Consider the following 128,201-nt stretch of genomic DNA (forward strand, 5'->3'; position numbering starts at 1 on the left):
TTATTTACAACTTTAAAATAGTAGGTTTGTGTTAAAAGATTTATGCATTCCTCTTCCAAAATGATGCTATTAATATATTAATATTGAAATATTGAAATGAAGAATTGCTTAATATCCTTATAGAGAAAAAGATTTACTACATTAATATTGTAATGCAAATAATTATATTATTAATATTAAATATTAATAATTATAATTAAAAGACAATAACAGCATCATTTTGGAGGAGGAATGCATAAATATTTTAAGACAAACCTAACTATATGGTAAAAAATTATTTTCCAAAGTTGTTAATAAAACAAAGATTATTTTACAAGAATAGAAGTATATTTTACAAGAAAATACTATTTCAGTCTGTCTGCTTTAAAATTTAATGTTTAATTCAATGTGTTGCCATTTCTTTGTAATTAATTGTTAAATTTACTAGCAATTTCTAATTTACTTCCAGATATGAGCTTTGAAGTTGTAAAGCAATGATATAGAAAATATTATTACATTATTTATTTATTAATGTTTAAAAATCTTGTTAAATATTTTCAATACCTTACACTAAATAAGGGTTCCAAAAGGGTGCAGTGATGTCATAGAAGAACCATTTTTGGTTCCCCAAAGAACCTTTCAGTGAACAGTTCCTAAAAGAACCATTTTGAAGAATGTTTTAAAAATCTAAAGAACCTTTTTTAGACTATAAAGAACCTTTTCTGCATTCAAAAGGTTCCATGGATGTTCAAGGTTCTTTACAGAACCATTGATGCCAATAAAGAATCTTTATTTTTGAGAGTGTAGTCTTTGGTTTCAACCTGATTCACCTAATCTTTTCATCAAAGAATTGCATATCCTTATGGAGAAAATAACAGGAAAATACTTTTTTCACTATATTAAACATGATTATGTCTATAACTGATGTGAGCTGCTGTTTCCAAGTACCAGATATAGTAAAGTTGTCCGGATCGGTGCTATGGTACACAACAGTACCGGTCCCGAGCCCCTGCTGTGCAGCTGTGAGCGACAGGAAATCATGTTCTGGTGGGTTCTCGTCCTTAACAGTCGAATCACTGGACGCCACACCAGATTTATTCCGATTGGCCAAGAAACAGGAACTTGGGGAGGCGGTGAATGTAGCCTTGCTAGCATCTGTCAAAATGAAAGGATCAGAGATAATTAGGTAAAAAGGCATTTGAATATACACTACCGTTTAAACATTTGGGGTCAGTCAGAGATTTTTCCATGTTTAAGAAATAAATACTTTTATTCAGCTAGGATGCATTAAATTGACCAAAAGTGATAGTTAAAACATCCATAATATTACAAAATATTTTTTTTTTTTTTTTTTTTTTTTATGCATGTCTGGATAAAATGGAAATGGTGATCAAAAAAATGTGATAATTTCCACAAAAATAAGCAGCGCAATTGTTTTCAACACTGATAATAATAATAATAGTTCTTGAACTCCAAATCAGCATATTAGAATTATTTCTGAGGGATCATGTGACACTGAAGACTGGAGTAATGATGCTGAAAATGTTTTGATCACAGGAATAAATTACATTTTATAACATATTACAATAGAAAATAGTTATTTTAAACTGTAATATTTCTTTATGCTTTTAAAGTATTTCTGATCAAATAAATGCAGCCTTGGTGTTTCAAAAACATTAACAAATAATACTTTTTAATGGTAGTGTGGAGTAAAATAACAAACTAATAAAAGGCCTGCTAATACGCCTATAAATAAAACTAAATTGTTAGGGTACCTGCACTCCTCATGTATTTCTCCAGTAGATTCTGAAGGTCTTGCTCCTTGTCATTGTTGAATTGTGTTTCAATAGCTAGCAGGATGTACTCATCCAAAAGCATCCGAATGAGGTGGAATGAGCCTGTAAGTAACATTAAAAGTGATTAAAAGTAGCTTTACTTAGATGCACACAAACTCTGGCTTTATTCAGAACAGCACACTAATTGTCCTATTTTTGCATTTTATGTTATAGTATTCCTGAATGACCGATTATACAAAAAAAAAAACACACTATGCAGGGTACTCAATCCCACAATGCAATGCGCACAACCTGACTTTCCCACGGGTTTCAGCAAGTTATTGCTGAGGTCAAATGTGTGGCCTTCCAGGTGATACTGTTTGGCTTGTGAACACCTGTAGGGTCATCAAATGTTAGGAACACTGAGAAAGGTCGCTCCCTAATCAGGGTGCACACACGCATCACAAGATAAAGCTTTGTTTGCACAGGCTTTTATGGCTCATTCTCCGCAGTGGATCCCCAGCTAAAGAGCCTGAACGAACAGTACAGATTTATGCTCCAATTATACCTAGAGAATTCAAAAGCAACTGAATTAGTGACTACATTTTGTATGAATGCATGCTAAAGGTTTACCAAAACTAGTCGCATTGTTTAGGGTGAGATTGTGCATCACTCGTGCTCCAAAAAAACTCCACTTCAGAAGGAAATCTTGAGCTCGCTTCTTCACCGACCGTCCATTTTGTTTACTGGGCTAGAAGACAGATGATATGCAATTTAACATTATCAGTCATGGCTAGCTGGGATACTCTGAGCGTGAAATGCGACAAACCTTAATAACTTTCTGCTCGACCACTGAGTCCAGCCATTCAATGAACGACTCTACTGTGGCGTTTTTCCTCAGGAGGTCTTTCAACTCTTGAAACACTGAAATGGAGTCATCTAGCAAACAAGATCAAGAAACCGTGAATATATTTTGAGGCTCAGCATGTGAGATGTGAGAAAAAAAACATTTAAATATTTGACTGCCAAGCCATTAGTAACTCACATTCAGAGTAGAAGTCTGAATCCTGGTCATTTGTGATTGAAAGGAGTGCTTGAGAACCAATACTGTTCAGATCCACCTTATCAATATCATTCACCATAGAAGTCACTACGTTCTGGTCAAAAAGTGCAGGTCTTGCAATCTGAAAATGTATAAATCTATTATAGTTGCACTTTTATTTATAAAGCGACCAAATGCTTTAAAAGATTTATTGATGCATTGCACATGTCTACCTGTGCAAGATGTAAAAATGAGGTCTGTCTCTTTAAGGAGGATACAAATCGTCGCGCTATGGGCAGTTTCTTTTCTGAGAGGATTTCTGGAAGATTCTCTAAGGAAGATACCATCCAGTGTTCCCAGTGCTTGGCAAAATTTCGAATATCTGCCAAAAGACTGGAGATATTTTCCTAAATTCACTCAAAAACACTTGATGATATCAAATTCAACATCTCCTGAATTCATTGCATATAAACCAAATGTGAACTACATAATGTAGTGATTTAATAGACAAACCTCTCTGGCATGTCCTGCATTGTAGCAGGGATGAGAACATCGGTCAGAACCTGTGAAAAACAATTCAGCCAGTTTGTCGGTCAAACATGATGTGACAAATGTGACCCTGGACCACAAAACCAGTCGTAAGAAGCGCAAGTATATTTGTAGCAGTAGTCAACAAAACACTGTATGGGTCAAAATGATCAATTTTTCTTTTATGCCAAAAAGGATATTAAGTGAATATCATGTTCCATGACCATAAATATATCAAAACATTTTGATTAGTAATATGCATTGCAAAAAACTTCATTTGGACAACTTTAAAGGCGATCACAGGGAAATACTGTCCTATCCTAACAAACCATACATCAATGGAAAGCTTATATGAGCTACTGTTAAAAAAATTAATTAATTAAAATAATAATTTATATTAATATATTCTAGTATGCTGAATTTTTGATGTCTAGCTGTCAAATGATTAATCATGATTAATCGCATCCAAAATAAATGTTTTTGTTATATAATATATATGTGTGTGCTGTGTATATTTATTGTATATATATATATATATATATATATATATATAAATACACACACATGCTTGAATATATTTAAAAAAAACTTTTTTTATGTTTATATATTAAATATATTTATATTTAATATTAATTATATGAATAAAAATATATATTGTAATATATATGTAAACACATGTAAATATTTCCAAATATATATATATATATACTGTATGTGTGTGTATTTATATATACATAATAAATATACACAGTACACACAAATATATTTTGTAAACAAACACTTTTATTTTGGATGCGATTAATCGTGATTAATCGTTTGACAGTGCTAAAATGAGATCATAATTATTAGTTTAATAGTCTAAACATATATATTTTTTTGTCATGAATACTGAAATTGTTTATTTCAATTTTACACGTTTTTTGTATATTTTAATTGTTTGATTATTTCATTATAGCTTTAAAAATGCAATATATTTCTTTGATTGATTTTCTTATTTTGAGATTTCTAAGATTCAAAGTCTAGCTTTGGGACAAGGGTACAACAACAAAAAATAACACATACACCCCTGGCAAAGTGTGGTTTTGGACGATATCAGCATAAATCCTGATCATTTTTTTGGTGCAAATACATTAAAGTAACTTGACATTATCATTGAAGACCAGCAATAATAATTTTCATTTTGATTACATAATAATGGCAGTATATACATGTCAAAGTCAGACATGCCCCTTTGCCAGCTGTGATGCCTGGTTACTGGTTTAAACTTGGCCCAGGTTTTTAAAAGATTTTTGGGTCAGCACACCTTAATAGCTTCAACAATTGATTGCCAATTAAGTTTAGAATACAGTGAATTTAGGCCCAAATTATGCAGAGCTGTAATAGCTACTAATGGTGGATATATTAATGAAACGAAAGTTTACATTTTTTTCTATGTATAAACTGTTTATGTAATAAAATATGTTTTTGCACAAATTAAAAAGGATTCATGCCAATATTTTCCAAAACCCCACTTTTCTAAGAAATTATTCATAGTAGAAAGTGTTCAAGACACTTTTACTGTGACTACATAACAAAGTTATAAAAACTATAATGTTTTAGTTTCAATAAAAATCAATTCCTGGGACATACATTACCATTTCAAAAGATTTTCTTTAAATTAATTTTTTTTTCAGCACGAATGTATTAAATTAATCAAAAGTTACAGCAAGGACATATTTTCTAATGTTGCGAAAGGTGATATCTTAAATAAATGCTGTTATTTGAACTTTACATTTCTTAAAAAATCTATTAGTTTCTAAACACCTAACTGTTTTAAACCAACCCAAAACCTTTAAACGAAAGTATAAAAGTGGCTATAGTTAAAAAAACATCCAGATATGAGTGAAATACACTCACTTTGTAGAGTATAGAGTCGCACACACAGAAGATGTCCACGATGACTGGATTCTCCAGCAGTGGAAGGAGATGTTCAGGCATTCCTTGCCAGAAGTGAAGCAAAAAGTTCTGGATCTGGAAAAATGGGATTAATTGCTGTGTATTTTTCTAAAATCTACTTATGAAAACAGATTATTTTAGAGCTTAAAATAGCACCTCCTCAAAGTTGACATTAATGGCATTATCCAGGATGCACTGACAGTGAGTTTTGTACATCATAATCAATGTGTCGACCTAGCAAATGAAAAGAATGGTAGGATCTGAAATGAGTAAATTAGAAGTAGCACATATAAACAGCATTTTGAAATGGGTCTCCATAGAAATCAACAGACCTTATCTTTTGAAACAGACTCCTGGAGCACTAAATGCTGTGCACTTGGGAATTCAGGTAAAAGAGTTCCTGTTTTAGAACTAAGAGAGTATTTCCTGGTGAATCCTCCCTGTGAATAATAAAGAGCAGCCATATAAGTATTATTATTCTACTCTTATAGATAGCAAAACATGACCGTTTTCTTTAAATATATACATGTGCAATGTATATGAAGGTCTCATATTTTAAAAGAACGCATGAGTAAGCACAAACTAGTTAAGGGTAAGCAAGGATGCATTAAATTAATACCAATCACTGATAATAATAATAGCACCAAATCAGCATATTAGTATAATTTTTGAAGCATCATGTGGCACTGAAGAATGGAGTAATGATGCTGAAAATTCAGCTTTAAAATCACAGGAATAAATTACATTTAAAAAAATATATAAATAGAAAACAGTTCTTTTAAATTGCAATAATATTTTGCAATATTACAGTTTTACTGTATTTTAATCAAATAAATGCAGCCTTGGTGAGCATTAGAGACTATACAAAAACATTTTAAAAAGTGTAACAACCCCAAACACTTCTGAACAGTATATATCAATTTCCTAAAAATGTTGAGATATATATTTTTTTTTTAATGTGAAAAAACATAATAGCAAAACTTCTAACCTCATTTTTTAGCTTGCTTCCAGAGAATCTATGCAAAACACATAAGAGACATTACTGATATAATAAAACATGTAAATGAATCATGAAAATAAACTTTATTAAATATAATGTGCTTCAGCATGGGCATTGAAAAAATCACTTTTGCATTACAGATTATTCAAAACATTCAAGGATTTACGACTGGATGCTGAATTAAAGGGATGAAGGTCAAAACTCACCGTGTCAAACCTTTTCCTGAATAAACAGAGTGATAATACGCACTGCTCTCCTTGATTCCAATACCATAATAATGATACCTGAAAGACATTCAGAAGCCAAACACAGATGTAGCCATTTATATAGCAGATTAAATAGTAATAACATTTTTTAGTCAGTAACCAGGCCATTTGGCTCTTTCGTACTTCGAATGGCCTCTGGTTCCAAGCCTTCGCGTTGTAAGAAGAGGAAATTTCTGCCTTATGGTCTGCAATGACAAAAAATAGAGCTCTAATGAACCGTATGATATAAAATCAATAGCTACGTCTGAAAACATACATATATGGCAAGCACTTCTACTAGGTGTTTATCAAGACATATTTCTAAAATACGCCTAAAATGCTACTGAGAATGTTTCTAATAACTATCTGAAGATATAAAAACTTCTCTTACCTTTCCAAAAGTGGCAGCACAAGCAGGATCTAATTTCTCCTTCCGACAAAAGTCTAGATAATGAGCGTAGAGGATGCACCGTGGCAGGCAAACGCCTTCGCAAACTATGTAGTTTTCCTCAAGCCTAATAAAACAATAAAACCCAAGCGTAGTGTCATTCTTTGCTTCCACTTTCTGTGCATTATTTATAATGGCAAGTTTCATTAAAAAAAGAAATGATGAGAGAGTACCATTGTAAAGTAAGTTGAGTCTGTTTCTTCTTGTCCTTGATGATCTGACTGATGCTTTTCTTTGGCACAGTTTGTTTGACAGAGAACGTCTTAGAATAATCCAGGTGGCCCAGGTCCTCTTCAGAGGAAATGCTTCCATTACTTTCATCAGCTTCTGCCAAATGAATAACATACATAGCTTTCAAACGGTGACGTGTGCCAAAACTATTCATACCGTATAATTGCTAAACAAACTGGCGACAGATTGAGAATTTTCGAGCTGAAAGCATAGCAGTAGTTTAATCAAAGCCAGTTTGAAAACAATTTACAACAAAGATGATTTTCCTTACCTGATTTAATGCCAGAATCCTCCTCCTCATCAAGCCTGGCTTTGAAAAACATGTTTTTCCCGAGATTGTCTTGGTCAACAAGAATTGTCGCGTGGAGGTCATCTGCGTTTTTGCAAGCTCTCTTTGTCTGCGACGCTTGTAGTTGATGAAACGTGTCATTCTTCAATGGACTCCCTATATTTCTTTTCATTGGCATGTTCAAGGAGAAATTAAAAAGAAAAACTGGAATGCAAAATTAAAACCACCAAGTGAAATAATACAAAAAAAGTGCCCCTCGAAGTCTAAATTGTTAAAACATTCCAAAATCAACACAGCCCATTCTAACATTTGGCAATGTGATGCATATATCCATTCCTGAGATGATACGCATCTCTGAAGCGTCCCAATGAATCTCCAAAAAACATCTAAACAATTTGTCAACTATGTGCGTTGCTTTTTCTCTTTCCTCAGAAATAAATGCTCACAAAATAAACCTGTAGCATGATGGAAACTCTAAAAATAACCAATCAAACGTAACATTAATCCTGGAAAAGTTCATTAATCCAAGAATGGGGAAGATAACACCTTCCAGTCTTAATTAAAACTCCGCTCTCTCTGAAATGGTGCGTCACAGAGGTGAGTGCCTTAAGGCCATTTATCTTATTTACAGAAGACTGGCAGTGCATTCTGGGATTTAATGATTAACCAAGAGGGATATCATCTCTTTGAAATCTGGTGCTGGTCTTGCAGCTCGGCTATAGACCCAATCAGTTAGCCTCCTCAATGCTGCTTTGCCTTTCATTTCCATGCATTCATAATCTATATTTAGAACATTTTATTATTGCTGCCTGGCTTTATCTGCAATAGTGAGGAGTACACTACCGGTCAAAAGTTTTTGAACAGTAAGATTTTTAATGTTTTTAAAGAAGTTTTTTTTTTTTTGCTCACCAAGCTTGCATTTATTTGATCCAAAGTACAGCAAAAACAGGAAAAGTCTGACAACAGACCTTATCTTTTGAAACAGACTCCTGGAGCACTAAATGCTGTGCACTTGGGAATTCAGGTAAAAGAGTTCCTGTTTTAGAGCTAAGAGAGTATTTTCTGGTGAATCCTCCCTGTGAATAATAAAGAGCAGCCATATAAGTATTATTATTCTACTCTTATAGATAGCAAAACATGACCATTTTCTTTAAACATATATGCAAAGTATATGAAGGTCTCATATTTTAAAAGAACGCATGAGTAAGCACAAACTAGTTAAGGGTAAGCAAGGATGCATTAAATTAATACCAATCACTGATAATAATAATAGCACCAAATCAGCATATTAGTATGATTTTTGAAGCATCATGTGACACTGAAGACTGGAGTAATGATGCTGAAAATATAGCTTTAAAATCACAGGAATAAATTACATTTTAAAATATATTACAATAGAAAACAGTTCTTTTAAACTGCAATAATATTTTGCAATATTACAGTTTTACTGTATTTTAATCAAATAAATGCAGCCTTGGTGAACATAAGAGACTATTAAAAAAAAACATTTTAAAAAGTGTAACAACCCCAAACACTTCTGAACAGTATATATCAATTTCCTAAAAATGTTGAGATATTATTATTTTTTTTTTAATCTGGAAAAAACATAATAGCAAAACTTCTAACCTCATTTGTTAGCTTGCTTCCAGAGAATCTGGAAAAAGTCTGACATATTTTTAATTGTTTTCTGTTTGAATTTGTTTTAAAATATAATTTATTCCTGTGATCAAAGCTAAATTTTCAGCATCATTACTACAGACTTCAGTGTCACATGATCTTTCAGAAATCATTGTAATATGCTTATTTGCTGTTCAAGAAACATTTATTATTATTATTATCAATATTTAAAAAAGTTGAGTGCATTTTTTCAGGATTCTTTGTGAAAATAGAAAGACACAAAGATCTGCATTTATCTGAAATATATATACATATATATATATATATATATATATATATTTGGGAGGAGAAATAAATTATAGAAATTAATACTTTCATTTAGCAAGGATGCTTTAAATTGATCAAAAGTGATGATAATTTATAATGTTACAAAAGATTTCTATTTCAGATAAATGCTGTTCTCCAGAACTGTCTATTCATTAAAGAAACCTGAAAAAAATTCTACTCAGCTGTTTTTAACATAATAATTATGATAGATGTTTTTTGAGCAGCAAATCAGAATATTAGAATGATTTCTGAAGGATCATGTGACCGGAGTAATGATGCTAAAAATTCAGCTTTGAAATCACATGAAATAAATTACATTTTAAAATATATTCAACAAGAAAACAGTTATTTTAAATAGTAAAAATATTTCAGTTTTTTACTGTTTTCGCTGTACTTTGGACCAAATAAATGCAGGCTTGGTGAGCAGAAGAGACTTTTAAAAAACATTTTTTGTACTGTTCAAAAAGTTTTGCCTGGTAGTGAATTGTGTGTTTGAAGATGCTGGCCTTGTAATTACGGACAGAGTTATTAAAAGCCATGTCAGATGAGTAGAAAATTGTGAAATGGGCAAATAAACCAAGATTAGATAATTAAAGAATATTACGGTTTTAGGTGTTGAGTTAAATATATTCATAAACAATACTTTGTGACAACGTGCCCCATTATTGCAACAGTAAAACAGTATATCACATACGATTTTAAATGAAAGTAAATCATCTGAAAACAGTGATGAGAAATGAATAAGAAACAATTTAATATTTTTCAATTTACAATTTTCAGAATACAACTTTGCATTTTTTCCATTTTAATTTAAGTAATTTTATTGTGTGATCCCATTATTTTTATTATTTTTATTTTATTTTTATTATTTTTTTTTACTTATTCACATATTTTTTTATACATATTTTTTACATACCCTTTTAAAAAATATATATTTCTAATATTTTTTAGGCCTATTTCAGTTTAACTTTTAGTAATTGTAGGCCTACATCAAGTTAAAGTAAATGAAAAAATGTTGTCTTGGCATTAAACTAGCTACAATATATATATATATATATATATATATATATATATATATATATATATATATATATATATATATATATATATTTATATATATATTTTTTTTTAGTAGGATTGTTAAAAATGGTTTTAGGTTTAATTTAACTATAACCCTGATGCTTTTTTTTTTTTTTTTTTTTTTTTTTTTAAAAAAGCCTTGCTATTGAAAACAAACATTTGTATAATTGGACATATGATTAAAAACCTTCTATAAAAGTTCCTGATATACAAACAACCTACCTGTGTGACAACTAGCCTCGGTCTCACCTACATTTCATTTGTTAAAATATGTAGATGATTTGTTATTGGCCAACAAACGCAGCGTCCATCTTCCAACACGTGCCAAGGCAGCGTAATCTCCCGAAAACATGATGCTGCAGCAGAGAATCTTGTCAGACGCGAAGGTAAAAATAACAACTCAATTTATAAATGCTACAGACAAAATGTTTGTATATAATATATTCGGTATTCATAGCTTCCTTATTCATTAAAACGCCGTAGAAACACATACACACACCTGAATTCGAAAATTTGTCAAGACGACAGATTCAACTCAGAATCAGAAAATAATGATTAAACGATCCATACGATAAAATACGAATAACTATGTTGTTAGAGTTTTTGCATTAAAGAATTGCAGTGGTCAAATGTTAAGTTACTTTTATTTATGTGACGTGATCGTGTTTTGTCCAAGAAATGGATAAAATAATCAGTCTGCAATAACATGTGGTACTATTGCAGGTGCTTCGGTTCATATATTAACTTATATGTGTTGTATATTAACGCTATTTTATTAGTGTGTTGACCTCCATCATCCCAAGCTGTGGCAGATGTGCTCAGTGCCTTAACATTTACCAGGACTGCATGGTTAGATTGGATTCATATGCCTTGGAGTCAAATGGAGAGGTAAGGATTTTACTTCTGTCATGTTATTAAACTGAGGTTTCATAAATATTCTGTAAACATAGCTGTATTTATGTAAGTTGTGCTGCAGTTGTGTTGCTGTGCCGTCTTAAAGGAGAACTCCACTTTCAGAACAACAGTTTACAAATAATTTACTCACCCCCTTGTCATCCAAGATGTTCATGTCTTTCTGTCTTCAGTTGTTAAGAAATTGTTTTTTGAGGAAAGCATTTTAGGATTTTTCTCCATATAATGGACTTCATTGGTGCCCTGATTTTGAACTTCCAAAATGTAGTTTAAATGCAGCTTCAAAGGGCTCTAAACGATCCCAGCCGAGGAAGAAGGGTCTTATCTAGCGAAACGATTGGTCCTTGTTTTCAGAAAATAAAAATTTGTATACTTTTTAAGCACAAAATCTTGTGTAGCACAGGCTCTGGGATACACGTTCACATACTATTGAATCACGTCAAAAGGTCACGCCGAACTACAGACCCAGTGTTTACAAAGCGAACGGACAAAGACTAAGAAAGTGCAAGTAAGTCAAACACTATTTACAAACAAAAAGGTACAACGATGTTGGACGATTCTGAAGTTGTAGGAGAAAATAACATGGAGTTTTTCAACATACTCTACCTTTTTTAGCCGGAGCACACAGATGATGCACTTAGATGTGATTCATAGTAGTGATGGGAAGTTCGGATCATTTTACTGACTCAGACCTTTGAGTCTCGTTCAGCAAAATGAACAAATCTTTTTTTGAGTCATTTCGTTCATTTCATTCATTTTAGCAAAATATAATTAAAATGTTACGTGTTACTTCCCTAACACATCTACTGCTTACACAAATGTTGATCACACTACAAACAAGACAAAACTATAATGCTATAAGAAACAGAAAAGATTAATTCATTGTTTACCTGGGTCTTTAGTCTATGATTAGCTCACCTCACCTCTTATCTGACAAGTTTTCAGGTTTGAGTCGTTCGTTCATCATGTGACAGCCCCATAAGATGAACGAACGACTCGAAAAAGCCAAAGACTCGAAACAGGTGAACTAATTCCAGTACAGAACCTAATAGGATGTTGCGCATGCGCGACTGAACAAATCATTTCCCGAGATGACTTGTTCTTCCCGAGTCACATTAAAGATTCGTTCAAAATGAACGAATAGTTCAAGAACGACCCATCACTAATTCACAGCATTGTGAACGTACATCCTAGAGCCTGTGCTACATGAGCTTTTGTTCTTAAAAAGTATAAAAAAAAATTTTTTTTGAAAAAACTAGATCTAGACTAGATGAAAAAACGGACCCTAGCTTTGAATAAGACTTCCTCGTCTGGGATCGTTTAGAGCCTTTTGAAGCCGCATTTAAACTACATTTTGGAAGTTCAAAATTGGGGCACCAATCAAGTCCATTATATGACGAAAAATCCTGAAATGCTTTCCTCAAAATCCATAATTTCCTTTCGACTGACAGAAAGACTTGAACATCTTGGATGACAAGGGGGTGAGTAAATTATTTGTTATTTGTTGTTCTAGAGGTGGAGTTCTCCTTTAATACTGTGTTGTTACCTGTATGATCCAGCTGTGTTTTTTTTTTTTTTTTGGTTAAGTAATAGTTGTTCATGAGTCCCTTGTTTGTCCTGAACAGTTAAACTGCATGCTGTTCTTCCGAAAAATCCTTCAGGTCCCACAAATTATTATTTTTTAGCATTTTTAAAAAGTAATAAATAATAAAAATATTAAAACATTATTTTTAAAGAAATAATTACACAATATTTCTTCCATGTTTTAATTTTAATAGTAAATCCCCTTTATATGACAAAAAATAAAATGTTTAATTTTCTTTAATTAAAAGATAAATAAAATCAATGTTTTATGCCTTCATTTGATAACCAGAAAAATTTAAATACACAACAGAAAATTTCTGAAGGGGAAAAAACATTTCATAAGGCTATTGTAAGAGTAAATAAAAGTTGTTTTTATGTATTCAAATAATTAGACATGTTAAAACAATGACAATAAAACACAAGGTGAGAAAAAATAAAGGCTGCAAAACACATAATATTTGTTAAACTTTTAGAAAATTATTGCTGAACTGTATAAGCTTTTTAAGTAATACAACTCAATTTAACCATTTAAAAGGAGTCCAGAAAAATTAAAACAGAATAAACGGAATCTAGGAAAATTAAAATGGAAAAAATGGAATTTGGGAAAAAATAAAATGCATTTCAAAGGGCCCTAGATATGTTTTGGATTATGATTTCAAGACAACATCAAAAAAATTCTTAAATATTTTCATTTAATTAATTTTTGTCTTGTGCATTTGCTATGAACATTATTTCTCTCATGTGTCTTTTTTATCTTTTAAAATATACTGTAAATGGGCTTTGTATGATATTCACTTCCCCTATTTTGCATTGTGACAATAATGCTTAAAATTTATTTGTATTTATCTTTTCTCAAATTGACATTAATCGCCCTTACCACATGCCTAAATGCCCATACCGGGATGGCATTTTAATAACACCATTGCAATTTTGTAAAAACCTGAGCCAGCTGTCATTTACAGGTACCTGGTTACAGATTTAAAGTGCATGTTTTATATGTTTCAGGAACACTGACAAGGAACATAACAAGATTCTTTGCATTTTAGGGCAAAAGAGGAGTCAAAGCTCCCTGCTCCTTGTGTTTTGTGGCCTGTGGAGCTGAAGTTGACCCACATTGACTGCAGTCCTGAGGACACACTGGTGCACTTTCAGGGCCAATATATGACCATCTGTGAACTGGACTACAACATTCTTCAAGTTGAAATTCAAAATGCTGTGAAATCGAAAGTTTCTGTTAAAGTCGGAGAGCTTTGTCTGGTTGAAGATGCCGTGTCTGGTCGCTGGTTCAGAGGAAGGGTCCAAAACATCAAGGGCGATTTGTTCCACGTCTTTTTGCTCGACCATGGAGATGTGTTGATTGTTGGGCCTGGCCATTTATCCTCTATATCTGACACTCTGCTTATGCTCCCTCCAAAGATTGTCTGTGGTTTCTTTGCCAATATACTTCCAGTCCAGAACCGATGGGACAGTTTGACACAGAGTTATTTCTCTTCCCTGATAGGCAGTCAGATTAAAGGATATATCCATGCCCGTCTGCCATACCACGTCCTCATACTTGAGGTTCCAGACATTAATTGTGACTTGTTAAAACTGAGGCTTGGGAGGCATGTGGACACAAGTACATTTCTGCTACTAGTTGAGATGCTTATTGAGGAACCGATTCCACAAAGCAATGAATCCGTCCCAGATCTCTTGATTGAAAAGCAAATAGGGCAAGAATGTTGCCTCAAATCCTCAAGCCTGCTGGGCTTCGACGAGATTCTCACACTTAATGGCCCAAAGCTGAAAGTTGGTCAAAAAGCAAGAGTCGTCGTAGCCGCAGCCGTGAACCCTCGATTATTCTACTGTCGACTCTCATCCATGAGTAAGGACCTACAAGAAATGTCAAACAAATTGGCACTTGCATGTGAATCAGGGAGTGGTTCCATAAGCAGTAAACCTCTTGAAAATCTCGGCTTGCTTTGTGCAGTCAAAGGGAAAGATGAAAAATGGCACAGAGGATTTGTGCAATGTCTCCCTCTCAACTCTCAAGTCCGAGTTGTGTTTGTCGACAGCGGCTATTGTGAATCAGTGAAAGTTGAAAACATCCTTCAGCTGCCATTTGAATTCATCTCAGCACCAATCATGGCATTCCCATGTTCGCTTTCATGCTTGGAAGAACAGGATGAGACCATTAAAAACCAACAACTAGAGCTTCTCAAGACTGGATTGCTGGGAAAGTCTTTGGAGATTGAAATAGATTACTTTTGCAAAGATCAGAACATCTACTTGGTCACATTGAGCACTGCTGAGAAGCACTCAGAAGAGCAAGCTGATGTTAAAATGCCTGAAAGTGAAATTTTCGACAGCAAGTCCAACTTTCCCCAGAGTGTGCTTGCAAAGATGTATGCAACAGAGATGAAAGAAGTCCAGACTTCTGATACGGTTCCTAGTGAAGCAGTACCTGAAGGTTCATTTTTTGAGGGTTATGTGGTGCACGTCCAAAGTCCAAAACATTTCTGGATAAGGACAAAAGATCAAAATCTTGATTTTGAAAACATGACTGCAGAAATCACTGATTACTTTAGCAAACTACAGCTGAAGGATGAAGTTTTTGAAGACCCAGTGCCTGGTGCACTTTGCTGTGCAATGTACGAAAAAGACATGCATTACTACAGGGCCCTTATAGTAGACACTCTGGAGAAAGGAGCTGAGGTGTTTTTCATCGACTTCGGGAACACTGAAAAGGTGCCAAGCATGTTAATTAAGAAGCTCCCCAGAAAGTTTGCCAGTCAGCCAGAATTTGCTCTGAAATGTGCTTTAGCACATGTCGCACCATTTGAGGACATTTGGACAACTACAGCATCCAACTTCTTTCGGCAAGTCACATCAGACAAAACTTTGACAGTTCATGTCATCCACAGGAAAAATGGCAAATATGTTGTTGATCTTTTTGAGAGAGGAGCTGAAAATAACACTAGCATTGCAACCATCATGACAACAGCAAAAATGGCCTTGGATTGGAGATACAACCCGGCATTAGCATCTGTTAAAGTGGAGACGCAATGTAACGATAATGGAAATGCCCTGGGCAAGAAAAAAAATAGAAAGCCTGATCATGTGGTGACCTTTCACAACGTCGCATCTTCCAGGCCCAATCATGTGTTCTTTGAACAACAGATTGACGCTGAGACACCTAAACCAAAGGTCAACACTCCTGACACTTTCAAATCGACGCATTTCAAACCAGGATCTAAATTGCATGTCATTTGCTCACATGTAAACTCTCCGTCTGATTTCTGGTGCCAAAACGAAAGCACAAAAGTTGATCTGGACAAGTTGATGAAAGAGATGCAGGCGTTTTACCAAACGCACACAGTTGCATTCAAGCCACATTCAGTATGTTGTGCTGTCAAGTTTCTGCAGGACAACCGATGGCATAGAGCACGCATTTTAGAAGAAAAAATTGACAAACTGTCTGTGATGTTGGTCGACTTTGGCATAAGTATCCAGGAAGAGAGGCAAAACATCCAAGCTCTTGCACCACAGTTCTTTGAACTTCATGAACAAGCATTCAGATGTGCTTTGAGCTTGATTGAACCTGTCGGAGGAAGTTCTTGGAGTGCAGAAGCATGCAGTTTGTTCAGGGATTTTTGTGAGGGTTCGTCCACTGTATGCAGAATTCATTCCCAACTCTATGAGGAAGAAAAAGGTCTCCTCAATGTGGTCACCATTCATACACCTCTTCAACAGGCCACCACATACCTTGTGGAGAAAGGCGTTGGAATGGAAATGCAAACTCCGAAGCAGCTACTCCCATCAGCCCATCCTCGCTCTTTCGTTTACTCTTCTTTCAACATAACTCCTGGAAGTGAAGAACTGGTGCATGTTACTCAAGTTCGCAGTCCTTGGGAAATCTATGTTCAGCTTGACAGGAATACAGAGATTGTTGAAATGCTGATGGAGAGAATTGAAGAAGAAAGTCAGCTCTTGACTATGACATCTGAGGACTACAGTGGTAATGTTTGCCTGGCTAAATATATCTGTGACAACCAGTGGTACAGGGCTCTGACGCACCCTGTTCAATCCCATCAGCATGTGAGTGTGTTCTTTGTCGATTATGGTGATATGCAAATTTCGGAGAAAACAAATGTCATGCCGATTCCCACAACGGCAGTTGACTTATTGATGACACCAATGCAGGCTCTGAGATGCAGTCTTTTGAATGTTCCAGAGGGGGAACATTTGCCAGAAGTCAATGCGTGGCTTGAGACCGACATCCTCAACAAATCCTTCCATGCCAAGTTTGTGTCAAGGGACAACAACGGACATTTTGTTTGTGATCTTTATGATGGAAATGTGCTTGTCAATGAAAAAGTCAAAGAGCTCATGTCAACTCAGGGTGTGGAAGAACATGATCCGGCTGCCAGCAAACCTGCCTTAGATTCCCACCAAGAAGTAGCGGATGTTGCCGTTTCAAAGAGTAAAGTGATCTCCAAAGTGAGCGGACGTGGTAAAACCAAACAGGTTGATAAGCAAATTCTGAAACTGACAAAATCTCCCAAAGCAGAATGCAAAGGACCAATAAATGCCGAAGGACAAAACACGCCCTGTTCTTTTAAAGTGGTGCTGCCTCATCAAACCTTGCCAAAACTTGGTGATCTTCCTGCTGTCAATTTTAAACCAGGTTTTAAAGGTGTGGGCTTCATCTCTCATTGCAATTCTGTTCGAAGCTTCTTCGTTCAGATGGAAGACGATGAACCAAACATCCTTCAGATGGGCGAGGAACTAAACAGCACTGTCTTCAAAGATAACATGAAAAATTTGGAAACCGAAGTAAGAGTAGGGGACCTTGTTGTGGCTGAGTTTGAAGAAGACTTGGCTTTGTACAGAGCTGTTGTCACCAACGCGTCAAACTGTGGCCACTTAGCAGTCGAGTTTATCGATTACGGCAATACCGCAACTGTCGACAGGAAGAATGTTCACATGCTAACCAGTATGTTTTTGTCTCAGCCCAGACTGAGCACTCAGTGCACGCTTGCGAAACCTTACTCTTGTAAAAATGAAGACTCTTTTATCAAGGAAGCAGCTGGTAGGCCTTTAATGGTTGAATTCATTCGAAAGCTCTCAAATTCATGGGAAGTGAGGATTGAGGTTGTTGAGGATGCCCAGGTGCATGGCGAATCAAAGTATGATGGTTATCAGAGCAAAGAAGTAGATCTGATGAGTCAGAAAGCATCCCAGAGCAAAAACAAAACAGAAACCGTCCAGCAGAAGACAATCCCATACAGGCAACAATGCAAATGTGAACTCAAAAACACTCAGAAAGAAGTTAGAAGCTTCCAGCATAAGACGAAGTCAAACACACAACAACGCAACAGCGAACTTGGAAGCGGTCAGACAGTTGCAACAAAACAAGTGAAGAAGTCAGTCACCTTCTTACCAACGTGCATCAAAACCAAAGAGTTTTTTAGAAAGAGAACAAGAAAGAGAAAGGTTAACTACCAACCACAATGTGCGACAAGCATTTCAGTAACTAAAAATTCAAGTATGTTCAAGGAAAAGGTTTCTCCTTATCCTAAAGACCTTGAAACCTCTAAGTCACCTGTTGGCGTCTCTCTGCACGATGTGAAAGATGACAAGTCAGTGAAAAGTCCTGATAAGTCGCTTGTTGTTGATGACCATCCTCACTTCCCGAAGAGCCGCAGTTCCCGTTTGGATCGACCACAGACTCTATTCCAAGCCCCTGTCCAAATGAACTTTGAATATAAAGGATTCACAGCGGCAGTCACAACCCCGTCCGAATTTTACGTCATTCTCGAAGACCTGCTTTTGATTGTAGATACAGTCTCTGCCATTCTTGAGAACCTACCCGAAGCCTTGGCACCATTACCAGAGGTTCATTTCGTTCCTGGTGCGAGCTGTTTGGTGAAATCGGCGGAGAAGAGGAAATGGTGCAGGGCGGAGATCGTGCAGTGCGATTCCACGTCGGTGCTCATGAACTTGGTTGACTATGGGCAGTATGTCGTTCTGTCTCGTCGGGATGCTCGCCAGCTGAAAAAACTTCCAGAGGAGCTCGGTAGATTACCTAAAGTCACCTACCATTGTCTACTGAGGGGAGTTAAACCCAAAGGCCAGGACTGGTCTGACGAGGCCATTGTTTTCTTCCAGAACTCCATGTGTCACAGCAACCTTCAGATACGTTTCAGACAGCATGTTTCTGAGACACAATGGGAGGTCGACATTGTCACTGGAAAGCGAAATCTCGCAAAAGAGTTAGTAGATGCTGATCATGCCATGTATATTGATAATATGCTTGGAATCAGGTTTCAGCAAGAGCAAGGAGCCAATAGAGAATCTAAACAAGACATCACCAGCAGTGTGAATGTTTTTTCCACGATGACTGAGCACACAAGCAAAGCCGAATGTTCTCAGCCACTCTTTTCAGAGGAGTCCATGTTTGATCAAAAGTCATTTCAAGATTCTGTTGGGGAGCGATACACACATCCTATGAATAGGGGTGAAAATCTTGGACCTGCAGAGAGGGCAACGCTTAGTACATCAGGTACCAAACAATGTGAGTGAGAATGTATTAATTTAACTTTCTTTCCTGTCTTTATGGTTTGCAGTACATAGCCTACCAGTCAAATGTTTGGTCACCTACTCAGTTCTTAATTAGAGGTTGAATACTGAAGGAAGGAAACTTTTAGATGGTTTCAGTGTTTTTTAACACTTTTCTTCTGGTTGAAATAATGTAACACATGTTGTTTGCAGATGTACATTTCTTTATTATTCAAATTCTGATTTTGTATTACAAATTTGAATAATGTAAATGTTCATTTTTAATGCATATTATTGTTATTTTTTAATATATATAAGGCAGATATACACTATGAGTCAAAAAGATTTTGAACTGTAAGATCTGTAATGTTTTTAAAGAAATCTCTTCTGCTCACCAAGCCTGCATTTATTTGATCCAAAGTACAGCAAAAGCTGTAAAAAATGTGAAATATTTTTACTATTTAAAATAACTTTTTTCTAAATGAATATATTTTCAAATGTAATTTATTTCTGTGATTTTAAAGCTGAATTTTTTAGCATGAATACCCCAGTCATGTGATCCTTATATATTCTGACTTGCTGCTCAAAAAACATTTATTATTGTTATGTTGAAAACAGCTGAGTAGAACTTTTTTCAGTTTTCTTTGATAAATAGAAAGCTTAGAAAAGTGGCATTTATCTGAAATAGAACATTATTTTGTAACATTATAAATGTTTTTATCATCACTGATCAGTTTAAAAGCATCCTTGCTGAAAGTATGAATTTATGTAATTTCTCCACCCCCTTAAAAAAAAAAAAAAATAAATAAATAAACATTATACTGACTCCAAGCTTTGGTATAGTGTAGAAAGTTACAAAAGCTTTTTATTTTAGATAAATGCTGATGAATCCTGAAAAAAAAAAAAAAAAAGAAGGCTTTTTGAAGGCTCGTGTGACACTGAAGACTGGAGTAACAAAATTAACTGAAAATTTATCTTTGATCACAGGAATAAATTACTTTTTAAAATATATTACAATAGAAAACAGTTATTTTAAATAGTAAAAATATTTCAAAATTGCTGTACTTTGGCTCAAATAAATGCAGGCTTGGTGAGCAGAAGAAAGTTCTTTAAAAAAAACATTAGTAGTGTAAGTTAGATATATTACAAAATTACATTTAATTTACTCTTCAAGATACCGGTGCCGAAAAATAAAATAAAATGAAAATAAAATGCACATAAACAGCATATCGTTCGACCTCTGCTTATAGCTTATGAACTCTTCTTCAGTGTAGAAACAGTTATTTTTCTTCTGTTTTCTCTTATAATCTCACATACTGTAAATTGATTTGTAGTGAGACTAACATTTTTTAATGGAATAGTTAGCTTACATGATTTTGAAACCATTACAGTGTAATGATTCTGACTATGCAGTTGACAGTCGACTGCGTTGACTATACTAAAAAAAAAACAATTGTAAGTTGTATTTTTGCAGTGCTTTGTCACATTAACACGTCTTAGTAGGTGTCATTGCTACAGTACTTTTATCTGAGCAGTATTTTAAGTTTGGTGACAGTGCCACCTACTGGTCATAGAGCATATTAGAACAAAAAATCTTAGGTCATATGGAGTAAAGGTTAAAAAAATAATTTATTCTCTAAATATAAATATAAAATCAAGTGTGTCCACTTGGCATTTGACTGGTAGTGTTTAATAAAGACTAGAAATGGTCAAATATATGCATGGATGATTTCTGAATTTCACTGTTAAGCACTGAATAATTCAGATATTTGATGTAACTAGGAACTGTAGACTACTTTTGAACTAATTTAAGTGCTTTACCCATTTCTGTTAATGCAATGTCTTTCTTTTTTTAATTTAAGAAAATAAATTAACTTGTAGCTTAAGTTTTTTTTTTTCCATTTATTAGGTGAGCTGATGTGAGACGGCCTGTTCTTCGTAAGTATTAAAATTTAGATTCATTTTTTGTTTATGGAGTATGTAGATAAACTTAATTTTCCAATTGATTTATTTCAGAACAGAGACGCTGGCGAATTACGCTCGACATTGCACTTAAGCTTTGGAATGGCTGTGTTTAATTTAATTTTTTTGTTTCAGTAATGATGTTCTATAAGTGTGTTTTGTACAAATGGAGCATTTTGTTTTATGGAATAGATGGTATAGTTTGTGTTGTTCAAACATTATATTCACAGATCTTAAAATTGTAAGATTTTAAACATGAAACTCTATATCACTTTATTTTTGATGAAAAAAATCTAGTTTTAGAACTAAAGGCTTGATTTCCAGGTTTTTGCCAGGTCTTATGTATCTATAAATGGACGTGTGACTGATGAAATATACAATTTAAGTTCTGAACAGCAAACCTTTGTTTAGTATTTAAAAGAACTGACATTTGACCTCTGTTTGATTGTGCTGTTTAACACAGTGTGTGTGAAAATGTTAATTTTTCCAGTTCTGTTGGAACACACAATAAAAAGATCTTCATGTTCAGATGTTGTGAAGCAGCTGTGGAAAAAAGGTTGTTGTCAGAAGTGGGATTCGAACCCACGCCTCCAGGGGAGACTGCGACCTGAACGCAGCGCCTTAGACCGCTCGGCCATCCTGACTGTAATTACATGGTTATTACACAGCACTATAGCTCTTACAGCTATTACAATCATACATTTATTGGTCATTTTAACTACATCTACACATCACTTGATTCATGAACGTTATATTGTCCAATGTGGAATAGAGCAAGCTTAGCTAAACAAGACATACTCAAGCATTTTTTGTAACGATGACTCATTGGCAGTTATTGGATGGCACATAAAATGAGGTTTTAAATGCTTCATTTGTTTCAAAAACATCGTCCACGAGGGGGCGCATGGCGGCTCAAATAAACACTAAGCAATACTCTATTCTGAAGCGTTGCATAAATTTAGCTTCTTACTAAACAGCAATTAGCCAAGGTACTCAATCTTATTTTTCGAATTCAGTTTAGCATAATTTGTTTTTATGTAACTGAATTTAAAAAAAAAAAAGTTATGACCAGTCTTCAAGAAAGAAAGACATGTTTTATTATTAAACAGAGACATTTATATAATCGTTTAAGGATTGCTGTCGCATAAGTCCTGACGTAATAAATATAGTTAAAATTTGAACGTAGAAATTGAAAACTACTGTGATTGGTCCATCCTAGTCATCAATGAGATGATGGATGAGAAAAGTAACAAGAGCCACGTGACAGCGCAATGGCGCATCAAAATAATTATAATATAAAAATAATGTCAAATATTTTATTCTAATTGGTCATTTGTCACATACACATGGAGGGAGACACGTCAAATAGTCGTTAAATAGGTTAGATATTTCATATATTTTTTTCTGAAGATTAATAATAATAATGTTTACAATAATATAACTTTTTGTTTTGTTCTAGGCAGTTGTGTTTTTAAAGTGCAACAGATTTTTTTTCTTACCGCAATCTTTAAGATACTCTGAGGGTGAGATAAAAACATTTTATTAACTCAAAACAATATATTTGTTTATTTTTTAGCTAACACTATTACTAAAAACGGCACGTTTTTGTGAAAATGACTGGCTGAGTATGTGGTGAGAGCGGTTTGTTTTTCGATTGTAAATAATATCTTACGTAACGAGAGTGAAAACGATTAAATAGCCACTGAATTAAAAAAAAGTTATGACCAGTCTTTAAGAAAGAAAGACATGTTTTATTATTAAACAGAGACATTTATATAATCGTTTAAGTTTATACATTTTAAGGATTGTTGACGCATAGGTCCTAACGTAATAAATATATTTAAAATTTGAACGTAGAAATTAAAAACTACTGTGATTGGTCCATCCCAGTCATCAGTGAGAAGATGGATAAGAAAAGTAACAGGAGCCACGTGACAGCGCAATGGCGCTGCATCAAAATAATAATATAAAAATAAATAATGTCAAATATTTTATTCTAATTGGTCATTTGTCACATACACATGGAGGGAGACACGTCAAATAGTCGTTAAAAAGGTTAGATATTTCATTTTTTTTCTGAAGATTAATAATAATAATGTTTACAATAATATAACTTTTTGTTTTGTTCTAGGCAGTTGTGTTTTAAAGTGCAACAGATTTTTTTTTCTTACCGCAATCTTTAAGATACTCTGAGGGTGAGATAAAAACATTTTATCAACTCAAAACAATATATTTGTTTATTTTTTAGCTAACACTATTACTAAAAACGGCACGTTTTTGTGAAAATGACTGGCTGAGTATGTGGTGAGAGCGGTTTGTTTTTCGACTGTAAATAATATCTTACGTATCTTACGTGAAAATGATAAAAAAAGAATAAATAAAATATGCGAAGCCACGCCTATTTAGAACGGTCCTTTGCATTTTGGAGCCGTTCTACTTATTCTAGCGGAGCGCACCACGTGACCTGTACCACATGTTACGGCGTCATGTGACTCTGAGTGGTTCCTGCTACACGGGTAATGAACAGTAATCAGAAAGGACTGCTGTATCATGTCGGACTGTGCGCACTAATTTATTTCCTAGTTTAAAATATGGGTCAAGTGCGGTTTTGCGAAATAGCTGTTACTGTTATTTCTATTTTCATACTGCTTCAGTGTGTTCCATCAGCAGTGGGGTCGGATGACAGCCCATGGTACCAGGATCTTTGCAGGTGAGATCTTGAATAAACAAACAAACATAATGCTAATCATTGCTGGCGGCAAACCCTTGTGAATAACATAAAAACAACTGTTAAAAAATAATTGTGCGTTCTTAAATATGACCTAGTTTGCTTTATATATGTCAGTGATAGTTGTGGCCCTTTAGCCTGGGTGCATGTAGGTACCTGGACTTAATCAAAACCATAACAGATACTTTGTCTCACCTGAGACAAAGAAATGCGTTCGTTTAGGCACTGAGCTGGTTTTACAATTGGATGATGTCATGTAACTGAAATATTTTCTGATCATGCAAATGAAATTGTGTGTTTCTCTTTTTGTGTGTGTGTGTGAAGGTTCAAATGGGAGGCCATTGACCAAGACAGCAATGTGAAATACACTTTGAAGCTCTGTGATTCTTCTCCGGATACAGAATGTGGAAAAGAAATCGCGGTGTGTGCCCACAACCTTAAAAGTAACCAGCACCAGTCAGTGGGTAAGTGCAATGCACAGATGTGGCAATGTTACACGATGCAAACCCGAACTGCAACAACAATATTGGTGAAATCTCTACATTAGCATGCATTTTACATTTAATAATGTGTTTTACTGTTGAAAATATTATGTTTTCTGTCATTGGATAATGATTACTAGTTAGTTATACTGTATGTTGATTAGAAAGTTGATTGATTTGTTTGCTTATGTAGTGATTAGGGTAGACAGTGACACTGTGAGAGTAGCACTGGTTTCACCAACAAGGCCTGTATAAGAATTCTGATTCTTTAAATTCCCAATAATTTGTTGGGTGTTATGGTATTATTGTTATATTTTTTTCATTGCCAAATTTAATTAAGAAAAGCATCTTTATATTAGTTTTTATAAGTAATCACTTTGCATTGTGAAATAATGAGACGGTCCTAAAGTAGATTTTATTTTCATTATGCAATGTATACTTTTTTATACACTGCCATTTCAAAAGATTGGGTAAGGTCATCTGTAAGATTTTAAATATTTTTGAATATATGCTCTCTAAGGCTGACAAAAATGTGGTAAAAACTGTAAAAATGTTAAAATGTGCAATTTAAATAGCCTGTTTTATTTTATTTTGTAACATAATTTATTTCTGTGATGCAAAAGCTGACTTTACAGGATCATTACTCCAGTCATCAGTGTCACATGATCCTTCAGAAATCATTCTGATATGCTGATTTGCTGCTACTTATTATAAATGTTAAAAACACTTGTTCTGCTTAATAGTTTTATGGAAACCATGATGTATTTTTAGGATTCGTTGATGAGTAGAACATTCAAAAGCCTTAATTTGAAATAGAAATCTTTCTAAATTATAAAATTATAAATGTCTTTGCTGTCATTTTTGATCAATGTAATGCAAGCTTGCTGAATAAAAGTATTAAGTCCTTTTAATAAAAAATATTGAATGAAAAATGTCAAATCAAAATCAAATCACCTTTATTTATATACTGCCTTTAACAATACAGAAGTGTGACAAGGCGGCTGTACAGTATTAAATAGGAAATAGTACATCAACAATGCAAAGGGCAACAGTAAACACTCAATTCTCAGGTGGAGGTAATTAATCAAATACAATAAAATAAAATACAATATTGTGTGAAGATAAGGTGATGATAAAGTGTCCCCAACTAAGCAAGCTAGAGGCGACAGCGGCAAGGAACCAAAACTCCATCTGTGACAAATGGAGAAAAAAACCTTGGGAGAAACCAGGCTCAGTCGAACTGGCCAGACACAGAGGACATGAAATATGTAAAATATGATCTGAACATGTTTTCATGCAAGATTCACTTCTGAATTTATTAAGGTCATGTGATTGATATTTCCTATTGATTCAGCTCTGTTGGACAAAGAAAGAAATGATTGCCTTTTTTTTTTTTTTTTTTTTTTTTTGCTTAGTCTGGATATTCAGGTTAAACATTGAAAACTTTTTAAAGGAAGTATGCTAAATACTTCTCATGTTTTGTCTCTGGAGTAGATAACAACCCTATAACGCTATAAGGGCTATTACAGTACATGGTCATTGCTCTCATAAGCAAAAGCTGGATAACAGAGCACCGACAGCTTGTTTATGTAGCCTTATCCAACTAGTCAGCTGACCTCCATATGACACAAACCTATCATCTGAACAACCTGACCAATAGCAGCTCTGAGTTAACTGATTTAAATAAAGGGATCTATTCACTTGTTGTCAGAACAAACACTGGAGATATTGCATCACAAATCATATGACCATATGCCAAAATAAGACATCTTTCAAATGCTGATCATGCTGATTGAATGTGTGTCCTTATTTTCATAATGTGTGGCTTTCAGCACTGTTACACAGAGTACAGGAGTTATTTTGAGAAGGAAAACATCCAAACACCATTGTGTAATGTCTGTTCATGTAGTGTTTCATGCTGTGTCGACTGTGTGGATTATAGTCGTACTGGCTGTCAGTGTTGCACATTTTAGTGGTTAGTGTGTATCCGCTATGGGGGTTTCCGGCCCATTAATGTGTGTTTCACACAACAGTGTCGATGCATCTGAAAGTGTTTGCGTTCATTTTAGTTTGAATCCACTCGCTAACATATCCTGGTATTCTTTATCTTGCGTTCCTGCAGTCATATCTTTGTGTTTCACAGTAAGTAGGTCAAAGTTATCTAGCAGCAGGTGCAGTAGCACAATGTGACAGTTATAAAATGCATGGTTTGTAAGTGACAGTAATTAAATATCAGTAATTAAAATTTTCAGGCTTCACCACATACAATAGATTATAAGTGTTAGACCTTTCACATTAGCTATACAGTATTTGCCATCTTAATAAAAGTCTGATGCATAGGCTACACTTACTTGGGGTTACATCAGGTTGATTAAGTCAGGCTTTATTCTCAAAACCATTTAACACATCCTGAACAGAGCTGTTGTGAGAAAAACAGAATGGCATTTAACAGTACTTCTTTTTATCTACAATACTTACTTTAGGAGTATGTAGTGTGTGCACTTTTGTAATGTGCATTTTTAAATGCTTGTGAAACAAATGCTAAAATTCATCTTGTACAAGCAGATGCACAGTCCTACAATGCAATTGCTTGATCTGACCTTTCATATACAATATCACAAATGAACTAGAAATATCAGCTGCAATTTTGATTCTTCTTGATTCATTGCAATAAGACAAATTTCCACTCATTTGGGTTAAATATGTTCTTTATAATTATATAATGAAATGACTGAGTGGCATTAACCATTAAACAACAAATTAAGGTCAAGTCATGTAGTGCACTGTTTTTAAAAAACATTTTTAAGCATTCTTTTTTAAATTGTATGCAGTGTAATGCTGTGCAGTAGGCAATACAGTTGTATTCACTTTCTCCACACATGGCATTTTAAATGTTTTCCAGTGGCCTAAAATGTCAGCTGTAGTTTCTCGGGCTCTAGTTGGCATGTTTATGGAAACGTTTATCACTTTTTTTTGAGTTTTATTAGGTCATCTTCTCATGCTGTTTGTTCCCATGGGTTGTGCACTGCTAGACATTTGGCCTATGAACGTCTAACCTCTCCAGATCACGTACTGTAATATTTTTACTTTGTTGAGTGGCACAGAGACATTTACTGATTTGTATGTGCAGGTGAACTTTAGTTAACTTGGGTTTTGATAAATAGAGCCCTATTAAATCCGTTTTATTTTTTCTGTTTTAATTTTTCTAGACTCGGTTTTAATGGTTCAATTAAAAAATATTATTTAAAAAGCATGTCTAGTTATTTTAAATCATAAAATTTTGACAGCAATTTCTAAAAAATGGAAATACTTTTTTCCCCCCTCAAATTCTGTTTTATTTTTACCAAATTCTGTTTTCCATCAGTTTTCTGGATTCCATTTTAATGGTTTCATAAAATTGTAATAATCAAAAGCATCTCTAATCAATCGATTTTTATTAAGAATTAATTTATTAATTACTTTTTTTCAGAAATATAAAAATTTTTCTGGTCAATAAATTCTGGTAAATCATTTTTCTGGTATATATTGCTTAAAAATAATGTTTTAATAATAATTTTAGTAGTAGTAGTAGTAGTCATAATTACATTAAGTAATATATATTACTGTCACAATTTCTTCAAGTTAAACCAAAGTTTTATTTTGACTGGTTGCAGTAAAGACCTTTAAGTGTCTGTTTGTATATAATACTGTGAAAGGTTTTCTCAAAAGAAATGGTAAAATGCTCAAGTAACTCTCAGAGCAGTTCTAGAAATTACATACATGTCATGTATTTGGAAGCGCCAGAGACTGAAAACACTGCAAGCGTCACATGTGCTTCAATACGTGTGTAGTAAACGAAACCATGCATCTGCTCCATTCATTCACACAGTATTCATATTTAATTATCATTTTGTGGCTTAATATTCACAGACGCTAGTTTATATCATGTTTTGATTTAATTGTACTAACCTACTTTTGATTTATTAATCTCAAATTGGGCAAATTCCATGACATTCCATGTTCTACAGTAAATTCCATTTTTAGGACTGGATTCTGCGATTTTGCCTGTTTTCCACATCATGGCCCTAGATAAGCAGTTTTGTTAAAAACGCTATGGCTGTTTTTCTTGTGCTTGACTCAACAGTGCATTGACAAATTACATTTGGCTTTCTGTTACGAAAGTCCAGCTGCATATGGAGTGTGTTCATTTATTTAAAGATCTTCCTACAGCTATTTTAATAACTGTGTTGTGTCCCCAGCTTGCTGAAAAACAATTTCAGTTTCACAAAAGCTTATGTCTTTGAACTGATGTGTTCAAACCAGGTCTTTTTTTTCCCATAGGTGAGCTCTCCTTGCAGAAGGTCTCGCCTGCTGTGCTTGATTTCAACAGCTCGAGGAAATGCGATGGCAAGAGCAGCAACGTTCAGAGCAGCATCACCTTTCAATGCGGCAAAACAATGGTGAGCTTTCCTCCCCAGCATGCACTGTTAGTCAGTGACGCCTGTGAACAGAGTGTGACATTTGCAAGGCTGTTTGTTTCCTTCTTGCTGAGTAAGAAGAGATGGAAAATTGATAGAATATTGAGGCAAAGTGAAAGTAGGTGTGGCTGATCAATGTGCTGTACTAAATTTTCCCCTAAACATAATTTTTTTTCCTTAATGCATAATTCATTTTAATGCACTTCCAATGTCAAGGGCAAAAAATGAAAGCTGTTTTAATGCAAAATTAGTGTTCACTTTATATTTGAATAATATAATTTTTAAAAATTATATATTTATATGCATACATTTCTTGCTCATTTACATTTTCATAATTTTCAGTCATTTTCACATCATGGATGATCTGATATATATATATATTTTTTTCTTCAAAGGGGACACCTGAGTTTGTCACGGTCTCTGAGTGTGTGCATTACTTTGAATGGAGGACATATGCCGCCTGCAAGCGTGATAAATTTAAACCACATAAGGAGGTGAGTAAAGGTGACGAGACGTGATGACATTTCTGTGTGAGCGTTAATGTGGAGGAAGGTGTGAATGCTTAAGTGTGTGTGTCTTTGGATAAATCATTTTGATAGTGTGAACTTCTAAATAGACCTGAATAATCCATTATCTATATAAAGAATGATCTGAAACAACATTTTTAACTGCTGTAAAAAACACAGTGACTTATTTTGACATGAAATATTAGTTTGTTTATAAACTTGTTGAAACAACTGTTTCTTTCAAGAACATTCTTTCATTATACTAATCTAAGTGCCAGTCACATTTTCATAGTGTAAAAATACTTTTTAGATATTGTGCCTAATGTGTTTCTTATGCAATATCAGTCAAAAGTTTTTTTTTTTTGTTTTTTTTGTTTTTTTTAAGAAGTCACTTCTGCTCACCAAGCCTGCATTTATTTGATGCAAATTTTGTATTTTCTATTTGAATATATTTTAAAATGTAATTTATTTCTGTAATTTCAAAGCTGAATTTTTAACATCATTACTCTAGTCACATGATCCTTTAGAAATATTTCTAATATTCAATATTTAGCATTTATCTAAAATAGTGATCTTTTGTAACATTGTAAATGTCTTTATCATCATCTTTGATCAATTTAAAGCATCTTTGCTGAATAAAGGTATTAAATAATTTAAAAATAATAATTATACTGAACTTTTGAATGGTATGTTGTATAATTGCAAAAGCTTTTTTATTTTAGATAAATGCTGATTTTTGGATCTTTCTATTCATCAAAGAATCTTGAAAAAAATGTACTCAACTGTTTTAAATATTGATAATAATAATAAATGTTTCTTGAACGGCAAATCAGCATGATAGAATGGTTCGACACTAGATCATGTGACACTGAAGACTGAAGTAATGATGCTGAAAATTTAGCTTTGATCACAAAAATAAATTACATTTTAAAATATATTCAAATAGAAAGCAGGTAAAAATATTTCACATTATTACAGCTTTTGCTGTTTTTTAGATCAAATAAATGCAGGCTTAGTGAGCATACTTCTTTAAAAAAAAAAAAAAGGAAAGCATTAAAACATTTGTGTGTACTCTGCATTATTTGCTTCTCTCTTTTTAAAGGTCCCCTGCTATGTGTTTGACTCGGATGGAAAGAAGCATGACCTCAACCCGCTAATTAAACTCTCAGACGGCTACCTGGTTGACGACCCAGATGACGATATTGATTTCTACATTAATATATGCCGAAGTCTAAGTGAGTTTCTGTGTTTTTTTTATCCTTAACAGTGTTAAGACACAGTTTTCAATTTACTTTTTAAGAGTTTGCCACCCTGTCAACAAACATTTTGATTATATACTGTAGCTGTTTTATTACAAAACAATCTGCAAAGTGCCTGAGCAGGTTCTTATTTAAACAACTAAAGCATTTGAAAGTGCATTGCAAATAACTTGGGTGATGTCTGTCAATCCAGACCGTCCTGGAAGCCCCTGTCCTGAGGGATCTGCCGCCTGCTTCACCTCTGGCGAAGGTTCCTTCAACATGGGTCAGCCTGTTAATCAGCTCAAGCTGCTCTCCAATGACAAGTATGTGCTAATTTAATAGCTAATTTGCTTTTAAGTGAATGCTTTTGGGATGTAAAAACAGTTTATTTTTAAATGTAATTTAATTCCGTAATTGCAAAGCTGAATTTTCAACAGCAATTTCTTTAGGGTCACATGATCCTTTAGAAGTCATTGTAATATGCAGATTTTATGCACATTTCTTATTATTATCAGTGTAGAAAACTGGCGCAGCATAACTGATTTCATCTTTTTCAGACTAAGGCTGCGGTACGAGGGAGTCACAGAAAGCCCGGCCTTCTGTAATGGGCACAGTCCAGCAGTGACGATTACATTTATTTGTCCCTCCACAAGGCAGACGGTAAGAAGATGCCTAGTGTTTCATCTCTTTCCAGTCTGCTATACTCATCTCACGGTTTTCTTAATGGTTTTTCAGGGAAGTAACCCTAAGATGATCAGCAATTTGAATTGTCGGTATGAGATCGAGTGGGTGACTGAGTACGCCTGCCACAGAGATTACCTGGAGAGTCACAGCTGCAAACTGACCAGCGAACAGCATGATATCTCCATAGACCTTACTTACCTGATACACGAACGTGAGTTGCTGTATTCGTTTATAAATGGGAATGATGTAAATGCTGTTTCTCTGGAAACAATGAATGAGTGATGGATTTAATATAAACCACAGATATCGTCGATAGTTCTTTAGTGCCACACAAAAAAAAAAAAATTCTAAGATTATGAGATTAAATTTGAAATTACAAAAATTACGTGAAAACGTCGAAAAAATAATGAGAGTAAAGTTGAAATGTTTCGAGAATAAAGTCGAAGTGTTAAGAGTGAAGTCGGAATGCCACGAGAATAAAGTCGAAGTGTGGAGAGTAAAGTCGTAATGCTTCGAGATTGTATTCGGAATGCTTCGAGAATAAAGTCAGAATGCCACGAGAATAAAGTCGAAGTGTTGAGAATAAAGTCGTAATGCTTCGAGAGTGAAGTCGTAATACTTTGAGAATAAAGTCGGAATGCTTCGAGAATAAAGTCGGAATGCTTCGAGAATAAAGTCGGAATGCCACGAGAATAAAGTCGGAATGCCACGAGAATAAAGTCGGAATGCCACGAGAATAAAGTCGGAATGCCACGAGAATAAAGTCGGAATGCCTCGAGAGTGAAGTCGGAATACTTTGAGAATAAAGTTGGAATGCCTCGAGAATAAAGTCGGAATGCTTCGAGAATAAAGTCGGAATGCCACGAGAATAAAGTCGGAATGCCTCGAGAGTGAAGTCGGAATACTTTGAGAATAAAGTTGGAATGCCACGAGAGTGAAGTCGGAATGCCTCGAGAGTGAAGTCGGAATGCCTCGAGAGTGAAGTCGGAATACTTCGAGAATAAAGTCGTAATACTTCGAGAATAAAGTCGTAATACTTCGAGAATAAAGTCGGAATGCTTCGAGAATAAAGTCGGAATGCCTCGAGAGTGAAGTCGGAATACTTTGAGAATAAAGTTGGAATGCCTCGAGAATAAAGTTGAAATGCCTCGAGAGTGAAGTCAGAATGCCTCGAGAGTGAAGTTGGAATGCCACGAGAATAAAGTCGGAATGCCACGAGATTAAAGTCGGAATGCCACGAGATTAAAGTCGGAATGCCACGAGAATAAAGTCGGAATGCCACGAGAATAAAGTCGGAATGCCACGAGAATAAAGTCGAAGTGTTGAGAATAAAGTCGGAATGCTAAATTGCTAAACTGATTATATAACAATGAAGCAAATTTAAAATGTTAATTAGTACTGATAGTATATAAATGATACAAAAATAACACTGATACCATGGCATTTTAGTTTACTGTGATATTTACATGTAACTCCATTGTACTTCAGAGATGATTATGGTAAAATGTCTAAACATGATATTGGTACAGTACCATGTCCAAAAAAAGCCCCATGGTATTTCTCAATTAAAAAAAAAAAAAAAAGACATTGACATTGGTACTTTGTTCAAATAACATGATATTTCCCACATACTCTTTTGGTATGGTATATTTTGTTACTTTTTTTTGTTACTAAGACAAATCAGAGGGAACTTTGTTGGATAGTTTGTTTTTCGCACTAAAAAAACAAGAACATTGAGAACAAGTATAGTGAAACTCACTGTAAGCATAATAAAACATGCATTAAAGGGGACATTGGATGCCCATTTTCCACAAGTTGGTATAATTCTTTGGGGTCTTTATGAAATGTCTGCAGAATACTTTGGTTAACCCTTAAAGACCTAGAACATTTTTGGGGCACCTGACATGCCTGCACTTTTCTTTGTTTTTTAAGACCTATTCTAGCAGTCAGCATCAAGTGCCATATATCATTATTAGCAGGGGAACTTGAAGTATCAGTCCTGCTAATTTGAGCTACTGCTCACTCCTCCCCCTTTTATCAATTTTTTGTGTATTTGGTGGCGCGTAACCATCAAAAACAGCTAATCCACTGTCCTCGGTGGCTATGATGTTGGGAGAAAATGACTGTTATGTTCACTTTTACATCCAAATACAAAACATCTGCATTGTTTACGAGGCGGTGTTGTCCCTACAGTGGTTGTGGGCGGAGCCTGAGCAGTATGATGTCATACTGTAATAATTTACTCACCCCCTTGTCATCCAAGATGTTCATGTCTTTCTGTCTTCAGTTGTAAAGAAATTATGATTTTTGAGGAAAACATTTCAGGATTTTTCTTTATATAATGGACTTCAATTGTGCCACCAATTTTGAACTTCAAAAATGTAGTTTAAATGCAGCTTCAAAAGGCTCTAAATGATCCCAGCCGAGGAAGAAGGGTCTTATCTAGCAAAACGATCTGTCATTTTTTTTGAAAAATAAAAATTTATTCTTTTTAAGCACAAAAGCTTGTGTAGCACAGGCTCTGGGATGCGCGTTCATGACACTATGTACTATTGAATCACGTCAAAAGGTCACGCGGAACTACAGACCCAGTGTTTACAAAGCAAATGCGCAAAGACTAACAAAGTGCAAGTAAGTCAAACGCTGTTTACAAACAAAAAGCTACAACGATTCTCGGACGATTCTGAAGTTGTAGGGGAAAATAAGATGGAGTTTTTTGCCATTCTCTACCTTTTCGAGCCGGAGTACACAGACGATAAACTTAGATGTGATTCGTAGTAGTGATGGGAAGTTCGGATCATTTTACTGACTCGGACCTTTGAGTCTCGTTCAGCAAATTGAACGAATCTTTTTTTGAGTAATTTCATTCATTTTAGCAAAATATAATTAAAGTGTTACATGTTACTTCCCTAACACATCTACTGCTTACACAAACGTTGATCACACTACAAACAAGACAAAACTATAATGCTATAAGACACAGAAAAGATTAATTCATTGTTTACCTGGGTCTTTAGTCTATGATTAGCTCACCTCACCTCTTATCTGACAAGTTTTCGGGTTTGAGTCGTTCGTTCATCACGTGACAGGCCCATAAGATGAACGAATGACTCGGAAAAACCTGAAGACTCGAAACAGGTGAACTAATTCCAGTACAAAACCTAACAGGATGTTGCACATGTTGCACATCACTCCCTGAGATGACTCGTTCTTCCCGAGTCACATTAAAGATCCGTTCAAAATGAACAAATAATTCAAGAACGCGTATCCCAGAGCCTGTGCTACATGAGCTTTTGTGCTTCAAAAGTATACAAATTTTTATTTTTCGAAAAAAAGGACAGATCGTTTCGCTCTTCTTCCTCGGCTGGGATTGTTTGGAGCCTTTTGAAGCTGCATTTAAACTACATTTTGGAAGTTCAAAATTGGAAGCCACAATTGAAGGCCATTATATGAAGAAAAATCCCGAAATGTTTTCCTCAAAAACCATAATTTCTTTACGACTGAAGACAGAAAGACATGAACATCTTGGATGACAAGGGGGTGAGTAAATTATTTGTGAATTGTTCTGTAAGCGGAGTTCTCCTTTAAGGTTTTAGCAGGACTTCATACAGCAACAATACAAAATTCTCTTTCAATAAAAAGTACATGCAGTTTTGGTTCATTGATGTGATCAGGTACTTATTTATCAAATATAGTGCATTACCATTCTTCATGTTTCTTCATCTTTAGCTTCAGCCAAACCCTATATGGCTGAGGCTAAAAGTGGCAGGGACACCTATATCTTCTATCTGAACGTGTGCGGGGAGACCAGCGCTGGACAGTGTCGTGATGACAAAGGCTATGTATCTGCCTGCCAAGTCAAAGACACCGGGGATGTGAAGAAGATTGCTGGGAGATATCAGAACCAGACTCTGAGGTTCGCCTTAGCTTGTGTTTCTGATTTACTTATAAATGCAGTCAAACATTTAAATTGACAAACAATCCTAATCCTTTTCTTTTTTTATCTTAGATACTCAGATGGTGATCTCACACTAATCTACCCAGACGGCAGCAGATGCAGCAGTGGATTCCAGCGCATGACCATCATTAATTTTGAGTGCAATGCAACTGCTGGTAAGTTACACAATAGCTCAGTCACGTGCTGATGAAATTACAGCGCTGCTGTTTTAACCCGGGCTGTTTGAGGAAGTTTAAATGAATGAGAGGCGATAAGAAGGAAGTACAACAATGTGACCTAGATGACTTTGTTTCATGTCGGAAATTTGCTTACAGCTGATTTGTGGTTTGCAGGGTATGGCCAGCCGGTTTTTACGGGAGAAACTGACTGCACATATTACTTTGACTGGCAAACTGAGTATGCGTGTGTGAAGGAGAAGGAAGATCTGCTGTGTCGAGTCACAGACCACAAGAAGCGTTATGATCTGTCGCCTCTGACACGCTACCCAGGTAGAGATGAGCAAAATGACTTGGCGGATATGAAAACTAAAATAAAGGAAGAAGTTATTTTCCTGATTTAGGTTTAGTTATTTATATACAAGTAAATAAATACACTACAAAATTATTATTTAAAATGATCACGCTAATCCCCAAAAAAATTTGGATTTTACTTAGTTCTGCTTCAGTGCTTTTGTGGAAGCCTTTTTTTCAGAATTCTTTAAATAGAGAGTTCAAAAGAACAAAATCTATTTGAAATAAATTTTGTGAGATTTTGAGATTTTGTGTAACGATTATAAATATCTTTACTTTCGTCTTTTATCACTTTAAATCATCCTTGCTAAATAAACATGGTCATTTCTTTAAAAAAAAAAAAATGTAGAAATATAGTATGTTAATATATTGAATTTTTGTGTTTTTAATTTTCATGAAAATGTTTTGTTATTTTAAAGATTTTATGTAATATATATATATATATATATATATATATATATACATATATATGCCAAAACATAGATTAATTTCTAAAAAAACAGTCCACCCAAAAATTAAATAATTTTTTCAGTGAGTATACAGAATATAAACACACTATAAAACACTCCATATAGACTGAACATAGAACAAACTGAAATTAGTAACATGAAAAATGCCAAAGTTAAAAAATAGTAAGTGGAAAAGCTTATTTAAAGGCTGGTACTTTGAAAACAGTTTTTGTAAATGTGAGCATTCATGTAAACTTCTCAAGTAATTTATCAGCACCTCATGTTGCTTATTGTAAATAATTTTTCTCTCAGAATCAGAGGGATCTCAGAACTGGGAGGCTGTGGAGGCAGCAACGTCTGACAAGAAGCGATTTTACATCAACGTTTGTCATAAAATCATTCAAGAAGGGGAGGCCAAATCTTGCCCTGAGGACGCAGCAATATGTGCAGTAGGTCAGTGCACCATTAGAGATATATAAAATCTTTTTCAGTTTTATCTTACTCAGGACATTTCATTCTAAAACAAATTTTCTTCTCTTAGGAAATAAGAAAACTATGAACCTGGGCAAATTCCTGACTTCTCCACAAAAGGCGGCAGAAGGTGATGATATCAGACTCATTTATACTGATGGAGACATATGTGGCGACAACAAGAGAGTGAATACTATTATCACTCTGAAGTGTAAGCCTGGAGATGTTGAGAGCGCTCCAGTCCTGAGGAGTGTGTCCAGTGATGGCTGCATCTATGAGTTTGAGTGGTTCACTGCTTCAGCTTGCGCTCTTTCTAAAACAGAAGGCGATGACTGCAAGGTGGAAGACCCACAAGCAGGTACAGGACAGTGCTGTTTTAGCTTTATCTATATTTTATTTCGGTATTTGTTGATATATAGTTTTCATACTATGATAATATATTGAATTTTTATATTCCATTTTCATTTAAATTTTATGTAATTGTATTAAATTTATGTGCTTTACACACAAATACCCACATATAAAATAAAGATAGATAGATAGATAGATAGATAGACACAAATTACACAGTAAAATACAGATTATACAGAATTACAACATACAACAGATATAGATTTAAAACTCATTGTACCAGTAACTTTGTTGTACCAGTGTAGTTTATTAAAATTAAAACTATCAAAAACTATTTTCAGTAACTGAAATATAGCTGAAATTAAAAGAAATTAAAACAAACGTTGTAAAAATGAAAATTAGAAACTTTAAATAAGTTCTAAAATTACTAAAATTAAAATAAAACCAATTAAAGCTTTATGTATATGTATGTATATACACACACACACACACACATAAATTCACTAAAATAACTAACATTTTAATGAAAACGAATAATATAAAAATGTAATATATTAACATACTATGAAAATAAAAATTAGTTTGGAATAAATTTGTTTATTCATCATGGATATATATATATATATTCAGTTATTGGAAATATATATGTTTTAAACTTTTATTTTTAATAAACTACATTGGTACAACATTGGTGTCATTCTGTATAATCTGTATCTTCTCTTATACCAGATTATTCCTCCATGTTAACATTTTTCTATGAAAAAATGCTTTATTTTGGCTAATTTATTTTGATTTGTTTTCAACTACACTAAACTTAAATGAAATACATTTTATTTTAATGTAATAATATTTTAATTGGCAAAAATGGTTTCTGATCTGCTTTTATCGTTTTAGTGTAAAATAATATTTAATTATTTGTACAACTACCTGCTTCATCACTGTGAGGATGTGTAGCCTAGTGGTTAAAGATTTAGCTTGGTTAAGGTGTTTAATTGCCTATTTAAATCTGTTTTTAAATGTGCTTCTGTTTCCTTGCAGAAATTTTGTTTGATTTGTCCCCGCTTCACAAACCTAGTGGAGGTTATTATAACATGTCGGCTGAAAAGTATGACTACTTCATCAATGTGTGTGGCAATGTGAAGACAGCACAGTGTCCAGAAACAGCAGGGGCCTGTCAGGTTGACCAGAGGTAAGTTTACTTTTGGCATTTTCATTTAAAATTGACCTATTATGCCCCTTTATACAAGATTTAATATAAGTCTCAGGTGTTCCCAGAATGTGTCTGTGAAGTTTCAGCTCAAAATACCCCACATATGATTTATTATGACTAGGGCTATCAGTTTAACGCATTAATTAATTAGTTACAAAAAATAACTATTAAAATATTTTAACGCAGTTAATGTGCTGACCCCACCCCAGACTTGTACATCATCTTATTTGTCAACAGTCAACTGTATAAAATATATGATGCAGGGCTATGTGGCTATGTGCCTATGTGGCAATGCAAAAAAAAAAAAAAAAACTCTGCACCACAACATTTTTTTTTTTTTTTCTTCATTTTTTTACTTTCACTTTCACTTCGCATGTTTTGGGATGGAGTGTTTCAATTAACAGCGAAGTATATAGGGAAGTGAGTCGTAACCAAAAGAGAGATTGTGTCATCAGTAAGGTTTGCAGTAGTGAGCGCGATTACCGTGCGAAGTGGAAAGACGGCCTGTCGAACGGTTGCTTCCTGTGAGCGATGTCTGGTGCGTCGCGGAGTCACTTGACTTAAGCGTTGCACTTCGAGATTGTCTGGTTTTAGTGAAGCTGTTCTCAAGACAAGTGACGGCTGTGTATCCCACCTGTCCTGCTGTCTGACGACAATTGGAACACTCTCCAGCTTCCTTCATGTCTGCAAACTTGAGTTTTCCCCCTTTTTTATGATTTAATATTGTAACGTAATGATTCAGAAAATTCAACTTTAATTACAGATATAAATTACATTTTAATGTATATTAATATAGAAAAACATTATTTTACATCGTAATATTATATATTACAATATACATTTCTTTTCCTTTATTTTTAATCAAAGGAACACAGTCTTGTTGAGCATAAGAAACATCTTTAAAAATCATTAAAAATCGTACTGATCCCAAACTTTTGAGCAGTAGTGTGTATATATACATGTGTATATGTGTGCGTGTGTTATATTATGTGTTATATTTTAAACACAATATTATCTTTTTTCTAAATTTCAAAGAACATATTACCTTTGAAGCCACAGCAGAATTGTTGCTCGTCTCAGAGCAACACAGCGGTGTTTAGTTTCTGAAAGGATCCGAGTTTTGAACGAATTGTGTCATAAAGAAAGCCATTTAATTTATTCCTGAATGAATCAGCCGAATGAATGAATCATAAAAACAAACAAACAAAGCCGGAGCAGGGATGTAAGTTAGACAAGAATATCTCTGATTGAGGTGTTGTGTTGCTGGATGTAATAATGAACATAGTGGCCGTCATTTACTCCTGACATCTGAGCTGCTGGAGATGCAGTGGTTTACATTTGTTTGTGAATGGAATGCACCTCCCGATCTACATATACCCGTTTATGTTCACGCAAATAATTCATGATCAAGCTTCACTTACAGCAGAAGTGAGTATAAGGGTTTTTTTTTATGAATCTTTGTGATCGCATTTCCTTATAACGTGCTAGTTTGCTAAATGCAGCTAAAGTAAACAGGCTCGTCACTCCACAGACACTACCATTGAGAAATGTTAACCAAAGCATGTTATAGACTTTTCATTAAGACCCTGAAGAATCATATCAAGTTGTGGGAAATAGGCATCCGGTGACCCCTTTGAGGTAAACACCTGGGAAAGAAATGTTTATATTAGATCTGTGTGGCAGCAGTGTAATATACAGTGAATCAATAAATCCACTGTTCTCCTGTCTCCTCTGAGACTGGGACTCTGAATAGCATCCTGTGCTCGTCTGTGCAGTCAACGACAGAACAGAGCATGCTTTGCTTTGCTTTTGCCATGGCGTCACTGGTACATCGTTGTCGCTTGTGAAAAAAGAATGGCGATGCCATGGGTGGAAACTTGCAGATTAAGGGACAGTAATATTAGAATGAGATCCCCTTCCTATGTCACCAGTGAAGCAAAATCTGAGCTGTTCATTTTTTCACATGCTTGCAGAAAAAGGCTTATCAAAACAAAGTTGCTGGGTTATCCTTTTTCACTTTTTCTGAGCTGGTAGATGCACCGGAGATCCATTTATAGCACTGTAACACGGGAAAAAGTCAGATTTCCATTATATGTCCCCTATAACTTTGCTGGAAGTGATATGAAGCAACAGAATCTCAGCTAATCAGAACATACGTGATGTTTAATATGTAGCTACAGAGTGCATGATTTTTGAACCAATAAGATTTCACTATGGGCGGAGCTAACTTTTTCCATTCCGTCTTTGCAGCGGCTCAAGCTCTTGGAATCTCGGCGAGTTTAACTCCAGGCTTTCTTACTATGACGGCATGATCCAGTTGACCTACAAAAACGGCTCTCGGTACAACAATAAGCAGCACACGCCACGTTCCACACACATTTCCTTCCTCTGTGACAGAGAGGCTGGTCCAGGAAAACCCGAGTTTCAGGTATGGCATCTGCTCCTTTGTTCTGCTTGTGCTGACTGTGAACACACAAAAATATTTTTAGCCTCCTCAGGTGAATATTTTTAGCCTGTATTCAAGTAATGCAACTCTAGCGTAAAGGGCTTGTGTGTTAAGCATTTTTTGCCTTGTGCACACCTTCAGACATTATTACTTTAAGGTTTTTGTCTTGTCTGCAAACCAAACTATGTCCTTCATTTATGATCATCTTTCTGCAGGTAGAAGATGATTACACTTATAACTTCAAATGGTACACTTCCTACGTCTGTCCAGAGAGACCACACGAGTGTGTTGTGACGAACCCCAAAACTCTGCAACAGTACGACCTGTCCAGGTTAGCTCGTATGTCCTAGAGAAATTATAAATATTTTAGTTTCATTTTTAAAAACAAGTTTGGCGCCGTTAGAGCTGCATAAATGACTCACTTCTCCTTTATTTACTAAGTATTTCCCCATCTGCCATTGTTTGAACAAACAGCTAGTCTCATTACAAACTAATGTCATTGGTTGAGGCCATTGTTGCTGGTCGGGATAATTAAAGAAACAGTGCAATGTTTTGATAGTGCCACACTTTGTGTTTGAATCAAGCTTTGAATGGACTTTATTAAACTGAAATTGGAGCCAATATTTTAAGATATTTTTAAGATATTTAAGGACAAAATAATGAAAAAAATTACATTTTGAACTCCTGTAAACTCATGTAAATTGCAATCAAAGTGTATTAAAAATCTTAAAAATGATCTAAATTATATTATTATTATATTATTTATCTAATTATCATTTATAATTATTATTTGTAATAGTTATATATGTATGTATGTATGTATGTATGTATATATATATGTATATGTGTGTGTGTGTGTGTGTATATATATATATATATATGTATGTATATATTATTTTAAAATATATATATTTTGTGTCATTGCTCAATTTCTTTATTTTAATATTTGGAAAAAATAATGTTTTAATTATAGCATTAGGCTACAGTTAGCATGTTTTTTTGTAAATGTAATATATATTTGTACTATGAATTTAAAATTCATTATTAATGTTCTATTTTGAACATAATTTTATGGAAATTTTTAGAAAAAAAACTTGCTATGGTTTACTTTGAAGAAATAATTTAGGTTACACTTTACAATAAGGTGTCAGTTGTTAAACAATTAATGTATTAACTAACATGAACAAACAATGAACAATACATTTATTACACTATTTATTAATCTTTGTTAATGTTCGTTAATAAAAATACAGTTGTTCATTGTTTGTTCATGTTTACAATGCAGAAACTGCAATTAACACGACGTGATTTAAATAATGTATTAGTAAATGATAAAATTAACATTAACTAAGATTAATAAATGCTGTAGAAATATTGTTCTTGTTAACAAACGTAGTTAGCTAATGTTAAATAATGAACCTGTGAATTGTTTTATTTTCGATTTAATTTTAACCCAGTTTCTCTTTTTTTGGATGTAGCCTTCTGTGTCATAGTGGAGATATTTGATACTAGATATGGACATGTGGATACTAGATATGATTACTAATTATAAATGCATTGTTAATCCTGATAATTTCTCAGCTAGTGTTATTGCTTTTTTATACATGTTGGACAACATCCGAACCAGTGCTACTATGGAAAGCTAGAGAGTGTCTCTACAGTAAATCTCTTGTTTCCTTCCCCTCTGCAGTTTGTCAGTAGCTAATGGTGGTAGGAACTGGGAGGCCATGCATGCGCCTGACCACGGTAACCCGAGGAAGTACTACATCAATATATGCCGGCCACTTAAAGCCGTGCCTGGCTGTGACAGGAGAGCTTCTGTCTGTGAGGTGAAATTCGAGGCTGGCAAGGTTAGTTCACTGACTTCGAACACAGGAATGACATGGTGAAATACAAAAATCTGCACCACTGACTGCAGATGTGTGTGTACATGTTACTTGAGCAGGAAGGCCTGTCTGAGAAGGTAGAGGTCAGTAACTTGGGCGTTGCTAAGAAGGGGCCAGTGATTGTGACGGAGCACCACCTAATATTGGAGTACACTAATGGCTCGGTGTGTGAAGCAGATGGAGTGATGACCACTTACACAACTCGTATCCACTTCTTCTGCCCGTCTGGGACAGCAGTGAGTCATTACTGACCTTTTGCTCATTTGTACTGTTATAAATCTGTGGCATGAACAATAAGAGAACAGTATTATTTATTTATTTTTATTTTTTTTTGTAGATATCTGGTCCTCGCTTTTTTTATGAATCAAAATTGCACCTTGGAGTTTGTTTGGCACACAGAAGCAGCCTGCGCCATCTCAACCGTTGAGGACACCAATCAGGTCAACCTTAATTTTAGCACAAAACCACTGACTTTGACAGAATTGAGAAGATTTATTTTCTTATTTCTCTTGTTATTTATTTACAGACATGCTCGGTGAAAGATCCCAACACTGGCTTTGAGTTTAACTTGAAACCACTGGCTTCTGAAAGTGGATATCACGTCATTGCCAATGGGAACGACTTTGTCGTAAGAAGCACTTTAAAATCTTTCAAATGCTCTTGAGTAGGACATAAATCGATACAGAAGTCGATTTTAGTGCGATACCAGCTTCTGGTACATCGGGATCAGTACTGAACAGAGATCTACTGTAAAAATAAATGGACTTGGATGACTAATGAAATGAAACTGGGACTCTTAGTAGATTCAGTAACTGTCAGTAATTCCTTCTTTATTTATTTATTCACAATTAATTCCACAAATTAAAGGATTAGTTCACTTCAAAAAAATTAGCAGATAATGTACTCACCCCCTTGTCATCTTAGATGTTCATGTTTTTCTTTCTTCAGTTGTAAAGAAAATGTTTTTTTAGGAAAACATTTTAGGATTTTTCTCCATAAAATTGACTTCTATGGTGCCCTGAGTTTGAACGTCCAAAATGTAGTTTAAATTCAGCTTTAAAGGGCTCTGAACGATCCCAGCCGAGGAAAAAGGGTCTTATCGAGTAAAATGATCAAAATGATTTTCTTTAAAAAAAAAAAAAAACAATTTATATAAAATTTAACCTCAAATACTCGTCTTGTCTAGCTCTGCATGAACTCCGGTTCATGACCGTTAGGGTATCTCAAAAAACTCCCATCTCATTTTCTCCCAAATTTTAAAATCACCCTACACTGGATAGCTTCATAGCATTGTTTGAAGCAACTGCATGCCACATTTTTATGTATAGTTTTTTTTTTAAATATATAAAGTAAAAATGCAAAAATTAAAACAATAAAAAAAAAAAAAAACCTCAAGATAACCTGTAGGAAAAATACACACACACTGTGTCTCTCACACACACCCACACATCTTAAGAAAGCAGAATAATGTAATTGTGCCTTTGAACCATTACTTAATTGTGGCATCTGTAATTGTAATCAAGATTAATAATTCGATTAATTGTGCAGCCCTAATGAGATTTCGGCAGTTATTCAACATACCCTAAGTGTCATGAACTGGAATACAAAAAGTTCACACAAAGCTCGACAAGACGAGTGTTTGCAGTTAAAATGTATAGAAATTGTATAGAAGAAAATAATTGTTTTGCTAGATAAGACCTTTCTTCCTCGGCTGGGATCATTTAGAGCCCTTTGAAGCTGCATTTTTTTTTTTTTTTTTTTTTTTTTTTTTTTTTTACATATCCCTCCTGTCTACTGTAGGTGAACATTTGTAGTCCTGTGAAGGAGTGTGGAACTGTCAGAGATAAACCTGTGTATGGTTGTGTGCTGGAAGATAAGAAGCCTGCGAGTCAAGTTGGTGTGGAACAGCTTCTCCAATTCTCCACTGACGGCGCTCTCACACTAACATACAAAGGAGTCCTGGACAAGCCGACAGGTGCAACTTTTACTTTTATGCCATCCCCTGAATTTCAAATTTAGTTAGAGATATTATGCTTCCCAGAAGCGTACCAGATCAAATAACTTAAGACATGAGAGCAAAATTAAAGATGATTGCAAGGTGATAGGATATCAGTTTAAGATCATTATGCACAAACCTTTAAATTCCAAGACTGACCGGTCAAAATCAAGTATTCTACGGAGTCTTGTATCCACCTTTTTCTTTAACGGGGAAGTAATCCTATGGGTGAGACTTCCGGTTTATAAGCTGCTATATGGAAATAATGAGAAAAATAACAGGGTTTCCGTGGGTCTTAAAGTGTTAAATCACTTTCCCATGAATTAAGGTCTTAAATCAGAGCAGCAAGTCTTAAATTCATATTATCATGGCATTAATTTTTTGTGAGGGATTGTTTCCTCATTTTTCATTTTAAAGTGAAGCGAAATCATAATTTCTGTGCTACATGGCTTAGGTCGCTCAATATTCATTAAACAATACACAATAGACGACAGTATGTGCTGCTTCATCTGTCAGTCACCTGAAGAAGAGTTTGTTGTTTAGATTTTTTTTATAATAATAAAAATCATTTAGTTCAGTTAGAGAACAGACAGTACAATTAAAACTGACTGTGGGTGCTCAATGCAGTGTGCCGAATGACAAATTTCATTTATCACGTGAAGAGAGTCGAGCTGACTGACAAAACGAGACGAGTTTCAAAATAATGCAAAAGTGCCTTTTTTAAAAATATTTTTGATTTTAAAAAGCCTCTTGACTTCTGCCATTTATCTAAGGTGATAGTGAAAGTGTCCACAATAGTTTCCAAATAGAGAAAGTTTCATATTTATTTGGTTCCACAGTTTTTGCTGATTTTTATTTTCTTTATTTTTATTTGTGTAATTTATTTTTTTATTTTATATTCCATCAAAGTGTATGCTGTGCTTCTAACTGCACAGCACTTTTACCAAAGGAAAGCGAGGAGAAGAGAAAAACTCAACGAGCTAAAAACAAACAATTGCTAGATGCTGAACTGCTGCTAGTTTGAAAGTGAAAGTAAAACTCGACCTATACTTAGAGAACATATTGCTGTATTGTTTTCCCTTTGATTTATTTATTTATTTATTTATTTTTTCCCCCTAAATTTCCTTTAGCTGGTCTTAAATATGTCTTTAAACAGTGACTGACATGGTTTTCACAGGTCTTAAAAAGTCTTAGATCACTTTTCCATCAATTAAGGCCTTAAAAAAAGGTCTAAAATGAGAGCAGCAAGTTTTCAATTCATATGATCATGGCATGTGATCATTGGCACAGCGCTTTTAAAAATTACTTAAAACCAAAAGAAAGTGAAGAAAAGAGGGAAATCTCAACAAACTAAAAATAAACAATTGCTTGACGCAGAATTGCCACTAATTTAAAAGTAAAAGTAAAATGTGCACTGCAATTTTACTAAAAGAAAGCAAGAAAAAGAGGGAAAACTCAAACTAACTAAAAACAAACAATTGCTAGATGCTGAATTGCTAATTTGAAAGTGAAAGTAAAACACGAAATATACTTAGAGAACATATTGCTGTATTGTTTTCCCTTCGATTTATTTTTTTTTCCTTAAATTTTCTTTAGTTGGTCTTAAAAAAGGTCTTTAAAAAGTCTTAAATTTACTCTCATAAAACCTGCAGAAACCCTGAATAACAACGTGCGGTAAACGGTTTTGCACTACAAACCAATGTGCTTATAATTAAGATAATACATTAATATGGCAAGACACCAATTTGCAATGTCAAGCAGCAAAACAAACTTTTGTACAGCTAAAAATGGCTGGATACGGATGAGACCGGAAGCCAGACTCATAAAATTTGCTCTTATGGGGAAAATAATGTGGATAAAGCTTACATTGTTTCTCCCCACACTGAATCCATTTTTACCTTTTTTCCCATCTGCACTATAGGTACCGAAGACACCTTCATCATCAATTTCGTGTGTGACCAAAAGGCCGACCCACCCTCTCTGAAGCTTATACAGGAAGAGCTGGGGACAACTACACAACTACACAATGTGCTCTTCGAGCTTTCCACTCCACTAGCCTGTAAACCTGCTCCTGTGGATTGCCAAGTCACTGGTAATCTTTCCTGTGCACAAAAACGTTTGTCATTCCTATCACCATTTTGTTGCCAAACTCAAGCTGATGCCTCGGTCTTGCATTTCCAGATTCACAAGGTAGAGAGTATGACTTGAGTGACCTCAGTCTGGATGACAAATATTACGTTCCTCTGGACACCTCAGAACAGGCACGCTTTCAAAAGTTTTACATCAACGTGTGTAAACCGCTGCCTCGCGTCCAGGGCTGCCCTGGTGAGCATCTCTTTTGACAGGCTGTGCTTTGAGATTGATTTTCTGTTTGTAACACCAACTGAAGGTTGGAGCAGTAGTGCTGGTCTGAATGAGTGTACAGTAAACTAATAGACTTCTGTTGTTGGCAGGTGGAGCGATTGGTGCATGTGGGCAGCTGAAAGGCAAAAGTGTAAATCTAGGATATGTGCAGTCCAGCCTGCAGGCAGCGGTGGATGGCTCCATCAGTATTGTTTATCTCAATGGGGACAAGTGCGGTTCAAGACGATACTCCACACGAATCATCTTCCAGTGTGATGACAGTCCTGTAAGCAAGTGCACAGTTTCTCTCCTAAATGTAAATACATTTGTGACCCTGGACCTCAAAACCAGTCTTAAGTAATACATTACATTGTATGGGTCAAAATGATCAATTTTTCTTTTATGCCAAAAATCATTAGATATTAAGTAAAGATCATGTTAATAATATCAAAAGATATTTTGTAAATTTCCTGAAGTAAATATATCAAAACTTATTTTTTAATTAGTAATATACATTGCTAAGAACTTCATCTGGACAACTTTAAAGGCGATTTTCTCAGTATTTTAATTTTTTTTGGCACCCTCAGATTCCAGATTTTCAAATAGTTGTATATTTCCTAACAAACCAGACATCAATGAAAAGTATTTATTCAGCTTTCGGATGATGTATAAATCTTAATTTCAGCAAAAATGACCCTTATGACTGGTTTTGTGGTCCAGGGTCACATTTTTATTCATGGCGGTTTCCATAAATACGGACCGATTGGTGTCTCATTACATGTTTGGAAGTCAATTTCTGTTATTTTTAATGAAAATGACTGAATATGCACATGCAATGTTTATAAATATTTATTATAAAAACAAAAAGGAAACATTATTTAGCTGCACAGTATTTATGTATTTATTTATGTAATTTATGTATTTATGCTGCAGGCAAAAATTTAATCTTTTTTTTTTAAAGTAACCTTTAATCAATATTTGGGGAAAAAAGAAATGGCTGCTGAAAATTCAGCTTTGCTTCTCAGAAATAAATTGCTTTTTTAGATATATTAAAATAGAAAACAGATATTTTAAATTGTAATAATATTTCACAATATTACTGTTTTACTGTATTTTTAATCAAATATATACTGTCTTGGTAAGCACTCTTACCACCCCTAAGGTCCTATTTTATGTTGTATTTAAGATGCTTAAGATTTTTTGGATTTTTTTTTTTTTATGGTGAAGCTGTTTGAAACCTATTTTTCTTTTTCTGTTTTAAGGGTGCACCCATGTATGATCGCAAAGATGACTGTGAATATGTCTTCATCTGGAGAACCTCAGAAGCTTGCCCTATCAGAAGAGTGCAGGGTAGGATAAACAGCCAGTTTGTTCGTTGAACGTGAAGAAATACTGTGGCTTAGATTCAGTTTATTTACTGTCCCTCACAGGTGAAAACTGTAAAGTCAAGGACCCCAAGAGTGGTTACGAATACAATCTCACACCACTGGCCGGAAAAGACTATCAAGTGAAGGATATGAATTATGAGTATAATTTTGCAGTATGCGGCCCAGTTACATCCACAGTCTGCCCTCACGGTCCCAGCAATTCTGTGTCCTCCTGTCAGGTCGAGGGCAGTACACACAGGATAGCAGGTGAGTTTATTTGTTTTGTTCAATATGAAAGCTTCTTCATGTTTAAAGGAATAGTTCACTCAAAAATTTAAATGTGCTGAAAATGTACTCTCCCTCAGGCCATTCAATCTGTAGATGAGTTTGTTTCTTTATCAGAACAGATTTGGGGAAATTTAGCATTACATCACTTACTGACCACTGGATCCTCTGCAGTGAATGGGTGCCATCAGAATGAGAGTCCAAACAGCTGATAAAAACATCACAGTAATCCACAAGTAATCCACATGACTCTAGTCCATCAATCCAGTCCATGTTTGTTAAGAACAAATCCATTATAATTAACTATTAACTATTAACTATTATAATTATTTTTCACTTCAAGCCATTGCCTATGGCTAAAATACAAATGCTCTATCCATAATATTGCTTCCTCCAGTGACAAAGTCATCCTGTCTGAATTAGGAGAGAAAAAAATACACACATCAAGCACTGTTTACCAGCTAAAACAGTCTGAGGACAGGAAGGCATGGACTTTTTCACTGGAGGAAGCATTATTATGAATTGTGGACTCATACTTTAACCAATAGCAACGTGAAAACGCCTTAACAAGATGTTAATTGATGGACCGGAGTGATGTGGATAGCTTGTGGATTATTGTGATGTTTTTATCAGCTGTTTGGACTTTCATTCTGACGGCACCCATTCAGTGCAGAGGTTCAGTGATGTAATACTAAATTTCTCCAAATCTATTCTGATGAATAAACAAACTCATCTACATTTTAAATGATTTTAGGGTGAGTAAATGTTTAGCAAATTTACATTTTTGGGTGAACTGTTCCTTTAACCTTTCCCATGCTCCTTTGCAGGTTTAGCCAATCAAAACCTCACATTTGATGATGGGATTATTGTGATCAACTACACGAGTGGGGAAAAGTGCCACAAGATCTACGAGCGATCCACGGCAATTCTCTTCTCCTGCGACCACGGCAAGAATCCCGTAAGTTTCTTTTAACCAGTGAACGAGTTTAGTAAGAAATTAAATTAATTTCCTAAATGTTCCCATTCTTTCCTTTGTTTCTCAGGGCAAGCCAGAGTTCGTCAAGGAGACTGCAGACTGCACATACCTGTTTGAATGGCACACAGCTTTGGCCTGTCCGTCCTTCAAAACCACAACTTGCTCCTACAAGTAAGAGCAACCTATTTTGCTTGTGTATTTGCTCCCGACTCATGAACACATGAACTGTTTAAATGACCCATAACCTCCTCTCTGTCTGGCAGTGATGGCAGTGGCCACTCATACGATTTGTCCTCACTGGCCCTGCACAAATCTAATTGGGTGATCGTGCCAGATGCGACCAATCAGAAGCAGCGTTACTATATCAATGTGTGCAAGTCTCTTGTGCCCCAGACCGGTAAGTTGTAGCAATGCAGCTGGAGTGTATTGCTCAGTCAGCACAGGTGTTTCAATTGGTGTTTGTCTCAGGTTTGTGGAGCTGCCCATCTAGTGCTGCGGCTTGTCTGAAGGACGGAGATGAGTATGTGAATCTGGGGGAGGCAGAGGCGGGTCCACAGTGGGATAAAAACAACCTGATTCTGAAGTACACCAACGGACAAGCTTGTCCTGATAAGAAGAGAAACCGGACCACCATTATTACTTTCAAATGCGACCCTGACAAAGTGGTCTGTGATTCTTTATGCTTTTCTCTATACACCCACACATGCATGTCCTAAAGTAAATATAATTACTAGGGATGTAATGATATCAAAATTTCACAATACGATAATGATATGAAGTCCACAAAGCAATATAATTGCAATATTTAAATAATTAAGGCTTGGAAAAAAATTAAAATGACGTTGTACAATTACATGTACATTTTTAAAGTTAAATTATATCTAATGCACTTATGAGAGTTTAAAATGAAGAGCTCCAACCCGTGTTCTTCACTAGGAAAACTTAAGTCAGAAAAAAGTCAGGAAATCGACTTGAATTTTAAAGGGGACTCAACCCTCTTTTTATTTGTGGTATACTGTCTCAGTCTAAATTACGTTCACATTGGTGTTTTAGGAAGCCAAACAAATTAGAATAAAATAGAAATAACAGCTATTTTATATTATTGTTATTCCTATGACAGTAATAGACATATATTGTAAAACAATTGCACTGTAAAATAAATGAAAATGAATAAATGAATAATACTATTTCATGAATAAATACTGTGCTAAAGCATAATGACCCAAAACACAACTTTAAAGACATCTTATGTTAGAATAAGAAGTTTAAATATATTTTAAAAACTACACTTTTGCCCTGAATACTTATAATTTGATATCGTCATGTGACCACGATAATATTGAGACCGTTTTGCTATCACAATACCATGATATTGATAATACATTACATCCCTAATAATTGTTTATTTCTTTATATATTTTTGTTTTAAAAAGTACTTTTATTCTGCAAGGATGCATTAAATTGATCAACAGTGACAGTGAAGACATTTATAATGTTATGAAAGATTTCTATTTCAAATAAATGCTGTTTATCAAATGTTTATCAAATGATCCTTAAAAGAAAAAAATGTATCATGGTTTCCACAAACATATTGAGTACTATTAATAATATTAAATCATATTTGTTTTTCTTGACCATCAAATCAGCATTTTAGAATGATTTCTGAATGATCATGTGACACTGCAGACTGAAGTAATGATGCGGAAAATTCAGCTTTACATTACCGTCATAAATTACATTTTACAATATATTTAAATAAAAAAAACAGTTATTTCAAATTTTAATAATATTTTACCATATTACTGATTTTACTGTATTTGTCAAATAAATGCAGCCTCCTAACTATATATATATATATATATATATATATATATATATATATATATATCACATCACATACTGTACAGTGACACTTTCTTTCTGTCTTTCTGCCTTTCTGCAGGACTCTGAACCCACTCGGATCACAGCTCTGGAGGACTGTGTCTATACCTTTGTGTGGTCCACTGCTGCAGCCTGTCCTCTCAACAGCACTGCACATGGCGATTGTAAAGTCACAAATCCAGCCACAGGTGAGTCACCCGCATGAGTGTTAGTCAAACAGAATACACAGTTATTCACAACAAGAACAACTGAATCATCTTATCCAGACACTTCCTGTCTGCTCAGAACAGTGTCATGTAGGTGTCTGTTGCATATAAATGTGACAAAAAAATAGTCATAAGTAGCACGGGTATATTTCTAACAATAGCCAACAATACATCGTATGGGTCAAAAATGCGTTGTTTTTTCTTTTATGCCAAAGATCACGTTCTATGAAGATATTTTGTAAATTTCCTACCATAAACGTATCAAAAATTAATTTTTGATTAGTAATATGCATTGCTAAGAACTTAATTTGGACAACTTTAAAGGTGATTTACTCAATATTTTTGTAGTCCAGGTTCATAAGTATCCTGAATAACAGTGACACGCACTAATCAGTTGAAAGTTCTAGCATTTACTGTATGTTTGTCCATAAATCAACCTGAGATGTACTGTGTTTGTGCTTGGTCTCCACAGGTCATCTCTTTGACCTTAATGCCCTCAGTCGGACAGGTGGCTATACAGTCTATGATCCCTTGGCCCATAGGACGATGTTCAGACTGAACGTGTGTGGAGAAGTAGCCAATGCTGGTTGTGCCGCTGGAACAGGTATTTTTCCCTTTGTACTTTGTTGGATGACTATAGTCAATTGATATGAAATTAAAAAAATAACAATTTCCTAGAGACCTCAGTAATTTAGATATCAGTGATACTCAACTTAAGTCATGAAAACAGACATTAAAAATATACTGTCTATATGTTGTTTCTATGTTAATTTGATGATTGTGTAACTATGAAAAATGTGTAATTATTGCAATATAAAAGTATATTTTAAAAAATGTGTGATTTAATTATTATTTTTTTTAATTGACTGACAGCACTAATTTTTAATAAAATGTAATACATTATAGGGTTTCTCTCTATCTATATCTATCTGACAGTATATAGCTATATATTTTTTTCACTCGAGTTTATTCAGTTAATTTTCAATTTTAGACACTATTTTTTATACATATGCATTTGTATTTTTGTGTGTGTGTATTTTTCCTAAGAATATAGAGGTAGTTTTGTTTGTGCTTTGTTTTGCTCAGCATTTCTGTTTCAGTGAGGATGGAAAAACTATTCGTCTTGTTTTAAGCCTTTTAGGCCCTGGGCAAAAAAAGACTTTGTATGGTAATGTTGTTTTTTTTTTGTTTTGCTGCAGCTGTGTGCATCAGAGACGCTCAGAAGGCCATAAGTGGTGGGAAAGCCTCAAGGAGGCTAGTGTATAGGAATCAGGTGGTAGAGCTCACCTATGAGGATGGAGACGCGTGTCCCGCCAACCCTGCCCTCAAACACACAAGCATCTTCAGCTTCGTCTGCAAGTCTGAGGGAGGAGGTACGGATGAACCCGTGCTGGTGTACTCGGATGACACCACTTGCACTCACTTCTTCTCCTGGCACACTCCTCTGGTCTGCGAACAACAGGTAACGGGAAGTCTTAAAGGCTTTTGAATCTCTGAACCGGCTTCAGGTGAACCTTCAACAAATTTGGTGTCTGTTCTCTGCAGGTGAAGTGCTCCGTTTGGAACGGTACCAACCAGATCGACCTCAGTCCTCTGATCCATCTCACCGGTTACTACACAGCTGTCAATGAGGATGTAAGTAAAGACAAGTCTCCTGATTTCTACATCAACATCTGCCAGCCTCTCAACCCCATTCCAAGGGTCAACTGTCCTCCAGGGGCCGCTGTGTGCATGGATCCTGTTAATGGAGATCCAATTGTAAGTAAAAGCATCAGTACTCTAACTCCACTTTCCTTGATCTACAGACCTACTCTATGCTAAAATCCTTTGTTGAAGCATGTTTTATTAGATTGTGCTGGTTTTAACCCTGTTAAATTGTAAAAGCCTGATAAAATTTAGCCATAATTTTTTCTTGCCATGAAAATGGCCACAGTAGCTAGAAAACAAACAATAGTATGAATGGTTTAACATTTGAAAATTTGAAAATGAAGAAATTAAAACAGCCATTAATTAGTATTTACTGTATTGTACTGTAAAATGCTACTAGTACTAATGTTTTAAAGTAAAATATTAGTAATTTTTTTTTATTTGTTTAATATATTTTTTTAGTAGAACTACTACTAGCTCTAATACTACTAGCATTTATTTAGTGCTAACACTAGCAATAAAAATAATAATAATAATCTTTATTCTTATAATTCGTATTATTTATTCTTTATTCTTATTCTTAATATCATTATTATTACTATTATATTTTTCTTAAATACATTTTTTTATTTTATAGTGAAGTATAATTTCTTATTTTATTGTTTATTTAGGAATAATAAAATAATTATTAGTAGAAGTATTTTGTTTTTCTTATACGATTTTTTTTGACAAATGTTGTCTTATTTTGTTTAGTAGAAGTAGTAATAATAATCATATTTTTATTTTTGTTACTGCTGTTATTTTATAATCATATTGATGTATAATCTCTCTTTCTCTTTTTTTTTTTTTTTTTTTTTTTTTTTTTTTGCCAAATTGTGCAGTTGTGTATTATCTTTTATTTATTTATTTATTTATTTATTTATTTATTTATTTATTAGATCACATTTTAAATCAGAATTTTCAACAGAAAAATCACAAGTACAGTTTTTTCCCCAAATTGTGTAGCCCAATGGTACAGCATTGATTATGGAATTTAATGTCATTGTTATTATAATAATAACCAATATTGGATGCTGTCTTAGACTACATGCACACCTGGTCACACTTCAGATGAAGAAAGTAAATACTACTACTAGCAATAATAATAATAATAATAATAATAATAATCTGTTATTATTATTATATTTTTCTAAAATACATTTTTATTTTACAGTGAAATTATAGTAATTTCTTATTTAATGTTTATTTAGGAATAATAAAAATAATTAGCAGTAGTAGAAGAATTTTATTTTTCTTTTAATTATAGAAATTATAGTATATTATAGTTTATCTTGTTTAGTAGTAGTAGTAGTAGTACTAATAATAATTGTATTATTTTTATATATTAAAATAATACAATATATTATATGGTTATATTATAGTTACAATATATTACAGTATAATATTTATCTTATTTTTCTTTAGTAGTAGTAATAAATAATGCAAATTTTTATTGTTGCTGTTATCTTTTTTATATATATATATATATATATATATATATATATAATAATTTTTTTTTTTTTTGTGTAATCAGTTTTCACATTTTAAATTTTAATTTTTAGAAGAAAAATCACAATCAAATTATATCCCCCCATATTATTCTATTTACTAATCATACCATGGCACTGAGGGTTGATAGTAAATTACATGTCTGAATCATATTTTTCTCCTTTTTTTTTTTTTTTTTTGCAGGACATTGGACGAATCACCTCCCCTCCTCGCTATAACACCAACACCAACGAGGTGGAAATCACCTTCAGCAGCACAACCGTCTGCCCCTCTGACCCCACCTCCAACTACTCCTCCAAAATCATTTTCACCTGCCAGAAAGGAGCAGAGCTGGTAGGAGATCAACCCAAAACCTTCATAAATTTTGTCAAGTGTAACCAAGTGGTTGTTGATTCAATAATTTTCTCAGTCATCTCTGATGTACCTGAGTACAAGTGCTGGTTTTGCACAAACAGGGTTCTCCCCAGATGATCCAGGCACAGGACTGCATGTATGTGTTCGAGTGGGCCACTCCTGTGGTTTGCCCAGAGACCATCACATCGCATGGCTGCAATCTGACCGTCTCCCAGCTGCGCTACACGTTTGACCTCTCAAAGCTGTCAAGGAGCGTTAAGGTAATGAAGAAAACCTTTGAACGGTAGTGTGTGTATATATGCCAAATATCTTAATTAGTCAACTTATATGAGCATGGTAACAACGGGATGATTGTAAAGCTTAGATTGTTGTTTGTTTGGTTTTTTTAGGTTCCTGGGAGCGACTTTAATATCAACGTGTGTGGGACTGTGGCAGACACAAAATGTAAAGACAGTGCTGTTTGTCTGATCTCAGAGGGTTTGGCGACTTCATACGGGAACAGCAAAGTCATGACCCTAGACTACAAAAGAGAAGAGCAGGCTGTGCTCATGCAATACGGCGGAGGAGACACCTGTCCTGAAGGTTAGACAAACACTCTGAACTGCTCTAAAAACCTAGTGAGCTGCTTACCTAGACAACATTTTAAGGCCGCATGGGCACGCTTTTGACGGATGGTCTTGTTAACAATTGTAAGATACCTCATTTATGCCAAATTGTATGGAAACACTGCATGTACAATTTAAGTCAAAAGTTTGCATACACCTTGCAGAATCTGCAAAATGTTAAATATTTTACCAAAATAAGAGGGATCTTACCAAAATGTTATTTTTTATTTGATACTGACCTGAATAAGATATTTCACATAAAAGACGTTTACATGTAGTCCACAAGAGAAAGTAATGACCCTGTTCTGAAGTTTACTTCTTAATACTGTGTTGTTACCTGAATGATCCACAGCTGTTTTTTTTTGTTTAGTGATAGTTGTTCATGACTCATGAGTCCCTTGTTTGTCCTGAACAGTAAAACTGCCCACTGTTCTTCAGAAAAATTCTTCAATAACTGTATAATTTTGAGATCCAGCTTTTCACACTGATGACAACTGAGGGACTCGTATGCAACCATTACAGAACGTTCAAAAGCTCACTGATTCTCCAGAAGGAAACAATGTATTTGAAGATCAGGGAAAATTTATCTTATTTGTCTTCTGGGAAACATGTGTTTTCTGTAGCTTCTGAATGGCAGTACTGAATGGCAAAATAAGAAAAATGTACACATTTGCCTTCTGTTCAAAAGTTTACACCTCTGGCTCTCAATGCATCCTTTTTCCTTCAGGAGCATCAGTGAGTGTTTGAACCTTCTGTAATAGTTGCATATGAGTCCCTCAGTTGTCCTCAGTGTGAAAAGATGGATCTCAAAATCATACACTCATTGTTGGAAGGGGTTCAAATAAACAAAAATACTGAAAAAACAAAGAATTTGTGGGACCTGAAGGATTTTTCTGAAGAACAGCAGGGAGTTTAACTGTTCAGAACAAATAAGGCACTCATGAAACAAAAAAACCAACTGTGGATCATTCAGGTAACAACACAGTATTAAGAATCAAGTGTATGTAACTTTTGAGCAGAGTCATTTTTATAAATTCAACTATTATTTTCTCTAGTGGGCTATGTGCAAACATATTTTATGTGAAATATCTTAATCAGGTCAGTACTAAAAAAAAAAAAAAAACATGCATTGTTGATGCGTTTTGCAGATTCTGCAAAGTGTATGTAAACTTTTGACCTCAACTGTTTATGTGTGTTTCAAAATCTCAAAATGTTTCATAGTGAATGAAGTCCCCCAATGCATTGCAGGCAACCAAGCTCAACAACGAAGGTGGAATCCAATGATGGAATCTAATGATAGAACCTAGTCAAACCTTTTTCCTAAATGATTAAAATGTTTTTTGTTTTTTTTGTTTTTTGTCTTTCAGTTACAGATAAAAATGAAGTGTGCATTTTCCCCTTTAAGTTCATGAAAAAGACTTATACTGAGTGCACGAATGATGGCAAGACTGATGGCAGGAAGTGGTGTGCCACTACAAGCGACTATGACAAAGATCAGAAATGGGGCTTTTGCTCTGGTGGTACGAATCCTTTATGACCTCAAAAGTTGTGAAGTACATGTACTTTTGTGGGATAAAGCAGCAGGACAAGCTATATTTATTTACTTAAAAAGAGCTTTGATGAATCAGTTTTTAATGGTTTTAGTTCGTTATTAAAGAAAACTAAACAGACTGGTTTAATTGTGAAGTAAATTAATTAATTACATTTAATTGATTTAAGTAAAATGTAAATAATTCCATTTACAAAATGTACAGTTTTTAAATTATAATTTTAAATGTTTAAATTTTAAATAATTTTACATTAGTTTTGAGGCTGTGTATTTTTTTTTTTTTCTCAGCACTAAGAGGGAAACGGCAGTCGTCCATTTTGTTCTTGTGTGACAGAGCGGCGGGTTTTGGAAGGCCTCAGCTGATTAGCGAAACCCAAAGATGTTCTGCCACCTTCCAGTGGCGAACGAATGTGGTGTGCCCACCCAGAAAGATGGAGTGCAAGCTTGCAGGACAACACCGGACCTACGACCTGCGCACGCTCTCGTCTCTAACAGAGCCGTGGAAATTTAGCAACGGGGATGATTCGTGAGTTTAACACCTGTTGTTCTGTTCAATTTTATTTAAGCATTTTTTTTAATGTGAAAGTCAGTAAATGTTTCTTTTATATATAGTGATAGTAGTGATATATATATAGATAGTGATAAGAAATAAGAAATAAAAAAATGATTACTTGTTTTTTTTTTTTTTTTTTTTTTTTTTTTTTTTTTTTTTTTTTGGATTAGTTCACTTCCAGAATAAAAAATTATTTTTATTTACTCACCCCATGTCATTCATGTATTTCTTTCTTCAGTTTTTTGAAGGTTTTTGAGGAAAACATTCCAGGATTTTTCTCCATATAGTGGACTTCAATGTGAGCCAATGGGTTGAAGGTCTAAATTTCATTTTCAGTGCAGCTTCAAAGGGCTCTGCACGATCCCAGTCAAGGAGTAAGGGTCTTATCTAGCAAAATGATTGGTCATTTAAAGGAACACTCCAAGCTCATTTTCCAACTCCCCCATCTCCGTTCTCTGGATCATTGAATCTGTTTAGACCAATAGCATCTCACTCAAAAATGACCATATATAATGACAATATTTTTCCTATTTAAAACTTGACACTGCTGTAGTTGCGTTGTGTACAAAGACGGACAAAAAATAAAAAGTTGTCATTTTCTAGGTCGCTATGGCTAGGAACTATATGGCATGGGTGCAGCAGGCGCAATTACGCCGCCGTCAACTCTGCGTCTACACAAACTTAGTGCCGGTCAGTTTCAGGCACTGTGTAATATCATTGCGCCTGCTGCACCCATGGTACGGCAGCAAAGTTCCTTGATTATTATGCCAAAATGAGAGTATAGTTCCTCACCATATCAGCCTAGAAAATTGCAACTTTTCATTTTCCGTCAGTCTTAGTCCACGATGTAACTACAGAAAAGTCAAGTTTTAAATAGGTAAAATATCATCATTATATATGGTCATATTTGAGCGAGATGCTATCAGTCTAAACAGATTCAGTGATCTATGCTAAGCTATGCTAAATGTGCTACCGCCAGACCCAGAGATCGGCTGAATGGATTGTTGAACTCTAGGGGAGTTGGACAATGAGCCTATTTTCAAAAAAAAGTGGAGTGTTCCTTTAAAAAATAATAATAATAAATAAATACATTTATATAATTTTTAGAATAGAAACTTTCAAAGAACGTCAAATGCCCTTAAAAAAAAGGTAAAGCAACGTTGTCGGATGATTTTGAAGTCGGGGGAGAAAATCAGATGGAGTTTTTCGCCCTACCCTACCTTTCTGAACCAAAGTACACAGAGAACTAACAATGCGTGACCTTTTCAGCATGATTACATAATGTGTGAAGTCATAGATGCGCATCACAGAGTTAGTGCAAGACTTTGACTGCATGTGTGGTTAAAAAGTATATACATTCTTATTCTTATTTTTTTGTTTTTTAAAGAAATGACTAATCATTTTGCTAGATAAGACCCTTATTTCTTGGCTGGGATCTTGTAGAGCCCTTTGAAGATGCACTGAAACTGCAATTTGGACCTTTAACCCACTGGCTCATATTTAAGTCCACTATATGTAGAAAAACCTGGAATGTTTTCCTCAAAAACCTTCGTTTCTTTTTGACTGAAGAAAGAAATACATGAATATCTTGGATGACATGGGGATGAGTACATTATCTAGTACATTTTTGAAGTACTTTTTGTAATCAAGGCTGAATTTTGGACACATTGCATTTAATCAGAAATAACACAGGTGGAATATTGCACATGCATCTGTTCAGTGTTTATGAACTTGTACTGTCATAATTTGTTTTCACAGGTACTACTTCAATCTCTGCCAGGCCATTCATGGAGGCCAGCCAGGTTGTGCAGCAGAAGCCGCCGTGTGTCGCAGACGCGCCGGCGGGAAGACCGAGACTCTGGGCCGTGTTCACACGCAGACCATGGAGTTAATCGGTAAGCATTTTTAAACCTTCTCTGATGTAATTACAGTTTTGTTGGTTTATCATCAGTATGTGTCTCCACCAGATGGAAAAATCCTCGTCAACTATTCCATGGGTGACGAGGTGTGTGGAAACAAGAAACCGGCCAGAACAATCTTGCAGCTGAAGTGTGGCAGCACAGTGGGCCATCCGAAATTATTAAAGTAAGTTAACAGTAACTTGGCATGAATATTCTAAACTTGTGATGTTGTTTCAGCATCTGTTAAAGATGTCGGTTTTTACATGATTTCACAGCATATATAATACTGGTCATATCAAATCAAGAATTTTCAAATTAAGAAGTCTCTTTTGGTCACAAACGCTGCATTTATTTGATCAAAAATACATTAAAGGCAGTGATTTTGTGAAATATTATTGCAATTTAAAATAACAGTTTACTAGTTTAATACATTTCAAAATGTAATTTATTCCTGTGGTCAAAGCTGAATTTCAGCATCATTTTCAGCTTCAGTGTCACATGACCCTTCAGAAATCATTCTAATATGCTTATCAGTTTTGAAAATACAGTATATTGAATGGAAATGGTTTATTATTTTTGCCTGTGTGTTTTAGGGAGGATAAAACAGCTTGTGAGTTCTGGGTGGAGTGGGAGACTCGATCCGCATGTGCTGTAAAGCAGGAAGAAGTGGAGATGATCAATGGAAGCATTAAAGTACCCGAGACGGGAGCCATTTTCAACCTGGGAGGGCTTTATTACCGGTGAGTACCTCTCGCCCTCAACAAAGAGCATACAATTACACACTAGTTATGTGCATGAGATAAACAATGATTTATCTGTTCTCAGTTTCCACAACGCCACAGGAGACATTCGTCCCAATGGAGATCGTTATATCTACCACATCCAGCTGTCAGGCATCACTGACAGGTCCATTTCCAGTTGTCTGGGTGCCAATATCTGTCAAGTCAAGATTAATGACAGTTACCGTAGAAAAATTGGTTCTTCCAGCAAAGCCAAGTATTATATCAAAGGTGAGAGAAATTTTGTAAGTGACCATATTGGTGTGATCAGTGCTCAAATATGTCATTGTGCATGTTGGGATTGATGAAAGGCAAAGAGGGGTTTGTTTTATTTTATAAAAATATGCAAATGCCAAAATATTTTATTTAAAATATGTATTTATATATTTATATATTTAATTAATTGACTTATTTACTTATATCGAGAAATGTTTTTTTTTATTTGTATCTTTATTAAATAATTCATAAATTCTATTTGTAACGACACAAATATGCCAAAATATTATTTTAAAAAAACAGTTCTGTTTATTTTTTTTTAAAAGATTGCTTAGTTTATTTTATTATTTCTATTGTTTATAAATAATTTATAAATTATTTTTGTAACAACACAAAACAGCAAAATATTTTGTTTAAAATACATTTTGTGGAATTTGTATATTATATTGTATATTTATTTATTTTATTTAGTGCTGTGCAATGATTAATCACATCCAAAATAAAAGTTTATGTTTACATAATATATGTGTGTGTATTTATTATGTATATATAAATACACACACATGCATGGATATATTTAAGACCCTTGTGTTGTATTTTGTCAGGTGGAAATCTTGACGTCTCTATACCATCTGAATCTGTATGTGGACGAGACAAAACCAAAACTGTGTCTTCGACCATCCTGTTCCACTGCAGTCCTACGGCAGGAGAAGGTATCCCAGAATTCCTTCTGGAGACGGATGGCTGCCAGTATCTGTTTGTTTGGCACACCTCCACCGTTTGTGAATTTTTGTGAGTATCACTTGCGGCTAAACATACTTTTTTTAGACCATTATTTGGCAATTCTACAACATAGATTTGTTAGCCAAGTAAGTCTGAGTGTAATACACTGGTTTTCCCATAGTTCATCCAACTCAGTGGACCCACACAGCACTGATGGAGGGGAGGAGCATGCTGGATTGTCTGGGCGGAGTCAGGCATTAGGGGCGGTGCTTAGCTTGCTGTTGGTTGTGCTGACAATCTGTTTGCTTGTTCTTCTGCTGCACAAACGAGACAGGAGGTAAATGCCACTTACATTTATGTGTGATTTTTAAAAATTTATTTTTAAACTAATACTAAGTTCATGACAAGTACTTTTTTTTTTTTTAAAGAAATTAATACTTTGGATGCATTAAGTTGTTCAAAGATGAGAGTAAAAACATTTATAATATTAGAAAGGATTTCTGTTTCAAATAAATGTTCTTTTGAGCTCACTATTCATCACAGAATCCCTAAAAAAAATTAATTATGACAACTATTGGCAACTCTTAATGACAACTACACTGCCATTCAAAAGTTTGGCATTAGTAAGATTTTAGATGTTCTTTAAAGAAGTCTTTTCTGCCTCAAGGCTGCATTTATTTAATTAAAAATGCTGAAAAAAAACAGTGGTATTGTGAAATATTATTGTAATTTAAAATAGCATTTTTCAATTTTAATGTACTTGAAAATAGAATTTATTTCTGTGACGCAAAGCTGAATTTTCAGCATCACTACTCCAGTCTTCAGTGTCACGTGATCCTTCAGAAGTCATTCTAATATTCTGATTTATTATCAATGTTGAAAACGGTTATGCTGCTTAATATTTTTTTAGAACCTGTGATACTTTTCTCAGAATTCCTTGATGAATAAAACGTTAAAAAAACAGTATTTATTTAAAATAGATTTTTTTGTAACAATATACACTACCGTTCAAAGTTTGGGGTCTGTAAATTTTCTTTTCAATTCTTTCTTTGAAAAAAAAAAAAAAAAAAAAAAAAAAAAAAAATGTTTTTATTTAGCAAAGATGTGTTAAATTGATAGAAAGTTATAGTAAAGACTTATATTGTTAGAAAAAGATTTATATTTTAAATAAATGCTGTTCTTTTTAACTTATTATTCATCAAAGGATCCTGAAAAAGTATCACAGTTTCCAAAAAAATATTAAGCAGCTTGTTTCCAACATTGATAATAAATTAGCATATTAGAATGATTTCTGAAAATTGAATTCTGAAAATGTAGCTTTGCCATCACAGGAGTAAATCACATTTTAAATTAAAATAAAATTAAAAATTAAAAAAAAAATTTTTTAATTGTAATAATTTTTTGATATATATATTTATATATATATATATATATATTTATATTTTATTTATATATATATATATATATATATATATATATATATATATATATATATATTTATATTTTATTTATATATATATATATATATATATATATATATATGTGTGTGTGTGTGTGTGTGTGTGTGTGTGTGTGTATGTGTGTGTGTGTGTGTGTGTGTGTGTGTGTGTGTGTGTGTGTGTGTGTTTATATGTATGTGTATATATATATATCTATATATATATATATATATATATATATATATATATATATATATATATATATATTATTATTATTATTAGTTATACCAAAACTTTTTAATGGTAGTGTAAATATATAGTAATGTTAGTCATAAAACCAATTTATTAATAATATAGGAATTCTGTTGGAGCTGCACTGTAAAGAATATATATTTCAATGCTGTAAATAAAACTGATTATTTTATGACTTTTGTAAAATGTTACTATTTGTAAAATTAACCAGAAAATTAAAAAAAAAAACACTTTACAATAAGGTTAATTAAAATTAGTTAACTACTTTAGTTAACATGAACTTTTACAGCAATTAATAATCTTAGTTAATGTCAGCATTTACTAATGCATTATTAAAATCACAAGTTGTGTTTAATATTAGTAATGCACTGTGAACTAACATGAACAAACAATGAGAAACTGTATTTTTATTAACTAACATTAACAAAGATTAATAAATAGTGTAATGTATTGTTCATTGTTCATTCGTGTTAGTTGATACATAGACTAATGTTAATAAATGATTGTAAAGTGTTACTGAAAATTGTTTCTACACCATTTTTTAGACAGTATGCTTATTATGAATTTATGTATTTTTAGGCAACTTGTAATACAGAAAGTGTCAAGCTGCTGCAGGAAAGGAAATCCAGTATCCTACAAATACTCCAGGGTAACATTTATTTTTATTTGGATGTTTTACAAGAAGTAAAAAATGAGCAGAGTGAGAATAAACACAAAACTCTTTTATTGTTTTTCTGTTCGTCTCTCCATATAGGTGAACACAGATGAGGACGGATGTGAAGATGAGATGGAATGGCTAATGGAAGAGACCGGGACGCCCACACGGGAGCCTCAAGAAAACGGTCACATCACCACCAAACCGGTCAGCGCAGACGCCCTGCGCTCCTTCTCCCTGGACGAGCAGGACAGCGAGGACGAGGTGCTCACAGTCCCAGGGGTGCGAATCGCCCCGTCTTCGTCCACTTCCTCAAGGCTGCAATCAGCTTTGCTGAAAGCAGAGAGCGATGAGGATCTGGTCGGGCTCCTGGTGGACACGCGGAGCAGAAATAAGACCAGATACAGCGATAGAAACCAGAGGAAACCTCAGCCGGACCCTGATGACAGCGATGAGGATTTACTTAAAGTCTGAGGGCGCCGAGCGGCCCGAACTGAACTTTTGAATGTCTCTGCCACCACGCTCCAAGTGTTTATTTGCTCCATTTTGGGTTTTCTAAAGGGAAATCTCTCTGTGAGCTGTTTACCTAACAGCTTTCAAGAGCAAGTTGGACGACTCGTCCACTAAATAGACTCGATGCCTTTTTTGACAAAAGAAGTTTTTGTCATTTGATCGTTTATTTGTTCGTGTGTTCGGTTTTCCATTGATTAAGATGAATCGTGTACAGCATCATGTGTATGTGAATTTGGTCTCCCACAAACCGGACTATATAGATTTTTTTTTTATTGTTATTTAAAGATTTTGGGGTACTGTTTTTTTGTTAATTCACCAGCTCACTGGAAAAAATACACTGTTCTTTGAAATAATTAAGGATGATTGTGGCAGATACAGTCAAAGATCTTTTCTAAACTACAATCTTAAGCAGTATTCCACATATCTTGAGCCATGTAGCACCGAGAGGAGATTGATCCGCTTTGTCAAGTTAATATTTAAATCACAAACCTTTGAATATCATGCTTCACATTTGCGTTACGCATTGACATTCACATTTTAGCTTTAGCTGCGTTCATCTAAACCATAACATCCACCTGTTGGGTGTTTTGTGCAATGCTTTTTCCCTCTTGTTCTGATAAAAAGCATGTTCTAATTGCCCTAATAGAACACAGAGCACATACAGAGATTTAGTGCCATGAAGAAATAACATTGCATGTGTGACTGCTGCAGGCTTCCTTTAGAATCATAATTTCTCATCGCAATCAGAAGGAAAATTATTGCAATTCACTGTGTGGGGTTTATTTGCGTTATTTTTTTAGTAACACTTTACAATAAGGTTCAGTTCATTTATGTGGCATTGTGATGGTAAAAGATAATGAGATGGGAGGAAAAATTGTATTTTAGTTCTTTTGCATTCACTCATAAAACATTTGAGTTCTCTAAAGAAACTTGCTTTGCTCTCAAAACAATTGCATTTGATAGAAACGTTTTGTTCATTCTCAAAACTTTTGCATTTAAGCATAAAATGTTTGAGTTCCCCAGAAAAACTTTTGCATTCCCTCACAAACTATTGCATTGCATTGATTGTTTGTAAAACTTTTGCAGTTCCCTAAGAAATGTTTTGTTCACTCTCAAAACTTATTTCGATTGCATAACATTTCCTCTCCTTTGAGAAACGTTACATTTGTTCGCAAAACTTGTGCATTGAAGCGTAAAACTTTTGCATTCCCCCGAGAAACCTCTGCATTCTCTTGCAAAACTAATGCAGTTGATCATAAAACTTTAGCGTTTTTTAAAGAAATATTTTGTTTACTCTTAAAACTTTTGTTTGATTGCATAACGTTTCTTCTCCCTTGAGAAACGTTGCGTTAGTTCTCAAAACTTTTGCATTTAGGCATAAAACTTTTACATTCTCCAGAACAACTTTCGCAGTTTCTTGCAAAACTATTGCGTCTGATTGTAAAACCTTTGCAGTTCTTTTGTTTGTGAACATGTGGTCTTTCCTGAGAAACGTGTTAATTCGCAAAACTTTTGCATTTAATCGTAAAACTTTTGCATTCCCCCTAAAATTTTAGCGTTCACTTGCAAAATTTTTGTTTTTGATCATAAAACTTTTGCATTGTTCTGAGAACCTTTGTTTGGTCACTAAAACTATTTGATCATAAAAATTCCCTGATACTTTTTTCGTTTTTTTTTTTTTTTTTTTTTCATTATTTGTGTTCCGCTGAGAAGCATTTGCGAAATGATTGCATTTAAGCGTAAAACTTTTGCGTTCCCCCGAAAAACTAATGCATTCTCTCGCAAAATTTTTGCATTTGATCGTAAAACTTTTGCAGTTCAGTTTTGTTTGATTGTGATTTTGTTTTGTTCACTCACAGATCTTTTGTTTGATTGCATAACTTTTCATCTCCCTTGAATTTTTGCGTTTAAGCATAAAACTTCTGCATTCCACAGAAAAACGTTTGCATCCCCTCGAAAAAAACTATTGCGCTTGATTGTAAAACTTTTGCAAAAACTTTTGCAGTTCTCTTAGAAACTTGTTTGTGAACATGTGGTCTTTCCTGAGAAATGTTAATTTGCAAAACTTTTGCATTTAAGCATAAAACGTTTGCGTTACCTCAATAAATTTTTGCGTTCACTTGCAAAATTTTTGTTTTTAAACTTTTGCGTTGTTCTGAGAACCTTTGTTTGCTCACTAAAACTATTTGATCATAAAAATTCCGATACTTTTTTCATTCTTTTTTTTATTATTATATTAGTGTTCTGCTGAGAAACATTTGCAAAACTCAAGCATTTGCTTGCAAAACATTGTTTCATCAAGAAACTTGGTTTGCTCACAAAACTATTGCATTTGATTGGTTCTCAAAGAAACATTTTGTTCACTCTCAAAACTTTTGTTTGTTCACAAAACATTTGCATTTAAGCATAAAACTTTTGCATTCCCCAGAGAAACTTCGGCATTCTTAGCAAAATTATTGCATTTGATCGTAAAACTTTTGCGGTTCTCTAAGAAACGTTTCGTTCACTCTAAAAACTTTTGTTTAATTGCGTAGCTTTTGCTGAGACACATTGAGTTTGTTCGCAAAACATTTGCTTTACCTCTAAACTTTTGTGATCACTTGCAAAACGTTTTTTTTTTTTTATTATAGGACTTTTGCATTGGTCTGAGAACCTTTGTTTGCTCACGAAAACTGTCATCGTAAAAACTTTTTTGCATTCCCTGATATTTTTTTCGCCCTGTTTTTTTCTCATAGCGTAAAAATGTTTTGTGTTCCTCAGAAACTTTTGCCTTCCTTTGCAAAACTATTGCATTTGATTTGTAAAACATTTGCAGTTCTCTAAGAAACTATTGCGTTTGATCACAAAACGTTTGCGGTTCTCTAAGAAATGTTTTGTTCACAAAATTTTCGTTTGATTTGTATAACTTTTGCTATCCCTTGAGAAACGTTGTTCGTTTGCAAAACTTTTGCATTTAACCGTAAAACTTTTGTGTTCCCCAGAGAAACGTTTGCATTCCCTCGCAAAACTGTTGCAATTGATTGTAAAACTGGTGCAGTTCTCTAGGAAATGTTTTGTTCACTCTCAAAACTTTTGTTTTCATAACGTTGTTTGTTTGCAAAACTTTTGCATTTGAATGTAAAACTTTTGCATTCTCCCAAGAAACGTTTGCATTACCTCAAACTTTAGCGTTCACTTGCAAAACATTTGTTTTTGATCATAAAACTTTTGCATTCCCAGATTTTTTTTTTTCGTTTGTTTTTTGTTTGTAGCATAAAAATGTTAGTTTCCATGAGAAACATTTGCAAAACTCAACCATTTGTTCGCAAAACATTCGCGTTTCCTCAAGAAATTTACTCGCAAGACATTTGTGATGGAAGTTATATGAGGTTGGAGGGAAAACTACATTTTAGTGCGTTTTATTAACAGAATTTATTAATATTTTAATTTTAGAAATATTATTTCATGTTTGTTCCTAATGCATTAACTAATGTATTAGAAAAGCATTAGAATTTGCAATTTACCTAGATTAATAAATTCTGTAAAAGTATTGTTCATTGTAAGTTGGCGACATCTAATGCACTAACTGAACAAACTGAACTTTATAGTAAAGTGTTACCTATTATTTAATCATTTTTCTGTTATTTTTATTTACGTTTTGCACAGGAAAATTCATTGCCTATGACAGAAGCCACAAGTAAAGCAGGTGTCAGAAAGCCTTTTACAAAGCACTTTTCCCATTAGTGTGAATTGTTGTTTCCAGCTGCATTAACCGAATACAACACGCTGATGTTTTATTTGCTGAATCAGTTTCGGCTCACGTTGTTCTGCTGACATTGAGAAAGATGCATATGGTGACACAAGTTGTGTTGCTCTCCAGAAATGATTTACCAAAATGTTTTTCTCACATGGCAGTGAAGGTACAACAGGACACCGGTCCTGTCTAACAGCATGTGTACAGTGTTTTTCACTCTGGCTCAATGCTCTTTGCTCTAATATTTTGTCTCATAGGCTTGTATTACCATCCGTCAGTGTATTCCTCACATATATGGTTGCCAAATAAAGCCACACCAGTTCTGTATATCTGTCATAACTCACTGTTCCCGAGACGGTACATCAGGATGCATTAAGGCATGCCTGGATGTCTATTTTAGTACTTTGCACTTTGGTGGACAGTTTTTTTTTTTTTTTTTTTTCCTGTCTTTTAGGGCAGACGGTGGACGGTGCACTTGATAGCTGTTGATCACGTGCTCCTCCTCTCCTTACTGAAAAAATGTCTGCACCTGCTGTTTGGCATATTGTACAATACACTTCTCTCAAATACTTAAAGAAAAGGTCCTGAGGTGGTCTTTTTTTCCTGATAGAGGCTTTAGCTCTTCTCAGACTGTACTTGTCATGTTTTACAGCATCTTGTTTTGGGATTCTAATAGTTTATGCTGAGATATTATGGCATTATTTCAATAAAACTATCAGCTCCTCGGCATGCATTTTTATTAGGAGTTATTGTGGTTCATCATCTCCCAAATAGTCTGAGGGCTCGCTCGACCAATTGAATCAAACCAGTGTTTTAGTTTTTATTTTATTAATAATTTTATTTATTTTTTGCGATGTGGTTTTGTCATTTTTATATATATATATATATATATATATATATATATATATATATATATATATATATATATATATATATATATATATATATATATATATATATATATATATTTTTTTTTTTTTTTTTTTTTTTTTTTAAAAATTTAATAATTTAGATTTAATTTCTTTTTCATTTAGTATTAGTTTTAGTTTAGTTGTTTTAGTTTCAATTAATTTCAGTTAGAAAAGTTAACAAACTAAATGACCATTACAACTTAAATAATCTAATCTGTTTTGACTAATAACTGTTTTTTTTTTTTTTTGGTACAGTTTTAGCATTTGTTTGTTTATTTATTTATAAATTTAAAATTTGAATGCTTCATAATTATTTGTCAGTTGTCAAGAAACCATTTTTAATGTTCATTTAGCCTTTATTTTGCCTTTCATCTAATATTTTATTTTATTTTTTTTATTTTATCCATTAAGGTCTAGACAAAAAGTCTACCCAGAGTGTTCCAGGGTTTATTTTATTTTATTTTATTTTATTTTATTTTATTTTTTATTAAAGTCTAGACAAAAAAAAGTCTACCCAGAATGTTCCAGGGTTTATTTTATTTTATGTATTTTATTCTATTTTATCCATTAAAGTCTAGACAAAAAGTCTACCCAGAGTCTTCCAGGGTTTATTCAGGGTTTATTTTATTTTATTCATTAAAGTCTAGACAAAAAAAGTCTACCCAGAGTGTGTCAGGGTTCAATTAGTAATGGTTTAGTAAGCAATCTTTGACAATGTCTGTTGATAAACTTACTGAACCGTTTTCATACAACACCTGCTAAACAGAAATTACACAGATTACGTAACAGGCTTCAGATGTCACTGGGGTTAAAATGTAACTTGGTGGCCCCTGTCCCATCCCAGCGTGTAATTGGTCAACCACAGCATGAATATATCAAATTTCAACCTCCTCTGGACTTTTGGTCAGCCAGCTGTGGGTAAATACCCTGTACCTCATCCTAGCAGACCTCTTTTTACAGCTGCAGATGCCTTCAGGTCCTCCACCACCAGGCGTACAGTGACCATGACCACTTTCGAAGACATCTTAGAGGAGGCCGGCAAATTCGGTCGGAGCCAGATGCGAATTGTCTCCATATTCTGTTTGGTCTCCGTACCGTTTTCTTTCATATATGTGGGGATTGTATTCCAAGGCTTCACACCCGAACATTGGTGCCGTGACCCGGCCGTTACTGAGATTCGGGAAACATGCGGCTGGAGTCTTCAAGACGCACGGAGGGCGACTGTACCCTTGATGAACAGCTCCACAGGGGTGATGTACAGTCAGTGTCAGAGATTGGATGTGGATTGGAACGCCACCGGTCTAACCTGCGATAATCCAGAAAATGAGCTCATCCAGGCCCAGCTGTCTACTCTACCGATGACGGGCTGTACAGAGGGCTGGGAGTACGACTATGAAGGGAGACAGTCGTTCGTCACTGAGGTGAGTGGTGGAATCACAAAACAAACTCTAATGCTAATAACAGTGTGAAGTTCAATGAGAGAACAAAATGTCTGACGTATGATCTCTCTGTTGCAGTTTGACCTAGTGTGCACAGACGCCTGGTATGTTGACATGTTCCAGGCCACGCTCAGTGTTGGTTTCTTAGTGGGCAGCATTGCAATCGGATACTTCGCAGACAAGTATGACTGATGCTTACTACTGGGTTTCCCAATTCCCCTTCTCTTATTTTTTTAACCATTTAAATTTAATTCATTAATCAATTTACATTTCATATGGATGCATTTTTTTTAATCTAAAAATCCTTAAAACTGATAAGTAGCACTTAAATGTGGCTAAAAAAAAAAAAAATGCCAGTGCAGGAAGACAAAATGTGTTGAAGACACTCTACCAGTCAAAAATTTTTGAACAGTAAATTTGTAATGTTTTTAAAGAAGTCTCTTCTGCTCCAAGCCTGCATTTATTTGATCCAAAGTACAGCAAAAACAGTAAAAAAAAAATCTGACAATTTTTTACTATTTAAAATAACTGCTTTCTATCTGAATATATTATAAAATATATTTATTCCTGTGATCAAAGCTAAATTTTCAGCATCATTACTCCAGTCTTCAGTGTCACACGATCCTTCAGAAATCATTATAATATGCTGATTTGCTGTTCAAGAAACATTTATTATTATTATTATTATTATTATTATTATTATTATTATTGTCAATATTTAAAATAGTTGAGTTGTGAAATTATACACTATACCATTCAAAAGCTTCGAGTCAGTATAATTTTTTGGGGGAAAAGAAATTATAGAAATTAATATTTTTATTTAGCAAGGATGCTTTAGATTGATCAGAAGTGATGATAATTAGACATTAATAATGTTACAAATGTATAATGTTATAAATGCTGTCCTTCTGAACTGTCTGTTTATCAAAGAAACCTGAGAAAATTCTACTCAGCTGTTTTCAACATCATAATAATAATAATAATAACAAAGGTTTTTGAGCAGCAAATCAGAATATTAGAATGATTTCTGAAGGATCATGTAACTGGAGTAATGATGCAAAAAATTCAGCTTTGAAATCACAGAAATAAATTAAATTTTTTAAATACTTTGGATCAAATAAATGCAGGTGAGCAGAAGAGACTTCTTTACAAAACATTAAAAATCTTACTGTTCAAAAACTTTTGACTGGTAGTGTATATTCAAATAGAAAACAGCTATTTTTAATTGTAATAATATTGCACAATATTACTGCTTTTACTGCATTTTTTAAATTAAATTAATGCGATTTTGAAAACATAAAAATCCCTAAACAGTAGTGTACATTTTATCACACAGTGTACAAAATAAAAGCCAAGACCATTTTTGCAAACAGCTTGATTGACAGGAGATCTGTCCAATCTGCCATTCTGCCCAACAAACAAATCAAACAGAGTAGATTCATTTGTGGATATTCACATCTTTCCATGATTTAAATAAAATACGTTCTGATGTTCATTCGTAGTTTTTTTCGTGCTTTAAGTAAAGAAGAAAAGACAATCGGTTCACGTGTCAATTGATCTATCAGGAAACATTAAAGGGCCACAAAACGGTATTGATTGTTTGAATTTCTTAAAGGGGTCATCGGATGCCCATTTTCCACAAGTTGATATGATTTTTAGGATCTTAATGAAAAGTCTATAATATACTTTGGTTAAAAATTCTCAATGGTTGTGTAAAACACCCTTTTTACCTTGCCAAAATCAGCTCTGCAAAAATCATCTCATTTTGGTCGAGGCTGCTTTAAATGCAAATGAGCTCTGCTCGCCCCGCCCCTCTCTTCTCTCTGTGATGTGAGGAGTCTGTTTACTTTAGCCGCGTTTAGCCGCTAAACTTGCTAACTAGCACTTTATTAGTAAAGATGATCGCAAAGATTCATAAAAAAAACCCTTATACTCACTTCTGCTGTAAGTGAAGCTGGATCTCAAATGTTTTGCACGAACACAGACGGATATATGTAGATCGGGAGGTGCATTCACTTCACAAACAAACGTAATCCACTGCATCTTCAGCAGCTCAGATGTCGGGAGTAAACGATGACCGCTATGTTCATTATTACATCCAGCAACACAACACCTCAATCGCTCAATCGGAGATATTCTTGTCTAATTTACATCACTGCTCCGGCATTGAAACAAAGAGGTTGGACTGTTACAACTGATCTGAGGTAAGACGCTCATGTCAATCAACTATCGTGGGAGCGGCCTCTGTGGGTGTGACGCCACAACGACAGGCATCTGAGAATGGCTCGATTTGAAAAAGGGGATATTATTTTTACAGATTAATTAAAAACCACTGCATGGATTTTTATCATTATAGGGTAGATTTGTACATGCACTGCCAACACACATTAATGTTCAAACAACATGTTAAAGTGAACTTAGCATCCTGATAACTGATTCACATGTTCTAATGTTTTCTTTCAGATACGGCAGAATGAAGAGTTTCCTAATGACCAACTTCTTCATCGGAGTAACAGGGATTCTAGTGGCGACGTCCCCTAATTACATCGCCCTGCTGGTGTTCAGAGCTCTCTTTGGCTTTGGAACGAAGGGCGGCTGGATGGTTGGATACGTGCTAAGTAACAAAACAATTTCAATTTATTCAAATACACATAAATAAGTTGTTGTTTCAGTTCAGGTGCAGTGGTATTGCATTAAAAGTTTACTAGGATCCTTGATAGTTCAGATATCCTCATGTTTACATCTCTTGTTTTTCTGGCTGCAGTCACAGAGCTGGTTGGGGTGGAGTACAGGAGGATGGTGGGAGTGACCTATCAGATGTTCTTCAGCTTGGGCATTCTCATCCTCCCTCTCTTAGCTTACTTCATACCAAACTGGCGCTGGCTACAGGTGGTCTTCACCATACCTTACATATGCTTCCTGACATACTACTGGTAAGAGCCTGTACATAGTGCATTACTGTTATGTGCAATTCAGATATTCAGAGTCTTCAGAAGGCTGAATTTAAAGGGATAGTTCAAACAAAAATAACAATTCTGTCAATAATTACTTCACCTCATGTTGTTCCAAACCTGTAAGACCTTTGTTCATGTTTGAAACACAAATAATGATATTTTTGATGACATCCGAGAGCTTTATGACCCTGCTTAGACAGCAACGCAACTACGTTCAAGGCCTAAAAAGGTAGTAATGTTAATTGTTAATTGTTGTGAAATGTTATGAAGCTACGAGAATACATTTTGTGCGCAAAATAAAACAAAAGTTATGGTGTTAATGAACAATTTCTTAATTCACGAGAGTACCATGATGCATACATGTGCATTCCTCTGCTCCTATTTTCTTTGTTTCATAAAATTACGGTTGAACCACTGATGTCACATGCACTACTTTAACAATGTCCTTACTACATTTCTGGGCCTTGAACAGGTCAGTTGCATTGCTGTCTATGTAGGGTCAGAAAGCTCTCAGATTTAATCAAAAATATCTTAATTTGTGTTCTGAAGATGAAAGAAGGCCTTATGGGTTTATTTAAGATTTATTTACTTGTTTGTGTGCAAATTTGTATTGGAATATTGTGTCCCTCTATAATCCCCACCAACCCACCTAGTTTTCTATCTAATTCTTATAAAATTTAAATGAAAAGATTAGATTAGATTAAATATAAACTAACATACAAATAACATACAAATACTGTAGTATAAGACCTTTGATGTGTACATCTTCAAGATACACTATGTTTTAAAAAGAAATCAATGGTCAGCAAAAATGTATTAAACTCAGTGTTGCCAAGTCTGCAGTTTTCCTGAGGAATTGGGCTACTGAAACACTGTTGCCTCGATTTGTTTTTCGTGTCCGCAGGTTTAAGCGACCCCAATAATGTCATATTTAGCCCCTGGAATACGAATTTACCAAGAGAATCCCGACAAAAAAAAATGTGTATTTTACAGCCAGGAACGCAATTGGGCTGGTTTTTGGGCTACTTTTGAGAAGCAATTAGGGGGTTTTGTTGTGAAAACCTGGCAACCCTGATTAAACTGTTCCATAGTGACAGTAATGACATTTATAATGTTACAAAAGAATTCTATTTAAAATAATTCCAGCATATTAGAATGGTTTCTAAAGGATCATGTGATACTGAAGACTGAATGGTAGTATGTCTATTTGATATGTGATTTTTTTCATTTAAAAAATGTCATTTTTAGGTCACGTTCACATAATCTAAACGCATATTTCCAGATGATGAACTCTTTATCAACTGAACATTATAATGTTTTAACATTGTCATTATTCTCTCCAAACCATATCTGATTTAAGATGAATACAAAGAACAATCTTGACCAGGGTGTATATTCATTTAGGATATTTACTTGTAGTTGGGTCATTCCGTGTCAGCTCAACCAGAGGTACCCGGTTCAAATTTTTGATTTTGCTAATATTTTTTCTGAAGAAAGATAGAGATTTGTAGTGATGAAGACCAAAATATAAAATGTCATGGATGAATATTTACTGAGTAATTCACTATTGTGTAGAGAGGGGTCAAAATGGCAATTTTCATGTAAGATTCAGAGCCAAAATTCAGGAGTGTAACAATGACTTAAGAAAGATGGCAGCATCATAATGTTATTTTTACACAGAGATTGGTAGGTCTGTTAATAAAATCTTTTGACTTTAGCAATCTTTGTTACATTATGTGCCAATGGTGACCATTTAAAAATTTTTTAATTAATATTTTTAAGGCCCTATATGTTTCGGTTCCAGAGATATTGGAAGTTTAATATGACTCTAGGAGTAAATCATTAAAAGGTACATTCAGTGGTCAAAAACCAAATGTGGGTCAGTTTGCAAAAATATGATACTTCTTTTATTTTGAAAAGGAATGTCTGAAGAACAAATAATGTTGAAACTAGAGGTCTATCTTGTTTCCTTCTGCCAAGAAAACTGCATTGAACACCTGTTTGAGTGCAATAAATATTCTTTTTTCAAAGTCTGTGTGCATATAATTCAAGAAGTATTGAAGATATTGCAATTTTGAGATTTCAGATTCTAGTTTTTAATAAACCTCTGGAATCTTAATTTTCAAGGCCCTTTATTGCTCAGTTCCAGAGATATGGTGACCTCAATGAGGCTCCATGTTTAGATTATTGAATATTACCCATTTTCAGTGGTTGAAAACCAAATGTTGGTCTCTTTGTATGCAGTTGATACTAATTTCATTTAAAGACAGATGTCTGAAGAATAAATAATGTTGAAATTAGAATTAGTATCTCAGGTGAAAATTGCCATTTTGAAATTGCCCCTCTACAAAACAGTGGATTATTCAGTAAATATTCATCCATGATATTTAATATTTTGGCTTTCATGGTCTTTCTTCAGAAAAAATAGTAGCAAAATCCAAAATTTGAGCTGGGGAAGTTTTTGAAATTTTGCTGATTTGATGACCCGGTAAAAAGTTAAACTATGATTGATAAATGTAGTCATTTTGCATAATTTAAAATACAATGTGAATTTCAGGTTTATCCCTGAATCACCAAGATGGCTTCTAAGCCAAAACAAGAGAAAGGAAGCACTGGAGGTCACAAAAGCGATAGCCAAAGAGAACGGAAAGACACTGTCCAAGAAAATTGAGGTACAGAGTTTACATTAAAATGATGAGCATAAAATAACGCTGAATGTCCAGATGTCTCTTAACGTCCAAATTTATCCATCAGACCCTGACTGATGACAACACAGACTCAGCCTCAACTGCGTCTTTCATGGACCTGTTCAAGACTTCCAAACTTAGAAAATTCACATTCATCCTGAGCTTCAACTGGTACGCTAGATCTTAAACGCCACGTTAAGTACAGTGAACGTGTATTTGTAACCGTTTGCCCGTTGTATCCCCAGGTTCACCAGTGCTGTGGTTTACCAGGGTCTCATTATGAGGCTGGGAATCCTCGGAGGAAACGTATACGTGGACTTCCTCATATCTGGAATCGTGGAGTTGCCAGCAGCTTTTCTCATCCTCCTTACTATTGAGCGAATTGGCCGACGGCTTCCTTTTGCAACTGCGAATATCGTGGCAGGGGCGGCCTGCTTAATCACAGCGTTCATCCCTGACAGTGAGTTACCATTTAAATTTGACTGGAAACAGGTGATTATATATATATTAATGTAAAATATTATTTCTGTCACAGGTATGTTCTGGTTAAAAAGTGCTGTTGCTTGTGTTGGACGGCTGGGCATCACTGTGGCTTTTGAAATGGTAGTGTTTGTGAATGCTGAACTATATCCCACTGTTATCAGGTAAGTAAATATATATGATTTCTACAGTTTCGTACTGTAAGTAAATGGTTGTTTTTGGTCACGTTGGTCAGTAATGCTACTCTCTGATGTTGTTTGACTCAGAAATCTGGGTGTTTCAGCCTGCTCTACGTTGTGTGACATTGGCGGGATTATAGCACCGTTCCTGCTCTACAGGCTTGCTGTCATCTGGCTGGAACTACCTCTCATAATTTTCGGTATACAGTTGGATACAGTTTGTATACAGTTGAAATGAGTTGTTTGTGTTGTGAGGTAGACCACCAAACATAACTAATTAACCTTGAGATGCAGGAAAATGACATCCTGAAACCTGATTGTCTGATGGTACACACATAGTCTCAAACACTTCACTACAAACTGCAGGACATATATACATATATATATATATATATATATATATATATATATTTCAAGCTTTAACAGACCTACAAAAATGGATACTAACATAACGTATGATGACATTAAAAAAATAAATAATAATAATAACAGTAATACACAAAATAACTACATTTAATATAATAATATATACACTACCACTCAAGTTTTTGAACAGTAAGATTTCTTCTCCTCACCAAGCCTGCATTTATTTGATCCAAAGTACAACAAAAACAGTAACATTTTGAAATATTTTTACTACTTAAAATAACTGTTTTCTATTTAAATATACTTTAAAATGTAATTTATTCCTGTGATTTCAAAGCTGAATTTTAGCATCATTACTCCAGTCACATGATCCTTCAGAAATCATTCTAATATTCTGATTAACTGCTCAAAAAATGTTTATTATTATTATTATTATGTTGAAAACAGCCGATTAGAATTTGTCAGGTTTCTTTGATGAATAGAAAGTTCAGAAGAACAGCATCTGAAGTAGAAATCTTTTGTAACGTTTCTTTATTATCACTTTTGATCAATTTAAAGCATCCTTGCTAAATAAAAAGTATTAATTTCTATAATTTCTTTAAAAAAAAAGAAGAAATCATAGACTCCAAACTTTTAAATGGTATAGTGAGAAATGGAGTAATGGTGCTGAAAATGTAGCTTTGAACACAGGAATAATTTACGCAAATGACTACATAAATGACAAAAAAAAATGTTATTTTAAATAGAAAATATATTTCAGAATTGTACTGTTTTGCTGTACTTTGGATCAAATAAATGCAGGCTTGGTGAGCAGAAGAGACTTTAAAAACATTAAAAATCTTACTGTTTAAAAACTTTTGACTGGTAGTTGTTGTTTATTATTAATACATAATATATTAATAGAAATGTAAACATTTTTATATATCTGAGATTTTATGTTGGAAAAAATATGAACTGGTAAATGTACTATTACAATTTTTTATGAATATATAAATAAATATACATATTATAACAAAAGTATAACAAAAATAAATACATTATATTTAATATATATAATAAATCTGCGATTTATGTTACTTAAAAAAGTTGGGAAAAGCATGTATTTACTAATTATTTATAGCTTATATGAAAATGCACTATAATATTAAATAATATAGAAATTATATTTTTTAAAGTATATGTCATTTATAATATATATATTTGTGATTTGTTACTTGTTTAAAAAGTTACAAAAATCGTCAGCAAAAAGTGGCCTCTGGCAAAGCGAATTATGTATTATATGTTGTATGATATGTATAGATATATTAATACTAGATATACACCATTTTATTTATTTATTTAAATATGGTTTTTGCTTCCTGAATGGTGCAGTTACAGAATCTACCACTAGGGGCTAGCAGGGTCACTCTTGACCATGATGTTTTGACATTGAGTATGTTTTTAGTGTCAGTGTGAGGCTTTTGAAGTGAACGTTGTCTCTCACAGGTGCTCTTGCGTTTGTGGCCGGTGGACTGGTTCTGCTGTTACCTGAAACCAAAGGTATGCCTCTTCCAGAAACCATTGATGACATCGAATGTCCAAACAGGTGAGGTTTTACTGCACATGTTGGCCATGGTAACCTTTGTCACCTTAAACCTTTCTTTACAAATGTGAACTGTACATGCAGAAACAAAGAAAACCAGCTGAAGAGTCAACAGCTAGAGAATCTGCTGCCTTCTGATGTGACAACGAACAAAGAAGTTACCGCAGTCTGAATAACCCGAGACAGAAAACAACAACCTCCCTTAACCCCCTTTTTTTTTTATTAAGTAATGCTGCTTACCCCCTCTCAAAATATACAAACTGAAATCACCTTCTCATTAATCAACTTTTGCCATTCCAATAAAAGTTAATGAACAGTTTGAATATTTTCAGCCTTAAAATATGAATTTGATTTGGTAATCAAGCCAAAAAAAGGACCATTAATTTATGTAAAGCTGTAATTATTGTTCCCAAGCTTAAATTTGTCATAATCTTTAGTTACTGTATTTTTTTCTCTTAGTTATTGTTTTAATTTTACATTTTAAAATACGTTTTTTGACCAAAATGTTTATTTAAAAAAAGTCAAATAACTCTATGTATATTTTAAAATGTTGGGTTAAATTATTCATGCTAATAGTAAATGTTATTGCACTTATTTTTTCTGTCACTTCAGTTTGAACATTGTTACTGTAACAGCAAAATTGGAGCACAAATAAAGAGACTTTCTCTAAAGATGTTTACCGTGCCTTTAATGTAGGAAAACATTCAAATATTAGATCTGATTATATTTTAAGGTTCTGTATTTAACATGGTCACTTGAAATTAATATAATAATAAAGACTGACAATGAACAGGGTGTGTTGCTTAACTTTAAAACAGCTTATGAATCAATAATGTTTCATTATTACATTCTTATTTGTGCACTAAAATTCCACATATCATTTGCTTATGTTTGGACTAATCCATTCTCAGTTGTCTTTCATGCTGCGCTCTATCCAGCTGACAAACTTGGAGACGCGGGTGTACACTCCAGGTTTCATGGCATTTGCACAGCCGAGACCCCATGACGTCACTCCCTGAAGGACGAAGGTGTTCTGTGCGTAGCAGACGAGAGGCCCACCGCTGTCACCCTGGATGAGTGTGAGGAATAGGTCACAGTTTAGGTTGTTATTCACTTAAAATCAGTTACTCTGCCGCAGTGGTGTGTGGTGGTGTTCTGAAAGTCCTCCAAGTTTTGTTTTAATCAAATGTAAATTCATTGTTCAGACACATTTTCTTAATTAAATAAACATTACTTACACTATCAGAAAATATATATATATATTATTACATTAACAGTGTGATCAATAGAGTGTTTTCATCATGCATCATCAATTGGCCATAAAAGCCACTGAACCGAACGATAGCGTGTTTTGTTGATTACTGTGGCTGAAATGGTCAGTTATTGTCATGTCTTGGGCTGTACTAATCGGTCAGACCAAGAAAAACATTTGGAGTACTATAGACTGCCAAAAGTTATAACAAGTCAAGGAAAAGAGTGCAAAAAACTGAGTTTATGGTTGGGCAAACTGAACCGGGATTTCCAGTGCAAGAATCTTGACAACATTCATGTTTGTTCTTATCATTTCCAGTCAGGTAGATGAAATATTAGGCTAATATCTTAATTAATACTACTTGTAAGCATCTTAACCTTAGTTTGTCAAAATATTGCGCCCTTTCTTCCTTACTAAGTTCTGCTCTATATGATTTAGTAACTTCCACATGTTTTTTCCATGGTTTAGACAGCATAAATAAGAACAACGTATTCAGTAGTACATTAACCGTGCTGTTGTTTACATCCGAGTATGGCCAATATGGCCGCGCATGACCAAATCGTGACCTAAGTGCTAACTCTCTATTCTATTTATTAAAGCCAAGTATGAAGCTCATCAAGTTAGTGTTTTTAAGCATTTTACAAGTATTCCAAAATAATGAGTTAGTATTATTAAGGCAGTAACAATTTAAACAATTCATTTTATTTGTAAACTTATGTTTACTTATTCTTTTAAATAGTTAACCTTAATTATTCTTAATTTTTCAGATCATCAAATATTGTTAAATATTGCCACCAAACCCAATGGAATCAGGAGAGGTGAGAGAGACGCGGACTCTGGTGGTGTCCCTGTTGGACAGTGTTTCTTTAGAAAAACGAGTCGTTTATACTCCTTTAATGTTATATTTTGTAATATTGGCGTTGTTTTATTTTTGTACTACATTTTTTTTTCTCATGCAATATTTTGAGGAGGCACCGCCTCCCTTGCCTCCTCAGAGGAAACGCCCCTGCTCTTTTGTAGATCTCAAATCTCATATACAGGTGTGGACCAACAAGGGTGAGTAAATGACTGTAGTGAAAAATTAGTTTTTTAGGGTGTTTTTTTTGTTAATAAATGGCTCTGTTCCAAACCTCAAGCATCCCACACAAATAGCGCTCCTCACATGAAGTACTTAAAGGAGAAGTCCACTTCCAAAACAAAGATTCACATATAATGTACTCACCCACTTGTCATCCAAGATGTTCATGTATTTCTTTCTTCAGTCGTAAAGAAATTATGTTTTTTGAGGAAAACATTTCAGCATTTTTCTCTATATAGTGGACTTCTATGGTGCCCCAGTTTTGAACTTCCAAAAGGCAGTTTAAATGCAGCTTCAAACGATCCCAAATGCGGTTGTAAACGATTCCAACTGAGGAAGAAGGGTCTTATCTAGCGTAACGATCTGTTATTTTCCTAAAAATAATACAATTTATATACTTTTTAATGTCAAACACTCGTCTTGTCTTACTCTGCCTGGACTGTGTTTTCCCAGTTCATGACAGTTAGGGTATGTCGAAAAACTCCCATCTCATGTTCTCCCTCAACTTCAAAATTGTCCTATATCGCTGTTTTTCCTTTTTTGTTAAGGGTGTTTGATCTTCTTTGCATGTTCACTTTGCAAAGACTGGGTCGGTACTTCTGCAGTGATGTAGGATGATTTTGAAATTATTTTTTAAGTTGAGGGAGAAAATACGATTGGAGTTTTTCTACATACCCTAACTGTCTTAAGTCAGAATACACAGAGTTCAGGGAGAGCAAGACAAGATGAGCGTTTGAGATTAAAAAGTATTAAAAATTATTTTTTTAAATGAAAACAATCAATCGTTTCGCTAGATAAGACCCTTCTTCCTCAGCTGGGATCGTTTACAACCACATTTGGGATCGTTTGAAGCTGCATTTAAACTGCATTTTTTGAAGTTCAAAATCGGGGCACCATATCAGTCCAATGGATATGGAGAAAAATGCTGAAATGTTTTCCTCAAAAACATAGTTTCTTTACGACTGAAGAAAGAAATACATGAACATCTTGGATGACAAGTGGGTGAGTACATTATATGTGAATCTTTGTTTTGGAAGTGGACTTCTCCTTTAAGACTCAAAACTCTAATAGCATATGGAAACATTTGCTTATTTTTGTATAGGATGGAACTATTGACTAGTATTGAATGGAACATAGTTTGATGAAATGCATTCTGTTTGTTTAAGTGACAAACATATGCAATAGAGGGTTGGCACTTGCATCACGATTTGGTCAGTTACCTGGATGTAAACTACAGCATGGATAGCACAGTTAATGTACTACTGAATAATTTTGTACTGCTAATTTATGCTGTCTAGACCACAAAAAAAAAAAAAAAAAAAAAAATGTGTGGAAATTGTTAAATCATATACAGAAGGACTTAGTAAACGGGAAAGGGTGCAATATGTTGACAAACGAAAGTTAATAGGTGGTAAAGATATGTACGAGTATTCATTTAGATATAAGCCTAATATTTCACCTACCTGACTGGAAATGAAAAGCACAAACATGAATGTTGTCAAGATTCATGCCCTGGAAATCCTGGTTCTGTTTGGCCAACCACAAATGCTTTTTGATCCTCAAACAGTTTTTTGCACTCTACTAGTATAGTTTTTTTTCAGGTCCGACTGATTAGCACAGCCCAAAACACGACAATAACCGACCATTTTTAGCAGCAATAATCAGCGAAATATGCAAGTTTCATTCGGTTCAGTGGCTTTATTTACATTCATTGCCAATATAGCAGATCAGTGACACGTCATGAAAACATTCTTGATTACAATTTGTCCTTTTTAATGTTTGTATGCATGATTATGCCTAAAAATGGTAGGTATCTAACTAGGGTTTGAAACCGAGCCAATGTCACTGAATCTAGTCATTTTTTCCTAATATAGCTGTAGTGCATGCCCCCCCTTACCTGACAACTGTCCGTTCCACCTTCTATGTTTCCTGCACACATCTCATGCTCCTTCACACGGCCGTTCAAAAATGATGCGCGATTGCAGACTTTGTTTTCAATTACAGGGAAGCCGGTTTCTTTTAAGTGACCTTCTCCGCCAGTTCCTAGGAAACAGAAAGGATTAAAACTATGAAATCTTTGATATTTGTTCATATACAAGTCAAAAATTTGAAACAGTAAAGATAAACAATCCATTTGGCTATATGTCTTTATTAAAGTAACTTACCCTGTGTCTCCCCCCAGCCTGTTACATAACATTCAGTATTGCTTGGTACAATGTAGTCCTTTTCTGGTAGGCAAGCAGGCAATACCTTATCGTTTATTAATGCTGGCCTAAAATCAGATAGAAACATGAGTTTGCTGTCCTAAAGTCATTATAAATAAAATGAGGTTGATATATTGGACTAGACTACAGTTTCAAGAGTCAGAACTGCATTTAATTTAAGTGTTAAGGTCAAATAATACTTAGTTAGGATAGTTCACCCAAAAATGAAAATTCTGTCATTAATTACGCAGCCTCATGTAAAACCTGTAATACCTTGATTCATCTTCAGAGCACATTTTAAGATATTTTTTTATGAAATCCGAGAGCTTTCTGATCCTGCATAGACAGCAATGCAACTACCACGTTCAAGGCCACAGTGAAAGATTGCTGTCTATGCAGGGTCAGAAAATTCTTGGATTTAATCTAAAATGTGTAGGTCTTATGGGTTTGGAACAACAAGAGGATGAGTAATTAATTACAAAATTTTCATTTTTGCGTGAACTATCCCTTAGAGAAGTGTACATTTTACACCACTAGAATCACTGATTGGAATTGCAAAGACAGTGACTATTTTCATCTGCCATTGGTCAAACAAACAAAAAGTCCTACCTAAAACTCATGCCAGTCAGTTTTGGGGAATTAACTGTTGTATTTAAACATCTAAAGCGTTACAGACTTCACCAGATTCATGGTGTGTTATTTGAATCACAATTGCAAAGCAATAGTTACAGACATGAATGTGGACAATAGAAACTTACCTGTCCAGCTTGAGAAGAGCTATGTCAGTTCCAACTGGTCCCTTAATAATCTTAGAAACATCTCGCTCCTGTTTTGATTGTTCGGTTGCACGTTCTGTGTGAATTCCAAGAAAGATCTTGTAGGCAGATGGACTTTCAGACCTGCATAATGGTACGTTCACATTTAGATGTATGAAAAACCCAGTACTGGCCTGAATAAGATGTTTTGCAGAAAAGACATTTGCATATAGTCCACAAGAGAAAATATTAGTTCATTCATAAAAATAATTCATAAAAATTACCCCATTCAAAAGTTTACATACACTTGATTCTTAATACTGTGTTGATACCTGAATGATCCACAGCTGTGTGTGTGGGTTTTTTTTTAGTGATTTCACCCCCTGGCTCTTAATGCATCATGTTTCCTTTTGAAGCTCAGATGTCCACAGTGTGAAAAGGTGGATCTCAGAATCATACAGACATTGTTGTAAAGGGTTCAAATACACAAAAATGCTGAAAAACCCAAGAATTTGTGGAACCTGAAGGATTTTCTGGAGAACAGCGGGCAATTTAACTGCAAACAAGGAACTCATGAACAACTATCTCTAAACAAAAAACGCAGCTGTGGGTCATTCAGGTAACAACACAGTATTAAGAATCAAGTGTATGTAAAACAGGGTAAACAGGGTAAACGTCTTTTATGTGAAATATCTTAATCGGGTCAGTACTAAATAAAAAATAACATGCATTTTGTATGATCCCTCTTATTGTGGTAAAATAATTAACATTTTGCAGATTCTGCAAGGTGTATATAAACTTTTGACTTCAACTGTACTAGGTTATGCAGTGCATGAACTCCAGTTCATAAGTCCACAGACAAACAAAATGTACAGGGTTGTGGATTCCCAGAAGCAAGGTGAGAACAACTGCACTTCTGTACTCCTAAATATTGACAAAATTCCATTTTTGCATCATATAACCCTTTTATTTTCCTTTTTTTGGAAAAAAAAACAAAAAAACAAGCACTTACCTCTCTAGGCAGTGAGCTGCTGTTAAGACCCACTGAGCATCAATTAGCGTTCCACCACAGAAATGAATTTTGGTTCTGGTATGACAGGAAATGATGATTCATAATTACAATTTCACATCAGCAATTTCACATTCTAGTAGTTTATTTGTATACCTGGTCCTAAGACTGATCTGCCAAGGCCACGAGTGTGGTTTGGAAACACATCCCCCAACGATCCTCCCAAAACAACGCTTTGGTTTTGTTGCTGGTTGTCCACATTTCAGGCCATCTGGTTAGAAAGTAAAAAGCCCAGTATCAGCAATTAGCATTCAGGAATTCCCCTTGCCACTGGAGTCAATCATTCCCAAGGGGAATATTAAGAATTATTACCGCAGTCTGGGATCTGACAGTAATCCCACTTTTTACTTTGATCGGTTGTATAGCACCAAGGTCCATTCACATCACTGTCTGGGTTTCTGCATTGCTAACAGGGTAACCAAGTAAAAACGGTGTTAAAATTTCAGTTGTTTCCCTCAAAAAATGCTTACAATTTTGCATAGACCTACATTCGACTCCAGACCCTTGTCTGGATGTGTTTCAGGGGTAAAACTGGCATGCTGATGGGGGGTCATAGAACTCCACGCTTGGCAGGTCACTCCCGTTATAGTCGTGGATGTGGGACCCCGGTAAGTTGCTCCATTGCCAACCTTACAATCTTGCAAAACGAATCAAAGCACATTGTAACTCACACCCTCCCTAAGGCAATACTATGGAACTCGTGACATTTAACTTGTTAGCTTGTAGATGGATAAACCTGTTTCCTGAGGAGTTGATGTTTGGACTGGTACTGTTGGACTGGCAAGGGGTTCCTGTACAATGGGTGTCCTGTCACACCGCTCAATATTGCAGTACTCCCACCGAACTGAAGGATCTGTGGTGTAACACCAAGGGGCTCGGTCACCATCTGGGTTCCTGCACAAGTTCCTCCTCAGATCTCTGCATGATGGGTGAAATCATGAGGTGAAATGAGTGGAGCTAAAGCAACTGTTTAAGATGATGGAATTTGGTGCAATGTCTTACGCTGCTGGGAAACTCTGAGGTGTTTTGGAATGTCGATGAGGTTCCATGGATGTCCAGAACTGGCATTTCTTTCCACTGACAGTCTCTGACATGGCACCGCGGTAGGAGCTTCCATCACCTTCGTAACATTCCTCACCCACAGGGATCACCGGCTCCTCTGCAAATCACATATCTATGTCATACACGGCTCTTTTACCAGTTCTAGGAGCATATTAAGTAAACAACAAAGAAAGGACACCAAAATCTACATTAATGAGATATGGATTTGTAATGGCTTCTTCAACACAGACCAGGTCTAGGCTGATCTCCACAGCTAGGTACACTGCAGTACTCCCAGCGGGTCTCAGGATCGGTGGTGTAACACCATGGACTTCTCTCATTATCAGGGTTTCTGCAGTAGTTCTTATCAAGGCCTCTAGGATGGAAACAAATTTTAGTTGGGTTCTGGGGCAAGACAGATCTCATTGTTTTACCCTGAAGGATAATTCAGACTTCGAAGAGTCTGTCTCTTTGGTTCTTCAACTGTCAAACCTTGCTCCTGGAGCAAGGATAGGCAGCGTTGGTCCTGGAGTGCTGCTGTCCTGCAGAGTTTAGCTCCAACCCTAATCAAACACATCTGAACAAGCTAATCAAGGTCTTCATGATCACTAGGGCTACAGGCAGGTTAGTCTTTTTTCAACCGATGTTGCCTATCCCTGTCCTGGAGGCTTCTGTCCTGCATAATCCTGCGTAATTCTAGTAATCCTGAAGACCTTGATTAACTGGTTTAGGCTAAAATGGGGTGGGAGCTCAACTCTGCAGGACAGTGGCCCTCCAGGAGCAGAAATGGATACTCCTGTTCTAGTTTAAGTGTGCCATATTGCTCTTGGAGGGCCTTGTCGTGCAGAGTGAGGTTCTGACTCTGCTCAAACACCTGCTTGTAATTTTCAAGTAATCTGGAACACCTTGATTAGTTACACAAAGGTGGTCCTCCATGTGTAAGGTTTGAAACCTCAAGCAAAACCCATGTTTCCCTCAAAACCATAATGTTGATGCTTACTTGCATGGGTAGTTCTCTGGAGTTCTAGAATGCTTCTGGGGACTTTGGGATGACCATTCCTGGCACGTTTTTCCTGAGACTGTCACCGCAATGGTGCCCCTGTAGGAGCTACCTTCTCCAGTTGCACAGGTAACCTCCGGTAAAATTGTGGGTGGTTCAGTTGCTACAAGAAAACAATGTCCAGTTAATGATGAACTAATTGCTTGTGTTTCAGATTGACAAAAACGTTGCTTACTGCATCTAGGAATGTCGCAAGCTTCCCAGCGTTTAGACGGACTAGTGGTAAAGCACCAGGGCTTAGGCTCTCCATCGGGGTTCCTGCAATAGTTTTCTTCCAAGTACTTATCAGGAAGGCTACAAAAGACAGACAGTCAAAATATGCACAAAATAGACCACATCCCATTTGTGCTATAAAGGATAATGTCTCACGCTGAAGGGATGTAACCATGGTTGTGGGGTTTCTGAGAGTCCCAGCGTTGGCAGGTAAATCCACTAGCAGTGGTGGAGATCTTGCCTCTGTAGTTTTCTCCACTGCACTGCATACATTCCTCTGCAGATATTTAAGAGCAGATTCAAGGGTCAGTTCCAAATTGTGTTTTTGCACCCTTGTACTTCACTTAAAAGCGTGGCTCTGAATGAAATTGAGCAACTAAATCACTTCTTGAAAGGCTTATCCACCAAGTCGTTAGAGATTATTATTATTGTTGTGACTAAGAGAAATTTACCAAGCACTGCACAAAGTCTATACTATATTCAAGTTGAACTACTGTAATTTAAATGTAAACATGTTCACAGGATATAGTTGGATAAAGGAGAAAGGATAAAGTGGCAGTGGTGCCAGTAATACCCTTCTATATTCAGAGTACTCACTTTCAGTGCTCTTCAGAATGAGCAGGATAGTGAGAATAACTTTTGCATGAGATTCGCCCATCAGTATGATATCCAACCACTATTTAGCAGTTTGTTTTCAAAATGTACCTGTGCAATCTTGGATATCGCAGTTCTCCCATCGTTTCCCTGGATCTGTGGTGTAGCACCAGGGACCCCCTTGATCTCCATCTGGGTTTCGGCAAAAGTTTGACTCCAAGTCAGCTTTTGGATGTGTCTTTGGTGTTATGCTGTAGAAAGTTACGGTTAATTAGCTGACAACTGTAGTTTTTGTATTTCCTATATCTATTTTTTCTTTTTTGCATCATGAATGAAAAAGTCAAATTAAGACAAATACTTTGGCACATGGGGGAAGGTTCCCTCCCATCGCTGACATGTTTTTCCTGATCTTGTCTTGGATTTTGTCCCTCTGTAGTCTGTGCCAATGCCATTCATGCACTCCAGTAAGTACTCTGTATGAAGGAATTCAGTGCATTCATTACAACATACTTAAAAACATATTCAGCGTTCTAACCTAGTACTCTCATTTCATTTACTAATGACACTGATATATGATATATATCCATATGATAATGTAGCAGTTTTCTTATTGGTACTTACTGTACATTCTTATGGCCCACTACAGGCAGTGGTTCTCAAATGGTTTGTTACATAAAAACGGAAAAGATGCTAATTGCTAATATTGAAATGTGATCAAATAAGCATACATAAAGAGGGAAAAATGCTTCCTATATCTAATGATGTCAACATCAGAGGCAGTAAGGCCAAACAAACTCAGTATTTTGGCCCAGTGTTTCTTCTTCCTTATAAATTTATGAATCTATTTTTGTTGTGTTATTAGTTTTCTACATTGGATGTTTTTATGCAGTTTTACAATATAAAAAAATCTATTTTTTAATGATAATTTTGGTAGTGTTGTTGGATCACTACATGATTTTAAATGTGAAATCTGGGTCGTGAAGCACCAGTGGAGAATCACCGGTCTACAAAGTGCTTGTTAAGACAACATCCATAAGGCAAATTTAAAGCCATTTCATTGTTTAACCTAGACATTACTTGATTCCTTCACACTTAAAAAAAACAACCCCTCATTGGATGATAGATTTTTAGATAATGCTCTTCACTTTGTTTACTGACATGGACCAAACTACACTTTGGTAAATCTGGATTATATATTAACTCAGACTTTTCAAAAAAGCATAGCCAGTTCCTTAAAATTCATAATGTACTTAAAGCTAATTTAACAGATTTTAGGGGATCCTTCATAGCATCATCTGCTATAAACCTTCAAATCCGTGAAGTAATAAAATAGCCTATAGACTTAGGCTATAAAATCTTACCCTTTTTCTCATAGAGGGCAGCACTCATTCTTCGCAGTATTTGATCAGTTTTTGAGTTGGCAGGTAATGTTACACAATCCTGATCTTTTTCGATATACAAAAAGGACCTGCAAAAGAACATATATACAAATACACATATTTTATAATTATAGATTGGAATAAGGCATCACCTGTTAACATTAGATCAATCTAGTACAGCACAATACAGTTTGAGAATTTTGTTATGGTCTGACTTGCACCTGCATGTAAAAGAAGGCTCTTTGTTACACTTGACAGCACAATCTTCCACAGTTTTCACAGTGTATTGACCTTTAGGCAGTTTCACTATCCAGGCCCCATCTGTTTTTATATATGCTTCCAAAACATCTGTAAAATGTGAAAAGATGGAAAAAAGGATAAGTTGAGTTTGAAGTCACAAACACATGATTTATCAATGTTGATCAAGTAAGACTTGTGTGTAAGTTTTGTGAAGTGTGCTACTATATCTACCTAAACCAACAAGGCCAAAACATCTTAAACTAGAGCCCATGTAAGCCCATGTAAGAATGTTTTCTAAAATACAAAGATCTCAAAGACATTTGCTTTACATTTGCAGATGAACAGATCTTCCTACCTGTGCTTTGGCTGTGGCACCTGAGGAAACCTGAAGGTAAGATCAGGTCATATGCAGATAAATAAATACGATTAGTTATAGGTTTTAGTCAGTTAATTTGATTAGTTATAGCATAGAAAAAATAGCCTTATAATTAAGCACTATGAATAAATATTTGTCGACTTACCTGTAAAAAGGAAGAGACAAAGTAAAAGAACTGCTTTGTGAACCTCCATGTCGGAGCACTGACAAGCAGGGACTTTGAGAGGTTTTCAATCAAACATGTCAGTACAACAAACATCATAGGGCCGTCACTCATCAGTCAATCATTGTCGTAACAAGGACATGGAACAGGTCAAGATGTGTTTGTCGATCAGTATGTTTGAACCCACCATTACTGTTTCTGATCACATGATTTATCAGAGCTGGACTTTTTATTTGATTAACCTTTGTGGTCTTACTTTGCATTAAGATTTTTGGTACTAAAATTGCATTGAAAAACAATGAGATATAGAGAAAAAAGGACAGGCAGATGAAGTCTTTAATTATAAAGCAACTGATTAAGCAGTTTCTTGAGACCCAGAAAACTCAGTAGTGTTTTTAATGTCATACAGCATTTAAAATAATAAAATTAATTGCATAACATATCAAACCAGTCCTTTTAAGAAGTATATTCTCATCATTGTCACAAATCAACAAGTTAATTATCAACTGAGAAAACAGAACCCGTCCTACGCTAACTCAGTACACAAACAGAACAGCCTAATTTTGCAATTGTGAATACTGAGCCAAGCAACCATGAGAAAAACTAGTGTAATCAAGATTTAAGCTGAAAGGAAAATGGAGGAATTGACAACAACATAAGCCAATAGTGCAATAGGGGGAAAAACATGCAGTCTTGGAAAAATACACTAGTTAAGCTTGTTTTCTCCACTCTAACCCCCATTCAGGAAAACAGTAGAAAGCAATCAAGGTTTGGCTTTTTAATCTGGTATCAACACTGAACAAGCCTATTCATGTGTATGCTTACTTTAATCAGATTAAAGAACTGAACAAGGTAAGTTGTAGTTTTGTTGACTTTAAATTACACAGATTACGTTGCATTATTCATTTTAATTTGTTATTGGTTACAGCTTTGTGTTTACATGAAGTTGTATTCTGTTGTACAAAGCCGTGTAATCTTAAGATTTGTTAGGATTATATTGATTTCACTTTTTTTATTTGTCCCTAACTGGTGCTGTAATTATAACTGATAGTGATACAATCAAACCGAACTGTGGAAGAAACCAGTTTGAGTCCGAAGACATAGTCATATATACTTGCAAAGATCATATCTCATATAAACAGGGCATATTATAACAGTGGAGCATGTTGAATTCACTTTGCAAGTTATAACAAATGTACACAAAAAAAAAAACTGATGTCTTCATCACCCTAGTTTGTATATTAGGACTGTTTAATGGCTTGTCCAGACAGGCCTGAGTAGACTGAAGGGTTTTTGTGAGGAAATTTAGCTGAGGGGCAAGTATTGCCCATTTTCCGAATCCGAAGACAGACTATTTTGGGACCCTTCAATCTGTCTCCTCTGTTGTCCAGCATCATGAGGAAAACCAGCCTCGGATGAGTGAATCTGAACCTGGTTTCCCATCTCAGTCTGTGAATCAGGAGGCGCTTGAGGAACAGCAGAGATCTGAAATGGGCAGAGCTGCCTGTCAACCTGCCCAACATATAATGTCTCAAAGATCCCCTCAGAATCTTTCTTTTTTTTTTTTTTTTTTTTACATTAGTTATTTGTTTACACCTTGCTGCTGTCCCCCTTCCCCCCCCTTTATTATTACTATTATTATTATTGAGAATTTTAGGCACAAATTACTCTTCTGACAAAATTGGAATTTTTAAGTCCTGAATTCTAAGCTTACAGTATGTAGTTAAATTGTCAGTTACATTTTCTGACACCATTATAAGTTTTGTTATATTACATAGTTGTAAATTATTAAAACCTGAAAGTACAAATACATCTCTGTTCATGTTTAAGACTAGTAATTCTATTTATTACACTCTCAGAAATTAAGGTACAAAAGTTGTCACTTGGGCGGTACCTTTTCAAAAGGTACACTTTTGTACTTTTTAGGTACTAATATGTACTCTTTAGGTACTAATATGTACCTTTAAGGTACCAGCATGGACCCTTTAGGTACAACGGTGTACCTTTTGAAGCTGATCCCCTCAACCCTACTGGGAATTTAGATGCCTTCAAGGAATGCCCAAAGCCACATATTCTGGAGAGATTCTGGCAACTAAAAACACCAGTGGTAGGAATCAAGAAGTCCTTTATCTTTATGGTCTTTAGACAAATGTACATTTACAATAGTGTGGAAATAAAATTCATTTTGAGATACCATGTTCTATACATATCAGTAGTCAGTAACCTTTATTTTTGAGAGTGTACAGAAATATGGAATTGTTATGGAATATGGACACGTTTCCTAGCATGTTTTTGCCAGCGTGAAGTACCTAAGACACTCTACTTTTTTCAGTTCAATTGAGTGAGTCATTTACGCTGGAACCGCTCTGGAGTGCGTTTCCAAAAAGCATCGTTAGCCAACTACGGTCATTAGTTCCTTTAAAGTTTTTTTTTTTCTTTCTGAACAGAATCCAGGACAAAATAAGAAAATTATCCTTCAGCTTCAGGTGAAGCAGTTGCAGAGGGTTTTACAGGAACAGAACGCATTGCTCTCTATTATCAGTCCACTTACATCAGGACAAACACTTGGATAACAGGGATTCAAGTTGTTTATGATGGTTATGTTATTGAGAAAAACATTTCATGCTTTCAGGTCTGAAATGTTGTAGCTTTCAAATTATATTTACAGGAAGATATCAAATGACAGTTTTAATCTGTGACTAGACCTGTGACATGTGCATTACACTTTCTGAGTTTTACCCACTACAAATGATTTAATTATTAATATAAATGCACCACTCTTTTTCTTCATTACAGAACTTTACTTTCTCTTTTAGGACAGAATTAATCTCCCACATTCTTAGCACACTGGCAAGTTCAGACACCTCTGAGCTTTACAGAAGCTGATCCCCTCAACCCTACTGGGAATTTAGATGCCTTCAAGGCATGCCCAACATGCCCAATATTTTGGTGAGGTTGAGAATGAGTTGAATGCAAAGCACCTCCTCTGCTGGAGCTTTCAAGTCTCTACTAGTTGAGAATTCAAATGCCTGATGTCACGAACTGCAGTGAAAAAGACAAAAACAAGCCGTCATTTGATCAAAGACAACTAATGTTTAAATCTTTTATAGAGCACTCAGTGAGTGTCACTGATAAGATCAAGTGTCAGGAAGGCCCGACACAATAAACAAAGTGAATGCACACTTTAAAAAAAAGTAGCCAAGGACATACAAGTATTGCCCATTTTTTACAGTAGTTCAGTTTTCTTAAAAATAAAGACGTTTACTTTTAAAGGGGTCATCAGATGCCCATTTTCCACAAGTTGATATGATTCTTTAGGGTCTTAATGAAAAGTCTATAATATACTTTGGTTAAAAATTCTCAATGGTAGTGTAAAACAACACCCTTTTTACCTTGCCAAAATCAGTGCTGCAAAAATCATCCTGTTCTGGTCGAGGTTGCTTTAAATGTTAATGAGCTCTACTCGCCCCGCCCCTCTACTCTCTGTGGAGTGACAAGCCTGTTTACTTTAGTCGCATTTATCTGCGTTTAGCCGCTAAACTTTCTAACTAGCACATTATTAGGAAAGGCGATCACCAAGATTCTGGCAACTAAAAACACCAATGGTAAGAATCAAAAAGTCCTTTATCTTTATGGTCTTTAGACAAATGTACATTTACAATAGTGCGGAAATAAAATTCAATTTGAGATACCATGTTCTATACATATCAGTAGTCAAATCATAACTACACATGCAAAAAAAAAATGAAATGCAATTAAAAAATTAAATCTTGCACAGTTCATTCTCTGTGCCTGACAGAGAAGTTCCATAAATCGTAAGTTTCCAGTTTCCAGACAACAAATCATAAATCAACATAAGCAAGACACATAAACAGAAGGTGAATTAAAAAATAAATTGACATGCTACTTCATCTAAAAATATTTTTAAAGGCATATGGCTAATATTTTTGTCATTATTGTGCATGCATTCAGCTTTCATGACCTCATATCATTTATTGTTAAGTACTAAAATAATATAGGTAATGCACTGAATTTTATAATGACTACACAGACTATTTGTACATCTGTCACACTGCAGGGCAATTTAAAAAAAACTACTGAAGGCAGAAAACAAATGTGATTTAAAATGGTCACAGTGCCTAATATATATATGTTTCTGCAATTTACAGTAAAACCAAAATGTATTCAGACACCTTCAACATTTCTGACATTATCACAGTGTATTTGCTGTAGTTTAGAAAATGGTAATAAAATATGACAAGAATTTAGAGTTAAACTGTGAAAACTTTAAACTGTAAACTTTTATAGAAAGGTATGGTCAGGTCAAAGTGTCAAATCAAATTTTTGGTTCCAATTTTTTTTTTTTTTCAATTTTACTGGTAGTTCACTGTATGAATAATTTTTGGTTATATTATGTCACAGTTAACTTCATTTTGCTATCCTCACCTACATAAATGAACATATAGTGTCCTGCACCCACTAGTAAAAAAAAATATCAAGAATTATATCTGGTTATTAGAACGCTGTCTCCATGCCTAGACTATTAAAATCCAGCCCTGGATGCCAGATCCCGTCAGAAAATATCAGTTTGTCCAGTATCATTATCCAGTACCAAACAGCATTTGAAGCTACACAGTCATAAGACTAAACAACAATGGAAAAACTATATAAAAAACAACTATAATATAATATAAATGACTAATCAATTAATGAATCAATAAATTGAATATATAAATGACTATTATAAATGATTATATGATGAAATGGAATAATAAAATGATGAAATGATTAATGATTATAAATGAATAAATGAATGAAGAATAAATGAAGAATATATAAAAAGAAAGCAAGACACAACACAAATGTATGGTTGCTCTGAGGCAAAACACACACAGTTTGCATTTGAGGATTTTCTGATCCTTCAGGTGTCTGAATAATTTTTGGTTTGACTATATACATTCCTATAAATTGTAAAATTAAAAAAAAAAATGTAATTCCTAAAATCTAAAATCCAGACTTTGATAAAAAAAAAACATTTTAAAAAAAAAAAAAAATAAAAATCTTTGACACAATACTGTGTCAACTACCCATTTACTATTCAAAATGACTTAAAAAAGCAAATTGCAAGCAATTCTCCCAACATCCTTTTCAAAGCATGTTCTTTTTTACTTAGTTCAGTCATCTGCAGTGTCTTCTGAACTTTCCGGTTGTTGATTCTCCAGCAAGAAGGGGAGATACATTGATATGTATAACTTCTTAAATTTACTGCTGCTCAGGCAGTACAGGATCGGATCCAGCAGACAATTCAGATAAGAGAGACAAACAAGCCCATCGTACAGTTTAACGACAGTATCTTTTTCCTCTGCCATCACGGGCCCATTGATTTTTAACTGCACCGCTCTTGTAATGGCATACGGCAAGAAGCAGATAGCAAAGACGAGAACCATCGCAGTGACAAGGAACACTTTCCGGAGTTTAGTCTTGTCGCCCACCGACTTCTGTTTGAGTCTTCTGATAATCAGTATCGAGCAGTACACAAGAACAAAAAAGGGGATGAAAATCTGAGTAAAAAACACAATTTCCCTCAGTAGAACAATGGGGCTTAGTTCCTCATCTTTTTCGCTGCTGTTGCATCGGATAAAACTTTGCAACATGGCTGGAATGGTCAAAATTCCCAACAGCACCCAGATGAATACAGAAATCTGGGGCGATTTTTTCAAAATCCTCAGGTCTTTCCTCTTCACCGGTTGGACTACGCTAAAATAGCGATAAATAAAGATGACCGTCAAGAAGGCGATGCTGGCTCCTCGGTTGAGAAACTGCAGAAAGAGCTGTACTTTGCATACCACCATCTGTTCACTGCATTGATGAAAGTTATATGCCTTCATAGGCAATCCAATCAGCAGCAAAATGTCAGCCAGGACCAGGTTGAACAGGAAAATGTCAATGGTTTTAGACTTCCAGAACTTGAGCTTGAAGACGAAGAGATGGATGACTGTAATGTTCAGTAGGAGTCCCAAGATAAACTCCACCACTACCACAGAAGAGTAGAAAATATACAGCGCTCGGTTTTGGTCAATGTGGACCTGACAATTTTCCACTGTTCCGTTGTTCGTATTATCCATATTTTGATTCCTGGTCCAAAATGATTTCTAATGTAAGTAGACGACACACTTTTGAATGTCCATTTTACCAAAGCAGAGCATTTTAAAGCTGCTCAGACTTTAATGCAAAGCACCTCCTCTGCTGGAGCTTTCAAGTCTCTACTTGTTGAGAATTCAAATGCCTGATGTCACGAACTGCAGTGAAAAAGACAAAAAACAAGCCGTCATCAAAGACAACTAATGTTTAAATCTTTTATAGAGCACTCAGTGAGTGTCACTGATAAGATCAAGTGTCAAGAAGGCCTGACACAATAAACAAAGCGAATGCGCACTTTAAAAAAAAGTAGCCAAGGACATACAGTCATGTGTATTTGCAAAGATCATATCTCATAAGGACAGAGCATATTATAGCAGTATAATAGTGGGGCGTGTTGACTTCACCATGCAAGTTATAACAAATGCATGTTAAAAAATGTGATGGTTATTGATCTTCTGATTTAAACACCTTCATTTGACTATTGGTGGCTTGTCCAGACAGGCCTGAGTAGACTGAAGGGTTTTTGTGAAGAAGATTACCTGAGGGGCAAGTACTGTCTTTTTTAGCAAAAGGACATTACCTGTTTAAAAGAAAAGATTTGCCATGCCTTCCTTTTACATAATAAGCCTATTTGTACAGTAGTTCAGTACACTTAACAAAGTAGCTGTAAAAAATGCATTGCACTGCATTTGTTTCTCGAAATTCGGGTTACCTCCATTATGTTGGGTAATAATACTGAATGAGATTTTAATTTGCATTGCAGAAGTTGCACCATCAGCAGAGTTCAGACGCTTGTCTCCTATTAAAGAAGAGGCTTCAGAACCTGCACAGGAAGACTGTCCTGTTAGCCCTTTTGGATCAAGGCAAAGTCTCCCACCAAACCCAGAGGAAAGGTATACTACCAAGATTTTTAATGTTTTTTTTTTTCACAAACTTGTATGCTAGTATAAATAAAAGAAATTTGCTACATTTATAGTATTAGAGCTGTACAGTTTAAAAAAATAATATCATTTAAACACAGGCCTATTCGACCAGGACTGAAAGAAGAGCAAAAAACATTTGAAGATTTTGTTGAAGAACATCTCAAAACAGACTATAAACAAGCTATTCTCCAACATGAGATTCAGGTATGAGCAGTATTCAAAAAGTAACTCACACACAGTTAAAGTATGTTCTAAGCATTATCCTCTCTATTTTATAGACTAATACACAAATCAGAGGAGCAGAGAAGAGAAATTTCCTTCGTAAAGGAGAAGGAATGTCTAGAATTTCAAAGGTTAAGGACTGCTCACAAAGACTCCAGAGGAGACGCTCTGTTAGTCCACAAATGGTGAACATGAAGCTCAGTCAGCAGACAGTACATCCCGCTGAATTTCATCAGAAAGAGATGCCAAATAGGACCAGTCCTGGACTGAAGAGCGTGAGAAACCTCACTGAACAGAGATCTGGCATGGAAGACTCTTTAAAGAAGACCGTTGCTTTACAAGATGATGATTTATCATCAAACGACAAAGGGAAAGTCAAAGCTTTAACTACTAACAACAGTACAGCCTCACTTAAAACTAAGCACAGTGTAGGAGTCATGAGGAATTATGGTAAAACCAATTGTGGCAAGTCAAGTGGATCCGCTCTGGCACAAAGCAAAGAAAGTGTTGGCTTTAAAAAAGTTAATGACCACATAGTCAAAATCTCTGAGAAAAATTGTACAAACTACAGCCAGAAAGGGGAAATGCTTAAATATGTCAGTCTAGCTGACGAAGTGATGGAGTCACTGGCTTTTAACGATTCTCCAGGCACCACTAGTAGTGAGGACGGACCCAGCTCTCAGTCTCACCAGCCGTCACCTCATTATCTCTCAAGGCACACAGATCACAAAGATCAGAGTCTGGATTTGTCAGATGGCGATTACGCTAGTGACGCTCCGAGTGAGACTCGCTTCAATGAAGAACATCAGACTTCTACTCCTACGTCCAGTTCTTCAAGCTTCAGCAGTGATTCTGAACTCAAAAGCTTACAGAGGTCTATGGCTAACTGCAAAAAAACACATGTAAGGAGGACCGACAGTGACTTTAGACAGCCTTCTTCTCACCTCTCAAAGATGTTCCCAAAAGTCAAAGTTACTCTAGAAGACACCACTCATAGCATGGGACAAGAGCAACCACATACTCCAATCAGGTTTTGTAAAAAGGTTATGATTTTTACATCATTTTGGTGTATTTTGAAAAATCCGATCTCTGATTGAACATATTCATGCAATTGACTAGGGAAGAGATGGGAGTGCATGGTTTTAATGGTGAAGATGTCTGCAGACCTTTGCTCAGGATTAAGAAAGAACTTCATGAACCTCAGGTAGAATCAGCACATCTCCATGTGTGAAACACCACTTTATTTCTCATATACTAAAAATGAAGGTTCCAACCCTGTTGAAAAAACATGGTCATGAGCTGGTTTAAGCTGGTCATGTGCTGGTCCTAAACTGGTCTTAAGCAATTGCTCCTGCTCAGGACCAGCTTAAACCAGCTCAAACCAACTGCCATGCTTCAAAACATACCTAACCAGCTGATGCTGTTTTTTTTAACAGGGAAAAGAGGGTTTTCACAGTGATTCCATAGAAGAACCAATTTGGATTCCCCCGAAGACCCTTTCACTATATAGTTCTAAAAAGTGTGAAAAAATTTTTAATAATCTGAAGAACCATTTTCCCACTTTAAAGAACTTTTGGTTCAAGGTTTTATTGATGTTAAAGTTTATTCACGGAACCATTAATGACGTTTCAATAGTGAATGTGACCAGAAAATACTTAAAGGCATAGTTCACCCAAAAATGAAGTTCCAAACCCGTAAGAATCTTAATCTTACGTCTTTGAAACACAAATTAAGATATTTTTGATGAAATCCGAGAGCTTTCTGACTCTGCATAGACAGCAGTGCAACTGAAATGTTTCCAGGCCCAGAAACATAGTAAGGACTATGATGGTGGGATGATAATGGTGGAAGACGTAATTTGGAGAGGAATAACTGTTGAAGTCCTTATTTTTGTTTTCTTTGCTTACCAAAAGTATTCTCGTAGCTTTGTAAAATTGCGGTTGAACCACTGTTGTCACACGGACTAATTTACCGATGTCCGATGGGAACATTTCAGTTGCGTTGCTGTCTTTGCAAGGTCTGAAAACTGTCAGATTTCATCCAAAAATATCTTAATTTGTGTTTAGAAGATGAACGAAGGTCTTATGGATTTGGAACGGCATGAGGGTGAATAATTAATGACAGAATTTTAATTTTTGGGTGAACTAACCCTTTAAAATTTTATGTTTAAATGACTGTGCATGTAGGATCTGAGACAGCAGATCTCATCTCTGAAGCAGCAGTTGATGGAAAGGGAGTCTCACTGGTCAAAGGCCCACAGTCTCCTCCAGAGCCATGTTAAAGCCCTCACCCGCGAAAACCAGGAGCTTCACAGCAGGCTCAATGTGAACAAGAGATCACACCAGAGTGCTGGTTCCTCTGCTCTTAAGCCTGGATCATACAACACAGTGAGAACAATTTCAAACTACTATTTTTACACTAAAAATATTTAAACGTCATTAAACTGTAAGAATATGTGCATGTACACATATTTATTGTGTGTGATCTGTATTGTTTTTAATCTATTAAAAGACTGTGATTTTTAATACTGTGCCTCAATGAATAATATATGTTGTATTTCACTTTGAGAAGAGAAGAGAGGAACCACAGCAGACCCCTCATGTAAGAAGCGCAACTCCGGCCTTTAACAAACCCTCCATGCATAGGACACAACAGGACAATGTTAGTATGCCAACATCATTAATGTGCATTAATTGTTTTTCGATCCGTAAAAAATTTGTATAGCTATAAAGTAAAAAGTAAATAAGTAAATATTTGTTAGATAAGGACCCATAAAACTAGTTGAGCTCGTTTTCTGTAAACCCGTTGAGCTGTGTAATATGTTCTCAAGTGCCTTTAAGCTCGTCAGAAATAATGCATGGCGACTCTCAAAGCCCAGTGTCAGACAATTGACTCGGTTCCCTATAATTAATTCATGTATGTGCAATGCATCTACCCATCTCCATTTCATACAGTGTAAGTGTTAAATCCTGATTTTATATTGTAATTGTTTGCCTTGTTCATAATTTATGATCACATGGAGCTATTTAAAATTAATTGGTGCCTTTAGCCAGACCAGTGTATAGCATCACTTTCATGTAATATATTTATGCAATCACTGTGCCTGTTTTTGACACACAAAAGTATATAGAACAAATGCTTGCCAAAAAAAGCATATGTTTAACTCAAATTTTGTTCAGTTTATAAACTAAAATGAATTTCCTTTTTTATGTTTACTGGAAAACAGAACAAAAATATTGATACATTTTTGTGCAGTGGTACTTTTGCATTTTATTGAAAGAATCTGATTTTTCTTGACCTTTAATGGATAGGCAAATGGACGCTCTGTTAGCAAAGCTAACAGGCTAACAGAATGCACAGCCAACTCTTTAAGTAAGTACAGTATGTTCTCTCGTGATCTATTTCCTATAAACCAACACACAAGTTGTCACCACATATTAGATGTACTGTGTACAACTTGCCATGTCTTGTGTGTTTTGTTTTGTTTTGTTTTTCCAAAAGGAAAAGATCCTGCACTTTCCATTGACAGTCAACTGAACAATGCCATGATTACACAAGGCGGAAAGGTATTTACATTTCTCTTAAAGGGATAGTTCACCTGATGCAGTCAGCCAACATCAGTACACTCAGAATTAGAGCATGAAATAATGACACACACTTCTGTATCATAATTCTATCACTCATTATGACGGAACAGCCTGACCCAGTTTCTATTATGAAATATACAATTCCTCATAGTATCACAACAACAATTTTTTCCACAGGGAAGTTTGTTTTATCATCATACTGACCACAGTGATACACAAATGGGATCAGACACAGTACGAGAGGAAACCTGCTATCCGGATGGAAGGGTAGTGAGGGTTACTCGTAATTAGAAATTTTAATTGCACGAAGCATTGAAGTGTTTAAAATGCTCTTTTTTTATTTAGGTAGAGCGTCTTTTTTGGAACGGATGTCGTGTCATCACATTCCGCAATGGAACAAAGAAAGAGATCGGGGTTGATAAGTCAGTCACTGTCACGTTCTTCAATGGAGATGTTAAACGCACGCTGGCTGACGGGACTGTGGTGTGTGTCACGAGTGAATAAGGAAGTCTTATTAAGTCTGTTCCCACAGTTAGTGGCGTATTGCAACATTTCAAAATTCACATTATTTTGTGGTCATCCAACAGAACACTAACATGTTCATACAGGCCCGAAACTTTTTTGTGTGTCATGACTCCACAGGTGTGTCACACTCTCACCAGTTCCTGCATTTATGTTCTTTAAATAAGTCAGCAAATCAGGGTTATTACTTTTTTTTTTATTATTTCATTTCATGTTTTGGTTTCCAGTTTCAGTTTCTCTTTTTTTCAGTTCTTTTTTAGCAGTTATACCAAAGCACCAAAAATTACAAAAAGTAGTTTTTCTTAGTGCTTCAAATGCACTAAATCCAGGCAGTCTTTTGTTCTTTTTTTAAATGATTTTTGTTTTTTGATTGTTTGAATTCAGTCTTTTTTAGCAATATGTTTTCTTTCAATCAGCACAAGGTTTTTATCTCCTTTGAAGCCTCATTGATCTGCCTCATTATGCTCAGATTATTTGTGGATAATTTTGGCAATGAACTAATAATGGGCCTATGATCAGTCAGTTCCAAAAATAAATACAAGACCTGTACTAATCGAAAGAAAAGTTGATAGATTAAATTAGAAGATTAAATTCAGTATTTGGTGTAACAAGAAATTTTGTCATTTTTAATCAGGAACACCACAAGCGTAAAAAACATACAGAAACGTACAGAAATTAAATATATATATATATATATATATATATATATATATATGGATCAGTGAGACTTGTGTTTTAAAGACGTCTCTTATGTTCATCAAGGCTGCATTTATTTGATCAAAAATACAGAAAAAAATGGTTTCTATTTAATTATATTTCAAAATATAATTTATTCCTGTGATGCAAAGCTGAATTTTCAAATTTTGAAAATTAGAATTTTTGAATTAATCCAGTATCACATGATCCTCCAGAAATCATTCTAAAATGCTGGCTTATTCTTAGAATGATCTATGTTGGCAACAGTTGTGCTGCCAAATGTTTTTTTGGAACCTGTGATATTTTTTCAGGAACAGCATTTGTTCAAAATATAGATATTTTCTAACAATATATGTCTTTGTTATTAATTTTTTTATCAATTTAACACATCCTTGCGGAATAATTTCTAATGATTTAAATAATTATTTTAATGAATATTAATTATTTTTCATCAAATAAATGCAGCCTTGATGAGCATAAGAAACTTCTTAAAAAAAAAAAAAAAAAAAAAAAATTAAAAATCGTACTGATCACAAACTTTTGCACAGCAGTATATTCATATGAGATGATTTTATACCCATGTGTGAGCAAAGTCAAAACGACAGAAACACAACATGAGGGTTAAATTAACAATTAAAGAGCTTAAATTTCTCAGTTAACAATTTTACCTCTTTACATTTAGATATACTACTATTGTGATGCTCAGACAACACACTCAACTTATCCATCTGGGTTGGAGGTGGTACAGTTTCCAAACAACCAAAGAGGTTAGGAAAAAATAATATGAAAAATGTTCTTTCATTGACATACACTTCAAAAATTATTTAAGCTTTAAATAAAACTGAGATTGCTAGCTTTCTTTAGTGTAATTTTATAGTAATTTGGAATTTTATATGTATTTTTAATGTTACATTTCCCATAGAAAAACACCATCCTGATGGTACAAGGGAAATATCCTTCCCCGATGGGACGATTAAGATTCTCTACGCCGATGGTCGAGAGGAGAGCATTTTTCCAGATGGAACTGTTGTCAAGATATCACAGTAAGATTAATGTCTGGCTTTCGTGTTTGATTATTTCTTTGGTTGTCCTTATTTACTCCCTTACACACTGTTTCCACAGACATGGAGAAAAGGTGGTGGAGTTTACTAATGGGCAGAGAGAGATCCATACCTCACAGTACAAGCGAAGGATGTACCCGGACGGAACGGTTAAGACTGTCTACACAAATGGGAGGCAAGAAACAAAGTTCTCATCTGGGAGGGTTCGCATTAAGAACAATGAAGGCATCATTATAATGGACAAAAAATGAACTTAAAAAAAATGTATTTATTTGTTGCTTTTTATATTGATAAAGAATTTAGTAACTATTGTTATGCATCTTTTACTGACACAATGAAGAAGAAAAAAATACTTTTTGGAGTTTCAGGTGTTGTTTTGTACTTGATTTATGGTAAGTACTATAGTGTACTATAGACACAGATCTACAGAAGCCATCAAAAAGCATTAGTGCAACTTTTTATTCTGATTTCAACTGGCTAAAATAATTTCAATCTATACTCTTTGTTCTAAGTTATCAATAAACTGTATGACAATTGGATGAACTAAGCCTGTTTATTTGTACTGTCAGCAGGTGTCTTGTGTTACTGAGAGTTCCTCTCAGCATGGACACATCTGATACAGTATGCAGGTGAAGACTTGTGACCCTCTGACCTAGTGCTGACATTGTACTACATTGCAACACTCTGGTTTCAGTAGAGGAACATTAATAACTTAAAACCTAGGAGCAGTTCAGGGAAACAGTTTTTGGATAGAGTTCAGTTCTTTGTGTAATTTTTGGTCTTTATTTACAAGAAGCCATACATTATTATTTAACAATACATTGTTTTAATCAATTATCGCTTGCTGAGAAGTTACAAATGATTTCACATTATTTTCAGATTTTGTCACAATATTATTCTGCCTTACAGAAATTGGCACATAGAGAGAAATTTGTCTTAAATGAGAGGTTCACTTCCAGAGCAAAAAAATTACAGATACGTCTGCAGCAATGCAGGGCGATTTTGAAGTTGGAGGAGAAAATGAGATGGGAGTTTTTCGACATACCCTAACTGTCTTGAACCAGAATACACAGAGTTCACGCAGAGCTCGACAAGACAAGCTTCTAAGGTCAAAAAGTATATAAATTGTCAATTTATTTAGAAAATGACCTGTCGTTTTGCTAAATAAGACTGTTCTTCCTATGCTGGGATCATTTAGAGCTCTTTGAAGCTGCATCTAAACTGCATTTTGGAAGTTCAAACTCGCAGGCACCATAGAAATCCATTATATGGAGAAAAATCCTTAAACATTTTCCTCAAAACACATCATTTCTTATCGACTGAAGAAAGAAAGACATGAACATCGTTGATGACAATGGGGTGAGTAAATTATCTGTACATTTTTGTGCTGGAAGTGAACTTCTCCTTTAATTGCTGTTTACAGATTGAATCTAAGCATTAAATCTGAGCGTGTGTTTTGTGGTTGTAGATGTTTTTATATTGATTGTAGTATGTATATGTAAAATATACTCTACCGTTAAAAAGTTTGGATTAGAAAGTTTAAAAAGAAATTAACACATTTACTAAAGGATAAGTTCAATTCCAGAATAGAAATTTCCTGATAATTTACTTACCTACCTTATCTTTCTGTCTTTAGTTATAAAGAAATTAAGGTTTTTGAGGAAAACATGCAGGATTATTGGTATGGACTTCAATGGTAGCCAATGGGTTGAAGGTCCAAATTGCAGTTTTAGTGCAGCTTCAAAGAGCTCTACACAATCCCAGCCAAGGAATAAGTGTCTCATCTAGTGAAATGATTGGTCATTTTTTTAAAACAATAAAAATGTATTTTTTAACCACAAATGCTTGTCTCACACCAGCCCGACCTCATGCATTATGAAATTACATTGGAAAGGTTAGAAGTATAGGCAGAAGTGCTGACCAGGTGTTTACAAAGTGAACGTGCATACAAAGTCAACTGCCTTTACAAAATAATAAATAACAATTTTGAAGTTGGAGGTGAACATGAGATAGAGTTTTTCAACCTACCCTATGTTTTGAACCAGAGAGCACAAAGAACTAACCGCACGTTACCTTTCCAAATTAGTGCAAGATGAGCATTTGTTATTAAAAAGTATATACTTCTTTTTTTTGTTGTTAGAAAATGACCAATCATTTCACTAGATAAGAACCTTATTCCTCGGCTGGGAAACTGCAGTTTGGACCTTCAACACCAACACCATTTAAGTCCACTATATTGAAGTCCACTATATATATATATATATCCTGGAATGTTTTTCTTTGCGACTGAGGACAGAAAGACAAAAACAACATGGTGGTGAGTAAATTATCAGGAAATTTTTATTCTGGAAGTGAACTTTTCTTTTAAGCAAAGATGATTTCTGAAGGATCATGTGACAATGAAAAATGGCTGCTGAAAATTCAGCGTTGCATTACAGGAATAAATTACATTAAATATATTTTTTAAAAATCAAATATATTAAAACTATATATTAAAATATTGAGTCTTAGAAAAACTGGGCCAACTTAAACCACTTTACTTGGCTGAATTTAAGGAGAAGCATTCACTGAGAAGAGGTGGATCTTTCGGCCCCCAAAGCAGAGGCTCAAATTTGTCCCCGACACCAATGCTCTGCCTGCTTTCCATCTTTATCCTCTCTTTTTCGTTAAAGGAAGTTGCCAGTCGGGTTGTAAGCTTCTGAACCTCGTTGACAATAGCCTTAACATCCGCTTGATCCTGAGAGGCTTTCCACGTAGCCTCATTAAAGGGAAACGTCAATATGAAGTCGCCAACGCGACAAGGAGGGACACTTTTGTCTTGAGTCATGCTGTTCAACTGGACGGCTGTAGACTTGAGTTTATGTACATGAAGAGATGGTAACTTGAATATGGTAGATGTTGTATTTCTGTGCGACTGCCTCGTGCTGTCAATTTCCACAAAGTTCTGAGGAGCCTTTTCATCTCCAATGGATTTTGAATTGGCGTGAAATGGGCAATTAGCATTATTTACAGAACACAGCAGAGTGTCTTGAGAACTTGAAGAGCTTGAGATAGAATGATTCCTGCTTTTGCAGCCTGATGGAGTTGCATGCAAACTCTTCGGCAGCAGAAACCCTTCTGGTCGTAAATACCGTCTACTTGATCTCTTCCTGTGGTATCCCTTCTGTCTGAAACTGTCAATCATCCTGTAGTTCATCAGGTCAATGATATCACTTATTAGCCCTTTCTTAACCGTTACATCAACAGGGCAATCCAATGAAAGTGCCGGACTGTAGTTGACCTCTAGAAGCCACGGTTTGTAGCTGGCGTCGATGAGGATGTCAAACCCCAACAGTTCCAGACAGTTGGGGCTGGAGGGAACGCAAGGAACGGCTGTGAGCAGAGTCAACGTAACGATATTGCTGATCCTGTGCCACAGGAGAAGTTCATTAACATCTTGTTTATGAAGAAAACTCCGGAATCTGCTCATGGTCCACTTGCATCCTCGACCCACTCGCTCTTTGTCCGTATCGTAGCGCATTCCGAATTTATTAATGCTGGTGTTTGTCAAATGAGAGTACAGGCTGTCTAAAGAAGCAAGGTTGAACTTTTCTGTCGCAAAGCGCACTAGGCCTTCCTGGTGCATGTAAATCACAAGAGGGGAGAAACTTTTTACGCAAACATAAATGCGCAGATCAAACTTGTAGCCTGAAATGAGAAGTGGGTTGGTGATGTACCTCTGTACAATCACCGAAGAGTCGTAGACTAAGTCCTTGATATCTTCAAACAGGAATATACCTCTTCCTCTCGACAGGTCGACTGGCTTACATATCCAGTAGTGTGACTTCCCTCTGTCAGTTGTGCGATTCTTAGTGTACACCCCGAGAAATTTGGTGTGTTCGTTAGGCAATATGAAAGCAGCAGGGCTGAAGTCGTACAGGGCTGCGCCAAAAGCGATCTTCATTCTTCTCATGTGTCTTGCTAGACAGTCCTTGCGCGTAATCTGGCTCATTTTGGGATGGTGGTTCAGTCTCTGCCAGGGCAGGATGTTTTCATAGTCTAACTTTCGGAAGCCAGAGGATCTCCAGTAGAGGTTCCAGTCTCCTTCCTCCTGCTCTTCTTCATCATACTCCTCCCAGCCACGCTCCAACAGGACCTCACGTACCACCTGCGGAGCTCCTCCGTGCAGTCTGAACACCAGGGGAGCAAAACCACCTTCCCTTTCAGCCATAGAGAAGATCCCAGTGCCTAAGAAATCATGTAAGTCAGTTCTCTGAATTCTGCATGGAATAGGGGAAATCACATTGGTTTCATTTTCAAGTGGATCCTGCTGTTCTCTTCTGGAAATACTGGGAATGCTTGCCTTTGCTGCTTATTATGCAGATGAATTAGTATTTAATAGCTTATAATTGATATGTCATGTGAATACAATGCATGTCTACTTTTCTTTTAAGTAAAAAATGGATTAATACAGTCATAGTACTGTATTCATCTATTTATTGTAATCAAATTATTATTTTTCTTAATCTTATTTTTATTGTGTATTTATTTGTACTTTTTTCACATTTCACATTGAAAACTCCTGGTCTAGAGGTTCCTAGAAACTGGAATATTGACTTAATTTACTTATGGCAGTCATGATAATAAATTTACTCATTGACCAGATCATTCTTGTGCATCTAAACACAGTCATAGTACACTAACATGACTCAAAAGCAAGACACCTAGTTGCTAAACAAGAAATAAAGCACAGCCTTGTACTGCCAGCATAGTTTTAAACAGTTTTAATGCATCTGGCTATATACACTACCAGTCAAAAGTTTTTGAGCAGTAAAATTTTTAATGTTTTTAAATTAGTCTCTTCTGCTTACCAAGCCTGCATTTTTTTATCCAAAGTACAGCAAAAGCAGTAATATTGTGAAATATTTTTACTATTTAAAATAACTGCTTTCTATTTGAATATATTTTAAAATGTAAATGATTCCTGTAATCAAAGCTCAATTTTCAACATCATTACGCCAGTCTTCATTGTCACAAGATCCTTCAGAAATCAATCTAATTTATAGAAATTATAATTTATAGATTATAGAAACTAATACTTTTTATTTAGCAAGGATGCTTTAAATTGATAAAAAGTGATAAAGACGTTTATAATGTTGCAAAAAACTTGCTGTTCTTCTGAACTTTCTATTCATCAAAAAATTATTATTTTAGTAAAAAATATATTTTTAAATTGTACTGTTTTGCTGTACTTTGGATCAAATAAATGCAGGCAGTGAGTAGTAGAGACTTATTTAAAAAAAAAAACTTTTGACTGGTAGCGTATATAGGTTTAATTTAACACTTTTTTCGATTTTAAATATTGTATTTGCATAAATCACTCTTACCTGGCCGAGCTCTGTTACCTGGTAGACTGTCCACAGAGTTCCTGTGAGACAGGTTGTGTCTGCTTTTGTGTCCTCTGCTCTGGTCATCTTTCGTTGCTAGGAAACGTTTAAATAAAAGCGCGCCATGTGAGCTGGTTAACCGTTACGTTGCGCGGTCGGAGCAGGTGACGTCACCATGCGTGCGTGAATCAGCGGTTTGTCAATCGTACAAAATATTGCATTTTTAAAAACATTGGAGTTTACCTTTGCCTCAAGATAGGTCTGGATTTTCTAAATGATTTCTGAGGGAAATTGGCATAAGTGTAGAGATTAGTGTATTTTATAAGGTATTTTATTTTAAATATGTTATTAATTGACAAAACGTTATCACGTAAATGAAATGGACAACCATATTCACATTTTAGAAGTCGAATCATGACGACCTCATGTTTCATAACGGCAAATTATTTTCTCTGTGAGTGTTATTGATGTATTATTGTTCTCTCTCTATCTTTACACAAAACAGACGAACATAATAGACAAGAAGAAAACACTGCCATCCACTGGAGATCAAAATAGAAAGGTAAGGACCGGTTCACTTGCTTTGAAAATGCTGCCATTTACTGGTGACAACGCAAACCATTGTAGAGGCTGTAGTGTAGTGGATCTGTAATGTTATACATATATTTTGCATTAATGCACAGGCTAAGCATTAACACATATGGGTGATTCTACAGATTTGGTCCGAAGTCAGAGTGGGAAACAGACAAAAGTGTGTCTTTTTTCCAAAAAAAAACATAAATAAAAAAATAATAATAATAATAAATTGTATGTGCAAATTGTATAATATCAAGTGGGAAATTTCTAGTAAAGTTAGTTAATTCTTATATTGTATTTTCAGAAAGTTTTGAAATATTTGTCATCTCCCTAAATTTTTCAGTACTGAAACACAGTAATATAATTTAATTAGAAGGGTTATATTGACCTATTAATATTTTGCTTACATCTACTATGTAAATATATATATATATTATAAATAACAATTAGATTTTTAACAATATTTCAAGTGTAATTTATGAGATTTGTTGTATTTTGAATTGATTTTTCTTTGTAAAAGGCAAAAAGTTGATCATTCTGATATGTAACCTGGACCACAAAACCAGTCGCTGGGGTTTCTTTGTAGCAATAGGCAAACATACATTGTATGAGTCAAAATTATTGATTTTTCTTTTATGGCAAAAATCATTAGGAAATTAAGTGAAGATCATGTTCCATAAAGATATTTTGTAAAATTCCTACTGTAAATGTATGAAAACTTAATTTTTGATTAGTCATATACATTGTTAAGAACATTACCTGAAGAACTTTAAAGGTGATTTTCTCAATATTTTGATTTTTTTGCACCCTCAGATTCCTGATTTTTAAATAGTTGTTTTTCGACCAAATATTGTCCTGTCCTAACAAACCATACATCAACGGAAAGCTTATTTATTCAACTTTCATATGATTTATAAATCTCAATTTAGAAAAAATGACCCTTATGACTGGTTTTGTGATCCAGGGTCACATATTAAAGTTAAGGGTTTTAAAGTTAAGGAGTTTTAAAATACAGTGAACCAAAAACTATCATAACATCTTAGTTGTTAATTCAGTATAGTTTATTTTTGACAAAACATACCATGTTTCAGTAGTGACTGCGCATTTACGGCAGTGACAGTAATGCTTTGGTTACCACCACATCACATTACAGAATTTTAACTTGCATACTAAAACACTTCTAAAACATACTGAAATACAAAAAAAAAGTACATAACTGTAATAAACTTTTGTTTAATTTCCCCCAAATATGAGGAATATGTGTTCCTTTTTGTCACTACCAAAACAACATGGTTTGGTCTTGACTGTTTCAGTAGTGACACTTTTGCTACCACTTTTGCTACTTTTGCTACCAAAACTTCACCAAATGTTTTGGTCATGACTATGGCAATTTTTGATACTTTTGATACATTTTGAACAGATTGCATTTTTTTAATCCAAAATACAGCAAAAGCAGTAATATTGTGAAATATTTTTACTATTTAAAATAACTGCAATCTATTTGAATATATTTTAAAATGTAAACGATTCCTGTGATCAAAGCTAAATTTTCAACATCATTACTTGAAAGTAGCACTTTCGCTACTTTTGCTACCAAAACTTCACCAAATGTTTTGGTCACGACTATGTCAATTTTAGATACTATTGAACATAGGTCAAAGATGCTACTGAGTACATGGTTAGCTAGCACAGTTTTGAACAGTTGTACACATATAAAAACTAAATGTTATGAAATAACTCCCAAAGAAGTGTGCTTAATTGTAGAAAAAAGCTGTTCGGCAGTGACATTCCTTTAAGATTTTTCATACTTTTGAACACATTTACCTCAAAATGATAAGATCTATCCACACCTTAGCTATGAGAGAGAGGGACACATAAATATTTCCAGATCATAAATGTAGGTGTGTAAAGTCAGTGTCTCAGCCATGGACTGAAACATACACTATTTCTGCAGTGACATGAAAATGCCACCATTTTTTTTTTAATTACATAAAGTTTCATAATTTAGGAAAAAAAAAAATATTATATATTATAATATTATTTATATATATATATATATATATATATATATATATATATATATATATATATAACTTCACTTTTTAAAAGAATCAAAAATATATTTTTAAAAATAACAATGAAATAAAATACAAAAAATATTTCAATATCATTTTCAGAAGTTGAAATTCAGGACAGCCACCTCCCAACTGAAAGTACCCAATAAATTATGATTTTAAATATATTAAGCTTACTGATTTTTAAAAAAAATATTATTGTGGGTTTCAGTAGATAATAAAAGGATCTTAATAATACTTAAATGCTTTTAAATGTGTTTTTTTGGTTGTGGGACAGCAGTTTGCACCAATTCTGTGGAATGGCCCATATATAACATGTAATGTTACACAGAGAGAAAGCAGAAGGAATACAGTGAGTTACAGTGCAGTCTTCATAGCAGCATGCAGGCAGCGTACAGAGACAGGAAATTTAATAGTCCAGCTGTTAGTATTATATTAGGGAATGAATTCACTTCTGTCATAGTTACTAAAATTGGAGATTTATCATGTAAAATACTCACTGCTTCAAGTAAAGGAGTACAGATCATAATTTCACAGCATTATCAGCCCATTGTGGTTTTTTTTTTTTTTTTTTTTTTTGGCTGATTTTAAGTTTAGATGCTTCTTTAGATTTCTTATTTATTTTAAATCATGAAATTTGATTAAAAAAATTCTAAAACTAAAAATATCCTAAAACTCTTTGACTTTTGGAATATACAGTTAATATTTAAACACTGTAAGAATCCAAGCACGTTGTTGTTTTAAAGCTGTCATAAAATATTTCTTGTCAGCTGTCAAAGTGTTAGTCACATATTTATTACTTTAATTCAGAGATGTTTAACCAGAGTTATTGCCTGCACAGAGTACAATTTAATTACTTTATTTTGATTCTCTGTTGCATTGCTACTTCAAATTTCTTACATAACAACAGTAAAAACTATTGCTTCAGGAAGAGTGTAATGATTTTTTTTATGTGAAAAGGCTTCATAATGACTTTATCTATATGGGTATCTCAGAAAGATCTTGTAAAATTCGGAAATGCCCTTTAGACATTGCTTATAAAGGCTGTAAAGATTATAATAAGTGCAGAACCTTTTTTCTTACTTTTTATATTATTTTAAACTTCTGGCAGTATTTATATTTCATGCAATATTCTGTCTAGATTGATTATTATATAATTTCATAAATAAATATTTTTAAATGTGCTCAGTTAGACATGTTATTATTATCTTGATCTCATCCTGTGTTTTTTATATTGTAGATTTGGCATGTGACTCAGCAAAATGGTGCAACAGGAATGCATGTCTTGTTTGGGAAAAACAGCTGATTAACTACACAGACTTCAGTCTAAAAATGATACAAGCCTGCTTTATGATCATATTTTTTTAATACAACGATTTGTAAACGTTAACCTGATACATTCACATTTAACATAGCATTTAATCTGCTGCACTTACGGTAAATATGATGTAAATGCAATAAACATATTAAAAGAAAAGAGTATTTAAATGCATATATTAAAATTATTTGTGCTTTTGTACAGAAATTGAATACAACAATAAAGAAGATGATCTAAACATTTAGATCCAAACATGGTACATAAAAAAACTATAGTTTCTAAACACTTTGTAAAAAATACTGTAAAAATAATCTTTGAATAACAAATAAAATCAACATTTTACATACTAAGATACATACTAAGGCAGAAATATAATGAATAATCTCAAAATCCATTTACAGTCGTGTCTGGGCAACAACATTTTTCTCATTCAATTCTTTCTCATTCACTTCATTGAAGTCGGCCTTTTCTGTTTTTTCCGAGTCGTAAGTCACTTGTGAAGTTGGATTCTTGTACTCGTTGTACTCAACATAAAGGTAAGTTACCATGGTAAGGGCAAGAACACTCAAACAAATGTAGATTTTGATGGACAGGCAGATGTATGTGCTGTAAGCAAAGGCTATAACAAAACCAAGTGACTCCCACATGCGGTAGTTAGCAAATGCTGCTTCTTTGTGTTTAGCAAAGAGAACGCCATAAAGTGCTGCAAATGAAATAAACACACAGTATAATGTACAATGTATACATTTATTATTATTATTTATACATTTTGTGTTGTGAGGCCTGATTTTCAGCTGTTTATGATTGTCTGTAGGCTGTTTGTCAGACTTTTGCACCCAAACCTATTCATTTTATATTCATAATAATGACTTAACTGGATAGGTAACTAAGTAGTATGCAGTATGAAGCACTCACCATTGGTTTGTGTTTGCCACACAGCATCTGCCATACCCCAGAGGGCTGGAAACACGAAGAACACGGCCATCTGTCCTGGTTGAGGCTTCCAGTACAAAAAGGCCACAAAACAGCCCAGGTTTGTCAGCGCAGCTGTGAAAGTGCAGTAAGACAGAATGAACATAAATTCTAGCCAACATATTTAACCTTAAAACCATATGTCAACCTGTTCATTTATTACCCAAGCAAAAGAGGGCGACTCTTCCGGTGTATTGAGCCAGTCTACCAAACGCGAATGAGCATACGGAGTTAGTGGCACCAAAGCAGATCATCACAAAGCCAACGTTGTGTATTCCTATCGCACAAGTCACATAATTCTGCAGGGGAATAAGGGTCACAAGCACATTAGACTCATATTTCATTAGGACAAATTAGTATTCATTTATTCCGGTCTGTATAGTACGGTAACACATACACATTGCGGCCACACACGTTATTTTTTCCACTTAATGTTTTTCTCATCAAAACGTCATCTTTTCTTGCAATAACGAGTTATGTTGTTAAAACGACATCTTTTCTCGTAGTAAAGCAATGTTATGTTGTAATATATCTTCTATAACGGGAAGAACATATTTTTATCACATTTTTTGTTATTACGAGAAAAAATAAATAGTTGTAGATGACATTTTAATGACATAACATCTCATTATTGCAAGAAAAGATGACGTTTTAACAAGATAATTATAACGTTTTAACAACATAACATATTGTTATGAGAAAAGATGTCGTTTAAACAAAGTAATTATGATCTGTTAATGACATAACATCTTGTTATTACGAGAAACAATGACGTTTCAATGACATAACATCGTGTTATTACGGGAAAAGATGCTGTTTTAACTAATTATGTTGTTTAAACGACAAAAGAAAAAATTTAATTTTAACAAAATAGTTATGTCGTTTAATGACAGCTCTTGTTATTATGAGATGTTTTAACAAGAAAAATATGTTGTTTTATTGACATAACATCTTGTTATTAAAGAAAATATGCTGCTTCAAAGGCATTACATCTTGTTATTACATAAAAAGATCTTTTAACTAGAAAAAGATGTTTTATTGACATATCTCGTTATTGCGAGAAAAGATGTTGTTTTAACAAGATAATTATGACTTTTTAACAACATAACATCTCGTTATTACGAGAAAATATGTTGTTTCAATGACATTATCGCATTATTACAGAAAAAGATGTCATTTTGACAAGATAATTATGTCATTTAACGACAACATTGTTATGAAAAAAGATGTAATTTAACAAGAAAAAGATTTTTTATTGACAACATCTCGTTATTACGAGAAAATATGTTGTTTCAATGACAACTCGTTATTACAGAAAAAGATGTCATTTTAACAAGATGATTATGTTGTTTAATGACATAACGTTGTTATTACGGAAAAGATGTCATTTTAACAAGAAAAAGATGTTGTTTTAACAAGATAACTATGATATTTTAACAACATAACATCTTGTTATTACAGGAAAAGATGTAATTTTAACAAGATAATTGTCGTTTTAACAGAATAACATCTCGATATTATGAGAAAAGATGGCATTTTAACGACATAACATCTCGTTATATGAAGACAATATGTCGTCCTAATTAAATAATTATGTTGTTTTAATGACATAACATCTTGTTATTAAAGGAAAAGATGTCATTATAACAAGATAATTATGTAATTTAACAACATAACATCTTGTTATTATGAAAATGTAACATTTTGCTATTACAGGAAAAGATGTGGATTTAACAAGAATTATGTTGTTTTAATGACATGACATCTTGTTAGTACAAGAAAAGATTCTAGAGAGCATTTGACTGGAGAGAAGGTTTGATGAAAAGCTGGTGTGCAGGGTGATACACTTTGAATGCTTATATCTTGTAAATATTAATTTTGTTATTGTTTTGAAGCACAATAGCTTATAGATAGCTTTAAGACTAACATATTCATACTACAAGCCAAAGAAATACAATTTTGAATTAATGTGGGCTTTAAGGACTTGGCAAATAATCTGGACTGAAAGACTAAATGTTGTTGTATTGTTATGGTTTGACAATGATGACAATAACAAGTGGTCTAGCAGCACTCATCAATGTCAAAATGACCGAGATGAGACCGAGATTCTTTCTCAAAATGTCCATAAATGTTCAAGACTTGGTGTACCTTTGTGTATTCTCCAGCGAGGAAACTTTGCTCAAACCCACTGTACATTGTCAATGGGATTAGCAGCAGCAATTTAGGATTTCTCAAGAGCCTGAAGGTAGCCAGAAAGGTGCTGCAAAACGATTGGTTGCCCTTGTTCCTACGAAATTCTTTGGCCAGATCTCGGTCGATGTTGTCCAGGAACACTGCCACAAAAATTATGGCAAAAATCCCCACACCTGCATGAACCAGGAAACAATACATAAGACAGTCTTAATGGAAATTCCTAGATAAATAAAAACTGGAAGTGTATATTTTCTGAAAGAAATGTGAATGGTGCTTCTAGGTGGTTCTAGGTTGTTATGAATAGTTCTAGTTCATTGCCTAAACAAAATGCTGGATGACTTACATATTGAAGTTAAATAATTAGGTTTTTTTTTTTTTTCAGATTTGTAGGAGTCATCTGTTAATGTATTCAGCAGTTCACTAAGCTAGTTTTTGGACACAAATATGAATAATTGTTACCCACCAATGTAGCAGCCTAGTAGTGTGTTTACTAGATGTCTTGCTGGAAGAGTTGAGTTTGTGACTGTGAAATTTTCAACGCATGAGGTCGCACCACAGTACTGCAGGTTCTCCTCTGGGATTTCTGCAAACAAATAAACGGTCAGTGTATTTACAGTCACCAAAAAAAATAGATAAAGCTTTCAATCTAACTGTACCTATGCTGTGATCTTGGCCGAATATCAGAGATGACATGAGGTTTCCCCATACTGCCGATGACTGAAAAATGAAGAAAAAGATGCCAAAGTATTGGTTGATGAGATCCTGGCCTTTCTTGTTGATTTTCTGGCCTCGCTCGTTTCCACTTATTGTGAGATAGGTGCATTTTGCTGACCACAGCGGTGAACCTCCCAAACCCAGAATGGCAGAGGTGGTCATCAGACTTGGCCTGCAGACAAAAATTATTTAGAGAGATGCTAAAAAGCACTGCTGATTTCTATCTAACTTAACTGAACTAACAGAACCTTCAGCTGTTAAATGTCGAAATTAAATGTATGGGGTCAGTAAGTAGCAGCACAACTGTTTTCAACATTGATATTAATAAGAAGTGTTTCTTGAGCAGCAAATCAGTGTATTATGATTTCTGAAGGATCATGGGACACTGAAGACTGGAGTAATGATGCTGAGAATTCAGCAGTTATTTTAAATGATAATATTACACTGTAATTTTATACTGTCAGTAGCATTGTTTAACAAATCAGTAAGTACAAAAAGCTGAGAAATGCACGCACCAGCCTGGCGCAAGGTTTCCAAAGGAATATGCCACGTAACAACCCATAGAAATGACGATGGTCCATTTACAGCCCAGATTTTTGATCATTATTGGAGGCAGAAACATAGAGGACAAAATGATGGTCGCATAGATGACACTGAGTGAAATAACGCCCATTCCATCCTCAGCATTGAGACTGCTCTGTAACATACAAACATGTTTCCGTCAACATAAATACATGCACAAATCAATACCTCTAACATACCTTCTGTAATAAATCAGTGTAAGAGTGTTTCCTCATTTAAATAACAGTTCTCTCTTTCAGGACTATTTGAAAGACAAAATTTTACATAAATCATGCTTTACATAAATCATTATAGTTTTAAAGACTTTAATAAGATTTTAATAGCTTTAATTGCAATCTTGCCTCCCACCCAAAATTGTTTAACTTTCTTTTAATAGCAAATTTGTTAACATGAGTGATATGCTTTGCATATTTTCTGAGCAAAATATAAAGAATCATGCTTTAGTATATTTGTGTTGATCTTTATGTGTGCACTTTGTACGTTTTGCCATGACTGATAATGCTGTCATTTACCATCACGCTACACAATTTATAGATCAATTTTTATTTGCACGTCTATGCAAGAATATTATATCAAATATTATATTTTACTAAACATGCATTATCAGTATAAATATTTCGCAATTATTTCACAAGCCATCAGTATCAAACTTTCTCCAAAGCAATATACAAATGAGAAACATCTCTAATTTCTGTTTGTTACCTGTAAACTCTGCAACCCTCCAAATGCTGTGAATAAGAACAAAAATCCAAATGAAACCACCAGGATATTTTTGGTGGTTCGGCTCATAAGTTTCATCATCCTGAAATCCTGTCAAAGGGAGGAATTCCTTGCGTAAAAGTTTCCTGTTAAAACAAAACAAACTCTAGATTGACTTGAAGTCACACTGAGTTAATATAGCACGACTGGACACGGTCTAGGACAAAGTTCAGAGTAATGCAGTCATAAAAGCATGCAGTTTTTAGATGACCAAACCTGGGTCAATGAAAGAAACTGCTGATTTCTTATCAGTGACTAAAAGTGTTTTTAACAGAAGTTTTCTTCTGCTTTTTCCCATGGAACAGAACACATGTTGCTGTTCTCATAACGGTGAATCCAAAACATCGACCAAATTAAAAAATATATAAAACAAGTCTGGCATTTGTCACTTAAGATTGTGCTAATAGTCTTTAAAGTGGAATGTTTTTATGATGTCATTTTGTTAATTGTTTTATGGTCCCGTTGTTCACGTGTATTCTGAGATGTGTAAATGTAGTCACGTCAGCCAAGACATGTGCTGCACAGTTTAACAATAATATATTACGACAGATTTTATTCTCTCTAAATAATAATATATATACCAAATACATTTATCAAAAGTTTATTGGGGGACCTTCCAGGAATCGTTGGGGATTGAACTGATTAAAAACTTATCACCCTTTCATAGTTTGAACCTATTACAGTAGTAACCTTTCGGCTACTAGTCCAGATCTGTATCTAATAAGCTACACCACTGCCTTGAGACCTGGAAGCTCAACACAATAAACATACTGTTGAAATTCAAAAACAATGTAAAATTAAACCATTTTTCTTCATGTGAACATATATATGCTTTAGTTGCAAAATTCTCTCTTTTTACACCCTTTTGTATTGTGTAATGAAATCTTATTCATTTATATATGAGGCTGTATTCTTTATTTGCCATGTACAAACCTTGAACTTTTGTTGCTCTCGTAAAAAAATGTTGTTGGATTGTTGAAGATACTAGAGGTCATGCAATAATGTGAATGTAATAACATTCATCATTTGGCATGACACATGGTGTGCAGCTTTAGCTTGCAATATTTATGCCTCACATGCCTAACTGGTTTTATTCAAGGAGAATAGTGCAACCAAAAATTAAAACTTAAAATGTACTCACCCTCAGACTGAGGGTATGTAGATGACTTTTTCTTCATCGGAACAGATTTTTGGAGAAATTTAGCATTACTTGCACACCAATGGATCCTTTGCAGTGAATGGGTGCCGTCAGAATGAAAGTCCATAGAGCTGTTAAAAGCATAATATTAAACAAGTAATCACACAAATCTGGTTCCAAATCAATTAACACCTTGGGAAGTGAAAAATTGTGTGTTTGTAAGAAACAGATGCATCATGAAGATTGCTTCTATCCATCTATCACTGCTTTCTCAATTGAAAAAGTCACAAGGCATGAATTGATAAACTGGAGTCTATTTTCACTGAAGAAATACAAATATTTATTAAACAAAAATACAATATATGCACAATATATGACTCTGTACATAAATGATTCTTGTAATGACTTATTGTAATAAAATAAAATTTCCAATGAGAATTTACCAATGGGTTATTTACCATCAGTGTTTTGCAAATAACATGAGTTATGTAATCAGATTACTTTTTTCAAGTAACTAGTAATGCATTACTTTTTAATTTACAAGAAAATGTTTTTTTTTCAAATAATACATTTTTTTTTTCAAACAATTAACTCTACTTACTCCCCCCCCCCCAATTATTGATTGAAAGCTCTCTTGTTCCCATGTTGAGAAAAATCGGGGGTAAGATGTTACTTTAGTTCTAGAATAAATGTAAGCATGCATTAATTAATCTCAATCACAAAAAAAAAAAAATCAGTATTTCTCAAACTGATTAAAAACTGTGAAATGCCACTCAGAATTTGATGCAAACCTGCAATAATTAAATATGTTAAAAATATACAAATATCATTTGGCCACGTTCACACTGTCAGTTTTTGGGATTGACAACCGCATTTACTTACTGGTGTGAGTCTCGAAATGTCCCGTTCACATAGCAGCTTACAGTCGCTTTTTGAATATTGTCTGTATGAACGTGCAACAGGAGTCAAGCCTGTATTCCTTACCAGTAACCAGTATTCAAATTGTTTCAAAGCTCTTGCGGGGGCCCCCTAACCAGACCCCCCCTCTGAATTTTGGGAAAATGCATTTTATTAGACTGAATCACACACTGAAAGAACGATTCTAGCTAGTGTTTAAGCACTTACACCTCTTCTTATAATCATTGAAGCTGTCCATACACTGTATGATAAATGAATCTCTAACTTACATAGTTCGTACATCTGCACTTTGTTGCTTATGAGGGAATTCGTGAGCTTCAGTCAGGAATGACTATTCTGAACTCCTCTGATTGGTCACTGCATTCTAAACTCAACAGCGCAACGCTGTAAAAACGCGTAAAAAATAAAATATGATTTAATGTGAGCAGGTCTAAATTTAACACAGCAATCAAGTCTTTTCATTTCATTTTCATTAGTTTTATGTTTAAGTATTATAGTTTTATCGAAAAACCAGGGGACCCCCCAAGTATATCTTTTTGGGTGTTATGGGGGGTCCCTTAATGCTTATGGGAGGAAGAATACGGTTGTCATACCCATAAATAACTGTATGGTTAGTGAACGTAACCGTACGGACTCAAATACGGTATTGACAATATTCTGCTGCTGTGTGAACATGGCCTGTTGTAATCCAATTTTATTAACGTGTCTTTGCTGCTGACCTTTGATGGTCCAATTCACCCATACTAATAGCAAACAATACTAACGTTTGTTTTTTTGTTTTTATTGCTAAAGGATGTTGAACTTTCTTCTTCTGTGTTCTACTGTACAGATGTGAATTTTTTTTCAGCCTGAGGCTTTTAGTTTTTGTATTGAAAGCAAATAAACAAGCCCTGCCCAGATTTAAGTAACGCTAATGCAACGTATTACACTGCATAAAAGTAACGAAGTAATGCAATTAGTTACTTTTTTAGGGAGTAATGCAATATTGTAATGTGTTAATTTTAAAAGTAACTTTTCCCAACCTCATTTACCATGACCTAAATATTGTTAGATATAAGTCTGATAATTTATCAGGAATATATGCCTGATATGATAATCATCCTATATCTTGTCTTATTTATCTTAATTTTTTATTAACCTTTGCACATATAGGAAGCATCAAGAAGCTACACCCGATTTCTCCTTTCAGGGTTCATTTTTGTGCATACTCATCATGGCAACATATGCATGTGTTCATTTATGTAAGACGTATGATTTGATTTACTGAGTAATTTCAGGTGGATTTTTTAAATTCACTTTTATTACTTACCTTTTACAGTCCACACTCTCAGATAGTGTTTTTCAGAAACTGATTTTGTCTCTGATTGTGAAATGAATATTGTTTTACAGCTGTGGGAGGTGAAAGTCACAATTCCACATCATTGACACCGCCCAGCCATTATCTGTGCATTTCACTCCTGTCCTCAACATTCATTTGAGGTCTTATCATTTACAGTAAGTAATCATTTTATCTCAAATGACTTACAATACACTTAAGGTTATGTGGAGTTACTGTAAGTATTTTGCTCTGGAGCACAGTGGTTGTTCTTATTATGCTGATTTAATTAGAGGCTAACCCTGAAACTTTACCCAATATACCAGTGCAACCTTAAGTCACACTGGTATATTTGTAGCAACAGCCAAAAATACATTGTACGGGTCAAAATTATCTATTTTTCTTTTATGCCAATCATTAGGATATTAAGTAAAGATCATGTTCCATGAATATATTTTGTAAAGTTCCTACCGTAAACATATCAAAACTTAATTTTTGATTATTAATATGCATTGCTAAGAACTTCATTTTAGACAACTTCAAAGGTGATTTTCTCTTTTGCACCCTCAGATTCTAGTTTTTTAAATAGTGGTAACTTGGCCAAATGTTGTCCTATCATAACAAACCATACGTCAATGAAAAGCTTATTTATTCAGCATTTAAAAATTGACAATTCCAGGGTCACAAATCATAATCTCCAGTCCTGACCTCTTGCTTCTTTGCTTTGATACTGAAAGGGCAAAATATAATTATTAACTAATCCTATAAGCAAAATAGATACATAAAACACCAGTTTAGACTGAGACGGTATACCACAAATAAAAAGAGGGTTTAAAGTTTAGAGTCCTCTTTAAGGCTCAGGTACAAGTCAATTATTTTTTTCTAACTTAAGTTTTCTTAGTTAAGAGCATGGGTTGGAGCTCTTAATTTGTCTTTTTTAATATTGCAATTTTTATTTTATTTATTTATTTATTTTTTGTTTGTTTTTGCAACCTCAGATTCCAGATTTTCAAATAGTTGTATCTCAGCCAAATATTGTCCTGTCCTAACAAACCATACAGTACATCAGTGGAAAGCTTATTTATTCAGCTTTCAGATAATGTATAAATCTGGAAACATAGCCAACAATACATTGTATTGGTCAAAAAATTATCTATTTTCTTTTATGCCAAAAATCATAAGAATATTAATAAAGATCGTGTTCCATGAACATATTTTGTAAATTTCCTACCATAAATTTATCAAAACTTAATTTTTGATCAGTAATATGCATCGCTAAGAACTTTTGATTTTTTTTTGCACCCTCAGATTCCAGATTTTCAAATAGTTGTATCTCGACCAAATATTGTCTTATCCTAACAAACCATACATCAATGGAAAGCTTATTTATTCAATTATTATGATGTTTAAATCTCTATTTAAAAAAATAGAGTCCTTATGACTGGTTTTGTGGTCCAGAAAATACAGTCATGTGAAAAAGTTTGGATACTATTGAATTCCATGGTTTTCTGTTTCAGGACATTATTAAAAAAAACTGGTCCTTGGCTGGTCTTAAAATTTTGAAAATAAAACCTCAGATGAACAAAAACACATGGGAAATTGCACCGTGTCATTATTTACTGAACAAAAATAAAGCCAAAATGGAAAAGCCATGTGTGACAAAGGTAGGACACCCTTACTGTTAACACTGGAATTAAGAGGGTAAATAACAGTCAAGCACTGCTAATCAAATACCTTTGATTAACTGATCATCGGCAAGTCTGAGCGCCTCTATAAAAGCATAAGCTTTGGCAGTTTGCTGGTCTGGAGCCTTCAGGTGTGTGTTAACACAATGCCAAGGAGGTAAGACATCAGCAATCATCTTAGAGAAGCAATTGTTGCTGCCATCAATCTGAGAAGAGTAATACGGCCATTTCCAAACAATCTGACGTTTATTCACAAGTGGGAGAATTTAAAACAGACACCTCTCCTTCCAGGAGTGGACGTCCCAGAAGATTCACCCCAAGATCAGACCGTGTAAAGCTCAGAGAAACAGCAGACAACCCAAGAATTACACCTCAGACTCTACAGGCCTCAGTTAACATGTTAAATGATAAAGTTCATGACAATACAATTAGAAAGATATGGGACAAAAATGGCATGTTTGGAAGGCTTGGCAGAAGAAAGCCTCTTCTATCTAAAAAAACATTGCAGCACAGTTTAGGTCTGCAAAGTTGCATCTGAACAAAACAGAAGTCTTCTAGAATAATGTCCTTTGAACAGACGAGACCGAAGTGGAGATGTTTGGCCATAATGCACAGCGCCAAGTTTGGTGAAAACCTAAAGAGCATATCAACACAAACACCTCATACCAAAGACAAGCACGCTGGAGGAGGGCTGATCATTTTGGGCTTGATTTGTAGCCACAAGTCCTAGGCACCTCACAGTCAATGAGTTGGCCATGAACTCCTCTGTGTATCAAAGTATTGTAGAGTCAAATGCGAGGGCATCTGTCTGACATCTAAAGTTGGGCCAAAATTGGGTCATGCAACAGGACAATGATCCCAAGCACACCGGAAAATCTACAACAGAATGGCTGAAAAGAAAAGAATCAAGGTGTTGTCAAGGTGTTGTCAAATGCTGTGGTGAGAGCTGTGCATAAACAAATGCCCACAAACCTCAATAAACTGGAGCAACGTTGAAAAGAAGAGTGGTCCAAATTCCTCCAGAACGATGTGAGAGACTGATAAAGTCACACAGAAAATTAATGCTTCAAGTTATTGCTGCTACAGGCAGTTGACTCATAGGGTGTCCTAACATTGTCACACATGGCCTTTCCATCTTGGCTGTATTTTTCTTAAATAAATAATGACACTGTGTGATATGTCATGTGGTGACATTTATCTGAGGATTTATTTTCCAAATTTTAAGACCTGCCAAGGACCAGACAATTTTTTCATATGTCCTGATACAGAAAACCATGAAATTCAATAGGGTGTCCTAACTTTTTCCCATGACTGTAGATGTTAAATAGATGTAATTTAGTCTCTTAATAACGCTGTTTTTTTCCTGTTGTGTCTATAAAATATAATATATTAGTATATTGTAAATATTTTATAATATTTCTTATTAATACGTTTTTTTAATTGATTAATATGTTTAATGTTTATATTTATTCCACCTTATTTTTTCCCGTAAGAGCGGGCACAGCTATTTATAAATGTAATGTGTTGTTATTCTTCTCCTTATTTCCTATATAGCGGCTAATGAACCGTAAGTCTCGCCCATAAAAAACGGCTTACTTCCGAGTTGAAAAATAAGACATTACTTTAATGTTAGTGATTTTAGCACTTAAACTTAACATTATTTTCATTTAGTTGCCAAGGTAAGTCCTGTAAGGTAATTAGGGTAAGGTAATGATTGTAATTGTTTTAGTTAATGACAACAGCATGTCCTCTCTTGTTTTGTACTCTAGTGATAAGATAAACACTTTGTCTCTAGGTTCATCCTGAGAATGTTAATAACATACCTTCTGACCTCCTGTTCCCTCTGCTTTACTGATAATGCACAATATATAATTTATATATCTTTTCTTTATTTTTGTTCATTTTAACAAAAAGCTATAATATTTAAATTTAAATACAGTTCATATAAAGTATATAAATATATTGTGCATAATATATAATATATATTCGAATAATATATTCGAGTTCCGTATACTTAAAGTTTTTTGTTGTTGTTGTTGTTGTTGTTGTTGTCATCACAAAGACGTTTGGACAGCTGAACAATCTGTAGCTATGTTGTTAAACAACAGCATAATCCATTGATCGCGCTGTACTTGACAACTCACATCCTCGTTTTATTTCCTGTCATATATATACATCTCTAGGGCGCTACCCGACATAAAGACGTCCTGGATATTGCTTCTACGAGTTCTACCACTAGAGGTCAGTGTTGAACAAATCTTGAGGCGATTTAACGTAAAGTGGTGTTTTGGCGTCTTTTACTGGTTGTATGAAGTCAGTTCCTCTCAGGTTCACACAGGTTTCTTAGTGAGTTCATCATATTAACTACTCTATGATCAAATTCCAATAACCTAGAAAGACACAAAATAATTACTTTTGAACATCATCTATTGTTTTATCATTTCAAGACTAACTTTTTTTATTTGTGACTCTGGACCACAAAACCAGTCACAAGGGTCATTTTTTGACATTTATATTTATACATCATCTGAAAGCTGAATAAATAAGCTTTCCAGTTATGTATATTTTTTATTTATTTATTTATTTATTTATTTATCTATTTATTTATTTATTTATTTATTTTTAGGATAGGACACTATTTGGTTGAGATACATTTATCTATTAATTTATCTGGAATCTGAGGGTGCAAAAAAATAAAAAATAAATAAAAAATAAAAATATTGAGAAAAGTGCCTTTAAAGTTGTCCAAATGAAGATCTTAGCAATGCATATTTCTAATTGCAAAATTAAGTTTTCAAAATCTTTCATTTTGACCATTAAAATGTATATTTGGCTATTGCCCGTGCTACTTAAGACTGGTTTTGTGGGCCAGGGTCACATTTGTGAAAGTTTTTGCACAAATATCAGCTAAAGTCATGGGTTTGATTCCAGGTAATGCATGAACTGATCAAATGTATAGCCTATATCTTGAATGCAATGTTGAATAAACCAAATGCATGAATGCATGAATGTAAATGCATGCTGAAGTTCTCAAACCAGGTTAAAACATAACTGCAGGAGATACTGTCTACACACAGCTTTGCAGTGCCTTTATAAGAGTTCGTCCAGTTTTCCCCCTTTCTCAACCCTCCTGTTCTTGTGCAAATCCCTTAAGGAATGCCAGACATTCATGCTGCAGTGGAAGTCTAATCTTCCAGAAAGTTAAAACACTCTCCATGGGCCGAACACCTGAAATATAAATATATAAAACAGCCAAGCAGAACTGCAACCATGCAGTTTGCATACCTGGAGGACACTTTTACTGTTTAAGCAGCTCATTCACAACTTTCAGAAATGTCCTACTGGAGGCATTGGTAGCTGTTCATTCAAATGCATGTACTAAGAGTAAGTGCATGATGTCATTCTAATGCTAGGAGGCGCTGGTGCTCAATACATGCAGGCATTTGCCACCAGGTTTCCATGACCCACACAAGTTCATTTGTTTTCTTTTGTATATGTGTGGTTCAGCAGGCGAGACGGGTTTTTCCTGCTGATAGCTGCCGATGACAGGCGTGAGTCACTCGCAGAGTGCCCATTGTTTGCTGTTTGCTGATGTGGATGTTGATCTGGAGGGCATTTTCTGTTGCTGGTCCCAGCACAATGCACAATGGCACAGAGATGCTGACACCCTACAAAAATGTCTTTATTTAGCAAAATTGAAACGGCTCACGATGACATGTGTGTGCTTCACCACTACTCCTCCCTGTTTCCCCTCAACTCATCCTCCCAAACGAGAGAAAGACAGGAAGGGAGAGGATGAGGGCTTTCCATTTGGTGGGTTAAACCAGACTTCCAGTCTCAAAATGATTGTTTTGTGAAGTTCCAGCAGTTTTTACTGATTATAGGCCTATTTAATACCTGTTTCTTATATGATTCTAAAACTTCACTTGTCTGCTTTTAATGTGTTTTTTTTTTTTTTTTCATTGGGATAGTGCTCTAGTGTCTGTATATTTTAGCTGCAAAGTTAAAGGCATGGTCAGATGGGCCCTTTTTACATTTCTGGGGTTCTCAGAAGTGAAAGTTGTGTAAACTTCTCTAGTGGTGGATGAGAGATTTCATCAAATAGTGAAAGGTCAAAAGGTCAAGGGCCAGTCCACCAAATGGGTTCCATTTCTGTCCCCAGGACATAACATGTACAAATATGCATAAAAATTAACTATAAAATACATCTTATTATAAAGGAAAGTGTCCTGCACGTTAATCTGACTGCAAATTTAAAATATTTAATAAAATATTAATATTAAAAACTACCTAAAAAAAACTGAAAATATAGCATTTGTGCATGTCCCCATTGTCTAATACTATATTTTAATTAGGGCTGTAGCTATCGATTATTTTAGTAATTGAGTATTCTACCATCAATTAATCAAAGTTTTTCTTTATTAAAGAGCAATACTAAATATACAAGAGAAAATAAGATAGGTCTCTTAAAATAAACAACTAATTTGTTTTCTATTTAGAAAAATGTACATTTTTATTGTGGAAATTCCAACATTTATAACCATGAAAACTAAACCTATTTAATGCATTTGCCAAATTACATTCAAAATGCAAATACAAATATATCAATAAAAAAAGGGACATGAATGCATTTAACTTGCAGTTACAAATGCATAAATAATATTTAGTTATTTTAAACAAAACATATATTTTTAAAATGAAGATACTTTAAATGTGAAATCAAAACCGCCAGTAGATGTCAGCAAGTCGCTGTTAAGTAAGTGAGTCATTGCGATTGAACTGAATCATTTAACGGATGATTCATTCAAGAACGAAACACCGTCGTTTGTTCAAAGATGCAAAACAGTGCTGTAACTGTGTTTGAAATGGTTATTTGTTGGCGAAATAGAGCAAAAACCGGCAATATGCTGTCTAAAATGTAAGTCTCTTAATATTAACTTCATGTTTATTGATGAACTGTTGCATAAAATCAGAATCACATTTGTAATCATGCTGAGGCACTCTTCGTTTGATACTTTTTAAC

At 34.6% G+C, this 128,201-nt stretch overlaps 9 protein-coding genes and 1 non-coding gene across 10 annotated transcripts in view; 4 read left to right on the top strand and 6 right to left on the bottom strand.

Annotated features, from left to right (window-relative positions):
- The window catches only part of rfx6 (regulatory factor X, 6), an 11,479-nt gene extending 3,829 nt beyond the window's left edge, over positions 1 to 7,650 (bottom strand). The window contains exons 1-16 of the mRNA XM_051139424.1: positions 7,455 to 7,650; positions 7,126 to 7,279; positions 6,896 to 7,019; positions 6,649 to 6,710; positions 6,466 to 6,543; positions 6,248 to 6,275; positions 5,592 to 5,699; positions 5,416 to 5,493; positions 5,221 to 5,334; positions 3,310 to 3,359; positions 3,030 to 3,189; positions 2,800 to 2,938; positions 2,584 to 2,693; positions 2,388 to 2,505; positions 1,755 to 1,877; positions 928 to 1,134 (exon numbers count right to left, since the gene is read on the bottom strand). Coding sequence (XP_050995381.1) covers positions 928 to 1,134; positions 1,755 to 1,877; positions 2,388 to 2,505; positions 2,584 to 2,693; positions 2,800 to 2,938; positions 3,030 to 3,189; positions 3,310 to 3,359; positions 5,221 to 5,334; positions 5,416 to 5,493; positions 5,592 to 5,699; positions 6,248 to 6,275; positions 6,466 to 6,543; positions 6,649 to 6,710; positions 6,896 to 7,019; positions 7,126 to 7,279; positions 7,455 to 7,650 — 1,849 coding nt within the window. The remainder of the gene's footprint in view (positions 1 to 927; positions 1,135 to 1,754; positions 1,878 to 2,387; positions 2,506 to 2,583; positions 2,694 to 2,799; positions 2,939 to 3,029; positions 3,190 to 3,309; positions 3,360 to 5,220; positions 5,335 to 5,415; positions 5,494 to 5,591; positions 5,700 to 6,247; positions 6,276 to 6,465; positions 6,544 to 6,648; positions 6,711 to 6,895; positions 7,020 to 7,125; positions 7,280 to 7,454) is intronic.
- Positions 7,651 to 10,752: 3,102 nt separating this feature from the next.
- tdrd15 (tudor domain containing 15) lies at positions 10,753 to 22,002 on the top strand. Its single transcript, XM_051137738.1, has 5 exons — positions 10,753 to 10,882; positions 11,276 to 11,384; positions 14,039 to 19,548; positions 21,442 to 21,470; positions 21,549 to 22,002. The coding sequence occupies exons 2-4, from the start codon at positions 11,362 to 11,364 to the stop codon at positions 21,453 to 21,455; spliced, it is 5,547 nt and encodes a 1,848-aa protein (XP_050993695.1). The 5' UTR covers positions 10,753 to 10,882; positions 11,276 to 11,361; the 3' UTR covers positions 21,456 to 21,470; positions 21,549 to 22,002.
- A 53-nt stretch (positions 22,003 to 22,055) lies between these two features.
- On the bottom strand, positions 22,056 to 22,138 carry trnal-cag (transfer RNA leucine (anticodon CAG)). The gene has a single exon. It is a non-coding gene; the product is annotated as a tRNA-Leu (tRNA).
- Positions 22,139 to 23,987: 1,849 nt separating this feature from the next.
- On the top strand, positions 23,988 to 69,132 carry igf2r (insulin-like growth factor 2 receptor). The gene is given in 48 exon segments (XM_051138461.1): positions 23,988 to 24,204; positions 24,547 to 24,686; positions 29,025 to 29,143; positions 29,557 to 29,655; positions 30,770 to 30,902; positions 31,120 to 31,231; positions 31,466 to 31,568; positions 31,644 to 31,803; positions 35,322 to 35,508; positions 35,602 to 35,705; positions 35,883 to 36,038; positions 36,821 to 36,961; positions 37,050 to 37,337; positions 38,369 to 38,519; positions 40,791 to 40,968; positions 41,202 to 41,317; positions 42,677 to 42,836; positions 42,932 to 43,108; positions 43,210 to 43,224; positions 43,226 to 43,312; positions 43,399 to 43,500; positions 44,673 to 44,847; positions 46,790 to 46,960; positions 47,050 to 47,193; positions 47,322 to 47,497; positions 48,474 to 48,561; positions 48,642 to 48,845; positions 49,691 to 49,821; positions 49,907 to 50,010; positions 50,103 to 50,236; positions 50,308 to 50,504; positions 51,782 to 51,908; positions 52,399 to 52,530; positions 53,126 to 53,388; positions 53,472 to 53,684; positions 55,305 to 55,454; positions 55,577 to 55,735; positions 55,865 to 56,057; positions 57,448 to 57,600; positions 57,918 to 58,155; positions 59,941 to 60,077; positions 60,150 to 60,267; positions 60,677 to 60,823; positions 60,909 to 61,093; positions 61,684 to 61,870; positions 61,983 to 62,138; positions 64,072 to 64,141; positions 64,247 to 69,132. Coding segments are annotated over 48 exon segments (7,374 nt in total). The 5' UTR covers positions 23,988 to 24,085; the 3' UTR covers positions 64,622 to 69,132.
- A 1,101-nt stretch (positions 69,133 to 70,233) lies between these two features.
- On the top strand, positions 70,234 to 79,319 carry slc22a2 (solute carrier family 22 member 2). Its single transcript, XM_051138200.1, has 11 exons — positions 70,234 to 70,725; positions 70,822 to 70,925; positions 73,207 to 73,361; positions 73,508 to 73,676; positions 76,255 to 76,369; positions 76,452 to 76,555; positions 76,630 to 76,844; positions 76,920 to 77,028; positions 77,131 to 77,243; positions 78,895 to 78,994; positions 79,076 to 79,319. The coding sequence occupies exons 1-11, from the start codon at positions 70,309 to 70,311 to the stop codon at positions 79,161 to 79,163; spliced, it is 1,689 nt and encodes a 562-aa protein (XP_050994157.1). The 5' UTR covers positions 70,234 to 70,308; the 3' UTR covers positions 79,164 to 79,319.
- Positions 79,320 to 79,662: 343 nt separating this feature from the next.
- plg (plasminogen) lies at positions 79,663 to 90,542 on the bottom strand. Its single transcript, XM_051138197.1, has 20 exons — positions 90,398 to 90,542; positions 90,232 to 90,261; positions 89,858 to 89,984; positions 89,619 to 89,725; positions 88,616 to 88,730; positions 88,369 to 88,508; positions 87,820 to 87,940; positions 87,626 to 87,744; positions 87,391 to 87,553; positions 86,642 to 86,766; positions 86,352 to 86,508; positions 86,086 to 86,267; positions 85,838 to 85,986; positions 85,662 to 85,755; positions 85,446 to 85,560; positions 85,293 to 85,367; positions 84,284 to 84,424; positions 83,487 to 83,593; positions 83,219 to 83,364; positions 79,663 to 80,060 (listed from the first exon to the last, which is right to left on the bottom strand). The coding sequence occupies exons 1-20, from the start codon at positions 90,444 to 90,446 to the stop codon at positions 79,899 to 79,901; spliced, it is 2,424 nt and encodes an 807-aa protein (XP_050994154.1). The 5' UTR covers positions 90,447 to 90,542; the 3' UTR covers positions 79,663 to 79,898.
- Positions 90,543 to 93,999: 3,457 nt separating this feature from the next.
- On the top strand, positions 94,000 to 104,009 carry si:ch211-140l13.3 (centromere protein J). The gene is made up of 14 exons (XM_051138199.1): positions 94,000 to 94,020; positions 97,320 to 97,449; positions 97,578 to 97,683; positions 97,758 to 98,731; positions 98,821 to 98,905; positions 99,888 to 100,088; positions 100,270 to 100,362; positions 101,013 to 101,073; positions 101,203 to 101,267; positions 101,466 to 101,555; positions 101,634 to 101,771; positions 103,189 to 103,273; positions 103,429 to 103,549; positions 103,629 to 104,009. The coding sequence occupies exons 4-14, from the start codon at positions 97,815 to 97,817 to the stop codon at positions 103,816 to 103,818; spliced, it is 2,046 nt and encodes a 681-aa protein (XP_050994156.1). The 5' UTR covers positions 94,000 to 94,020; positions 97,320 to 97,449; positions 97,578 to 97,683; positions 97,758 to 97,814; the 3' UTR covers positions 103,819 to 104,009.
- gpr31 (G protein-coupled receptor 31) lies at positions 94,013 to 96,900 on the bottom strand. Its single transcript, XM_051138201.1, has one exon. The coding sequence runs from the start codon at positions 96,538 to 96,540 to the stop codon at positions 95,590 to 95,592; it is 951 nt and encodes a 316-aa protein (XP_050994158.1). The 5' UTR covers positions 96,541 to 96,900; the 3' UTR covers positions 94,013 to 95,589.
- A 2,008-nt stretch (positions 104,010 to 106,017) lies between the features above and the next one.
- On the bottom strand, positions 106,018 to 109,020 carry ttll2 (tubulin tyrosine ligase-like family, member 2). Its single transcript, XM_051092138.1, has 2 exons — positions 108,934 to 109,020; positions 106,018 to 107,794 (listed from the first exon to the last, which is right to left on the bottom strand). Exon 2 carries the CDS (start codon positions 107,775 to 107,777, stop codon positions 106,104 to 106,106), a length of 1,674 nt encoding a protein of 557 aa, XP_050948095.1. The 5' UTR covers positions 107,778 to 107,794; positions 108,934 to 109,020; the 3' UTR covers positions 106,018 to 106,103.
- A 3,906-nt stretch (positions 109,021 to 112,926) lies between these two features.
- unc93a (unc-93 homolog A) lies at positions 112,927 to 118,247 on the bottom strand. Its single transcript, XM_051137855.1, has 8 exons — positions 118,066 to 118,247; positions 117,297 to 117,478; positions 116,724 to 116,953; positions 116,531 to 116,650; positions 116,023 to 116,240; positions 114,038 to 114,173; positions 113,818 to 113,949; positions 112,927 to 113,605 (listed from the first exon to the last, which is right to left on the bottom strand). Exons 1-8 carry the CDS (start codon positions 118,162 to 118,164, stop codon positions 113,298 to 113,300), a joined length of 1,425 nt encoding a protein of 474 aa, XP_050993812.1. The 5' UTR covers positions 118,165 to 118,247; the 3' UTR covers positions 112,927 to 113,297.
- Between the last annotated feature and the right edge of the window lie 9,954 nt (positions 118,248 to 128,201).

This window comes from Labeo rohita, chromosome 20 (genome assembly GCF_022985175.1).
Source record: "Labeo rohita strain BAU-BD-2019 chromosome 20, IGBB_LRoh.1.0, whole genome shotgun sequence".
NCBI classification, from domain to species: Eukaryota; Metazoa; Chordata; class Actinopteri; order Cypriniformes; family Cyprinidae; genus Labeo; species Labeo rohita.

What these genes read in the sequence shown, in the direction of transcription:
- unc93a (XM_051137855.1), bottom strand. Translation starts at nt 118,164, where the DNA reads ATGATGAAACTTATGAGCCGAACCACCAAAAATATCCTGGTGGTTTCA. An exon ending in CGGCCAAGATCACAGCATAG is followed by an intron (nt 116,651 to 116,723) that starts GTACAGTTAGAT and finishes ATTTGTTTGCAG; the next exon opens with AAATCCCAGAGGAGAACCTG. An exon ending in ACTACTAGGCTGCTACATTG is followed by an intron (nt 116,241 to 116,530) that starts GTGGGTAACAAT and finishes TGGTTCATGCAG; the next exon opens with GTGTGGGGATTTTTGCCATA.
- plg (XM_051138197.1), bottom strand. Translation starts at nt 90,446, where the DNA reads ATGGAGGTTCACAAAGCAGTTCTTTTACTTTGTCTCTTCCTTTTTACA. An exon ending in CGATATCCAAGATTGCACAG is followed by an intron (nt 87,941 to 88,368) that starts GTACATTTTGAA and finishes AAATATCTGCAG; the next exon opens with AGGAATGTATGCAGTGCAGT. An exon ending in CAGATCAGTCTTAGGACCAG is followed by an intron (nt 85,368 to 85,445) that starts GTATACAAATAA and finishes CTGTCATACCAG; the next exon opens with AACCAAAATTCATTTCTGTG.
- gpr31 (XM_051138201.1), bottom strand. Translation starts at nt 96,540, where the DNA reads ATGGATAATACGAACAACGGAACAGTGGAAAATTGTCAGGTCCACATT.
- tdrd15 (XM_051137738.1), top strand. Translation starts at nt 11,362, where the DNA reads ATGCCTTGGAGTCAAATGGAGAG. An exon ending in CCTTGGAGTCAAATGGAGAG is followed by an intron (nt 11,385 to 14,038) that starts GTAAGGATTTTA and finishes TTTGCATTTTAG; the next exon opens with GGCAAAAGAGGAGTCAAAGC.
- si:ch211-140l13.3 (XM_051138199.1), top strand. Translation starts at nt 97,815, where the DNA reads ATGTCTAGAATTTCAAAGGTTAAGGACTGCTCACAAAGACTCCAGAGG. An exon ending in AGCCTGGATCATACAACACA is followed by an intron (nt 100,089 to 100,269) that starts GTGAGAACAATT and finishes TTTCACTTTGAG; the next exon opens with AAGAGAAGAGAGGAACCACA. An exon ending in CGCTGGCTGACGGGACTGTG is followed by an intron (nt 101,772 to 103,188) that starts GTGTGTGTCACG and finishes CTTTACATTTAG; the next exon opens with ATATACTACTATTGTGATGC.
- slc22a2 (XM_051138200.1), top strand. Translation starts at nt 70,309, where the DNA reads ATGACCACTTTCGAAGACATCTTAGAGGAGGCCGGCAAATTCGGTCGG. An exon ending in ATCGGATACTTCGCAGACAA is followed by an intron (nt 70,926 to 73,206) that starts GTATGACTGATG and finishes GTTTTCTTTCAG; the next exon opens with ATACGGCAGAATGAAGAGTT. An exon ending in TTCATCCTGAGCTTCAACTG is followed by an intron (nt 76,556 to 76,629) that starts GTACGCTAGATC and finishes TTGTATCCCCAG; the next exon opens with GTTCACCAGTGCTGTGGTTT.
- ttll2 (XM_051092138.1), bottom strand. Translation starts at nt 107,777, where the DNA reads ATGGCTGAAAGGGAAGGTGGTTTTGCTCCCCTGGTGTTCAGACTGCAC.